This window comes from Gymnodraco acuticeps, unplaced genomic scaffold, assembly GCF_902827175.1.
Source record: "Gymnodraco acuticeps unplaced genomic scaffold, fGymAcu1.1, whole genome shotgun sequence".
Lineage (NCBI taxonomy): Eukaryota > Metazoa > Chordata > Actinopteri > Perciformes > Bathydraconidae > Gymnodraco > Gymnodraco acuticeps.
In genome coordinates this window covers 31,612-175,790 of record NW_022990509.1, presented here as the reverse complement: position 1 = coordinate 175,790, position 144,179 = coordinate 31,612, and the positions used below count along the sequence as shown (strand labels likewise).

The window sequence follows — 144,179 nt, the reverse complement described above, 5'->3', positions numbered from 1 at the left end:
GTAAATACAGATATGTTATAGGTAGACTAGACGTACTGCATTCATTGTTTATTTTATTGACCTGATTTATTAACAACTGTGTGTGTTTCCTTTTAATTCAAACCAGCATTTGTTGAGACATTTTTTATCCTAAATATCTTGGTTTCTTCTTTTCTGAGGTCACATTGTTCTGTTCTCTTACATAAAAATACACTTCAATAAAAACATCTTATTGATATTTCTGTTGTCTTGTGTTTAATGGCACTGCATTTGACATTGAGGTGATCCAAAAGTAGCGGAAAGTAATCAGGTTACATTACTTTTATATGAATAAATATATATTTAAATATTTTAAAAGCAACCCTCCCAACTCTGCTCTCGAGATAAATCTAGCGTTCACAGACAGGATCAGGTGTGTGTGTGTGTGTGTGCGTGTGTGTGTGTGTGTGTGTGTGTGTGTGTGTGTGTGTGTGTGTGTGTGTGTATGTGTGACCTAAATCTGTTTACACAGTCACGTGACACATACTGGAGGTCACCTGAGGGGAATCATTCATTTTAGGGTGAAGACTTGGTTAGGGTTAGGCATGTGTTGGTTCTGGTTAAGGTTAGGATAAGTCTCCAGGAAATGCATGTAAGTCAATGTAATGTCCCCTGAAGTGATGTATACATGGTATGTGTGTGTGTGTGTGTGTGTGTATGTGTGTGTGTGTGTGTGTGTGTGTATGTGTGTGTGTGTGTGTGTGTGTGTGTGTGTGTGTGTGTGTGTATGTGAATGTGTATATGTGTATATGTGTGTGTGTATTTGCAAAGGCACAAAAGAGCTCTTTGTCGTACCACGGCACAACAGGTGAATGACAGATTCACCTGTCCAACTGTGGGACTGCCGACTTGGTGTGTGTCGCTGCGGCATCAATCAATTGAGTTTGAAAGGAGGCAGGGAGGTTGGACTCTAATGAGACAAGATGCATTTGCATACTTCTGACTCACCGAACGCTTCTTCGTGTTCAGATCTGTTGTAACAAGTTTTATTACACACAAAAACGTGACAGAGACTTGCAAACTACTTCTAAACTGTGTAAATGTATTTACTTATACCTGAGGATTCATAACAGTGTGTTACCTACGAGGTCAGGTGACAGTAAACTGTGAGAAGGAAGAGTATAAACAATGCTTCTCAAACTGCAGTAGGTGTGACTTTACAAAACGTCGTGGGGATTCTGAGAATATTCCTGCGTTTCCTTCTATCGTTCTGACACACTGGGCTGAGGGCTGTGATAAGAGATAAGAGAAGGGTTGTGTCCGGATGTCAAACTACTGACGAAATTCATGAAAAGTGGGCTGTTTACCCTAGAAAGTGCATGGGGGACTTTGATAGTGAAAAACACTTTATGCTGAATAATAATAAGAAATATAATTACAATAACCTTAGCATTCTGAGTTTGTAGCCATTATCTTGCAGGGACTTTACAAGTGACCTTGTGTGTATTTTATGGTATTTACACACAATTTCTTTTATTGTAATATTTTTATTTTTATTTGTTTTAATTATTCTATTTTTACTTTTTTGTGTTTTTAATATTTTTTTGGTTTGATTGTTTATATCTTATTTTTAAATATATTCTATTATTATTATCATTATCATTATTATTATTATTATTGTATTATTTTATTTTGCTAATGAGACGTATAATATATTGCTACTTTGAATAGAATAAACTTTATTGTCCGGCCGAGGCAAAACAATTATCCTTCTTAATAGTGAATTTACTTCATAATCTGTATATTTCTCTTTATTTCTCAACACTTATTAGTCGTAAACTTTACTTAATTCCCAGTATAAGCAGCTTTTACAACACCAGGTACATTTGTTCTTTATATCTCTTAATAGCATCTATCAAAAATATAGCCTATTAAAGGAACTCCAGTTCTTAGAGCCCTTATTTTCTGGAAGTACTTTTATTTGCCAATGCATGTTCTGTTGAGCAGTGTATATATGATGTTGAGAGTGAGCACCTTGCCTGTTGAACTCCTCCCACTCACTATTTAAACCCACAATGTCAGCACGCGCGCAGATTCAGTCTGCGTACTTGATCTTGACCAACACGCGTGTAAAACATTGAAAATTAACCCAATATCTGAAATACAACTACCAACAAGGTAAGACCTATATCTTTATTTAGTTATGTGAAGGTTTATTCATTCATTACAAAAGTATTAGCATCATGGATTTTTAACATTTTCATAAGAATGTATTTAACGGGGGTTATAACAAATATATAATTCCCTTTTTTTGGTGTGTTTTAAAATGAAATATCCATTCATTTCTGCTATATTCAACATCTTAATTGACTTTTTATTATAACTTCTGCTTTTTCCAAAGGTTTCATCTAATATCCTGACACATTTGGATATCTGAGACACACTCTTGGGAACATATTTCTTTTTTTTCCTTACTTTTTTCCCTGTTTTGGGATTAAACCTCACTCAGTGCCTGCAGTCGCCCCCTCCGCAGAGAGGGAGTAACTGCTCCACTTTTGGCCGGAGATGGAGCCCCTTATCCGGCTTGCTGTGTATTGCATCAGCCTGCTTTCCCTCCAACAGCTGCTGGCTCTATCGGCGGAAGAAAGTCCCGACAGCAACAGGTAGGAAGATCCATGATAAACGCACCTGGAGCCGCATTACTCCATTAATGTACATCATTTGCTCCATGCGCAATTGGAAGGCATTACTTTGCCACTTTGACCGGCTTGTTTGGCGTTCAACGTGCAGAGTTATTCCCATTTGTCAATTTAAATTAGCTACAAAGGCGGTTTAAGGTTTCGCATTTAAGCCAATAGATAATTTTTCATAAATTTTAAACATGACTCAGCATTCCTAAATCTCACCTTTCCGTATTTAAATGTATTTTTGTTCATTTTATTCAGAAAGTTAACGCATTTAAGCTGACAGGTAGGAGCAGGACACCCCGTTGTATTCATGCTCTTCCCATGTATAAACATACCTGGAGCCTCATTACTCCATTAATTACTACCTATTATCTGCAATTAAAAAGGTACTACTTTGCCATTTTACCTGCTTGTTTGGCTTTTAAAGCGCATGGTTATTTCCATTTTTCAGTAGTCATTGTGCGGATTGGTCCATTTCAGAATAATATATATGATTTGTTTTATAATGATTGATCTTTAAAGTGTTCTCAAAGCTGGTGAAGGTGCAGCTAGTTTGAATGACTTTGTATACTGCAGGGTAGCTTGTGGATTTACTCCAGGTGGAACTAAAGTCTGATTTAACACTTGATTATATTTCACATCATTCATCCACATCTGTGAAGTAACTAAAGGGATTAAATACATGTAGTGGAGTAGAAGTACAGAGTAGCACAACATGGAAATACTTAAGTAACATTTAAGTACCTCAAAATGTAAGTATCATCCATCTAAATTATGCGATTGTGTATTCAATTGTGTTTTTTTTTTAATGACATTAGCCTGTAAATATGCCACGTCATTAAGCGACAAAGTTTTTGCAATTCAAGCCAACAGATCATTTTTCACCCGTTTAAAGCATGACTGCATTTCTAAATCTTTTTTTCTTGTTTTAATATTTTTGTTAACTTTATCTATTAAGTCAACGCAGCTGAAGGCAGAGTTGAGCAATGAAATCAAAGCAGGCTACTGTGTGTAAAAGTGAAAGTGATGTTGTGTCGGGCAGATAATGGATACAACTGCAAGGTCAAAGGCTCTCATGATACAGTGGGGGAAAAATCTCCCTCCTTGATAAACTCTGCTGGATCAGCTGCTGCGTGACAGTCTCAGGCATATTCAAATAAACCAAATAAATCTATTTTATTCTATACAATATAACTTGTTTTCAGTTTCAGTTCACAGTGACCTTTTTATTGTTTCCAATCGGACCCCACTTTTCACATTAGTCGAGCACAAATTAGGTTAAAGTTGAGAGCAAGTGATCATGAGGTTGTGCAAGATTACATCTATTGTACATCATGTGAGCCATATTTGACAACAAAAGTCATTTATAAGCATCACTTTCGATTCCATCAACGATCACACGAGTTTATAAAGGGGTTTGTTTGGGTTCATCTCCCTGTGATTCTGTTTTATTATTTCCAAAGTGGAACAACCAGTTTCTCCCGCAATTAGTAAATCCCAGCATTGTGAGAAGGACCTTTGTAAAGGATCCCGTGACTTTCACCTGTACTTTTCCACTCTGTAAGTGGCGGTCTGACACACGCAGTGAGTACAGTCTACCTGGTTTAATGAGTGAGGAAAGCCACGATGCAACACGCCTGAGTATCTTTGCTTTGATTAATGTGGAAGAGCTGGTGTTTGAATGCCCTCTTCTGGTGGAGTTTGGATCTACAGATGCTTGTGTTTGCACGAGGAAGAAATGAGGGCCAAGTTATGTGGGGGCCCTAAAGAAAAAGGCAAGGAGGCCCCTGAAAACTACCCTGGTCAGTGTTTTCCATAGGTTTACTGCTTTGGGGGGGTGCTGCCTGAGCGGGGGGGGGGGGGGGGGGGGGGGGGGGGGATTATTGTTATTGATTGATGCATCTGTTTCTTAGGGTCAAAAACACTAAACTCACAACTTAAAATGAAAGCGTTTAGTTTATTTAATAAAATATATATATACATTTTTTTTAATTTAAAAAATAATAATTATAATTTTTTTCCGATTATTTTCATTATTTATTTTCTATATTAGTCTATACACTTTAAAACAATACAGAGTCCAAGTTGATGTCTTTACACGTCTTGTTTTGTCAGTCCAGAAAAAGCACGACACCTCCATATTTGAAGTCAAAACAGCTGACATTTCTGCGTAAAAAAATGTACTTTAACGTTAAATCTATCATCAAAATAGTTGCCGATTATTGTTCGACTTGTCAATGCAGCTCTAGCTGACAAATCAGGAATGATGCAGCAGTGCTATTATTTGAAGACAGCTGTGATTTTTTCAGTGTTTTTTTATTAGATTATATCGGGTATTTTCCATCGACAGTTAGTGTAGAGAGAGACACGAGGAACAAAGATCCCCAGCTGCAGTTTTGTAGTATGGACTTTTACCATGAGACTAGCAGAGCGCTGATGTGGTGGTGCTGGTTAAATCAGTTACAAAGGTAATTGATATGATCCAACAGTTGTGAAGAAAAGCTTTTAAAGAAATGTTATACTGATTATACAACAGTGTAAGAAGATCTCGGTGTGATATTTTCCTTCAGGTCGCCATCTGTTGCTCTTGTTTGTGTTATTGAATACCTGCTTCTGAATCCCACCGAGATAAAGGGAAGTGTATTTGCTGGTTGTGTTGCTCTGTCCTCCACTTCCGTTCTGTCTGAATCTGTCATTACCGGCATGGGTCATCATTACTGAGGTTTTATATCTCTCAGTCTGGGAGAAAATGTTCAGAAGTTGTATGTAATATAAATAGATTGCTTCATATCTCAACAGGACATTAAGTAACGTCCTAGTAAAAACTAAAAAGATGCACCACATGGACTTAAAGCAGCCTCAGGATGCTTAAAGCTTATCTAAACCTTGACAAAGCAGCAACAAATCACCAATACAACAACAAGATCAATCACTGGCTTCACAATGGTGGTCCAAATCAATGCAATGTTAGTCCTTCCTTTAGATCAGACTTCATGTGGATCGATAATTCCCATTCGGACTTAAAATAATGTGCCTGAAGCTGACTGCCAACCCCCGTGTTGTTGAGCATGGTGTCATTCTTAAAAGGCCTTAACAGTGTCACAGTATATTCAAATATATTTCCCTCTAACAGCAATGTGAGAGGTTTCCCTCCGTCCGTAAATTCTCCCGCTTCACCAGCATCCACATATCTCTCTCCTTGTTTATTGTTTTTCCATAAATGTCTCGTGTGGATTTTATGAGGACATTAAATTCCATCGACAGCACATCCTGTTCTGTTCCAGAAAACATGTCGACAGCATGATAATAACAAAACATGACTAGTTAAAATGTCTTCCTCCTGCTGGACACGGACAATGTCTGAGCTCAGATGTCTTTCATGCTTTCCCTGTTTTGTCTTTGAGGCCATGCGATGCCTTTGTGTCCCGATAAGGACACGACAAAATCCCATCAAGATGCTGCGATAACGCGCTGTCCAAACAAGGAGAAATCGCATGTTCCTTGGATCACACGCAACACATACCCTTCATTGTCACTTTATGTGGGGCATTCTTTTGTCATGGAACATTTCTGCAGCATAACGAAACTCCATAAGTGGAAAGGCCGCTCATTGCGTCCAGACTTAAGACTTATAAAGCTGATTTGCGGCAAAGATCCGTCTGAAACTGGGCATGATACATGACTGTTAAAGCAAAACCTTTATACTTGGTTTTGCAAAATGTAGGGTTCAACTCTTCGCATAATATTTACCTGAAAAATAGACTGAATTCAACAAGCTGGCTTCCTGCTTTGTTGTGACAGGTGGCTTTTTGGTCCATCCTCTTAATCTCTATTCTGACATGTTGACACCTTATCAATGAACAACAAGTACATCACTATCTCTTTATTGTGAGTTCAGTCTCAGAAAAATATGCTTGCAGAATGATTGAAACCAGGACTAGCTCTGCTGACAATCAGAGGCCTCTTCTTGCATGTCTTGTAAAACAGGACTTTTGGCTTGGAAATATATGTGTGGAATAAACAGTTGTGTGGCTTCATGGAGGTAAATCCGACCGAACACACGCTGAGGTTGAGGAGAGTGAAAGCCGGCAAAGAATTCCACCTTGGATTAAGAGCTAAATCCACCTTTAAAGAGCAGTTTCCTTCACATGGAAAGACACACCATTGTGGAGGCATGCACATGTATATTATATAAGCTTGTAGTGGGATTGTGCATCAAAAGATTCAAGAAGCAAATGGGGCCTCTGAGAAAAGAGGAACCATACTGTCCACTGATATCAGAGCAGACATATCATTTTTGTATAACCCGGCATCTGGGTCTTTTACTGGCTTTACTAACTATTCAATGTCCGGTTTGGCTTGCATTAAGTTAATCACATACAATTTAAGAGGTTATGAAAGCAGGACTGCTCCCAAACAAGTAAGAAAAGTGTTTTGTTTGTAATAAACACCAACAACAATCCCACTATTGTTTCCTGTTTAGAGATTACTAATGAATGTACCTTATGTACTGCTGATTAAGCTCAGCCTCTACGGTACTAGGGTTAGGGTTCAGAAGGTCTTTTCCCAATGGTTGTTGTTATTGGACGGTAGAATCACTTTGGAAACAATTCCCTTTACACCTTTTTAGCATTGGGATTAGGGGGCTGTTACTGAAATTTGAGGACATTCACGAGATGTCATGCCCACTTAAATCGATGTTTGGCCATCCAACCTTTGCAAATTGTCATTCCTAACGCTTCACATACGAACACTTTGTCAGGACTCTTTGGCTTTACTGTCTGATGCATTTGGATTCAAACCATGGCGCTCCATAACCCTAACCCTAACCCTAACCCTAACCCCAAACCTACCCTTACAATAACACTTGGTCAGGTTCAGGATAAAAATGTTGGTTGGGGAAAAGTCCTGTGTTTGTTTGTCCCATTCCTTCTTAGACTTTTGACTATCAGCACTTGCTCCTAGCGCCTATGAAACGTTGCTATTTGATGATAGGCTGCCTTCAAGAAGTGCCGCAAGAAACAGTTTTGACATGTCCGACAGATGCTTGTAACACGTCGTAACAAACCATTAATTTCCAGCTAAACCCATTCTTAAGGTTTAGGGAGAGTCCACCCTCTGAAAGGAAGGGCATGGCAGATGATGCAAGCAACGCTTTAAGGTAAAACAGAACAAGAACCAAACAAGGCAGCACACTGGGATCGGTTTGGCCTAATATAAAATTGCACAATTATTAGCAATCATCTGGAATAGAAAAGTAAGTTCTGTTTGAAGCACTTAAGCTAAGACCTTGCAAGTCATGGAGATAACTACAGCTGGTTGAACAACTAACGACAAAGCAGCTTGAATATCTTTGGTTGTCTGCCAATCACAGAGATCTCCATTGCTCATGGAGATGTGGGACTTGGCTGCTTAAAGCCAAATTAACTTGTCTTGTGAGATTAAATGTGACAGCGTGAAAGAGTTCTCTACTGCAAGAGTTTCTGGAAGAAAAGAGTATAGTCTTTGAGAGGATAAAACTGGAGCTAGACAAACTACATGCAGGCGTCAACATGAAATATGAAACTAAAAGAGAATTAGAGTTAAGAAATGGTAGGGTAGTACTTCTAGCACAGTGGTTCCCAACCTTTTTTCCCAAGAGCCCCCCCAAATGACTCCTGTTGGAAGTTGCGCCCCCCCCCCCCACACACACACAAGGGGGGGGGGGGGGGCATTAAAGTTTAAAAGTCTCTAAATGCTACAACTACTGTCATAACTGGATGAATGTGAAGTATTTTGTTAAAGGAGGATGAAAGCGTAAATTAAGGAGCACTATTGGAGTGACTTTGATGGTTATTGGACTCAGGATTAATTCATTTGGATTCCCGCTGTATGAAGAAATGAAAGGACGGCACAAGTGGAAACAATTCACAAAGGGATTAAACTGTTTAAAACACATGCTCAAAGTAAGCCGGATTTTGCCGATGTGTTTATGTGGATTCAAAAGTCGTAAATAATCTACAAAATGGAGCAACTGTGACAAATAATCCAACTGAAACCGGCATGGACAATGACTATGTTTTTAAAATGCGCTTATCCAGACAAGCCTGGTTTGGACACTTTACGAGCAGAAGAAACATTTCTATTAAAGAAAGAATTATACATTTCTGTCTTTTTATGCCTTTAATACTAACTTGAATTTTTATTAAAATGAATTAGTCAATTATTTTTTATATTTTATTGTAATATAGAGACAAGGCTTTTAGTGACAATCAAGTATTGCCTTACAATTATATGTTAAAAAAGCGCCCCAGGCTGGGAACCACTGTTCTAGCAGATACTCTAGAGGTGAAAGCATGGTTGTCATTGACAAGGGACAGATTTTCTAGTGTTTACTGCCAAAGCTGGATTGCCAAGTGATCCATCCATCCATCCATCTTCTCCCGTTTATCCGATCCGGATTGCCAAGTGATCCAAACTCTCATAATCCATGGGGCCCAAAGGCTCCAGGTGTAGTGTGTGCTCATTTATTTCATTTCACAAATGATTAAGGGAAGGCAAGGCAAGTTTATTTATATAGCACCTTTCAACAAAGTGCTTTACAAAAATGATATGGCTTTACAAAAATGATATGTACCACCTGAGCACTACGTACCATTACCTGAGCACTTTATAAACCAGAGGTGGAAGAAGTAGTCAGGTCCTTTTCTGTTTTGGTGGGATTTTGTAAACCAGTGCTCTCTTGTGAAAATAGCTTTCCTGTACAGTCGAATACGGCTCTCTCTCTCTGCAGATGGGTGTGACTTGGTGATGTGGCATTATGGCACACCAAGTCTGCCCTTGAAATAGTGCTCGCCTCCGTCTGTGGCATTACGCAACTATTTATTCAGCCACTGACAGTGTTGCACAGCTGGTCCTCTCCAGACTTAATGCTGTTAGCTTCACATTTCACACAGGGATCCCAAAGCAACCACCGCACTGAGACATCAACCTCCAACCAGAAAGGATGAGTTCATGGTGAAATAATAAACATTCAGCACTTCACACAGACTTTTTATAATTCGATTATGCTTCTGGAAAATATTGAGAAACCTGATGCAGTTTTTCCTTTCAAAGCAACAGCAGATATTTTTGCTAATATGCAACATGTTCATCCTATTTATCTGCTGGCTATCCCTTTTGCTTTTCCCAGACTTTCAGCAGAGGTAACCGACCTGAGTCACGCTGTTCTGTACAAACACAGCGGGGACAGTTCAGGGAAGAAGCTGCAGGGTCAAGTTGCCAGAAGTCTTGGTCAAACAATGAACAGATGGCCAGTTGGTCGTGGCGGCTGAACGGTGGCGCTGAAAAAAGTGACATTTGAACATATCATTAGGCGCATTCACACCGCAGTACTTTTCCCACAAAGGTTCATGAGAACTTAGTTCATGAGAACTCTTTTGTCGCGTTCACACCAAAAAGAGCCGGTACTAAAATTAGTTCATGAGAACCTTTTTACCCCCTAGCAGGGACTTTCGTGCGGCTCTCTTGTGAGAAAAGAGCTATATTTCTGATTGGCTGGGCGGATTGCAAACCACGCCCCGTAAAACTCCCAAAAAGTTTTGTGAAGCCGCCATTTTATTATCCTCGCATTAGCATTATTAGCATTAGCCCAGCGCAGAAACGCAGAGAGACTAACTTATGGCAACACAAAATAAAACATGGGAGCGGTGGAAATGAGGAGGTGTCGGCGTTCTGGCGATTTACTCGGAAGGCTTCAGTAGAAGCTGCTGGGACTCCCAGCAGCTTCTACTGAAGCCAGTCCCCAACTCCGGGGACTTCCGGCCGGGGACTTTGGGCAGAAGTATACGCCGTGAAGTGGTTTGCGGCCTGCCAGTAAACCCAAAGCAGAAGAAGAAGAAGTGACGTCAGCGGCTTCATTTGCCTAATCCTCCCCCAGGGACTTATTCCGGTGTGAACGCGATCTGTACTTAGTTCATGAGAACTAAAGAGTTCTCATGAACTAAGTTCTGATGAAACTTTGTGGGAAAAGTACTGCGGTGTGAATGCGCATATAAGCATCTTGTCTTTCTGGAAATGACATCCCGTTTGCTCTGGACCACGCACACAAATCCCTGTCAACAGCTTGAGTTGCACTGAAAAAACTGCAACGTTGACTTTAATTTAATGTATTATGTCAACCATTTCACATAACTTTATTAGGTAAGTTGAAAGCAACAATATAACGTTTTTAACAACTATTAGGTTTAACTTAATGTTATTGCTTAACCTAATACAGTTGTATGAAATCTGCTGACATAATACATTTAATTAAAGTCAACGGTTCAGTTTTTTCAATGTGGAATTACTTTCTACTTACAAAAATGTGTACAAAGACAACACATACAACATTATTTTGAATTGCAGCCAATGAATAGGTCTTATGGTGGTACTAGCAGTTTCCATAGATTCTCAAAACTACTACCACTACTACTACTAGGAGTTATAAGGAAAATATGTATTTTGCAATTTGGATAAAGTGAGCCGTTAAAGAGTGAAAATGTGTGGCTGCTGTGCAGAGATCAGTCAGTCCAGTTAAGTTTCTCTTATGTATTTTTAGCCCCACTGAGCCTCAGCTGGTTTAATCTCCCATAGCAACCGTTTTCTGGATCCCAGCTGGGCATTAAAATGCAATGAGGTGCTGGTTTTGTATAATGTAATAAGCGAGGCACACTCAGAGCCGCCTCTGTGGTTTTTCGCAACATGTGAAAAGCCATGAACCCTTTGGTTGTATATTAGGAGATGACATGGTGTTCATGGGCCCCTCTGTGTTCAGACAGCATGCAATAATGATTTGTTTATCAAAGCTGCTTTGTACGCCTAATCGGATTTCTGCAGAATTACCTGTGTCCCTAAAACATTAGTTGTTATAGTAACAATGATGGCAGGTGCATGCATGACCGTCCTCAGTCTATCACCCTGCTATGCATTGGCGAAGCGTGACGGGAAAATACAGGCTCATTCAAAGTTGTGTTGAACTGAATAGCTAAGATTGGGAATGTTGGTTTATCAAGAACGGGGTATTTACTGACGTATTAGAACAGTAGTCATAGAACAAAATCTTGAAAAATCTTGAACTAGTAGAACGTAGAACAAAATGTTGAACCAGAGACCAAAGCATTGTCTCCAGGCAACAGCTTTCTCCTCCATTTTGCAATTTTACAATATGAATGAAAGACTCACACGGCTTTCTTTTGTTTCTCCTCAGGTTGGACATCATCAACAAGCTCATGGGTCTTACAGAGGACAACACTAGACCTTCAAGAAGCCTGACTCACAACGACGTCCCTTCTTCAGCCCTGAAACAAGCCCCAAAATGGCTGCCTGGTTTCCTGAGACTCCGACCAGCTTCTGGAGTTCGCACATCCCCACCAAGTCTGGCATGGGCTCGACCCAGGGATGAGTCTCCGAGGTCTTCGAGAGTTCGTCGTCGTGCTCATTCGGGACCGCGGAGTAGTCGCCATTACCCCCAAAACGCCCAGCTGATGAGAGTCGGTTGCGTCCTGGGAACCTGTCAAGTGCAAAACCTCAGCCATCGGCTCTATCAGCTGATTGGTCAGAGCGGCAGAGAAGACTCCTCCCCCATCAACCCCAGGAGCCCCCATAGTTACGGATGAGAAAGTAAACACCCCCAAAAAACACCCACAGCAAGTCTAACACTGAAAAAACTGAACTGTTGACTTTCACATGACTGTATTGGGTTGGTTGAAAGCAATAATATTAAGTTCAAATATTAGGTTCAACTTAATATTATGGCTTTCAACTAACTTAATGACATAATACATTTAATTAAAGTCAACGTTTCAGTTCTTTCAGTGTATCCAGATCTCCATTTATTTATCTTTTAATGTATTATTTGTAGAATTAGTTTTTGATGTAGTCCTTGTTTATTTATCTAAATATGATAGTTATACTCCTATGTTTTGCCTCCCTAGTTTCAGTTTGAATTCAATATCATCACCGCCAATGTGAGTTCTCCCACTAATGCTGCAGACAGCTGTACAAATCTTTCAAAAGGTGGAAACAAGCACCAAAATTGGGCCATTTATTTAAAAAAGCCACAAAATTGCGACATTTTACCCAAAATGGTCGTCATTTCCAGCCGATAAAAACTATATTTTACACCAGAATTTGAACAACTTCACCAATTTCGGTGATTTCAGTATTGAATTATTTGTTTTGGACTATGGGGAAGTCAATTTTAGAAACTTCTACCGGGCTTCTTCATGGCATTTTAAACACTTGAAAATGGCAGCCATCTTGGATTTTTGACGGGCTTTTTTAAAAGAGAAACCCTCAAAGGACTTTATTTGCCAATTTTAGTACTTGTGTCCACTTTTGAAAGATTTCCCTGGTATATTCAATATCCTGCAGCACTAACCAACCAGAGACTGATTGCTTTTTGAAGGATGTTCAAGTCTTTGTTTTCCACCATGGACTAAGTATTAAGGGTGGTCCTCAACACCATCCTTAGGTTCTGCTCCTGCCTGAACTCTGACCCCTCCAACAGTTCATTGAACACTTACAAGCCCCTGATGTGGATTTCAAGCTGCTGGAGCCATGTCAAAACCAATGTATTCCCAAAGACCCCGTAAACAACCCGATGAACAATTTTTTTGTGCGCCTCCCTTTTTGGTCAACGTTAACAACTGAACACGGACATCCCTTAAATATTCCACTATAGCTTTGTGTTTTTCGGGACCACAGTTTACTTTTGAAACAAACCACAGCACTTTGGTTACACCGGAGCATTCGGAGGACTTACAGTCAACGCTGGCAATGAAAATGTGAAAGAAGAGGGGCAGCAGCCTTGAGAAGGAGTCATAGAAAACCCAAAAGGATCAGTTTCAGTGTTGCTCTATAGTAGCCTGTTGGAGGGGCCAAAGATCAAGGCTTTTTCTCTGCAGGAGGCCAGATGTTTGCCTTTTCACGTGATTCATACGTTTTCAAGACTTTGGGTTGAAAGCAGTTTAATATCCCTTTAGGCGGGGGGTCCTCAGCATTGACGTTTACAATAATTCAATGGTTGGCTCACCTAAAACACACTTCTGGTATCCCCTTACTTTCCATGATGTTTTGGGGGATTTAACATGGATTCTTATTATGGAAACTATTTCCAATGCCCTTTTTCTAGTGCTAGACAACATACCTTCATTGTTTTGCGTTAGAAAGTCCAGCAGTAATGGTGCAGAAGAATGTAGAAATGAAGGACAACCGTCCCTCACATTTCCTTATAGACAACACAATTCTGTAATGACGTGCACTCTTATTGTTACATGGGTTTAAAGTAGTCGTGAAATGCCCACTAACGACTGTTTTTGTTATGGCATGAGTCCATAGCGACAATAATGCTAGGTGTAGGTATTCAAAATAGCAAAGCACCGTCAAAAATACATTCCCAGACATTCCCGGCTTTCTATGTTTGTCTGTCTCTGAAATAGTGGACGGGCCACGGACTGAAAATAACTCAAGCTCTCACATTTGACAGGCAAGGAACACAATTATGTTACATATTATTTGCCAACTTCAATTTAAATGTTTTACTTTATGTTGGCCTCATCTTAACTTATACAGAAGGAATACATGAGCTGTTTTATGTGCACTTTTATCTGGATTATCATTTTTACTCTATTTTTGCGTATAACTTGACAAAGTATGGTATTCCTAAGAGGCATTAGTTTGAACTCACCAAATACCTGGCAATACTTGACAAATCGAATGACTTTACATGTGATCTACATCTTATTGTAATAACATAACTTAATCTGTCTTCTCATATTGCTTTGTGTTTTTGGCTTATTTTTTGCTCTTTCCTGGCTCTCCCTTTTCCTTTCCTTTCTCTCTATAATTATGGAGGTCAGAGGTTAAAATCCTTGGTCTTAAATCTAACCTGTTCAAAGGCTTGCTGAAGTCAAACATGCCACTCTCTCTGCTGTAATGGAGCTAATTAATGTCTCATGACGGATGATTAAAAGGCTTTTCAAACGCTAAAAAATCCTGGTGGATCACTTTTTTTATATATCCTCCTCACTTTTTAAATATGATTTCAAACACATTAAGTGCGTATGTGCTATCAGGACACTTATCTCCTGTGTTTGATCTGTGCTCTTTTGTTTTGTTTTTGTGACGTCAAAAGTTGCGTCATGTCCAAGTTGCGTGAGCACGACCGCTAATACCTCCCCGTAAAAAAACACCTACAGCTGTCATGTTGCGAAGGAATGAGTGAATAGACGTTTTGTAAGTTAGTGTAGATTCAGGGTCACAGGAAAGCACTTTAACGCAACCAGCTGTCACTATAGTTTCTCACAACTTAATGTTACTTGTTTTTAAACGTGTGAACGCTAGGGTTCCTTTATGTAAATGTTGCATTTGAGATGTTTGAAGACGTCAGCGATGACTGTGAACGCTGTGTGCATCAGCCAAACTATTTAAATATGTATTTAAATTATCTTTGTATGTTAATATCTGTATGTCACCAAAGACTATTTATCTCACCTTTTCCACAGTTCCTTCAACGTGACCTTGTGGTAGGAAACAAAGTCTAAACTGTAGTGAAAATGTTACTGTTTGTCAATGTTCTTCACTCTGTACAAAAAATAAAGAATTATACTGTAATGTGAGTATGGAGTATGATTTAAGTGTGTGTGCATTACTAAAACACATAAAGGCATACTTAAATGAATCACAAAGGAAATTACTCTGATAATTTCAACTCTAAAGTGACCTTGACCCAAAAATCCTCATATAAGTCAATCATTACACATCAAAAACCAACATATCTAATAGGGGGCGGCAAAAAAAAGTGAATGAAACATTGAGAAACATGTGATCCTGGCATGAGCAGCCACGTTAGCGTTAAAGGTCGTATGACTGGACAGAGTTAATGAGTGACAGCACGTTTAGTCCACATCAGACGAGCTATTGGGTCATTTCACAAGGTGGAAAATGAGAGACGAGAATAAGGACGAAAGAACAGGAGAGACTGAATAAATTATGTTCATAAAATACGAGTAAAATGTATTTTTATCACATTTTGAGGCAATTTATGCTACGTTTTTTCCTTTAAGGGACCCTATTATCCTATTTGGGGATTTCCCTTTCCTAAAGTATAGGTTTTAGCAGTGGCGGCCGGCCCATGGAGGCGCTAGGGGCGCCCCCCCCCTCTTCCCACATGTTTGATTGTGATTATAAATTCAATTTAAAATATATATTTTTTTTAAAAATCATTTTTATTTTTAATGAACAAGGTAAATATTATATAGTTGGTATCAGTAAAATGTATAATCTAAAATAAAATCTCGGAATATAGTTTGTGTGTTTCATTCCGATGAATCAAGGTTATTTTCATGTAGCCTATGTAATTGTTTTTCCTGCACAGTCTTGTTGTGATGAGAGGGATAAAGGTATTTCATTAAAAAAAACGTGCTCCCTGGAGAATAGCTACAGAATTGATATCACAATTTAATCGGAGCTGATCACAACTTGTCATGAGTGATCCAGTCATCTCGATGAGCGTTCGGGCTGTGAATAAACAACTTGTGTTTTACTTTTAGGCTGTCTGAAGGTATGGACAGCTATCAAAGCTACTATACATCACATTAAGAACGATGTACAAATGAAAGTCGGACACAAATATATAATTTAAATGATTTATTCAAGTTTGCTATGTTTTGAACAGGCATCCACACAGTCACCTACTTTGTAATGTTCGATACCTCCCTGTAAGCGTCACGATATCCACCTCTCACTCACAACCTCACATACGAGTACTGAATGTGCATCAAAGTGATCTTAGGAAGGCAGATATAGCAAAAGATTAACGTAAACGACAAACGAGGCGATCGACATGTTTATTTCCTGGTAAGTCAACAATGGGTCCTCAATGTACACGCCCCGGATTCCTATGACGAAAATAATAGAATGTCGCCAGTTGTCATGACTCAACTTATACTGCAACACCGGCCGTCTTTCCTGCAACGGCAGTTTTTCTGTATTTCCTTTCTCCTGTAATATGACTTGATCGCTTTAAACTCCGCACACTGAGCTCTGATTGGTCAGCAGGCAGTGCTTTCACTGAGTTGAGCTCTTAGCCTGCAACCTAACCTGGTCCCGACCAGGGGGGTATACTACGAATCTAGTTCAACCTATCCTGGATATGTTTTGAGTTATCCGGTTGACTTAATCCAAAACAAAGCCGCTCTCGCTAAACTGTCCTACAACGCTGGCTATCAACTCGTTCGCTCAAGCCAGCCGTGTCCTATCTAGTTAGGCGTTCACATAAAAGGGGTGGTATCTGGAGCATTCGACCAATCACAAACATGGAGAAGCGTACTGACAGCGCAGCGTCATACTTCCTGAATGAAAAGTCAACTATAATATTAGACGTATGAAGAAGTTAAACTTTAAACATCCATGACTTAAACACTTTATCCAGGATAAAAGCCACAGAGCTGCACCTGTAAGGTGAATACAGCTGGTAACAGAACAAGTGTTTGAATGCGTACATTAACAGGTTTATGATATCACTGCCCCGTCTAAGACACGATCTGACTTTTATTACATTTGACTCGAGTGTTTCCTCAACTTAATGTGTTGCTTAAAATAATACTTCTGCATACAGTCTGTGACACTGTGAGTGTTGCACGGCCAGATACGGCTCGGCTGACTCAGATAAGGAAATATATGATACATTATGATGCATGTGATATGATGTGATATGAATGATAATGGGACACATCGACGTCTGCACTCACAGTGCCGCGAACAGGCTACGTAATGTTACTTCTTTGATCTGGTTACTTATGTTGTGGCAGATATTTAATTAAGCTTTCTTAACATAATAGTATAATGATAGTTATAATAGTCCGATTGCTCTGAACATGGGAGGTGATATTCTATTCATTTTCACGTTCACACAGTCGGTGATTTTGGCCGGCCGTCTTTCCTGCAACCGCAGTTTAAACTGTATTTCCTCCGCACACTGAGCTCTGATTGGTCAGCAGGCGTGGTGCTTTCGCTGAGTTGATCTCTTATCCTGGAACATATCCTGCTTCGGAGCATTGACTAGGTTCCAGGATAAGTCACCATGGAGATCTAGCCCGCTAAAAAGTGAACCAGCTTCGTAGTACCGGAAATCCCAGAAGTTATCTTGCTAAACGAAAATCCTGCTTCGTAGTATACCCCCCCAGGTTAGCCGCTAAGCATAAGTTACCATGGAGATCTAGCCTGCTAAAAAGAGAACCAGCTTCTTAGGACCGGAAAGCCGGAGTTTCCCCTGAATTTAGCCGGCTAAGCGAAAATCCTGCTTCGTAGTATACCCCCCAGGTGTTCTGCAGTTTGTGTGGGCCTACTGTAATGTTGCACAGTTTACTGTAGAAACTATGTCCAGGACAAGGTATTTGGAAGTTTTGGAAGATTCATAGCTAACCACACTGAAGATTATGGAGGTATTGATCAGTCTTCTCATATCTCTAACATCACCAGAAGTCATAATTTAAGGGGTCATTTCTCAAAATGTTCCCCGTGTGGTTTATTTACCATTACAATAGCCCCACCTAAAATAATTTCCACCAGCCGCCACTGGGTTTTAGTGCATGTCAATGGTGCCTGTGTTCCCTCCAGAGGAAGTTTCTCTCTAAGGCCCCTTTAACATATGTGTATCACACACTAACAAATGTACTTTAATCTATAACTCTTTTCTTTTTTGCTGATCTATTTCATCAAATGTAGGATTTTAGAAGTCGTAATTCAGCCTGAAATACAGACTTTTAACTGAAAGATCTTGCTTACAATTTCAGGGTCTTTTGAGGTCTGAAGGTCCAAATCAAAGGTTATGTTTTTGTTACATTATGTGTTATTTGATCAGGTTAATGTTTGCCTCACATTGGGTACATATGCACTGACGTAATTCCGGGTACAGCTTAATGCTTCACGTCTGAATCCAGTCTTTGCCAGAAGCAGTTTTCCGACACAATTTGACCTGAGAAGACCGTGGCTGACTACAGCTAATAGATCTATATTGGACATTATCTAGAGATGTCCACAACCCATGATGGTCAAAGCAGGCTTGTTGAAGGTGCTGTACTGACACTGTTTAATTGGAATAGCTTTACAGTTTTAATAGCATGGCTAATGTGGGAGAACACAGAGCGACCCATTGAACCTCTTGGCTTTTCATCCCTATGTAAATAACACATATCGAGATGTCCAATAGAATAAATGATGCTTCCTGCCTGTCTTCCAGCATACACTGTGTAACTGTGTTAGAGAACAAGCTGTCCTTACATCTACGATTTAGTTGTAGTCTATTTCTAGCAAAGGGAAATGACCAACATCCTCCAATGGTAAAACATTAAATATTGTGACGGTCAAAAGTCTTCACTAAATTATTAAAGTGTTGGTGAGTGGAGATAGGTAACCTATTGCAGTGATTCGTAGCTTTGTGGAAACTCACAGATGCGTTAATGTTGCCTCATGGACAAAAGAGGAATACCCAAACACAGTTAGGGTCAGTATGGATTCGAGGAAGTGCGGTTGTTGGTTAGATTCCAGCAAATGCAGTCAACATGTCGATGTGTCCCTGGGCAAGATACTGACCCCTGAGTTGCTCCAGATGGCCAATGGTGTGTGTGTGTGTGTGTGTGTGTGTGTGTGTGTGTGTGTGTGTGTGTGTGTGTGTGTGTGTGTGTGTGTGTGTGTGTGTGTGTGTGTGTGTTGTGTTGTGTGTGTGTGTGTTGTGTGTGTTGTGAGAGATTCCTTGAGCAAGTGGCTCTGCATGAATGAGGTGTGAAAGGGTGGATGATGACATGTAGTATGTAAAGGGCTTTGAGGGGTCGTACAGACTGGATAAAGCGCTGTATAAGTACGGTCCATTTCCCATTTACACACAACAGATCTGCAAGGACTAAAAACTGAGGAAAGTGGAAGAATAGAAAGTTGATCCAACCCTTGAGGATATTTCTAAAGCTGGATAATGCAAGTCTTTATTTTCTCTGAAATGCTCCTGGAAATGTTGCAGCAGATGTACAGACACAATCCATCCAACTCATGGTCTGCTGTCGCCAAATTGACCGGATGTGTGCTCTACTAATTCTAACTCCAAGTGACTTTTTGTCATTTGCTTAAGGCTGGCAGTGAGTTAATGCTGGAAACAGGGTTGATATACTGTAAGTGGAATATTCCGGCCATACAAGGAAAAACAATTAGCTCGTGAAGCACTTCAGAATTTCGTGTTGATGTTCTGTGACTTCAGGTTATGGAAACCAGACGATATCAATCAGATTTTATGATTTTTTTTCCATTGGGTCATGGCGAAAATGTCATTTAGGTCAATGAATAGATGGAAGTAATAACAACCACAGTTGACCAGATCACACACTGTTCATCCATATGAGCTTGGTAAACTGACAGAAGGCAGACACAGTCACCACCTCACAAATATGTCTGTAAAAACCTCCAGATCCACATCAGTGTCATAACATTTACATACCAACAAGGCCAACTAACGCTGGTATATCTCAGGTATTCACAACTCACATTGTAGGAATGCAGCTGATACTCATATTCTGCAGACTGCTTATAAACTACACCAATCCTGGCCTATTACTATGTGGAAATGGACGACTGAGGACGTGTGGAAGAGGGTGACGTATGTAGAGAACTATGCTAGAAGATTCCCTTGTCGAGAACATATCTACTAAAATCTCTGGATTGCAATGTCAACCATAGATAACTTCAATAGTTTACTAACAACGTAGATAAATCCATCAGTTCTGGAATGAATCACTATTAGGAAAGTATTTCTCAAGGAATTCCTTTAAAGTTTGGATATTAACAAAGCAATGTTGGCTTGAAAGTACTTTGGGAAGAATTTTGAAGGACCTTCTCTCATAATCAAGTGTTAAATCAGACTTCAGTTCCACCTGGAGTAAATCCACCAGCTACCCTGCAGTATACAAAGTCCTTCAAACTAGCTGCACCTTTACCAGCTTTGAGAACACTTTCATGATCAATCATTATAAAACATATCATATATATTATTCTGAAATGGACCAATCTGTACAATTACTACTTTTACTTTTGTTACTTTAACTATATTTCGATGATAATACTTTTCTACTTTTACTTGGTTAACATTTTGATTGCAGGACTTTTACTGTAACAGAGTATTCCTACACTCTGGTACTTCTACTTTTACTCAAGTACAAGATCTGAGTACTTCTACCTTTACTCAAGAAAAAGATCTGAGTACTTCTACTTTTACTCAAGTACAAGATCTGAGTACTTATACTTTTACTCAAGTACAAGATCTGGGTACTTCTACTTTTACTCAAGTACAAGACCTGAGTACTTCTACTTTTACTCAAGTACAAGACCTGAGTACTTCTACTTTTACTCAAGTACAAGATCTGAGTACTTCTACTTTTACTCAAGTACAAGATCTGAGTACTTCTACTTTTACTCAAGTACAAGATCTGGGTACTTCTACTTTTACTCAAGTACAAGATCTGAGTACTTCTACTTTTACTCAAGTACAAGATCTGAGTAGCCTACTTCTACTTTTACTCAAGAACAAGATCTGAGTACTTCTACTTTGACTTAAGTACAAGATCTGAGTACTTCTACTTTTACTCAAGTACAAGATCTGAGTACTTCTACTTTTACTCAAGTACAATATCTGAGTACTTCTACTTTTACTCAAGAACAAGATCTGAGTACTTCTACTTTTACTCAAGTACAATATCTGAGTACTTCTACTTTTACTCAAGTACAAGATCTGAGTACTTCTACTTTTACTCAAGTACAAGATCTGAGTACTTCTACTTTTACTCAAGTACAAGATCTGAGTACTTCTCCCTCCTCTGCCGATCGATTTAGTTGCATCTTACGAGGTGGTTGCAGATTGCAGCCATGGATGTGAAAATAGAAGTGATTAAGGATTGATGGCAGGCTTGTTCATTCCTGCATCTTAATTACATATATATAATGTCATCATGTCCTAATAACAAAAGTACAGCATGGGTTGATAATGACTCCCAAAATCACCATGCTATTAAAACATGAATGCAGTTTCACGCTCCTAAATCATGTGACTGTTCTATTGATCGTGTGAAAGAGGACTACTTGGAAAGGTAGTTTGTGGTTTGGGTTCAAATGTGTAAGAAGCATCGTGCATGTATGTAATGGAGAACGTGGCATATATCCAAACACCGTAACGTCTGTAACTTAACAAAATGACTTCGATTTCAGACGGGAGTCCCTTGTATAGTACGGCGTGTGACTTATGAAGCGTAGCGCAAGTTCAACCAGGAAGACCGTCTTTACTCATTCAAGTATTTCTATCTCCATGTGTCTACTCTCTCTCCTCTCAATAAGTGACCGGGGGCGTCACTCTTCAGCTTAGCCAATCACTTCGCTCTATTCCCAAGAGCCTATCAATCATAGCGTGCCGTGCTCTTTCCCCTCCGACAGCTGTCATTTCAGGTGACTCAACGCAACCCTCCTCCACCCCTTTTCACCTCCCGTCCCTCTGAATCCAGGGTCAAGCTAAGCCACTCCTCCTCAGACCGACCCAACTATCCATTCACCACCACCAGTGTCTAGACCCCGGGGGGGTTTCATCGGATCGGTTCTACCCTCCCGAATGATACTTCCTGCACAACGGGGCCTAATCGCCAAAACTACTGTCACATTCATTTGTGTATCTGCGCATTAAATATGTATCATCACATCAAAACCGTCTCTCCTGATTGAATTACAATAGCTTTATCAGCGAGGAAGCCTTGATATAAGCAGATGAGCAGTTTTGGCTACAATTGACATCTGCAGCCTGTATGTTTCGGTGTAGATACACACAACAGTGTTCACAGTGTTTGACAGCAGTTTGGGATGTAACACTGACATAAAAACGAACCAGATAAGGAAGAACTTGTTGATTGGTTTCAAGGCTTTTCGGTTTCTCTGCTTCTACCTCCAAAAGTCAAATCAAAGCTGGCTGTTTAAGTCTAGGGTTTACAGTGTTTACATGTACACTTTGGATAGCTTGAGATTTCTGCTATCTGACGCCATCAAGCTAACGTCAGCCCTAGTTTAGTTAGGACACACAGTCTGTGTCTTGGTAGATGTTTTCATGTGAAGAAGAAGTTAGTTTAATTATTGTAAGCATTGGGTTGAGAGGTCATGTGTTTTGTTTGTCCTTGTTTTTATTCAAAGATTTTTTTTTTTAATGCGTACATGTATTGTTCTGCAGGGTATTGTGTAATTTTGTTAAGTTTTGAGGTTTTTCGTTGTTGTATTGTTTTTTTATGTTTTGTTGTGTTCTCACCATGTGTGTGGAAATGCAACCCAGTCTCACGGCATTTCGTGTTATAGTCACGAAATTAATTTAATCTATTGATTCGTGTTCACCAACACAATTTTTGCATTTTTTTTCGTGTCACACAAAACGATTTTAAAAGCAATGTATTTCTATTGATAGTATGTTTCGTGCCTGCACCACGTCTTTTTGTCCGGTCGGGTCTTGGAAGACCAGAAGCTGTGTGGTTCATAAAAACATTTCCTTACTCAATATCAAGCCCTAAGCCTAACCCTTTTATTTTAAATTGTATAATGTGGAGTTTTTTTGCCGTCCGCGAGGAAAATAAATGGCTCAGAGCCTCAGAATACTGAAATCTGTATTTTTAAAATCTTTTTTTCCTTCTAATTTGTTATTATTTGGTTCAGGCACGAAACATACTACCAATATAAATACATTGCTTTTAAAATCGTTCTGTGTGACACGAAAAAAATGCAAAAATCATGTTGGTGAACACGAATCAATAGACTATGTTGGGAAATGGGGACATTCTTTCAGTAAGGGGGGACGCATGTAAGCATTGGGTTGAGAGGTCATGTGTTTTGAGCATGTGTGCAGTCTGTCCTGAAGTTGTGGAGGAGAGTGTGGTGGGACTCGCTCCAAAAAGTACTAAAGTTCCTGAGTTCTTGTTACACAGAAGTATCTTTGAAGCCTTAACACCTTGGACGTGACAGTAGTCAAATATATACTGATATCACTTTAGAAGTTGGACATTTTGAGAAATATGCCAATTTAGCTTAGCTTAAATAATGCTAGCTTGTTTAGACAACTCTGAACTGTAAATATTTCCACCACTGCTATCAGTTCTGCACTTAAATCATTCCCATTTAAATAATGTAAATATTTTCTACTGCTTCAGTTTGCTTCCTATACAAATTCAATAGATTCAAGATTTAAGGCTTTAATGTCACGTGCCAAAAGAGTCTCCCGTCATTTCGTGTTATAGTCACGAAATGAATCTATTGATTCGTGTTCACCATAACGATTTTAAAAGCAATGTAAATAGCAAATTAGAAGGAAAAAGATATTTAAAAAAATACAGATTTCAGTATTCTGACACAGAACCATTTTAGAAGCAATGTATTTATATTGGTAGTATGTTTCGTGCCTGCACCAAATAATAACAAATTCTTTTATTTTTTTTAAATACAGATTTCAGTATTCTGAGGCTCTCATTTTCCTCGTGGACGGCAAAACAACTCCGACATTATACAATTTAAAATAAAAGGGATGGGGTTAGGCTTAGGGTAAGATATTGAGTAAGAAAATGTTTTTATGAACCACACAGCTTCTGGTAACCGGACAAAAATACGTGGTGCAGGCACGAAACATACTACCAATAGAAATACATTGCTTTTAAAATCGTTCTGTGTGACACGACAAAAATCGTGTTGGTGAACACGAATCAATAGATTAAATGAATTTCGTGACTATAACACGAAATGCCGTGAGACTGGGTTGCACTTAGCTACAGTGTAGATATGTCAATGCAAAACGTAGGTCACAGGCTCCTCCAACAAAGAAACATGAACATATATAGAACAAATAAAACAGATAAAATAGTGCAAGAGAATGTTTTGAGACGTGCAAGTAAATATAAATAAAATAGAAATATTGCAAGAAGAGTCTACAAGTAAATGGAATATGATACATAATTAGCAAGATGCAAACAGATGAATGTTCTTTAAAAACGTCAGGTGTTTAATCGTCTAAACATTTGGGAAAAGGCTAGCCAAAGGAGTACTCCTCAATGTAGTTTCATTTTATCTGCAATCTGGGGAACTTTCACCCATTGGCTCATGTTAGCTTTTGTTCGTTGTTCTCGCGTCCAGGAGAGAAGCTTGGAATAAAGAGACCATAAGGTTCAAATGGGTACTTTCATTAAATGGCGCGGTAATGTAACAAGCAGGAGATGGTTCTGAGAAAACAGCTGGGTTCTCGGGTCTGCGGCGGAGGAGAAAAAGAGACCCCCAAACACGCACGTCGGCTTGTTCAGTATCCGTTGGCTCCTCCCCACGTGCCAGTTGGCGTAGCAGGGGGTCTGCCCACCTCGGTCTTCAATGTCCGTTATTGCGCATAACAGAGGATTCAGACGTTGTTTATTCAATACATAACTAAACACGCCTTTGCTCCCCATACTCTCTTTCATTACTTTTTATTTAATGCATTTTAACGGCCACAATCGTTGTTTACTCAAAACCGGAAGTCAAGCTTACTCGTGATATTTCGGAGATCCTTTCCGGAATAGATTTTCAAAATAAACTTCAGCCTCAGTCGAATGCTAAGCGTAAATGTTTTCACAATAAAACAGTTTTAAGTTTACTGTATATTTAAACCAAAAATACACCATTAAACATTGATTTAGATTTCTTACACTCAGTTTAGTGTTTTCAGCACTTTCTGTAGTTGTTGTGTGGTTTTTGCCGAGGCAGGAATATGGCAGTGAGTCATGCGGGCCTGAGAAAGGAAGTACTACAGCCATGGAAATGAAAAGAGTGTCGTGTCCTTGATGGACCTCAGTGAAATCATACTGATCCCTGCAAAGCCTAGAGAGAACGTCAGAGTGAAAACTTCAAAGTACTAAACGATTAAACACACAAGTCGCAACCCCTGAATTCTTGTTGTCATTTATTATTGTGTTTGCTTGTAAACAGCCAACAGTCATGTTGCTTTCAGTTTCAACATAATTTACCTCCAGGAATTTTAAACACCGATGTGTGGGAGAAAACAAAACTGGGAGGTACTTGTACTTCACTTAAGTATTTCCATGTTATGCTACTTTATACTACAATTATTTAACAGCTACTTTTAACAAAAGGCATCTCTGAAAATGTAACTAGTGTATGAACTCTAGAGAGAGGCGAAGTCCCTCCCTTTCCTCCATGGGACCTTATTTCGGAAAAATTATGTATTGGAGTCAATGGCGAGAGAAAGATTATCTTTCGATCCCGTTTGAATTGTGCCACGAATTACACACATGATGTTTGTCAATTTAAAAGATAATTTTGCAAGTCAAAACAATTAAAATGTGTCGTAAAAACTGTGAAGTAACACTTTCTTTTGTGTGAAACCGCTCAATGAACTACATCTCCCGTCTCGCACCACACACCAAGACGGCCGTCACGTTGAAACATTTCACTTCTTTCTTTCAGAATGAGGCGGAAAGTATTAAAAGAGGTGGAAATCACTCCAAGTCTGGGCACGTTGAGAGCTGTACATACACACAAGGGGAGTTAGTCGGTTCCGTGAGAGCCAGCATGCGGGACCGGGACTCTGGGATTTGTAGTCTTTCTAGTTGCATATTTTTCATAGTCTTATATTTCAACAGTTTTACGACAAACTGTGACTTTTTTGACATGGACATTATTTTTTAAGATTGACAAACATCATATGTGGAATTCATGGCACAATTAAAACGGGATCGAGAGATACGTTTTCTCTCTCCATTGACTTCAATACATAATCTTCCCGAAATAAGGTCCCATGAGTCGGAAGTAGATGGGCGGGACTTCGCCTCTATAATTCCCAAAAGAGTCAAATTATTTAAACATTTGGTAAAAGTGCTACTTGATGCAACAATACTATCTAGAAATGTCACATATATACATATAGTTAAAGACATAAAGGCAATTTATCTGCAGAGTGAGTACTTTTTATACCTCAAGTACATTTAGCTGATATCAAGTAAGATTTTGAATGCAAGACTTTGACTTGAGTAATTTGACAATAATGTGTTGGTACTTTTACTCAAGTAGAGCATCTGAGTACTTCTTCCCCCACGTCACCACTGTGGGAGCCTTTCAGACGGCTCATTTTAAGGAAAACTAGACACTAAAATTGCACGTTTCTGTCAAACAGTCTGAATCTCCTGCAGTGATGGACTGTAATGCTGTGGTGTAAACGGAGACCTTCTGTAGTTACACAGGTTTACAGGGATTACAGCGCGCTACGGTTGTATATTTAAGGCTGTTACATAACACATAATGGGGAACATATGGAGTCAAGAAATGTGTGTATTGTGCATGTGACACATAGAGGTTAACATTAGACAATAAACTCTAATACATTTAGACTTACATTTTATTCATAGTGTCAAACAAAGATTTCACATTTCTTCTTAACCCTCCTGTTGTCTTCGGGTCAAATCTGACCGATTTACTACTTTCATCAATCATAACTTTTTTGTTTTACATTCGATTGCATCAAGGCTTCATGATATCCTTCACAGTAGAGATTTGAACATAAACAATTGCTGATCACCACTTTAGTTGGATTTTGGATGATTTAGTCAACTTTGAAACACCCACGGTGTTCCAGGTCAAACATGACCGCCATAAAGAAAAGGAATTAGTAACCATCCGGATCAGATACCACACACACACACACACACACACACACACACACACACACACACACACACACACACACACACACACACACACACACACACACACACACACACACACACACACACACACACAACACACACACACACACACACACACACACACACACACACACACACACACACACACACACACACACACACACACACACACACACACACACACATCACACACACACACACACACACACACACACACACCACACACACACACACACACACACACACACACACACACACACACACACACACACACACACCACACACACACACACACACACACACACACACACACACACACACACACACACACACACACACACACACACACACACAGAACAATTTGACACATGTCCTGCTCTTATGTGCCCATCCCCCCACATGGATCATACCTCTCTCTCTAGGTCGTCCTCAGACGAGCCCTCCATCGTCGCTTCCAGTCATCCCGGTTCTCCATACATCTGGCCAGTTCATTGGTACTTTGTGCTCCTGCGTCGTTCTTGAGTACGTCCACGTATGTTTGTGCGGGACGTCCTCGTGACCGATGCCCGTGTGTTGGTTCCCACAGCACCAATTTGCCGGCTGGCAGCTCTTGATGCCTTTGGCAATGTCCTGCTAGTCTCATTCTCCTGGCTGCAACTTTCTCGCTCACCCTTGGTATTCCCTCGTACAGGATGTTGTTGGTTAAATGTACACTCTTGCTGATGTTAAATACTGCTTGCAACATTCTGGTGTAGCATCCGTCTAGAGACTTTTGCAGGGTTGGCTTCAGGGTCCAGCATTCACTGCCATAGAGGAGAACAGACTCTACCGTTGCATAGAAGAAGCTGAGTTTGATTTGACGGGGGAGGTTGGAGTTCCATACACTTATGGTCATGCCGTTCAGGACCCTCCATGCAAGTGCCTTCCTCACCTTAAGATCTTGCTCGGTTGAGTTGACCCATGAGCCCAGGTACTTGAAGTCCTTGCACACGCAATACATGTTCAGTTTCTATTCTTTGTATATTTACTGCAGTTTTTCAATTTAGTCATCACAAGGATTTGAAGATGTCCTCGTGGAGGCAAAGTTAATCTCATGGTCTGTTTTTACCAATTCAATGTTATGTTTGACTGCCCATCGACGGGTGAAATAAAAGTGCTCACATTTAACAAAAGTGCTAGGTGTGCCTTTGAGCATGTCACCTACATTTAATTGCAATTTCATACTGTGAGCAACAAGTAGAAAACACCCAGAAGACTAAATATGCCTTATAGAGTTGAACATTAAATATACAGCAATTATTTCAAATCAGCACCTGTATTAAAACCCACAAAAAACATATATTTTAAATTGTTACGTTTTATTAAAAGTGTATTTCGATGAAATGATTACAACTGGAGAGAAGAGTGCATTTGTTTGGGACTATTTTCAGTGCAGGATTAATCCAGATATTTTAGTATTTGGACGTTGTGTGTGCGGTTGAATACAAATAAAGTGCAATGATGGTAATAAACAAACATGTCACCCACTTCAAACCGCACATAAATGTGTTTTTAGGCTTTGACACACACACACACACACACACACACACACACACACACACACACACACACACACACACACACACACACACACACACACACACACACACACACACACACACCACACACCACACACACACACACACACACACACACACACACACACACACACACACACACACACACACACACACACACACACACACACACACACACATCACTTCAGGGGACATTACATTGACTTACATGCATTTCTTGGAGACTTATCCTACCCTTAACCATAACCAACACATGCCTAACCCTTATCCTTACCCTAATCCTAATCCTAACCAAGTCTTCACCCTAAAATGAATGATTCCCCTCATGGGGACCTCCAATTTGTCCCCATAAGGGAGGCGAGTCCCCACACGTGACTGTGTAAACAGATTTAGGTCCCCACAAGTATAGTAATGCTAGGACACACACACACACCACTTGTTGGTTTGTTTCCACATTTTTTTTAAATAATGGAAACGTTTATTCAACCCAATGCTTTACCATGTCCTTCAGTGTCTCTGAGCAGAGGAAAGTTCACTGTAGTAGTGACATCACAGCCTCCAACGAAGAGATAAACGTGACTCTGGACCATGCTCCCACTTACACACACACACCCCTTTTGCTCCTGTCTGCCAGCTGTTAGCGGTATACGTGCAGTTTCACACTCTTCACCAGACTGCTTCTCAGACTAGCTATTAACCTCGCCTGGATGACTGGATTCTGTGTGTCAGAAACTGTGTCACTGTGGAGGTGTGAAGTGCAAATGCAGTCTTATTACCGGCCAGATTTTCTCATTTAATGTAATTTGTTTTTAATGTAAACCTTCAGCAGTCGAAGCACAAAGATGCAGAGCAGTCCTTACTATCTACTGTATTCTATAAAACATGAAATCAATGTTAGGAGATGTTTTAACAGCAATATAAGACGGATGTTAAAGAGCTAATTATAACCCGTTTAACTCCAAACTAGAGGTGGAAGAAGTAGCCATACTATAAGTACAATGTTACAGTAGAAGTAAAAGTCTTGCATTCAAATTAGTACTCGAGTAAAAGCAACCATTATGCAGTTTCCTCGTATAAACGTAGTGGATTAAAAGGTACAATTTTTTTGAGTGAATGTACGTTGAACCACGGCTCCCAACACCAAGCAGCTTCGAACACAAGATTAGGAAAACTGATTTATTTTTATCAAAGCAAATATTGAGCATAAAAGATACACTGCTTTATTTTTCAATGAATCATATTGTGTGCTATTATGCAAATAACCACTAAAGATAATAGCCGATTAAAGGATAACATTCAGAACGTGTTAAACTGACTTTGGGATTCTTTAAAACAGAATTAGTCAACATGAAAGCTTCACATTCAAATTCAATCACAAAACTTGTCAGATTGAAGGCAGAGGTTGAAGATATGAGGTGCAAGCGAGGGACAAGCGCTGTACTATCGGACAATAAGACCCTTGCAGCACTGGTGCAGAGGTTTTGGTTAAATATCCAAAAACACAACAACAACAACAACCTGAAATTGAACTCCGGCGTCCCGATGACGACAAACATCAGCCACCACTGCCTCTGATGCAACTCCTACATTTTGGAAACAAATTCAAAGGGATGAATTGGACGGACAGACAGACGGACGGACAGACAGACAGAGACACACACACCATGTATACATCACTTCAGAGGACATTACATTGACTTACATGCATTTCCTGGAGACTTATCCTAACCTTATCCATAACCAACACATGCCTAACCCTAACCAAGTCTTCACCCTAAAATGAATGATTCCCCTCATGGGGACCTCCAATTTGTCCCCATAAGGGAGTCGAGTCCCCACACGTGACTGTGTAGCCAGATTTAGGTCCCCACAAGTATAGTAATGCTAGGACACACACACACACTAGCTCTGATGTGGAATTACATTTGGGTTTGTTTTCTCATGCAAGGAAGCAGATCATTTAAATAAATCGTAGGCCGACATTAAAACCATAATCATCGGTCACATTACAGGGAAAAGAGGATTGAATTGAGAGAAATTAATTAGCTTAAGCTTTATAGGTGTTTCCAATATTTAAACCAATTTCTTTGGTAAAATGCAAATTGACACATATTAGATATTGGGATTAGCCTAAAAGCAATTCAAAATGCCCATGTCATCGGATGAATGAGTTCAAACTGCAAAGTAACACAATGAGAATTTATTGAAAGGACTTTTAGAACCAGCACGCCCTCTGGCGGCCACACGTGGTAATACAATCACCTCATCAACATTTAACATTACACACTTGATCTAAATAGTTCACTGCTTTGACATTATTTTGTTTAAATATAATAACTGTGCTCAAATGTGTCAGTTTACCTTTTTTGGGGGGATGTTGCTTCCTGGTTCAACAAAATGTGGGGATACTAAATATTGGAAGCAGCCAATTGGGCCAAACCATGTATAGTGTACTTATATAATAAGTATTAGTTAACAGAACTCGGCCTACAGTACTTTTCATACAGCGCCCATACACCGTGGCACCTCTAACTGTAATTTGTGAATGCAAAACACACGTTTTGTTTATCATCTGTAAATGGATACTTAAAGGTGGGGTAGGTCATTTTGGAGAAACCAGCTCGAGTGCGCTAGAATTTGAAAATACACAACCGAAAAAAATCTGCCACTTCCTTCCAGAGCCCCTCCTCCAACACACACGAACGCGCACATGACCAATGAGGGCACGAGATCAGTTTGTGCCCAGATGGAGGGCTGACAGGCAGGTAGGCCATCCAGTTACTTTAGCCGGGCCGGCTCAGATGATTGGTCGTGCTTTTTACAGCGCCACGGCTTCCACTGATGACTTTTTTTTAATGGATTTTTTGTCAAAGCACTTCAGATATTCATTGCTATCGGGATGTTAAGAGCATTCCATGGAATATAACAAAAAGTGTATCTCGAGCCGGTTTCTCAAACTTACCTACAATGTGGGTTAGTTAATCTTACATTTACAGATCGCACATAGTCTATAGACAGATTATTTATCTGTTCACACAAATAATGTTGAGACAAATCACACACACACACACACACACACACACACACACACACACACACACACACACACACACACACACACACACACACACACACACACACACACACACACACACACACACACACCACACACACACACACACACACACACACACACACACACACACACACACACAGTTTTTGGTATTAATGTTGTCGACCAGACGCTTTTAATTTCAAATTTATTTTCAAACAATGATCGTAGAACCTGATCGCTGTCAGATGATTTAAGGAAGTACACAAAAAAAAAAAAAAAAGGCCTGCAGCTCTGCATTAAACCCAGACCTGCCCTCTTTCCAATCCTGATGCTCAGAGACAAATAAAATTAAACTTTAAAAAATAAAAACATACAGCGTCGCTCAGTTAGACGTGCTCGGTGGAGAGAAAGAGAAAAGGAACAGACGACAGTAATCTCAAGATTGCTTGTAAAATTACTTTAAAACGTAGATAATATTTGTATATAGGTAGATAATGTTTGGTTGATTTTGAATGGGGGATAGCAATAAGAACGTACATGTCAATACAATCAGAAGGTCTTAGCTCACTAGCTAGGTCAACAGAGAACAGTTATACATGCACTACAAAGAAAAACAGTTTTAAAATCAGATCAAATTTCTCTAAACCAAAAGGAGCCTCAAACACTAGATTGAATTATTTTTAAATAAAATGGCTAATTGATATTATTGCACATGAGCAAAAGACAGTAATACTTTAGAGCTCTGTTCACCCTCCTCTTCCTCTTCCTCACTGACCCTCGTTAGGACATTCAGAAACCTGGTGACGTACGACAAGATGTTTGAGAGAAATGAAGATTAAAAACCTCGATGTGGGTGAGAGACAGACACTTACATTGTGCTATAATGTACAGTAAATGGCTGCATAAGTGCTCTCTCTTTAAGCCTGACGAAGAAAAGTCTTTATTTATAAAACATTTATTGTTGAGGCATCATTAAAAGTTAGCCTGTGCTATCCATTCGGGGGCCGACCGTGTAAAAAGCCCCCAAAACAAACGGCACTCCCGACAGCTTCCGACGAGTAGGAGAGGAAATCTTAAAAAAAATAACGATGACGACGATGTTACCCCCTCTGATTGTTCCTTCTGAAGATCGCTGCTACATTAAAACCGCACGTAATCATGTGCAACCGTGGAAAAAAAGGCGTTGAAGATGACTCCTCTGCACCCCTGTCCGTTTGGTTTCTGAATAATCTTTCTCTCTCTGTATTAACATGTTCCACCACCTCTTTGTTGGTGTTGATTGGCAGTGTCCAGGTCCAATACCATGGCCGAGTGATTCAGTAAAAACACCGTGGGGGGTGCAGTGAGGTGGTTTTTTGGGGGGGAGGGGGGTCTCTGGTGGATTTTCAGCAGTCTCACACCGGGCCGTTGACCGACACTTCCTGTGGGGGGGGCGTTTCCTCCCTGTGAGGACGACAGAGGAAACAGTCACACAAACACAAAACACTCTCTCTGTACGTGGGAGAAAACACAATCTCCACAGAGACGTTAACCTCCTCGTAATATGGGTTTGAAACTTGTATGAAGAAATAAATACATTAAAATCAGACCTTTTTTTAATCAAGCTACACTATGCTATATGTAGCTAATATTAGCCCTCATACAGGGTCAAGTTTTATCGTCAGAATACAAATAAATAATGTTTTTACGGGAAAATAACTGTCAATTACTATTTTCAACACCATTTGATATACTTCCTGTGCATCAAGTTCGAAATGCGAACTCTCACTATCTTAAAAAAAAAAGCCCTCAAAGCTCCCCTGTTCTGTCTGGCTTTCATAAACCTATAATCCTCTACCCAGTCTTCTACTCAGGACTGTTTTATTGTTATTTATTCTCCTATTTTCTTGTTAAGAGTCTTCGAGCACTGGGAAAAGCGCTATATAAATAATATGTGTTTTAGTGGACATCTTTTTGTCTCAATTTGAAAAGACAGGCGTAAAAAAAGTTCCTCAAAACAACCGATAAAATGGTTTTAGTGTGGGATAATGTAACTTATCACATATTAATGTTATCATCAAAGCAAAGCTTCTTATTTCTAAAATAAATGCATAAAAATCAATGACACTTATTTTCAGAATTAACCAAAGAGCTTCAGCACAGCATGATAGCATGATAGCATGATAGCATGATAGCATGATAGCATGATAGCATGATAGCATGATAGCATGATAGCATGATAGCATGATAGCATGATAGCATGATAGCATGATAGCATGATAGCATGATAGCATGATAGCATGATAGCATGATAGCATGATAGCATGATAGCATGATAGCATAGCATGATAGCATGATATAGCATGATATAGCATGATATAGCATGATATAGCATGATAGCATGATAGCATGATAGCATGTTTAATGTAATGAAGCTAGCACTCACTTCCTGTCAGTGTGTGAGGTGACGGCTGGATCTGCAGCAGGAGGATCTGACAGAGAGAGTTTCTCCAGAGACAGCGTGCTCTCCTCACTGCAGGACACACACATTAACACACACATTAACACACATATTAACACACACATTAACACACACATTAACACACACATTAACACACATTAACACACACATTAACACACATTAACACAGGCTGCTAGTTCAAGCGTCTTTGAACTTCGTCTACATGTTGGTTCACTCTTTGTTCTGCAGCCGACCTTTGACCCCTCTGCAAAAAAGGCAAAACATTTTCTATTTCAGGCTGGACAAACAAAGCACTTAGCATTTAGCTTTGTGTGCGAGGACAAACTGAGAGACTCTGGAGGTGATCAGCATTTACTTCTGAGGAGAAAATGAATTACCACGAACACTCAGCAGCTCCTACACAATCCTGGATAACTGTGAGTCATGCGGAGAACCGAAGAGTGTTACTAATGTTTCTCACGGCCTTTACTCCAGAAGATTACGCAGCGCTGTGTGTGTGTGTGTGTGTGTGTGTGTGTGTGTGTGTCACATGTGCTCACAACGACTGAGAGGCCAGAGTATTTTTACTTAAAGTGGACCTATCATGCTATATTTGAAACATATATTGTAGGGCCATACCTTTATAAAACATGTCTGCGAAGTTTTGTTTTCAAAATACCAAACAGATCATGCATTTTAGCCACGCCTCATTTCGTCTATTTGCTCTTTATTAGCCCTGTTTTTGTAAGGGCTGAATCTGAGAGAAGTCTTCTTCGCTGCTTTTGTGGAAGACTACAGCGCCGCCTACAGGCCTGGCATATATACTACAGCGTCTCCAGCGCTTTCGAGCGGCAATGGCCGTGGCTGTCTTCTCCTGATAGGTGGAGAGTGGCCCATATAGGCGGAGCTCCTCGTTCCTGATGTCAGAACAATTTCAAATCTGGATCAGATCCGTTGCAGCCCCGTTTTTAGAGATTTGGGTACGGAGGAAAAGAGAGAGGGTTGTGTTTTATGACACTTGGTGAGTTCCCTGACACACCGGGGACACATATTCATGTATAAAAGACGTACAAGAGTGCATTTTGCATGATAGGTCCCCTTTAAATACTACAGTGAGGTGATAAAAATGACAGATGAACTACAGGTGTGCTTATTGTTAGCTTAATTGCTGACGGGTCAACATGGGATGATTTTACCCCCTTGTTACACGGCTTAGTTGAATACTCGATTCTGATTGGTCAATTTCGGACATTTCAGAGGTTATTATAACTCGATAACACACAGCTGCTAAGCATAACATCCTAGGCACGATCGAGGGAGAGAAGGAAAAGGGTTAAAAATACAGAGCGTTGGACGACTGTGTCGTAAGAGAAACTGATAAATGATTCATGGACAAAGTTTGTCTTTTGTTATATTGAATAAAGTAATAAAGAAAGTCAATATGCAAGTGGAATCGATCTCAAATGCAGGAACAGAGAGGAAACAGCCAACTGGTCCTACATCCCATCATTAAACCATAAAACCTACACTTCCTTTTGCCCTCCTGAAATGTAAATCCTTAACGTATGTCTCCGTTAAACACATACAATTTAACAGGCAATCAGAGTATTAGACTATATGTTTTAAATGATTATATGATCATTTGACACGACACTAACCTTTTTGGGTCCGCTGTCTTGTTGACGGCGGCTGTCTCCGCGGTGACGGCTACAGTGGGAGGAGCTCCAGACAGTTTTTTGTCGTCTTCCTCACTGTCGGACCCCCTGGAGGAGCTGCTGTCGGAGGCCACGACGGGAGCCTTCTTCCCTTCGCCCACCGGCCAATCAGCAGCTGAGGCACTAACATCTGCAGACACACAGGAAGTGAGTTTGTTATACACTCCTGTCTGACAGGGCGTGTGTCTGTGTGTGTGTGTGTGTGTGTGTGTGTGTGTGTGTGTGTGTGTGTGTGTGTGTGTGTGTGTGTCCCTTTCTCATTTCTCTAATTTCCGGTAGTGACCCGGAAATGGATTTCAGCGCGTCCTTCAACTTTCTATGTTGAAGGACATCTCATTTCTCTAAATGCACATCGAGGACCGAGGACCGAGCATCGAGCATCGAGGAGGCTCTCTGGAGGAGCTATAATTGAGGATACACTGATGCATCCTATGCGGATCTATTTCCCGGCAACAGCGATGTTTAAAAGAGTCGTGACGCACGGCCGGACTTATCTCAGCCAATGACAGCTCTGCATGCATCCCCTGGATATCATTTTATTAACTGCTTTCATAGCGACTCGATGTTTACAGTGAGAGCAGCTGTGAGGTCCGTGCAGAAAGCATATATCCAGTCTCTGATAGTGTTACGTTATTATGCTGCGAGTGCTCTCATACTTGTTTGAATGTGAAATTGTATATATTTATATAAATATATGTGTGTGTGTGTATATATATGTCTGCATCTGTAGCCTGTTATTGTCTCATTATACCGCACTGTGAATGAATTATATTATACAAGTCATCATGAACACATCTGTCCATCAGACAGAGGGCTGCTGTCTCCTGTCATCATTAATGGACGTCTCTTTAAAATGACCGCTCAGAGGAGAGGAGTTCTCATTTCTCTAACCGCCTGCTGCTCTCTCCTCGACTCCTCCGCTCACATCTCCTGTGGGCGGGACTAAGACACGAGGATAGGAGTCGAGGAGGGGAATTAGAGAAATGAGAAAGGGCCTGTGTGTGTGTGTGTGTGTGTGTGTGTGTGTGTGTTGGTGTGTATGTGTTTATATGTCTGGGAGGGAGGGTAGGGTTTGTTTTATTTTGTTTTTATTATATTTATGTTTGTCTGTATTATTGTTATTATTTGTAGCTTACATCTGTATTTTGAATTTTGTATATTTTGTAAGTAATTGCTGTTTTCTTTTTCTTATGTACTTTTAGTTATTTTTAAAAGAAAAAATGTTGTGCTTTTGGTTTATTTTTTAAATGCTTTTGTACATGTTGTGTATTCATCTCAATAAAAAGGGAAGTGAGTTTGTTGTTGTTGTGTTTGGGAACAACACAGCGGTTGTTGTCGTCAGGTAAACACTCACCACTTTTCTCTTGGTTTGGTTTGGCTTGTTTTTCTGCAGCGCTACTGTCCGAGGCCACCGGGGAGCTGCACCTGGGCTCCGTCTCTGTGCTGCAGCGCAACGAGAACACACAGAGGGGGGTCAGCATGTTGGAAATACTCAAAATAGATACAACAAATATCTATTGCCCCCTGAACATTTGGAAAGCACTAACCCCCAGAATATATCCACCATGCGCTATAACAAAAAATATATGCAACCCAACTTTTAATACTTTTTAAGACCCCGCGGACGCCCTGATCTGATCTCTAGTTCCCTGGCAAGTTTCTGCAGTGAAAATGCATTTGTAGTGAAACCTGTATCATCGATTTAACCTGTAACTTAGAACAATGGTTCTCAAAGGGGGACGCGGACCCCTAGGGGTACGTTGGAGTACTGCAGGGGGTACGTGAGATTTTTTTTATGTTAATGAAAGAAGAAAAAATACCGATTTTAGGAAAAGTAAGGAAGTTTGAGCAGAGTGGGTTTTATATGAACAGAGTTACACATATTTCAAAACACGAAGTGTAATAACTGCAGTGGCCTTCCTGTCACTGAGAATAACAAAGGTCCTCAGTGAAGCTCAAGCCCATGTTTCACTACATTGTAAGTACAACTTATTAAAAAGATCAGTTCAATGCAGCTAATGTCGTCTTAGTGTTATTGCATGATGTTAAAATTGGTTTTCCATGAATTTAGTGATGGATTCTAAACATTTGAAATGTAGCATTTAAGTGTTTCTCAGTTACAATGTTGTTGTTTTAATAAATCAGACACTGATGGTGCAGCGCTGTGCTGTACCTCTTTATAGGCTTTTTGTCCCTAACGAATTGTTTTTGCGCTAATCAGGGGGTACTTGGCTGCATTTTCTTTTCAAAGGGGGTACATTATTGAACAAAGTTTGAGAATCACTGACTTAGAAGACATAGCATTTAAATGTCTGTTTTTTCTTGAAAATCGTCCGAGCAGACTTGTACTTTTGGGTCAGCAGCAGGCTTGTGTTTCTCACCCGGAGAAAGGCTGGAACTCGGTGAAGTTGGCCCAGCCACTTCCCTGCGTCCCCGCTCCGCTCCTCGACGAGCTGTCCCACCCTGGTGCCGTTTGGGAAGCTGCCGTCCCTCCAGACTCCCTGAAATTTGCCGTCCAGCCTGGACCTTGGAAAGAACCAAGAATAAATCAATACAAGAGCAGATTCTGAAAAGTTTCTAAAATGCATTTGGCGGGGGATGCAAGTAGCTGAACAAATCCCCTTAATTAGCCCAAGAAAGTATTATTTAGTTCTTGCAAATAAAATCAATTATCCCACGCTAGCTTAAACGCCGTCTCCAAACGAAACACCTGTCACTTCAAAACAAAAACAGACTTTTTTGTTCCTCTGCGTAAACAAATTGTGTTTATTTGTAAGGCAGTTGAGGCCTTGTTAGGCCAGGGTCACTTTATGCTGCGTTACAGTTTAGTAGCTGGTGTAGTAACTATAGTAACGCAGTATAGGCGGAGCCGTGACGTCATCTTCAAAGCGAACCACAAAACCAACATCAGCCGTTAGCTGTTAGCACTCAGAGCTCACAGCTCTTCATATCTGTTCAGAAACTAGACAGAAGTTAAACAAGTACAAACCACAGACTGTCTGTGTCATGGAGAATACAGTCGCTGCTTTATTTATGTCTGTAGGCCGTTGTTGTGAGTGTGGGCGGTCGGAGCATATACTGCGTTAGCTTAGCCAATCTCCATTCAGAAAACAAGCATTTTAAAAGGTGTTTCGCCTGCCAGACCAAAGCATTAATTCATGGTTTTTACTAACCGGTATCAGCATGTTGTTACTTCGGCATCATTTAGAAACGTGTATTACAATTAAATCACGGTCAAATATGTTCATTTTGTTGTAGTTGTAGCATCACTAGTTTAGCATACTCAGCCCGGTTGTTGGCCCGGAAAGAACCTGGATTTTGGAGAGTCAGAAAACTGTGAAAAAGTACCCGTTAGCCGGAACTCCCCCTAGTGGAAACGCAACAACAAACGGTCCGGGTTTGGCACGGCACGCTTAAACCGTGCTGCAGTGGAAATGCCCCATTAGCATTTTGCCCAATTTCCCTTAATTGATCCAAAAAGATATTATTTAGTTCTTGAAAATAAAATCCAACAGCGTCATTTTCCCACGCTAGCTTAAACATCATCTCCAAACGAAACACCTGTCGCTTCATAACTAGAACATGGACTGTTGTTCCCCGGCGTAAACAAATTGCGGTTCTCATAAAAGTGACCTGTGTTCTCAAAGAGAGAGCTATCAAAGCTAGCGACTTAGGAGCTGAACTGTTAGACTAATTGAGAGACTTTCATCAAAGTATCCTTATATAGAAATGCTGTATTCGGCTACGATGTGTCATGTAGTAACTTTTTCAGTTGTTGGTGCGCCATGGGACATTTTTTTAATGTAAACATGTACTGAAAAAAGGTTGAAAGACACTGTTCTGATCTACCTGACTCTGATGCGTTCTGTGCGTTCTGCACAGGCTGCTCCTCCTGCTCCTCCTCCTCCTCCTCTTCCTCCTCCTCCTCATCAGATCCAGATCCGTGGTCCCGATCCCTGCCGCCGTTCTCCATGCTGCCCCTGGAGCTTTCCTCTGAGGTTTGGGAGACCCCAAACCTGTTGAGAGGGACAACGGTCAGGAGTTAGGAGTGGAGAGAGAAGACAAAATACCAAGAATGCTTGGTGCTAAAAACTAGAAAACAGATCCAACCTTGTTCTGGATTTAGCTTGTGTTGCATAGTTCATTTCCTTCTCCTCCCAGATGTCCTCCTCATCCTCAGCGTCGTCAAACTGGCGTATCCGTTCTTTACAGCAGGCTTCAAAAGCAGCTGCGTTGGCCTGCACACAAACACACATTCAAATCAGTCAAATGCTATCAAACAATCCCCATTAGAGACTTTATGAAATATGCATCTAGTCTCTCATTTACTCATGCTACACTAGGGAGGGGTACCGAGCCCCGGTATTAAACGGGCCTCGGGGCTGAATTATTAAAGACCGTGGTACCGTTAAGCTCCAACGTTATCGGTCTTTTTATCGGTACTGGAGACATGTAATATATCTATCTGTATTATTGCTACACAAACATTATATTGCAGTTTTAGTTTCGCGAACTCCGTTTCTAATACGCAAAAAGACTGCAAAATGCGTCTATGATTATTTTTAGTATTTTCGATCTTTCCAATCCAGACGAGAGATATTATACTATCTCATGGGCGCTTATCCTTTTAAAATCAACATGTTTAGTGTCGTCACTAGGGATGGGTACCGGGCCCCGGGGCTGAATTATTAAAGACCGTGGTACCGTTAAGCTCCGACGTTATCGACATGTAAAAAGATTTATCATGTGTATCATTGCTACAAAGACATTATATTGCAGTTTTAGTGTCGCCTAATATGAAAAATCAAGGAGTCTATGATGTATTTTCGATCTTTCCAATCCAGACGAGATCTCTCTCCCCGTCTGTGTGCGAGGGGGCGGGGCAGTTTACACACACGCAGCTGCTACATGCAGCAACACACACACGGAGGAGATGGCGGAGAGAACGCGCTCCGAGGTGGTTAAATGTTACCCGTCTCGATGTGGACGATGCTCGTTACCCAAAGTTCAATAAGAGTTTAGCATGTAAGGGCGGTAACACGAGCAATTTGTCTAAACATTTATCCAAAGTGCTCCACATCCAGACGGAGGAATGTACCGGGTTCGACCGTCTTTATAGCAGCTCTGTAGCCCCATCCACGAGTAACGTTTCCACGTCAGGTGTTATGTATGCTAGCAGCAACACACGGAGTTAACTACATGATTCAAACATGGGTTAATGATTAGAGGTAAGATTTATTTAGTTTGTTAAAGTTTCAGCTATTCTGTCATCACATTATTTAATACCATTTGTTAAAACATTGTTGTTTCTGTTGATGTGAAATATTATTTATTTAATTTAAATAAAAAGCAATGTTAGTTTTGTTCACAATTTGTTAAGTTACCTTTTTTTTCTTCTTCCAAAAGAACCGATAAGAGTACCGTTAAAAGACCGGGTCGATAAGCGGTATCGATAAAAGTAGTAGCACCGTTAAAACCTTAACGATACCCATCCCTATGCTACACACACACACCAGTGTTTACAACCCAAACACATGTTGTGGGGACAGTAGATCTAATGTATTTAATAACATCTTTAATAAAGCACTGAGTCACAAACACTTACACTATTATCATCAGCATCTAGATTGAAGTTTATTTCAGCAATTCTGTCAAATGTGGCACTGAGGAAAGAGAACCAGAAAGAAATGGGAACATGTTAACAAACGACTTTAACAACAAAAAGCACAGACATGAAATCAAATAGAGTAACAGAGAAATAATAAAAATGTCTCGAGATCTGGTGCAGAGGGGTTTGATGCTGAGGGGTGAATTACATTATCCTTCAAATAACTTAACTACTTACTTGATATTTTCATCGTGCTCGCTGAACTCCTCATCATTGAAGCCGAACTGATCCACGAAGTTGGCGGTCATCTGCTGGATCTGATAGTCAGAGAAGGCCTGGGGAGGTCAAATGGCACTTTTTCAAAAGGTGATATCAGTATGGACCGAGGAGATTGATGTTAACAAATGAGTAACAGAAGTGTGTGTGTGTGTGTGTGTGTGTGTGTGTGTGTGTGTGTGTGTACCTGCTGGAGAGACAGGTCATTGGGGAAGGGGCTCTCCATGTCGTCGTCTTCACTGGACGAGTGCATGTTGTGGGTGCTCACCTGCAGTGTGGAGGTTTGGAGACATTTTTATAGTGTTCAAAAACACCGTAGAGATGCCCAGCTGCCTTTTGCAACATGTTTGATATTCGGGTTGAAATTCTAATAACAGATGTATTTATGAAAACATAAAATAGAGAAAGCAAATACAAGAAATTGTGGCGCAAAATGTGTAAAAAAAAAAATCACCAGATCAAATATGTAGGGATTTGAAAACCAGGCGGAGCAGATCTTTAGTCAAGCTACAGTTCACAGCTTTACCCTAACTGGCATACTTGTCATTTTAATGAATACAGTACCACTTAAATGCAGCAAATCATTGATTTCATGCAATGCAAATGGCCTTTTGCTATTTTAAAATATCCCTAGTTGTGTAAATGTGTAGATTTAAAGCCTGGCAGGGACCCATTAGGCGCTTTCACACTGGAGTACTTTTCCCAGTATAGTTCTGAAAATGTGCGTTCACACCAAAACAATCCGGAACTAGAACTTAGTTCATGAGAACCTTTTCAGTCCCTGCTAGAGAGCAGGTACTTTCATGGGAGAAAAAGGTTCCCATGTCTGATTGGCTGGGCGGATTGCAAACCACGCCCCGTAAAACTTCCAAAAAGTTTTGTGAAGCCGCCATTTTATTTGCTCGCATTAGCATCATTAGCATTAGCCCAGCGCAGAAACGGAGAGAGACTAACTTATGGCAACACAAAAGAAAACATGGGAGCGGTGGAGATGAGGAGGTGTCGGCGTTCTGGCGATTTACTCGGAAGGCTTCAGTAGAAGCTGCTGGGAGTCCCAGCAGCTTCTACTGAAGCCAGTCCCCAACTCCGGGGACTTCCGGCCGGGGACTCCGGGTGGCAGTATACGCCGTGAAGTTGTTTGCGGCCTGCCAGTAAACCCAAAGCAGAAGAAGAAGAAGTGACTTCAGCGGCTTCATTTGCCTAATCCTCCCTCAGGGATTTATTCCGGTGTGAACGCGATCTGCTCTTTAGTTCTGATGAACTAAGTACGGCAAAGTACTTGGTGTGAAAGCGCCTATTGATGTCTTGACAAAAACACAAGACATCAATGGGTCCCTGCGCGTCTTTAAAACTACAAATGTGCAACAGACTATTAGCTTCAAGGGGAACACAGAACATGTGTTTGATGCATCACTAGTATGTTGACCCAATGCCAAAACCCCCTAATTTCCCCTGATAACGCTACGTGTTTAACATTACATCTGTGTTGTGAATCACCAGGAGGAGAGCTTGACTACTAGAAAACAGAGCTAACAGCTAACGCTAACCGGGGTACTTTATCATGGGTTTAATGGACAAAGGAAAATGACTGCAAAGTTACCATGATGTGTTCAAATGTGATTAATACACAGGGAATTATTACCTTTTTTACATGCTACCAAATCATGTATGCAAAAAATATTAAAAAAGGAGTGTATACTGAAGTACTCTGAATTTATTGTTTAACATTTAAAAAAAGCCTAACCCTTTGGACCGTGGTATATAATCTAAAATGGTGCAGTTTCACTATAGGTATGAACCAACACATATCTTGTATTGTGATCTTCCTACCCTGTTGTTGTCAATCCATTTAAATAACACTTCCGACTTCTTCTGTTGCATACATTCTTATATTTATTTCAAGACACATTTGAGAAGCTGGTAACGGCTGCTCGCTGCTGTCCTGATTAACTGGCTGCTCTGAACACAGTGGGTATAAACTGGAGGAGGAGAGGAAATAAGAGGAAGTTAAAAAATGGTGCACAAGGAGCTGACTGATGATGGATGAAACCTCACCAGCTCCACCGTGTTCCTCCTGTTGGTTTCTCTCAGGGTCTGGTCCACGAAGCTCTCCCAGCGACCTCTGCAGTCTTCTGGCAGCTCTGCGAGACACACAGAGTTAAAGGTCCCCAATTATACTTTCTCATCGATATATAACAGGTCTCAGATATATAGAGAACCTGTCTCTGATTGGCTGAAACACCAAACAGATCATTGCAGCATTACCCATAATCCCCTCTGTTTCAGCCCTGTTTCCAAAGTGCTGATTCTCTGTCTGTTACTTTAGATGAAAATAAGGAGCCCCTCCCCACGCCCCTCTGAGAGTCATTTGGTTACAAAGAACTCAATGGTGCTCTAGGAGGAGATTCAGGTGATAAGGGGGGGGGGTTACCTTGGTTGCTGATTGGCTAATGGTTACACAAGACAAAACATTATGACATCATCAAGTGGCCAAAATCTGATCAGCTCATTTTCAGACAGGTTTTTATAGAAATGGATCAGGACAAAAAGAGAGTGGGTCTTTTAACACAGCGGGGACACATGTCGATTTTGCATAATAGGTGACCTTTAAAATGGTAACAAGTGTGATTGGGACGACTGTGACCCGGGTTTACCTTTGATGAGGTCACTGATCTGGGCCTGTACTGGTCCTTTCTCCAGGTTTTGGACCACCATGTTGGCAATTCTGGTCAGGTGACCCATGTTGCCTCTTCTTGTGCCGCCCTCACCCCTGAGATTTACAAATAGACACACTTACAATCACCTTTAACTTTACCGTAATCACAGACTCAATGTCAATAAAAACATGCACTTTCAACATTTACATGTCATCCATTAAATATATTAGGTAAGTATGTAAGCAAAGAGCTGCACTTTTCACCTTCCTTGTTAACCTATAAGAGTTAATAAAATACAAATCAACCCTTAAGATCTTGAAGGACCAGGAAACCCTTTGAGATGATGCAAAATAGGGATACTCCGATCGCCAATTTTGGGGCCGATCCGATCGAGTGGGCGGAGCCTATGGGGATCTTCCATTTAAAGTGATGTTTAAAACTCAGTTAATGGGGCTCATTCACTGGCGCTTCCACAAATATTTAGAACTAGTTTAGCTAGTTCCAGAGGTAGATAAAATAGCTAAGTGTGTTAGGTCTAACTCTTATGGCGCATTTCCACTACAGCGCAGTTTAAGCGTGCCCGGCCCGTTTTTGGTTGCGTTTCCACTAGGGGTAGTTCCAGTTAACGGGTACTTTTTCACAGTTTTCTGGCTCTCCAAAATCGAGGTTCTTTCCGGGCCAACAACCGGACTGAGTATGCTAAACTAGTGAGAGAATCGCTGGCAACTACAACAAAATGAACATATTTTACCGTGATTTAATTGTAATACACGTTTCAAAATGATGCCGAAGTAACAACATACTGATACCGGTTAGTAAAAACCATGAATTAATGCTTTGACAAGTCTGCAGACAGACGGCAGGGGAAACACCTTTTAAAATGCGTGTTTTCTGAATGGAGATTGGCTAAGCTAACGCAGAATATGCTCCGACCGTCCACGCTCACAACAACGGCCTACAGACATACAGTGGGGCAAAAAAGTACTTAAAAAGATGAGAGAGGCCTGTAATGTTCATCCTAGGTACACTTCAACTATGAGAGACAGAATGGGGTGAAAGAATCCAGGAAATCACATTGTAGGATTTTGAATGAATGAATTGGTAAATTCCTCGGTAAAATAAGTATTTGGTCACCTACAAACAAACAAGATGTCTGGCTCTCACAGACCTGTAACTTCTTCTTTAAGAGCCTCCTCTGTCCTCCACTCGTTAACTGTATTAATGGCACTTGTTTGAACTCGTTATCAGTATAAAAGACACCTGTCCACAACCTCAAACAGTCACACTCCACTATGGCCAAGACCAAAGAGCTGTCAAAGGACACCAGAAACAAAATTGTAGACCTGCACCAGGCTGGGAAGACTGAATCTGCAATAGGTAAGCAGCTTGGTGTGAAGAAATCAACTGTGGGAGCAATTATTAGAAAATGGAAGACATACAAGACCACTGATAATCCCCCTCTATCTGGGGCTCCACGCAAGATCTCACCCCGTGGGGTCAAAATGATCACAAGAACGGTGAGCAAAAATCCCAGAACCACACGGGGGGACCTAGTCAATGACCTGCAGAGAGCTGGGACCAAAGTAACAAAGGCTACCATCAGTAACACACTACGCCGCCAGTGACTCAAATCCTGCAGTGCCAGACGTGTCCCCCAGTTTAAGCCAGTACATGTCCAGGCCCGTCTGAAGTTTGCTAGAGAGCATTTAGATGATCCAGAAGAGGATTGGGAGAATGTCATATGGTCAGATGAAACCAAAATATAAATTTTTGGTAAAAACTCAACTAGACGTGTTTGGAGGAGAAAGAATGCTGAGTTGCATCCAAAGAACACCTACTGTGAAACATGGGGGTGGAAACATCATGCTTTGGGGCTGTTTTTCTGCAAAGGGACCAGGACGACTGATCCGTGTAAAGGAAAGAATGAATGGGGCCATGTATCGTGAGATTTTGAGTGACAACCTCCTTCCATCAGCAAGGGCATTGAAGATGAAACGTGGCTGGGTCTTTCAGCATGACAATGATCCCAAACACACCGCCCGGGCAACGAAGGAGTGGCTTCGTAAGAAGCATTTCAAGGTCCTGGAGTGGCCTAGCCAGTCTCCAGATCTCAACCCCATAGAAAATCTTTGGAGGGAGTTGAAAGTCCGTGTTGCCCAGCGACAGCCCCAAAACATCTGCTCTAGAGGAGATCTGCATGGAGGAATGGGCTAAAATACCAGCAACAGTGTGTGAAAACCTTGTGAAGACTTACAGAAAACGTTTGACCTCTGTCATTGCCAACAAAGGGTATATAACAAAGTATTGAGATGAACTTTTGTTATTGACCAAATACTTATTTTCCACCATAATTTGCAAATAAATTCTTTAAAACTCAGACAATGTGATTTTCTGGATTTATTTTTCTCATTCTGTCTCTCATAGTTGAGGTATACCTAGGATGGAAATTACAGGCCTCTCTCATCTTTTTAAGTGGGAGAACTTGCACAATTGGTGGCTGACTAAATACTTTTTTGCCCCACTGTAAATAAACCAGCGACTGTATTCGCCATGACACAGACAGTCTGTGGTTTGTACTTGTTTAACTTTTGTCTAGTTTCTGAACAGATATGAGGAGCTGTGAGCTCTGAGTGCTAACAGCTAATTTTGTGTTTCGCATTGAAGATGACGTCACGGCTCCGCCTACACTGCGTTACTATAGTTACTACCCCAGTTCCTAAACTGTAATGGAAACGCAGCATAAAGTGAGCCTGGCCTATCAAGGCCTAACTATACCGCACTAAGCCGTGCCAGGCCCTGCAGTGGAAATGCGCCATTAGTGTGTGTTGCTTCGCTCACCGGTCCGTCACAGCGGGTGGAGCTGCAGGATTTCTGCTTCACACACGTTGCATACCGCTATTTTATTGTCCTTTTCGGACACCTTAAAATACTGCCAGACCAGAGAAGCCATTTTGTCGAGCTTGTTTTGCCGCGCACAGAGAAAAGTGTCATGTATTTTACGTCATGCGATCGGCTTTCGCGATCGGCATTTTAACCTGTTAAACCCCGAGCCTGTTTTTCAGGTTTCAGGCTCGAAAATGACATTCCCAGAACAAATAACAAATAACAAATAACTTCACTTCACTTCTAAACGGTTTATATGAATAATTGTTGTTATCAAAAGCAAGGTTAAATCTGTGAGTTGGATGTAGAAGTGTCAGAATCAATATAGATTTTTCTGTGTCAGAGTAAATTCAGATGGAACATAGCAAAAAAATGTAAATTCCTGTCTCTGCCTAAAGAAAACCCATTACTTATAGTGAAGACCAACCTTGAATGATGGGTTAGTAGCCTAAAAGCTTTAGGAATCCAAAGTATAACATATAATAAGTACCCTGTATCAAGATTGAGGCAAAACAAGTGACATTTGACCTTTTTAGAGAGGTTTATGAAAATAAAGTCCAGGCGGAATAAGCTTTGGGCACATTTGGTTCCATCAGTGCCATTTGACCTTTTTCAGGTACCAGACTATAAAAATCATTGTATAACATTGAATCATCACTATAGGTATTCATTCCACCCAAAACAAAACAAAAATATTTAAAAAAAAATAATAATTATTATTATTTTTTTTTTGTGTGTGTTAGTGTGTGTAGGTGTGTGTGTGTGTGTGTGTGTATGTAACTGTACCAACGCGCTATACAATAAAACTACACTGTAGGTCATTGAGTGTAAGTGTACTTGCACAATAAAAAAAAACGGAAACATAGGTAACATTTTACTCCAACTGGGGCAGATTTATTTCAAACATTTTACCAACACACTATAGGCATGTAAAAACAAACATTTTACCAACGTACTATACAATAAAACCACACTGTAGGTTTGTAAAAACAACAAATATTTTACCAACACACTATACAATAAAATCACACTAGGTATATAAAAACAACAAGTATTTTTTTTTAAAAATAAACACTCGCAAAACGTTATACCTACCTGAATGTTCCAGTATTTAGGTCGTGCCACTCCCTGAAACAGTTCTTTTTGACAGTGAAGCAAAGAGGGACCTGGCACTTCCTGCAGTACACAGGTGTCTTCACCCTTTTGAGTCCAGCATCTAGGCACCTCCTTCAGTTCTTCCTGACCTTGGTGGCATCTTCCCCATAATACTCGGGCATGCATGTGAGTGGTGGAGGAGGGGGGGGGGGGGGTGTGTGGCTTTGTCCTGCTGGGGTCACTCCTCATCTAACAAATGTGGAAAAACAAAGAGATTAGATTAATTCACTGGCTTATACTTATAGGATAATATTATTACTATATATATATTATTACTATAAATGAATTGTATTACACCAAATAAATAAGTAAACACATGTATATTCATTCACTGGCCATTCATTTAGAAAATGTAACTCCAAAAAGACAAGTAACACTATTTAGCATTTTGGCTAATCATTCCTGTTGGCTAAGCTAACACTGTGATGCAGTTCCACCAAACACAAAAGTAATATAAAAAGGATAATATTGGACTATAAATGAATAATATTACACCAAATAAATAAGTAAACACATGTATATATTCATTCACTGGCCATTCATTTAGAAAATGTAACTCCAAAAAGACAAGTAACACTATTTAGCATTTTGCCTAATCATTCCTGTAGCTTCTTGGCTAAGCTAGCACTGTGACGCAGTTCCACCAAACACATAAGTAATATATAAAAACAGAGAGATTACATTCCTTTCCCGTGGTGGAAGTTCAACATCCGAGTCACTACTGTCCGGATCCAGGTCTGGCTGGAGGAGATCTTCATCATCCGACGAAGAGTCATCTGGTATGATCATAGCCCCGCTATCGTCAGCTAGCATCTCCAGCACCTGCTCGGTGGTGAAGCTCTCCCTTCTGGCTGCGTAATGCGTAATGGAGCCGGAGCAGGCGTAGTTTATACTACGCAGGATCATATCTTTGGAATCCATTGGTTGATTTGGGTGATTGACACATTTTCTGAACCGTTAGAGCCAATAGAATCGAGTGACAGTTAGTAAGTCCCGCTAAACACTTACACCAAATAGAGAGAGGTTTGCGTAAACAGCACGTGAGACAGCATTAGCTCGGGACTGCGAAACTTTATACCTACTCTGCTGCCATGAATGTAATGATAGATTATCAGGAACAATTCTAAAGTGACTAAGAGACATTGGATTAATTTTAAGCAGCGTTTTTATTCCCTTTAACAAGAGCTTTGATCACAAAACAGCAACGGTAAGACATAATTATTGTTATGGTTTTGAAAACTGTTGTTTTTTTTCTTCTCTGTTCTGGCTGCTAGCTCAGTGAGTTTGTGTCCTACAGTGATGATACTTATAAAAAAATAATCTGTGGAGTATCAGCTTTCAGATGATATGTAGTTTGTGCAGAAAATATTAAGTTTTAAAGATCGTTTTTGCTAGTTAGCACCGGAAGTAGCATCTGCCCGTTTTAGCTAAGGGCTAATGCTAACGCTTCATGTGAGACTTGTGTTTTGTTTCGGTAAAAATGGTTCGTATCGTCAGTTAGCTGAGATTCTTCTCGTTAATCTGATATAACACATTAATAGGTTTTTAAATATTAAGATGCCCTGAGAGACGGCTTAACAGGTTAAGAGAGCACAGATCGATCGATCGGCAGAGAGTGAGTATCGGCCGATATCGACCGGCGGCACATCGATCGGAGCATCCCTATTGCAAAATGTAAAATGCATCCCAAATGATGGAGAACAAGTATTTGTTTTGTGACTACACAGGCATTTATCGTTTAGTTACCTATCAGCAGGATATGCGTGAAAAATATGCAGCAAAAAAGGTCCTTACTGTATTTTGTCATTCTCTTCCCAGGCGTTAAGGATTCTCTGTACCAATTGACACTTTTGGAAGAGCTGAGGGGATGAAAAAAGACATATGGAGAGTGTGAGTGTGGAAATACTTCAGGAAGAGCACCAAATCCATGCAAACAAAACAGCAGAGATGTTGAGATAGTTCCCAAACTATGGACTCTCTCCCCCTTCACATGACAGTCTGACACAATCACCACATTCAAGTCCTTCCTCGAAACCCACGTGTTCAGTGTAGTGCTCCCTATCATCCGTTTCCCCTGAATAACCTGCTATCTCTATCATTTGTGTCCACTTTAAATTGTCTTCTCCATGATGGTATGTTTGTGTTTTTATCATGTTCTGTTGCTTTTACGTCTTAGAATATTCAACAAATGTTACGGTGTCCTTGGGTGTCATGAAAGGCGCCTTAAATAAAATGTATTAAATATTATTATGTGCAGTATGGCTCTTCTGCAGCTGCTTTAGCGACGTACATGTGCTACGAGGGCGTTGTGGAGGGAGGTCTGAGGGTCGATGGTCGTGCCCGTCTCCGAGGTCTCCTCCTGCCCCTCAGAGTTTGGTGCTTCGGGCTTCACGTCGTGGTTCTGGAGAGCCGGGCTGGGTCGCTCCTCTGAAGAAGAGGGATGGTTCAGGATGGCCGCCACACACAGCTCCACTTGGAAGTGCAAAAAGTTATTCCAGGAGTATTTGAAGAACAGATCCTGTTAAAGAAAGACGGGAGGCAAAGTCAGTGACATGCTGTGAAAATATCGCATGCAAGATAGAACTGTAGGCAGTGATTCATTAAGTCAAAGTCAACTTTATTGTCAATCTTTCAGTTTGTGTGATCGAAATACAAAGATATATAAAAATATGCATATCCTATATATACACAGACACATGTGCACGCACACATTAAGACATAAATAAAAGCACAACAATCAATATGTATCGCAATCACTTCAATAACTTGGGAAATGTAAAATGCATACAATATGTCATAATATCAGGTTAAAGTATTTTAGCCAAATTACTTTCCCAAAGCAGGGCGATACTGGAAGTCTGTGCAATTGATCAGAATCAGAACACCTTTATTCGTTCATTTACAGTGTTACAGCAAGTAAAGAGCCCAAAATATTAATTAATAAGCTTAAAATATTAAAGATAAAAATAGAAATTACAAATCCAGTTACAGTATTTATCGCTATCTATTTAGATAATCTTTTAATCTGTTAAGTAATCCACTGATTAAGCTTGGAGTTAAGTGTTTGAGTCGCCTGTCCACACACACACACACACACACACACACACACACACACACACACACACACACCTTATTGGTCATGTCTGAGCAGGCTGCACTTTGGTCAGGTGGTGCGATAAGGTAATCAGTGCTGCCTCATGACCAACCTAGTGCAAATCTGATTCTTCTTTATATATTCAAACGCTCAAAGGTTTTATTGTCCTATGCACATAGCTAGAGTGTAGAAATGGCAATGAAATTATTCTGACCTGAGCTCCTCCAACAATGCAACATATATAATAAAATACAAAAATACAAAATAGTCAGAGATGGCAAAAGTACACACTTAACTCAAGTAGAAGTACAGATACTCGTGTTTAAAAATACTAGAAGTACTGACTAAACTTCTTTACTCAACTAAAAGTAAAGAAGCTTTGAAATGTACTTCAGTAAAAAGTACCCATAACTAGCAGCTGTTTTAAAGAGTACCTGACCTCCCTTTATATTAATAGAACAATAATGTCATTGTTAGCTAATGAATGTTTCCATGCTGAACAACGGCAACATGACAACGTTTCCATTGGTCCCTCTTCTTTAGAGAAGACCAGGAAATGATGGATACACGGATCGTGTTCAAATCAATAGGCACGCAATGACTCTAAAGAATAATGATCACGCACCAAACACACATTCAGACTAAAGGAACCAGCTGTTTGGAAAATGAGAGAAGTAGAAAGTACAGGTATTTGGGTTCAACATGTAAGAAGTAGAAAGTACAGGTATTTGAGTTCAACATGTAAGAAGTAGAAAGTACAGGTATTTGAGTTCAACATGTATGAAGTAGAAAGTACAGGTATTTGTGTTCAACATGTAAGAAGTAGAAAGTACAGGTATTTGTGTTCAACATGTAAGAAGTAGAAAGTACAGGTATTTGAGTTCAACATGTAAGAAGTAGAAAGTACAGGTATTTGTGTTCAACATGTAAGAAGTAGAAAGTACAGGTATTTGTGTTCAACATGTAAGAAGTAGAAAGTCATCAGAAAAATAAGTAGTGGAGTAAAGTACTGATACCAGAAAAATGTACTTAAGTATAGTAAGAAAGTATTTGCACTCCCACCTCGGAAAATAGTGCAAGAAATATATAATATATAACACTTAAACAACTTTTTTTTAAAGAGGTACAGTATGAGGGCTCAAACAGCCAGGTTTTCCTACCAGTAGTAGGTCCATGGTGGTCAGGTTGCAGAGCTCCTGGCAGATGGTGAGGGCGCTGGTCTGCAGCAGCGCGGCCACCAGCCGGGCCACGTGGAGCCGGGCGTTCCCAAGAGGCTGCTCCAGAAGGCCCACCGTCGTCAATATTGCACTTTTCTGTAGAGGGAATGAGAAAGTGGATGTTTTATACCAACACTCAGTAACCCCGGGTGTATTTAATTTTGCTTTAATACTCTTTTTATTGTGATTTTTGTAAACATTCAGACATAACAGGAGGCTGTGGCTCAGTGGATAGTACGATGGACTTTGAATCAGGGGATAGCAAGTTCGAGTCCCACTGCAGTCAGGATGTCGTTGTGTCCCTGAGACACTTCACCCCAAATTGCTCCTGTGGGGATTGTCCACAGTATTGAGTATGTAAGTCGCTTTGGATCAAAGCGTCTAACAAGTGACATGTAATAACATACATACAACATACACCCGCGTACATACTCAAATGTGTGCAGAATAATTACATTACTTGTTAGACGCTTTTATCCAAAGCGACTTACATACTCCTTTAGGGCAATCCCCACAGGAGCAATTTGGGGTGAAGTGTCTTGCTCAGGGACACAACGACATGCTGACTGCAGTGGGGTTTGAACCTGTGACCCCCTGATCCCAACACCAACGCACTAGTCCACTGCGCCACACGCTTCCCGCACATATAACATACATCACTCCATGGGTGACAATAATCTCACTTTAATCATGGAGCAAGATATCTATGTATAACTCAGCTTACATACCAATTACTTAAAAGCACAGAGAGAAAATGTATAAGAATAATACATTATAGAGGGGGGGGTGCCATATACATTGCTGTTTTTTGCCTTCTATGAGTTTATTAGTTCTAATAACTGAACCACAGATGGGGAAACAAGACTGTATAAAAGTAATATGTACTGCCAATTCATTTATACATCAGCTACTTCAGTAGATATGAGGCTAACATGTGTCAGCTGCTTTTATCTCCTTAATGCTGTACCTTGGGGGGATCCAGAAGAAGCTGCTGGAAGTCCTTTAAATGGGGCTCAATGGCATTTAAAATACTGCTGTTGACAGTGTAAGACCTTTCATAACCCTGAGAATACAGATCCATCAGCCCTTCCAACCTGCGAGACAATAAACAATCAAACTTTATTTATATATATAGCATGTTTCATACGCAAAGATAACTCAAAGTGCTTCACGAACGAAACAGACAATTTAATAGAATAAAAAGAAATACTTTCTCCCCTTTCCCACATATATTTATGATTTAAATAATACTTAGGAATAGGAATAAAATAATAATAATTCAATAAATTAATTAAAAAAAGAAGAAAATACAATACAAGTTAAAGCCAACTAAAAAAAGTTGGGTCTTGAGTTTGCTCTTAAAAGTATGAACGCTCTCCACTAGAGACACTAGAGTTACATTATAAAAATCAGTCTGTTAACACTAGAAATGCCAACGGGTCAATTTTACCCGTAGCCGTTTTTTTGATTGTATGTATTATGTAATAAGTTTCATCCCTGTGCGATCAGATCTCACTGTTCTGTATGATAAATAAAAGAACATTGTACCTTGAAAATCAATAGCGGGTAAATTTGACCCGTTGGCGGTTTTAGGTATACAGCGACCTCTGGCGGTTCTAGTGTTAAACAAATATATATATAAGCAGATAGGAGCACTTTTTACTTTCTTTGTTAACTTATAACAGTCAATGAAAATGAACCCTTAAGATCCTGAAGGACCAGGAAGCAACGGGACCAGAATGAAGTAAGCAACGTTTATAATTGAAATGCTTGACAGGAAACCCTTTGACTCACCCAGACCTCCTGGTCTCCAGTAGGGTAAGTAGCACTTGAGTTCCGTTAACAAAGGAGGCCTCACTCCTCTCGCCCTCAAACATGTTCTTGAGGAGCCCGGCTACACTGTCCTGCCTGAAAGATAAGAATAAATAAACAAGCTGGTGATGACACGTAATAAGGTGTGGCAAAATCAGTGTATAGGTCAGATGCTGTACACAGATGAAGGGCACAAAATGAAACTTGTACAAAAACTGTTGTCAAACAGGTTCTGCCAGCAAATCCTTGCACACACAACGACCTCATAAAATAACTTTTCAAATCGAGTGAGGATAGAATAGTTGGCTTACAATCCCGGCTTGTGTGGACATGTAGGAGCAGACATTTTAAAAAGTCCTACCACCAAAAACTTTCCAAGAAGAAAACACATAAAAAAGGGCCTTTCAATTATGTGACGCCATTAATCGGCAGGAGACAGGAAATACATTTTCGTAGCTTAGTCATCAAACAAAGCCACGGTGTTGCAGAAGACTTATTGAACTTATAATGATGGGTCTCTGGGTTCGGTGTGGAAAATGGTCTCGAAAGCACCCTCCAATAGTTGTCAAAGTAAAAGCCTACACTTTTAGGAAGAAGGATTACCGTTTTGTAAGCACATGTATGTTGTAAAGAGAAATAAGCCTTTTCTCCTCCTAGAGATGTAACCTGATTGACCTCAAATGTGTTAGTCATAGTGCCTTTATAGTAATAAAAAAGCTTTATTTGTACAGCACTTTGTATACACTAGGTGCAGCTCAAAGTGCTTTCACAACATGGCACACATCACAAATTAAAACAGAGAACAAGAAATTCACTTCAGGTCAAAAGTTCAAAACCTTCTTGCACACGTGCAGCGTAGACCCCATTTACACGGGAGCGCAAACGGACCGAATTCGTTATCAAAAAAGTCCTCCGTTCACAGGCATTCGGCTCATTTAACGAGACCACTGGAGACGCTGTAGTACATATGCCGGGCCTGTAAGTGGCGCTGTACTTCTGCCACAAAATACACCAAAAGCAGCGAAGAAGACCCCCGAGCATGGTTGCCCTTCTGTTTATGCCCCGCGGTGGATTTAGCAAAATGTAGTAATTCCCCATGTCCACTTGTTGCTGATGGTTGTGGTAGAGGAGCTGTAGATTAATTTGCACTAACATCTGTAGCATGGTCAGTAGCAGTAGCACTAGCAGTAGCTACTGACCATGCTACAGCAGTGAGCAGCAGAGGCGGGGCTATGGCTTCATCGTTATCAGGAAATGATCGTATAGGGCGTACACACTGAGCCGTTTGACCCCCAGAGCATTCCGGTTGCAGATCTATCCACCTTGGGACCCGTTATCGTTTGCGAAAACCGTTTCCGCGGTTCCGTTACGGCCTCGTGTGAACGAACGGGCTACACGCGAGAGAAAAGTAGCGGATACAACCCGTTTCGTTCTCGTGTAAACACCGCCTTAAAGTCAACAAGGTATAACAATAAAAAAGTCAAATGAACAATGACCCAAAGGTTCACGGCAGAGGAACCTTTGCGTGCCTAACATCATCCCATTTACAGGACACCTACACAAATGACAAAATGTAACGAGAGCCAAAAGGCTTGGTAAACTTACGACTCTAGAACAGCCAATAGTGGGTCTGGCTCCATATTCTCCTGCATCTGATTGGCCTGGTCTCGACTAAGGCGGATGATGTCACAAAGCGTTTGGGATGCATTTGATTGTCTCTGAAACAGGAATCATTGAATTAGAGAAACATTATTAACTAGTTGGGTCTAGAACCTCAATTCCGTGACCATTCTTCTGCTAAGATGTTTTGACACTTGATTTGACATCATTGGACCTTTTATAAAAAATATAGACCCAAGGTCCCTCCCAAAAATCCCGGCAATTTTTGCTAGAGGGCCAAATCCAAGATGGCTGCTCGCGCCATCTTAAAAAATTAACTTTTGAACCAGAGCGCCTAGAGTCATGTGTAAATGCACTTTTTGGGGTAAGTCGACCACAAGGATTCCATTTCTGACATCAGTTTGGCGCTATGACATCGTTCGGACCCACAAATCCAAGATGGCCGCCACCCGGTCGAGAAATTACACACGTTTTGAGTACTGATCGACTTATAAGCAAATAATCTGCATATTAATATTTTACCATGAAATAAGAATGTATGACAAGATATACAACTACTTAACCTTCAAATAAAATACTTTTATTAGCTGTAACTTGACTAGTTAGCAAATGAGAACACTTCAAACAACATGTAATAACGCAAAAATGCTGCCTCGAGAAATGGCAAGTTTTGAACAATAACACAAATGAAACACAATTCTGCTTTTTTTTAAATTTATCAATATGACACTGAGAGTCCGTATCAGTCTGAATCAGAGCATCCTGCCTCGCTACATTCTGAATCCTCCGATTCCGATGAATCGCCTCTCTGGACAGCAGCAACTCGATTTTCGTCATCATCATCGCTCTCATCTTCCTCATCTTCCTGTCCCTCTTCAGTTGGCCTTGGTGCAGGTAGATGCATCGGGAGTGCGGGTCGCGTGTGACGTACAGGGCGACAGCAACCACCAACCAGCTCCCAACCATGTCCGATTGGTGAGGGATGGTGCTTTAGCGATGGATGGCGCACCAGATACGCCAGGTAGTTGGCACGGAGGCAATGTTGACGCAAGCTGTCGGCATCCGGAGGGAGACGGATGAAGGATTTCTTTTTGATGGTCCTCCATTTAGCAGCACGGGCCTCAGCCATGGTTTTGCTCTTGTTGTCACCGTAGATGATGCTACGTGTGAAGGCAAAGAGCTGCTCCAGCACCTCCTCTGTCAGGGCAAGGTTATCTCCACATCGCGAGAGCTGTTGTCGGGCAACAGGGCTCTTCGCCACCTGGTCATACACAGACTTCTTACCTTTGCCGTAAAAGCCTGAGTTTGCATCACAGCCTGTCATACAATGCAGCTGCACAATACAGTCGGCCATCATGTCAGTTGCCATGTCACAGCAGCGTACCGTTTCCTGCTTCCTCTTGATACAGAGCATACCTGGCAGCTGCTGTGAGATAAGTGCTGCCGCAACATATACATCAGTATCAGTGGCATCGATGACAACTGGACCACTGTAGCCTGACTCGCGCAAAACTACATAGGTGGAGAACAGGACAGTGTCAGCCTCAGACTGGTCAAAGCTGTAGTTCTGCATCGGTTGTTGGGTTGATAAGTTGGTACAGTGGGAGCCGACAGAGTAGACAATCTCCACATCAACACTCTGTGCAAGATCGGTCAGGTAGCTGCATATCATTTTCTGCAGCCGCCCCTTGTTGCTGGAGCTACACAGCAGCGTCTTGAACATTCTGGCAGTGGGGAATGTGTCACCCAATTTCATGTAGGTGTTGGGCACATGTGTGTTTCCCTGTACCCTCAGGTCTCGCTCGTCATCCTTCGTCGAGTATGCTGTGTCGTACGGGTCGTTCACACATATGATACGGTGAGCATTATGATGGCGTGCAAGGATAATAGATGATAGCTTGTGGACATAGTCCGACCACTTGTATGGGTTGCCATCTTGCGTCCGCCGATCCTCTGCTGATGGAGTTGCCATCCTCCAGATCATGCCCATGTCCACAAGAGCATAGCCTACCTTTCAACTTGGCACGTTTCTCTTCTTCTTCTTTTCTTCTGTTTTTATACTGCGCCCCGATGGCTTTTGCCTCTTCACAGTTCTCTAACGTTAGTCTTTCTTTCCTCAACGCTCAATTTTAAAAACACTTGACAGATACCCATCAATGCACAGCGCTCTAGCATGTTCTGACTGTGAACACTTAAAGCTGAGGCTCTTAGACCGACCGACCATTTTAGATTTTTGGCTCATTTTCCCTTATGTTAGATTATTTTTTTTTTTTTTTAAATAATGGTTGCAGATATAGAGCCAAAACTGCGCCAAGCAAACGTTTTTTTTTTATTTATTTTTTTTTATTTGTGGCGCCCCCCTCTGGGTGGCGCTCTAGGCAAACGCCTATATCGCCTGTAGGAAGCTCCGCCCCCATATATAGTACATATATATACTTCAGTTTATAACAGTGAGTGCTTGTTCTACTGCCGTGACCGGTACCTCGTGATCCTGCATGTTCCCGTTCAAAACGTGTATATTTTCTCGACCGGATGGTGGCCATCTTGGATTTGTGGGTCCGAACGATGTCATCGCACCAAACTGATGTCAGAAATTGAATCCTTGTGGCCGATTTACCTCAAAAAGTGCATTTACACATGACTCTAGGCGCTCTGGTTCAAAAGTTAATTTTTTAAGATGGCGCGAGCAGCCATCTTGGATTTGGCCCTCTAGCAAAAATTGCCGGGATTTTTGGGAGGGACCTTGGGTCTATATTTTTTATAAAAGGTCCAATGATGTCAAATCAAGTGTCAAAACATCTTAGCAGAAGAATGGTCACGGAATTGAGGTTCTAGACCCAACTATAACGGATCACTACTTTAAATGTGTGGCAATTCATGCTTCTTCATAATGACAACTCACTTCCTCATCGTTGCCAGTGTGGATGAGCTCGGTGAGTCTTTGTACCAACTTCTCCTCATTCAGCCACTTGGGGGGGGGGGGGGGGGGGGGGGAAGCATAAATGGCGTTAGACACTTTAAAAGAAGGTGTTTACTTATGGGTATTATATGAAGACATAGTTAGAGGGCATACATGGAGGACTTCCTGTCTCAAGGGGGCGGGCTCCACACAGCTGATGAGGCGAAGCAGCAGGTCCATCATGGCAGAGGCGTCAATGTGTTTCAGCACCAGACCTATGAAGCCTTCCTTTTTCTTTAGAAAGGTAATCACCTGCAACATAGAGTTAAAAGTACAGTTCTTACTCTTTGTTTACCAAAACACATCACTTGTTGTACTGTTTGTCAGTGTTTTGCTGTCCAGTTCAATACCAGTGAATGCTTATTTACATGCTTAACCCTTAGATGCATAAGTGGGTCTTTCTTGACCCGGTGAGGTGGTTTTTCTTGAAGTATCTTTGTAATTACATTTTTTTATCATTTCATATTCCAGCTATTCCTCAAAAAACATGTTTTGGATATCATGCCGTTCAAATTTTAAATTTAAATGTTATACATTTTAAGAAATTGTAGTTTTTGTATTTCTACCCCAAGCTTCCATAAGTGGGTCAAAAATGACCCGCATGCATTTCCTATGGGATCCTCTGGGAACCTTTGATTCGTATCACCTGTGGCTGTCAGGAATACATTCACTGTAGGACACAGACGACATCACAAGTGACACCTCTCGGGAAGATTATTTTACACAGCAAGATCTGATACCTGTCAGTATAATAATAATACATCATATTTTTATAGGGCTTTTCAAGGACTCAAAATCGCTTTACAATATAAGGGAAGGTTAGGGGGGGGGGGGGGGGCTGTAGGACTATCAAACTTGATCAACAGGCATATATTGATGGGGGGTGGGCTATGAGTAGACAGAGGAGATGAGATGAGTTTTGAAAAGGGACAGAAATACTGTGAGGGTCTCAGAATAGCGGAGATCTTTGCATCGATATGTTCAAAATGTTTTTTTCCAAATGTAAAAAAAAATTATAAATAACAAAAGATTCAATATAAAATATTTCTAGTGTGAACCAAAATATAATACTAAATATTATACAAGTGATTTTTGGTAAAAATTGCATAAAAACACACACATTATTCTAATATGGGTCCTTTTTGACCCACTTATGGAAGAGTGTAGGGCATCTAAGGGTTCATTAAGCCATGATCACTTTCAGCGTACCTGTTCGGTTTTCCTAGCGATGAGATTGCCGATGGTTTTGCTGAAGAAGCTAGCCAGGAGAGGGTTGAGGGGCGGGTCCTGCTCCAGGAAGTGATAAAGCACCTCGAGGAGAGACTCGTCTGCGCCTAATTTGTCGTTTATAAGCGACACATCTGACGTCAGGAGCTCACAAGCGATGTTTGGAAACCTTTAAAAAAACAAACAGAGAATTAATGAGATGGAAGTTACACACATACAATACTTACAAACCTGTACATTCATATACACATGTATGTACTTAGATACTCCTATGTGTATACGTGTACACATATTTAGACACATAAGGCCAAGGAAGGCAGGGTTACATCACACTATCAGAGTTTTTGTGTCCTCTCTGTCCATGATTGACCCTTTAAATGATCTGTCCTGGGTCTGAAATTGTACCTTTCTATCCAGTGTTTCCGCCAGATCAGGGCTGAGAGGGCGACCAACCCGAGAGCCGGGGGGGGTGCTTCAATTTTGACACTTGAGCCCTCCCTTATAGATACTGTCTTGTTACGTTAGTGAGCCGGATCATTTGGCTCGGCTCTCTTAAAGCGCCGGCTGTTTCGGCTCTTCATGTTACCACAGTTTATCACGGAGCCTCAGTTTCGCCGCTGCGAGGCTCTGTCGCTCGCAGCTCACGCGCGTGCTCCGTCGCTCGCAGCTCACGCGCGTGCTCCACTAGCACCGCTCATCGCATCGCATCCAAATCGCGCACGTTCCGTGTTACCCTGTAGCAGGCACCGCCGATGTCGGGGAAACGATCTTCAATACTCTGAAAATAATCCCACCAGACTCCTTTGCCCCTCCAACAGAGGGATGTCCTTTTTCCCTTTCGTCATTTCAAGCGATAAAAACTCTCGATCTTCTCTCGAATTATTAATATTTTTGGACGCCCTCGGCTCGCGTTCAGGGCGTCCCGAGCCGAATAAGGGCGTCAAATGACGGCAAGACGCCCCCCCCTGGCGGAAAGGCTGTTTCTAACCATGTTATATTCTGCATTCTCCCATGTTTACATCCTGAATAAGATAAGACTTTATTTATCCCAAAGGAAATTGCTGTGCCAGAGTTTAGGGCTGAACAATTAATCGATTTTAAATCGAAATCGCGATTTTAAATGATGCAATTATCAAATCGCAAAGCCTGCGATTTATTTTATTTTTATGTTTCTTTTTTTGTTCTTCTTGTGTGTCAGTCATCCACACCAATCAGAAGTGCTGTGCTCCACATGTACCAGTCATTGTTAACCAATCAGAAGTGGCCGATGATAGAAGGTGATAGACAGATTGATCAGATCACCTGCCAAGTATTTTTGAAATACTTTTCCAAATGGAGCTTTCCTAGATGCTTTGGTGAAACAAACCATCCATCCCTCTTCTCCCGCTTATCCGTGGTCGGGTCGCGGGGGTAGCAGTTCCAGCAGAGAGCCCCAAACGTTCCTTTCCCTGGCGACATCAACCAGCTCTGACTGGGGGGTCCCAAGGCGCTCCCAGGCCAGCGAAGAGATATAATCCCTCCACCTGGTCCTAGGTCTACCCCTTGGTCTCTTCCCAGCTGGACGTGCCTGGAACAGCTCCCTAGGGAGGCGCCCAGGTGGCATCCTAACTAGATGCCCGAACCACCTCAACTGGCTCCTTTCGACGCGAAGGAGGAGCGGTTCAACTCCGAGTCCCTCCCTGATGACCGAACTTCTCACCTTATCCCTAAGGGAGATGCCAGCCACCCTGCGGAGAAAACCCATCTCGGCCGCTTGTATCCGCGTGAAACAAACCATCGCTTAAAAACAAATATCGCAAATCGAATCGCAATATCTGTCAGAAAAATCGCAATTAGATTATTTCCCCAAATCGTGCAGCGCAACCAGAGTTACAAAAATACAATAAACACAGCAGCATAATAGTAAAACTGTGCAGTAAAAAGAGCAATTAAATATCTACAGGAAACACAGACGGTCACATAATTAATGTAAATATTAACAGTATTGAGTCGTGCAACAAAACGTAGTGGCAGGCAATTGCACATGTTATATAGCAGCGAGTGTTTTGTAAAGATGGTAATGATATTTAGATTGCAGTGTTGGTGTGGAAGTTCTCAGTTCCCTTTATCCCTGAGCACATCTTTTTGAATGCTCACTTAAAGCGGCTCCTCTCCTCCAGGTCGACGGGGGGCTCTGTGGTGATGAGGCTGACCAGCTCCTGCATGCAGTGATCCTGGGAGAGGAAGAGGAGCAGCCGGCGGTTCTGGGCTTTGCACTCCTGCAGGACGTCATCCTCCTCCATCAGCTCTCTCAGCGACACGTCCTCCCTGTCCAGCAGCTGGTCGATGTGGGAGGTGGTGTGCAGGTCGAACTTCCAAAACATGGTGGCCGCTGGGACGGGGGACACAGCCCTGGGAAAGAAAGTGAGGAGGGGAGGGAAGGTCAAGGACGTAAAAACACATAGGTAGAGGAGAAGGAGGAGGGAAATGCAGAGAGGCCCAGCAGTAGCCACAATAAGAAAATAAAAAGGGTAACAAAGGAAAGGGAAGAGTGGACGCGGAGAAGGGGAAGGAAGCAGAGAAATGCATGTAAGTATAGATGTGAGGGAGAGGATTAAACCAAAAATAGCAAGAACAACATCACTTGTTGTAAGTCCTTTTATATCACAGACTTTCCTTTAAGGGACTTCAACCTAGTAATCGACTTGTAAACCTTATTTTCAAATCATATTTACTATGATCAAACTATAATGATTAATGTAAAGGCTTGAAGACTTGATGGAGATTTTCATCGGGTTTTTTCATTTAGGAACAACTGTTTGAACAAAACAGCCAATATTTGTTATAGTTTGAGGAGCTTTAGGTTAAATGATGAAGTGTTGCTGTTACGTTATATGGATGAGGTGACATCTTTAAATCTGGTTCAGAAATGAATGAGGTATTTTGGCAAAAGTACTACCTTACATCCAATAAAGTAAACAAGGTTATAGGTTAAGGCAGGGGTTTTCAAAGTGTGGGAAGGTGAGCCTCCCCTCAGAGAACATAAGAACAGCCGCGCCCCACCCTCCCAAGTATTATTGTTGTTGTTGCTATAAGGGGTCCAGTAAGAGAAAATGTCATTAAATTGAGTACGCCATTTGAAATGACTCCGACTGTTTCTCTCTTCTTGTCTCGTCCCTGTGTTTGACTCTATCGTGCCGACTCACCGACTGCACCGATTTGCTTGGCTGAGTAGCGTCACCTCCTTAAAACATTAAACAACAACTTTTTTTTTATCTTTATGTTTTAAACATGTTTTTTACATTTTCAACATCGTGGATAAATCCTTATATGATCCCGGCAACACACTGAACGTCAACTTTGCCTCCTTCTTACACTCACCCCTACTTTAGTGGGAACAATGTAATGCCTTTTTGGCGAGGTGGGGGAACTCGGTCTCCACAGCCAAAAGTGACACACGTTTTCCGCCAGACGCTGTCTCCTCTCTCACTTTAGGTAACTTCACAAAAACACGATCCATGTTGCCGCTCGCATAAAGTTAGCTGAAGTAAAGGTAGGCTAGGTAAGAATGGAGAAACCAGCTCGAGTGCGCTAGAATTTGAAAGTATGCAGCCGAAAAAAATCTGCCCCTTCCTTCAGACTTCCTCGCAGAGCCCCGCCTCCAACACACACGAACGCGCACATGACCAATGAGAGATCAGTTTGTGCCCAGGTGGAAGGCTGACAGGCAGGTAGGCCATCCAGTTATCTGACCCGGGTCGTGCTTTTTACAGCGCTACGGCTTCAACAGATGAAATTAAAGTATTTGTTGTCAAAGCATTTAATGCATTGCTATCGGGATGTTAAGAGCATTCCATGGAATATAACAAAAAGTGTTTCTGAAGGGAATTACCTATCCCACCTTTAACTAGTGTAGAGCCGATGAATGGGAGTCGGAGGCGGCGTGGTTAGTATGGAACTCCACACTTTAGTTTCCATTAGGTTTACAGAGGAAATAATAACTTGCTACTGTCAAGCTAGAATGACAACAACAAGGTACCTCTCCAACAGGCCCGTGGTGCAACACACACTATATACCACGGTGAATTATGTCCCATAATGTCCCACCACATAAGCTACATTTCACTGTTTCTCGTTCTTTTTTTCACACGCTGCGCCTCCCCTGAAGCTCTCTGGCGCCCCCCGGGGAGGCGCGCCTCACACTTTGAAAACCGCTGGGTTAAGGTGTTCCAGGTAATTGTAGGCATAGACTATCATATCAGAAGAAAAAACGAGTAAAAGGCTCACACGTACCAGTGGATGAAATATGGATATCTTTAATCAGACCTCCCCCACGGGCAGGCAGGCATTTGTGTTTGTGCAGACGACAGAGAGTGTGGCGAGGCCTGGCATTTATCAGCATGGGTCTCCTCTTAAAACGCAGGCCTCTTTAGGAGATGAGACTCTGAGAGGCTCACCATAACCTGCACAACACAGAAAACAGCAGACGACATTATTATTCAACTGTGCAAAAAGATATCAGAAAGGACAACGTGTTGACATACCCTTCAGATCTGCACAAACACGGCGTGTGAGAGTATATCGAACACGTTTGTATGTATTTTTGAACTGCTCAGTATCAACATATTTGATATAACTTAAATAATTATTGTGTTTAACCTCACAACAGCTTATGGGTCCATCATTATAAAGCTATGTAAAAAGTATCTCAAATGATGGAGAACGAGCATGTTGACTTTGTTTGTCTCGTTTGGTTACCTTGGCGACTAATCTAGATTCGAGACGAACACCGGTAAGAGACATCTAGTTTATCAGCTGGCTTTATCAAAGCTAACATGTCTCTCATAGCAGCATGCTAACAACTGTTGATCGTGGAAGTAAAACACAAGAGGGAAATTGAAGTGCTTCCTCTTTTTCTATTTTCCTGAGGAGGACCCTTCCCTCCGCATGCAGCAGCAGCAGCGTCCATCTGGCATACATTTACAGAGCACACAAGTGCAATAATAACCTGCTGAACGCTCCCTGTGGACGCTGAGCAGGAAAGCAAATGCTTGGCTTTACATCTAAAATAGAACACTCCAGAGGCTACCTCAACAAAAACAGTCTACTGGCATATTTGCAGGCGATGAAAAGAGGAACAACAGCACACATGTGAAGGACACGTGTGTTGTGGAATAACAACAACTATTTCCAAAACCGTGAAATACAAGCAAAAGGGAATTCCACAGAGACACCTAGAGACACACAATCTACACTTCTGAGGAGCAACAACAGCTTCAGTTTTCTGTGCTGCTTACTTGCACTGAAGTTGTAAATGTATGTGAACTTACACCAATGGCTTTGCTTGTGCGTTTTAATATGTTATCTTCTTCCATGAACGTCATGTATTATCTTTAAGTTTGATAGCTGTCAGTAAGTAAACAGTCACTTTAGACTTTTGTAACTTGGGCCCTTTTTTTAAACCTGTGATAGCTAATAACGATCATTTTGACTAACTGTAACAAATGTGGAAATACCTGTGTGTAATATATACTTAAATGTGTACTAAGCTTACCTGGCTGCAGTCCCACTACTTTAGACATGCAACAGTTATTTAAAGAAACAAATAAGACTGTTGTGTTTTTTTTATATACATTAATTAATATATAGCTATTTCTGGCTCTTTACTTTTGCTGTAACAATGTTCCCCTCTATGGGACTAATAAAGGTATTATGATTCTGGTATATTCAACGATACATATCCACTAACAGGTAACAGAAAATGCTGTACCTGTATATCTCCTTTATTATATGTTGTTACAAAGGAGTTATACAGCATTGTTGTAACGTTGTTTGTAATCTCCAACAGTAAGAAATACAGCAGTTTTGCTAATGTAATGTTAACTGAGCGGCCATTCTCTTGGCATGAGGTGAACATCAACTGACTCTCAGTAGGAGCTCAGATTTCTGTTTACTTCAACTCCTGTGGAGGCACCAATACAAGATAAAGCCAGTTTACTTTACACTAATTGAAAAGTTGTCTTGGCTAATTAACATTTGTCACAGTTGTTTAAATGAGAGCTCCATTTGTTCTTTTTTAAATGAGCTGTGTGTAACTAGATTTGAGAAACTCAGCAAAGCTTTGTATGGCTGCACTTAACAACACAACTTAACTGACCTCAAGCTTGTTAGTGAGTTAGTTAACTTTGCTAGACAATAAGGAATGTGTTGTGCTGCATTATAAGAAGCATTCATCTGTTTGTATTTCACACATTTATAAAAACCTACCTCTTAAAAAGCTGCACAGCACTCCACTTTAAAATATAACATACTAGTCTACAGGCGGCATTTATGAATTGAACAAAAGTTATTTTGTATATTAACATTTGCTGTAAATACTTGTTAACATTATTTGTTCATGTTTTTATATATATTTTAATGTTATAATCGTTCTATTTTCGACCTTTTCTGACAACTTATGTTGACTTGTGTTGTGTTGTGCACTTGTGTTGTGTTTGCACCACAATACACTAATTCATTGTATGTTTTAAAGTTACTGCCAATACACTTGATTGTGAAAAGAACACAGTACATGTCAACCAACTGTAGCTGTTCATAAATAAACTATTATAAGTTAAGTAATAACTAATATCTTAATGGATTCCTTGGTAAAACTTAGCAAACAAATTAGCTAACGTTTTTTTTGGGTTATTTTTTGAATATTTATATTTGCTGTAAATTCTTGTTTTTATTATTTTTTAATATTTAATAGTTTTTTTAATATTTTCTTTTTATAATCGTTCTATTTTTGACCTTCTTTTACAACTTATTTCCTTATGTTTGCACCATCACACACCAAAGTAAATTCCTTAGATAATAATAAACTAGTTCTGATTCTGAAAATTAAACAGCCAACTGTAGCTGTTAATTAATAAACTATTTTAAGTTAAGTTATCTAACATCTTAATGGATCCCTTTGTTAAACTCAACCGGTTACTTTCACAATCAACGTCTAACCTTTGCATTTAAAACACTTAGCTAACAAATTATCAGCCGTTGACTTTAGTTCCTCCTTTCCTCTGATTAGCACCTAAGCTAATTAGCCACTAATAGTTAACGTGTAGCTGAACTTAAATATCTCCCAAACTTAAGTCCAACTTTACCCGATACAGAAGCAGAGTTACCGATAAATAGGGACACAAACTCATGACCAACTTACCTTTGATTGAAAGTCCTCTGCTATTCCTACCGTCTGTTTCAGACTGTGAGCGAAATGTGATTTGTTATGAAAAAAGGCGACAGCTACAGTTAGCTTAGCTCAACTTAGCTACCGTTAGTCAGTTAGTGTCTTTGAAGTCTGTCAAATAAACACTTCCCCGACCTTAACGCGTCCTTGACATTAATAACTATACCTCAGTCGGATAAAGAGTGTACAATTCGTCCAAAGTAATTTAAACGCGGTGCTAAGTTTAGCATGCAAAGCAGGAAAAACTCAGTCATATTTTTCGAATCAAAATGGCGACATGGTTACGGGAGCGCGCAGGAGACCCACACCGGGGACGCGCACTGACTTCAGACAGTGGAGCTTCTACTGAAGGAATGATGCGACACTATTTTGTTATAAAGTCAATTAAATTAAAAGTAAAATATTTCTATAATAAAGTCTTACAATGCCTATCAACGTGCCACAGTAAAAAAAAAACTGAAGTTAATTCTTTATGGTATTTAAATCAAACAACACTAACAGATTTGCTTTAATATCCTGGATTTTACTAAAAGATGTGCAGAGGTGGGAACAAGTACTCAGATGATTTACTTAAGTAAAGGTAGAAATATTACAAACTCAATTACAAGTGAAAGTCCTACATTCTAAATTGCAGTACAAAAGTTTTAGCATTAAAAAAATACTTCAAATACCAAATAATGGCCATTTTAAGCACCAGCCATGTATAGTGTTTAATCTCATTCTATAATACATGAATATAGTTCACTTCTAACCACACCAATTATTCCTATTGTTTTAACCAAGAGCCAAGAAACTATAATATAATATATTTTCATCATAAGAACCAATTAGCAAGAAACGTCTCTCGGTAAGACTGTTAAAAAGTAGTGTTTACGTGATATAATATTCTGTAAAACATTAATACCCAGTAGAATAGGTTTATTATGATAAGCCCTTGGTAATAAATAATTACAACATATTATACACACAGGGATACAGAGTAAAAAAATAGCATTAAATATAAAGAAAATAGGGTAAAACTAGTGGAGCCTTATTGTTGTAATTCAGAGTAAACATTTGCTAAATTTGGTTTCAAAACACTCAATTTCTCCTTGTGAATGCGACATTTTACCCAAAATAAAGTCAGTGCTGTAAAAAAAACATTACTTGTATCTAATCCAGTTTTTTACTAACTTTTTTTTCAAAATGTATGAACAATTATTCCAAAACATCATACAAAGGTACATACACATCAGTGTTCATTACAGTAATTAAAAAAACAAGGGCTTTTTAACTTTTGCACAACTTTTAATTATTTATTATTTCATGTAATTAAGAAAAGCAATTAATAACTTTCTACTAACTTTACTTCTCTCTCCTTTCCTGCTTCCTCTTTCTCCACCTCTTCTCATCGCCTTATCTCTCCCACAATGCATTGCGATCACTCGTTGGATCATGGACCAAAGCGGTAAGCAAAATACTCAGCAGGGCGTTAGCAAAACTTCATTTATGGGATGTATTCTCCACCATGCAGTTGTACGTTATGTCGTATTAGCTATTCAAATCACGACATATCATACTTTCTTCAGACGCGTTTGCTACGACATCCCCGTATCGTCCAGAGAAGCGTTATAAAGCTAGCATGCTACAGGCTAATGTTAGCTAAGAACTGGCTAACGTTTCAACTGCTGTGATCACAAAAAGTTAACGTTAAGTTCTTAATTAATTGTTAAGGGTTATTGCACTGTTGCAACTGATTTTACGCAGTTACTACCTGAAGTTGAATGGCAAACATTGCATTTCCACATGTTTTGGAGGCGTAACCGATAGATGCGACTGACTTGGGGCGCGAATGCTACATCACCAACGTTAGCATAATGCTAACTGCTGCAAGCTGACATTACTTCAAGAGATTCAAAGGTTTTATCATCATATGCACAGTAGCTAAAGTGTAGTTATGGCAATGGAAATCTTAAGCTCATTCAACAATGCTACATAAATATATATAAGACATAAAACAAAACAAATAGTGCCAAAAGAAACAGAACTTAAAATAAATAGTGAAAGAGGATGTTGCAATTGACCAATGTGCAGATAAATGCAGAAGTCAACCATATACTATATATTTAAATATACTCTGTAAAATGGACTGATATGAGCTAAAAGCAGAATGCACAATTAAATACTGTACATTGTAGTAATAAATACATGAAATGCAAACAGCTTTAAGTTATGAAGGCTCAGGAGTGTAGCACTTATATGGCCTGTGAGATAATATTATGTATTACATGTATTCAGAATATGTGCTGAAATGTAATTCCTCTTAGATGTTTAGCTTATGGTCCTCAAGACATACCGCTAGGCCCTCATACAGGAATTTGATTTGATTCATTAGTCTGTCCCAGAGGTGGAAGCAGTACTCAGATCCCTTACTTGAGTAAAAGTAGAAATACTAAGTCCTTAAAATACTCCACTACAAGTAGAAGTCTTAAGTGTGAGATGTTACTTAAGTAGAAGTACAGAAGTAATATCAGCTAAATGTACTTACAGTATCAAAAGTGAAATGACTCAATATGCAGAGTATGCCTTTCACACAATTATATTTTTCACATCAGGGCATTTTAAGGTTGAAGTTTGTCAATGTGAAGCCAATTTTAGATACTTAACAAATGCTGGTTTGTATTGGTGTGTATTGGTAGTGCAGTTCTGCATCATATCATATCAGCAAAACATCCTTTTTTTTAATATACTGTCATCATTTGGAACAATAATAACAAAGGGGTGAAACTCTGACTCTGTTGCCATCTTCATTTGGTGGCTTATTTACAAATATGTGCACTATAACACCCATTTTAACACTGTTTCTGTACCTTTTCCCCCGGCAGACAATGATCTTCAAGGAAGTGATGGTTCTGGGTGTTTGGGTGGCCCAGATGTTCGCAGACGAATCCCCATCAAACTCATATCCAAGCAGCCCTTAAGGAGCAAACCTCCGCCCCGCACCCAGAGACCCAGCAGCAGACCCCTGAAAGTGGAGCCCGGAGAAGATGGTAAGCAGGAGCTATGGTGCTACCATGAGTGTCTTTCAGTTATGCTGCGTTCAGACCGGACGCGATGCGAATATTCGCTTCGCTCTAAACGCTCCTATCGCGTCGCTCGAGTTTCACCGCGGCTGCCAGCTGTGTTTACTCGCATCATTCAAACAAGACGCGCTGGCTCGGGAGCTACAACTACAACAAAATGAACATATTTTACCGTGATTAAAATGTAATACACGTTTCTAAATGATGCCGACGTAACAACATACTGATACCGGTTAGTACAAACTATGAATTAATGCTTTGACAAGACGGCAGGCGAAAAACCTTTTAAAATGCTTGTTTTCTGAATGGAGATCGGCTAAGCTAACGTTGTATATGCTCACTCCACACTCATAACAACGGCCTACAGACATAAATAAACCAGCGACTGTATTCGCCATGACACAGACAGTCTGTGTTGATGGTTTGCCAAAGCAGTTGCACATTAAACATTCAATATCAGGAGAAAAATGATGGTTACTTCATGCTGTTTGCCTTCTCTCAACTCATCTAGTATGGCAATCTTGATTTCCTGTAACCCTTAAAGGTCCCATGTCACGGCCATTTCTACCGATCATAATTCCATTGTTGAGGTCGACTCGAATAGATTTACATTGTTCCAAACTCACATTGGTTTCTCAAACAACATCTCTGTACAGCAGGGGTACTCAAATACAAATCTTAAAGGTCCAAAATAAATATTTCAATAAGACAAAGGTCCGTTTATCACGGTCATTCAAACTTTTAAACAATTGCAACAAGATTCTTAACACGAGGTTGCAAAAACTAAAATAATCTGTATGCAGCAGTTTTTATTGTTATTGTGTCTGTGCTTCACCCCTCAGAGTCGCAGTGTAAGAGCTGCACAGTTATGAATAAAGGCAGCTGCACCCTCTTTCATTCAGCGTTCCCATTATTGCTTTATAAATGTATTCCCCCTTGTGTGTCCACTGAGGTTCGTCAGGCCCAACACATCTTCAACAAACTCCCCCTTTGCCTCATCATAACAACTCACAAACACCAGCAACTGAGCATTGTGAGTGGTGTCAGTGGACTCACCCACAGCTAAGGAAATGCACTGTGCATTTTCTATTCCATCACAAAGCTGATGAATCAAATCACCAGCCAGTATTTATGTTCTTCTGGTTGCTGTGGAATCTGAGAGGGGGATTTGCTTTGACCTGTTATTTCCTCTTTGTGTTTGCCTTCAACATGGTCTCCATCACTTCAGTCATGCATTCTTTTATACTTCAGTTATGATCCAGTGGAAAGTCCTTACCTACTGGCCTAGTTCAATCAAAGTGGTTACTTTCTGTTGGCTGGGCAGTGAAGTTTTACACACCGTCTGATTTGACTTTCTCAGGACTTAAAACAGTTTTTTGGGGGCAGACCCCCTCAAAGAAAAACAATATATTTACACGCGTAAGGTCATCATCTTAATAGTTTTGTAAGCTCATCCGTGAGCAGAGCATCAAGTTGTCTATACAGCTGAATGCGGCGATTACGGCCCGTCCACACAGCGGCGTGCGTTGACGCTTGCCGGCGGGCGTGTCTGAAACTCGACCAACAACCAATCACATGAATCTCCCGCCCCAGACACACAAGCACGCGGTTTGATTGGCTAGAGCTTGTACTGGCATATGATTCGATTGGCTGACGCCTCCGTCGAGGCGTCAAAAGTTGAACATTGCTCAACTTTTGAAGCGAGCCACGCCAGCAACGCTCCACGTCGCTTCCCAAAATGCAGTTCGGCTAAAAGTGACGTCACCCCATTAAAAGTGAATGGGCAGAAGCGTTGGAAGCTTCAACGCACGCCGCTGTGTGGACGGGCCGTTACCACTTTGTTCAGCAAAACGCCTCACAAACGTATTAAGATCAACAGCTTCAGTGCGTTTTGATTCAATGCTGAGTGCAGCCACACTGACAGTCTCTTCTCTGTCAGACCACAAACACCTCATTCCTTCAGTGCTTGGGTCCGAATGCTTCTTGTTTTGCGCCGTCCCGTTCAAATGAAATCGCCGTCAATCATATGTCCACGCTCGCGCCAGGGGAGGGGTTACATGATGTGTATCTTGTGCTGCATTCACTTGCACTCGGACATTAGAGACTTTCTCTCATAAATGTCCGATGAGCCACAACTTTTCTTTCAAAACAAAGCTGGCAGCTGGGGGGGCAAGGCCTATTTGTAGGGTGTCAGTTGCCACCCCGGTAGGTGAAACTAGACTACTAGCTACAGTACAGATGGAACTAGATGAGCTGTTAACTCTCGCTCTGACTCAGACAGGTTGAAAGAGACGACACACACATTTTTACCACCCGCATTCCGCAAAGACCCGCCCTACTGTGCCTCTGATTCGCAGATTGTTTGGGGGGAAAAAACGCTGACTGGATGCTGAATGTGATTGGACCAATGCGTTGACAGACACACACAGACAGTGGAACAGGACATGCAGAGCGCTCTTTGCAGTGTATGGACATAGCGGATCATTTTGACTCGTTGCATTGTGGCGATGTCTCGCAGATAACACAGATAATACAGATGAAAAGTATAATTTGCTCAGAGTCCAGAGACAGTTGTGGTTTGGTCCCGATCCGGAGTCCGGTGCTGTATAGTATGTGTATTCACTCTCTGTCCTACACGCCTTGTTGGAGCTCCTGCCCCCCCCTCCATGTGAGCCCACTGTGCTCTGATTGGTCAGCTCGCCCACTCTGTTCTGATGAGTCCACCACCGTTACAGCGGAACATCAGTGATTATGTTACAATGGCGTTTGTTAGCAACCAGGAAGTGACACCAGTAATGACGAACAGATGAGAATGCTGCGTGGGGTCTGGGTGCCGTGTTGGCGGGACGTTGCGAGGCTCGCTGCTGCGAGGAGTGGACAGTGTGAGCTGGGATCATTTCCTGCTTGCTGCGTGGGGACTGCGAGACATCGCGAATGGACAGTGGGGGGGGGTGCAGCACCCCCATCTGCAAGGCTCCACTAGCACCGCACCCCCGAACGCGGCACACCTACAGTGTAAGCGCGTCACAGTTTCGCTGCTGAGAGTGTGTGTGTGTGTGTGAGAGATATACATTGAAGTTAGTTAATATTCTATTTGAATCCATGACCTTCAATACACCGCCGTCTGGTCACAGTCTTATCAAGACCCTTGGTCACTTCTTGGAGAAATGTGAATTAGACATGTTATTTAATTAGACCAGATATTTAGTAAGGATTTCTCCGTTTTCTCTGAACGGCATGATCATTTCTTTGTCTCTTGTGTTTTACAGAGAAATTTGGCTTCAAGCAAGAGGAGAGATTTGATTGTGGAGCTAAAGCTGGTGATGTCTTTGCAAATCAGAGAAGATTCCCCCAGGCACTGTTTTGGGACTTTAAGGTAATCACTTGTGAGCAGTGAAACTAAGCAACGGCCAGTTTAGACTCCTAATGCAAGAAGTTGTTGTGATGTCAGACAACAAAAATGCTTCCTAGTGAGAAATAACCAGACTAGACAGATCCTTATTACTAGTCGAGTGATATCCAAGTAACTGTATATGAGGGAGTTTTAACCGTTGTTACCTTCGTCTTTTCCCCATTTTAGTTGCATTTGATTGGAGAAAAGGATGACGTACCAGTTCACTTTTGTGATAAATGTGGACTTCCTATCCAGCTATACGGACGGATGGTATGTATTCATTTCTTTTCCTGACCTTCTCAGTAGGCAGTCACTGAAAAAGGTTCATGTGTAACTTTGTCCTCTTACTCCTCAGATCCCCTGCAAACATGTGTTCTGTTATGACTGTGCCTTGCTTCATGAGAAGAAAGGAGAGAAGATGTGCCCAGGGTGAGACATTCTCTTTATTTGGTGGCATTTTAAAGTTGTATTATTGTCGCTGTGGCAAATTTCATTCGATTTATTTATTTCCAACGTGTGAAACAAAAAATGATAATGAAATGAAACGTGAGAATTATGATACTGTACAAAGTTAAGCAGTAACCAATTGATAAACACAAATATTATTGACTTACAAATGATATATAAACAAGCTACCAACAACTTATTGACACATGTTGACAGTGAAAGATAACAATCTCTTATCTGTGAATCTGTCCTGTTTTTCATCCTTGCCCTGTTTCATAACGATCTGACCCTCTCCCCCCAGCCTCACCATGTTCAGCTGCACAGACCCGGTCCAGCGCATCGAGCAGTGTCTGCGCGGCTCGCTCTACATGTGCAGCGTCGTACCTGGATGTAAACGCACGTACCTGTCCCAGCGAGACCTGCAGGCGCACGTGAACCACCGTCACATGAGGGCCCCCAAATCCTCCTCTGGCCGCCAGGACCCCGTCCACCTGCCCCCGCCTGCCTCCGAAGTCCTGGACCGTTTCCGCGTTCCTCCTCCTCACTTAGCCAAAAACCACGTCCACCTGCCCAACCCTCTGCAGCACGGCAGCCACGACCCTTACAACCAACCACCGCCACCTGCCGCTCACGAAGCCCCGCCCGCAAGCGCTATTGGACCCGAGACATTCCGCATCGCCACCGTAACGACACGAAAACACAGCAATCTCATCACGGTGCCGATTCACGACGACTCTTCTTCTTCACGTGATGCTGGCCCGGGCCCCCCGCAGCAGCAGCAGCAGCAGCAGCAGCAGCAGCAGCAGCAGCAGCAGCCGCCCCCCCACCATCACCCGGGGGATTATCCCGGTCAGCCGCCTGTAGGACCCCACTCCCACCACATGATGGCGCCACCACAGCAGCACTTTGGCCCCCCGCCTCCCCCACCACCTCCCATTAATCACCCCATGCAGCATCCTCCCCAGGCATCAGGGACGCCTCACATGGTGTACAACCAGGCCCCTCTTCCTCCCATGTCCTCCGCTCCCCCGCCAATCACCCCTCCACCGGGGCACATCATGGGTCAGATGCCCCCCTATATGAACCACCCTCCCCCGGGACCCCCACCCCAACACAGCGGGCCCCCTGTGAACGCCCCACCGCCTCATCACTACAACCCAAACTCCATGCAGCAGTTTCCAGAGGACCAGGGCACTCTTAGTCCTCCGTTTACCCAGCCAGGAGGCCTCAGTCCTGGGATGTGGCCGGCTCCCAGAGGGCCCCCACCTCCACGAATGCAGGGTCCTCCTCTCCAGGGCCAAATGCCCGGACCCCACCACCCAGATCAGGGTCGCTACCGGCCTTATTATCAGTAAAACAGCCGACTGAATGACCGGGATCCTCCTGCTCCACACCACTCGTCTGATAATGTGATCGTAGACCTCAGGGTTACAGCATACACTGAGAAAACTGAACCGTTGACTTTCATTAAACGTATTAAGTCAACAGATTCCACATTATTGTATTGAGTTAGAAAAAAATCAACTCTAACATCATACAATTATGTGTAATTTGTTGACATTTCATTTAAAGTTAACGATTGAGTTTTTTCCAATAGGACTTTCATTTTGATACGACATTTGCCCTGAAATCTGTAAATGCTGCACATTTTAGTTGAACATACAATAGACTTTGAGGAGAGCAGCAATGTCCTATTTCTTTTTGTTTTTTAAATAGTGTAAGGTAAATATTTCTGTATATATGTCGGCTGATTTCATGCATTGTGTACATGTACATTGAAAAATGCTTACTGTGTCTCAATAAATTTTTAACAGCAGATTGAAATCTCCTCTCTGCTTGACGACGGGTTTTTGACAAAACATTTGAACCCTTAAGAAGAATAAGTAGTCATTACATCTTGGTGATTAAAACAGGTTTTCTGAAATGTATGTTACTTTTTAATATATTCACATATGCCTGGTTGTTATAAAGATGACATGGAAGTATCCACCCCCCCCCCCTCAAATAAGAAAATGCATGCGAGTTCATGACTACTGTTGACAACGTTCTTGTTGCTCTGTGTTGCGTTGTTAATGAGTGAGACACACCGGAGTTGAGGATCTGTGGGGTTTATTCTCCCAAAAATATAATTTAGGCATTTAGAAGACGCCTTATTCCAAAGCGACTTCCAATGACCGATTACAGGGACATTCTCCCTGGAGTAACTGAGGGCTAAGTGCCTTACTCAAGGGCACACTAGTAGTGGTGTTCCAGGCGGGATTTGAACTCGCAACCTTCCGATCATCAGCCCACCTCACTATCCGTTAGACCAGTGGTTCCCAACCTGGGGGGCGCCAAAGGTCGCAGGGGGGGCGCCAGGCCTCAGATAATTTTAGGCCAAATCTCATATTTAGACTTTTTTTTTTACATATAATTGTAACGCAATACATTGTCACTAAAAGCCTTGTCTCTACATTACAATAAAAAATAATTGATTAATTAATTTGAATACAAATTCAAGTTAGTATTAAAGGCATAAAAAGACAGAAATGTATAATTATTTCTATAGAAATGTTTCTTCTGCCCGTAAAGTGTCCAAACCGGGCTTTTCTGGATAAGCGCATTTTTAAAACCGTCATTGTCCATGCCGGTTTCAGATGGATTATTTGTCACAGTTGCTCCGATCAGATCGCTCTCCTCCATTTTGTAGATTATTTACGACTTTGAATCCACATAAACACATCGGCAAAATCCGGCTTACTTTGAGCATGTGTTTTAAACAGTTTAATCCCTTTGTGAATTGTTTCCACTTGCGCCGTCCTTTCATTTCTTCATACAGCGGGAATCCAAATGAATGAATCCTGAGTCCAATAACCATCAAAGTCACTCCAATAGTGCTCCTTAATTACGCTTTCACCCTCCTTTAACACAATACTTCACATTCATCCAGTTTGTGACAGTTGTAGCATTTAGAGACTTTTAAACTTTAATTACCGCTGTTCCAACAGGAGTCATTTGGGGGGGCTCTTGGGAAATAACCCCTGCGTTAGACCACGAAATAAAAAATAAAGATGCATTATTATTTTTTTATGACATCAATTTGTGGCGGACGATATTTAATTGTGGCGGCCCACCACAAATAAATCAATGTATGGGAAACACTGGACAGCAGTAAAGCATTTCAAAAACAAAACCCACTGAAAACACACATTAGTTTTATTGATTATGTTGTGATGAGAAAAACACATTTTATATTACAGTATATTTTCTATATGATGTGGTCATTTTGAAAGGATGCTCCAGGAGATGGTTCTTCTAGAGTTTGGTGTCTTTTATCTGAAAAGAACAGAGTGTTAGAGTAAAAAAAAAGGTATATATAAATACTATAAAACACAGGCTTATATCTACTCTTTTAAAATGGTTGCATTGAGACATAATTGGTCCCTTTACATACACTCATCTTAGATATACAGTTTCAATAAGAGGTTTTAGTCCTGCCTCTTTCAAAATGTTTTGCATGTAATATTACATTTTCATCACAAACACCTTTGTAATAACTACTGCCATATAGTTTAATGTGTGACAATCAAAGTATTTACTACAAAATGCGAGTGTTATTACATAATGAAGTGAAGAAAATGTGAGTTATTACATAATGATTTGTTACGAGCCTTCTGCTGGACAACATTGACACTTTCATTGTGATTTTATTTTAATATAACTAGGGGAAACTTCTGTATCAAGTGGAGTCAGGACTCAGAGAGACACGAGGAGAGCTGGAGCTTTGATGGCAAACACTGACGGTTTATTTGGAGCTTCGGCCGGAGAATTCACAAGACATGTCACGGGCCACGAGTTGACCACAGAGATGCCACAATCAATTCTGAAGAGCCCTCCTGTAGCTCCAGGTTTTAACTAGTTCAGAGTGTAATAATCAACATTCTTCAATAGAGAGACTAAACAGCTGAGGACACTGGATCACAGTTGTTGTCGCTTATGGCTCGGGGTCATCTACACCCAGAGAAGGAGGTGTCCCACAACCATAACTATCTCTGACCGAGAGGTGCCCGGTCACAAACTGGCAACAACTAGGGCAGCCCCTCCTTAAGGGGGATTACGGCTGCTCAAGGTTGGTCAGCTGCATCAGAGGGCAAAGGAGGACAGGAGCAAAAACAATGTATTTACACTTATATAAAGAAACAGTAAGCCTATTGCATGCATTTAAATTACATTCATATTACACTATCACTTTCATTTGATTTATTAAGGCCATTTATCTTCCAAACGTCTCATAATTGTATAAAAAAAAGAAATAATACCTTCTATTATAATGAACCTATTAGCTATCCCTAAAGCTGAACGTGACTTGATCTCACTCCAGAAACGATTTTATAATATTTATAACAATAGTTTCTTTACCACCCGGCCTCCTTTGTCCTCCTGGTGCTTTTCAAGAACATGCAGCACGGCGTCGTGAAGCGTCGGGAAGAACATGGAGGTCAGGATCTCTTCGTCGAAGAACAGACAGCTGTGCAGTTTCTCCAGGATGTACGCTGTCGACACATGGGAAGCTTGTTACGGACACTTTAACTATGGGATGTTGAGCTTTTTTTCTTTTTGTATCAACTTTCTTTTTTGGAAGCAATTAGACCAGGGGTTCTCAAAGTTTTGATGAGTGAGGGCCAATTTAGGTACCCAATATTGGATTGAGGGCCGCCCAAGAAAAAACGGAACACAAAATAATTCCAAAACAAATCCTTTCTTTCTTTACTAACCAATTACCGCAACTCGCGAGATGCCTAGTTGCCATGCAACCAGTAGTCGAGCAAACTTTCCACAAGCTGTCATTCATAATTTAGGAATGACAACCCAGGGGGCGCAGTTTTACCATTCTTAAATTCCATTCTAATTCTTACTAGATACAACCATGGAGGATTAAAATATAACGCATGCATTTCAGCGTGTCACATTAACTATCGCGGGCCGCCAGAAACATTTCCGAGGGCCGCCATTGGCCCGCGGGCCGTACTTTGAGAACCCCTGAATTAGACCAACAAAACAACAGAGCAGTGTCACAGAGAACTTCCATTCTTCCATTTTCCCCCGTCATTTTATCCCTCCCACAATCCCACCCAAAGGAGAACACTTCTCAGTACACAAAAGGAAAACAGTACAAAATACATAAGTATGGGAGAAAAAAAAAAGGGGGGGGGGGGGGGGGGTGGCTCAGTCGTCACAGTCAGGCAGGGATGTCAGAGATTCAATATGATTTAAGAAAGGTCTCCACGTTTTTTCAAAAGAACTTAAGGAGCAGTTGAGGGAAAACCTAAGCTTTTCGAGTCTAATGGACAGTAACATTTCTTTCACCCACCTGCTATGAGATGGAGGTTGAGCTTGGAGGAGTATAAGTCGCCTGGCTAACAGGGTGGCAAAGGCTAGAACAGTCTGTATAACTTTAGAGGTGACAGGCTGCAGGGGGGCACCAAACAAGACCGAGAGAGGATCTGAAAGGATAGTAGTATTATATGCTGTGCTAAGAGTTTTGAAGACATCGGACCAGAATGTGGTGAGCCTAGGGCAGAGACAGAACATATGGGAATGATTGGCTGGGGATTGTTTGCACCTATTGCAAGAGTCAGTTACATTGGGGTGAATCCGAGAAAGCCTCAAGTTAGTGTAGTGAACTTTGTGCACCACTTTACACTGTAGATGTTAAGCTTTTTAAGAAACATTCGTGAAACTCACCATCACAAGAGACAATGTAAACATCTACTTCCACACGGACAAATTCTTTGAGTGCCTGTGGAATAAAAAAGCCCGTTATTGTATGAGATTTGTAATTAGTAAGATACAAATACAAGTACGTTGGCTCTATTTTATTGCAATTAATTCACACATATACAGTGGATTCTCAATGAATTAGGTGTGGCAGGTTTCTTTTGTCTCATGGCTGAGTTTTTTCATTCATAAATAAGTAATTGTTTTATATTCAACATATTGTTATTGAATCTTGTCTATTCATTTTTTTATTTGGTTGTTCTTACAAAGAAGCGATGTCTTGAAAAAGTGTCACAGCAGAGATGACAAAAAAAAATGACAATAAATAATAATTTCAATAAATGATTTGGTTTATTCAAACTAGTATTTCATAGTATTTGTAACTAGTACATATTATTTAATGTAAACAGTGCTAATAATATTATTGCTTTGTAGTATTCAACATATTGTTATTGAATCTTGACTATTTCTTTTATAGGTAGGTAGGTAGGTAGGTAGGTAGGTAGGTAGGTAGGTAGGTAGGTAGGTAGGTAGGTAGGTAGGTAGGTAGGTAGGTAGGTAGGTAGGTAGGTAGGTAGGTAGGTAGGTAGGTAGGTAGGTAGGTAGGTAGGTAGGTAGGTAGGTAGGTAGGTAGGTAGGTAGGTAGGTAGGTAGGTAGGTAGGTAGGTAGGTAGGTAGGTAGGTAGGTAGGTAGGTAGGTAGGTAGGTAGGTAGGTAGGTAGGTAGGTAGGTAGGTAGGTAGGTAGGTAGGTAGGTAGGTAGGTAGGTAGGTAGGTAGGTAGGTAGAAATGTTTGCGTTGCAGCAGCATAAAAAACAAGGCAATGAACATAAGAGAAATTGAGTTCAGCTTTTGACGACTTGGTACCGTTTTGAGTCCCTTCATAGCGGAGATGTCCAGGAAAGAGACAGCAGAGAAGTCCAGGATCAGGCTGTGGAGATCTACTCTGGGAACGCTGATGTTAGCAGGAAGCTCTGCGTTCCAGTTCACCCGGATGGGAAGGTCAGTGAGGTCGGAGGGCCGATCTGAATCCTCCACATTCATGGGGAATAACTCCCTCATGCCTTTCTGTTTGGAAGATTTAGGAAAATGTTAGGAAAATCTCACTGGTGGTCCCCGGCTTGAGCTTCAACATCAGGATCCATGTATTTGGGATCCTCTCAAGAATGGAAGTAGTCATCACATACAGAGCATCAACTAGTTCCTGAACAGTGTCCTTCACATGCTGATATCCAAGAGAGGGAGTTACGCAGTCACAAGATGGAGGAATAGAAAGCAGTATTCAATGTTTACTTCAGATTAGCTCCACGTCAGAAATGAGCATGCTTGATGTCTCTCTCCATAGAGGCTGAATCATCATGTTAATCACATAGCTATCATATGCCTCAAACAGTCCTGATGCTCTTCTAGGTCATCAGACATCCTGTCATGTGCACAGCTACAGTTGGGATACCTTTGTTATCATGTTACTCTCAGACTGGAAGAGTACATTCACTATTTTCACAGAAAAGTTAAGCTTTTTGAAAGAAGAAGAAGCACAGTAGTGTATCGTATCTTTGATTTCTCACCTCTGATATGTCGCCATCCTGTTTCCGTAAAAGCTTCTTGATTTTCCTGAGAGCCTTGTGTCTCTTTCTCAACACCCTCAGAGGGTTAAACCCAACCTGGAACATGTTAAAGTGACGATTTATTTTAAAATATATACTATATATCAGAGGTGTGCACTCGAGTCACATGACTTGGACTCGAGTCACATGACTTAGACTCGAGTCACATGACTTGGACTCGAGTCAGACTGAAAAAAACACATCGCTTTACCAGCAGAGAGCAAATTGATTAGTACATTATTAATATGACTAATAAAGAGTAGTTTGATTTGCAATTCGATGAGGATCAACTATGCATTTACTGATGTTGTTATTATTGTTATGGTACTCCTTAATGTTTGAGTTCAGGAGCAACTCATGATTTGTTTACATTTTATATATTATATTCTGTTTTGGTGAAAGGACATAATGACTTGTCGGTTTTCAAAGTTTAGGCTTGACTTGACTCAGGACTTTAGTGCAAAGACTTGAGACTTACTTGTGACTTGCAATGACTTGGTCCCACCTCTGCTATATATACTTATATACCTATATATTGTATATTTAAGCAATAGCTCACGACAGGCCGTGGTATATGGTCATTATATCACAGTTAAGGGGCGTGGTTCGGCCCGACGCAAAGCATGCAGTGTGCTTTTTAGCCCAACTGTATACAGTTAAATCGACCGGACTTCTTTCTGCAGATGTGAGCGTCCTTAACAACGGTCAATAAGTCCTTGCTGCACATTATCCCTTACATGTTTCCATCTTAAGCTTTGTTAGTTAGTTAGTTTCGTAACGGCCGTAATGTAACAGTTGTAACGGTTGTAGCTTTTCTCAGACGCGGAGGGATACTGACTTGTTGTGAAAAGTAACTACAATTCTACCCGTGATATACGCTCATTATATCACGGCTAAGAACCAATCAGATTGCTTGATTTGACTTGTCCGTTTTATAAACTTGTATATATACTTGATGGAAACAATATCTTGCTTATATTGTGTATTGGGTTAACAGAAAATTGTCCCTTCAATAGTGTTTTGATTTGTCAGACAGTTTATAGATTTTTTATCTTAACGGTCATCAGTATATTTTCTTACTCTCTAAGGCTGATTTATTTCTATTTCTTTTTTTAGAAGTTCACATTTTTGGAATTTCTACTCTTTTAATTTGTTACTATGTGCAATGCCTTGTTTTGTTTTATGCTGCTGCAACATCATTTTTTCCCAAATTGGGATTAATAAAGTACATTTTATCATCTCTTATATAAGTGAAGTATAGGATGGAGAAGTGTGTCGTACGTACAGCTTCCACCAACTTGTCCCTGAAGAACTCGATATTAGCGAAGAAGATAGGCGAGGGGATCCTGAAGATCTTTACTCCGTTTGGTTCGAATATCTGAGAGGAGATACAGTGTGATGAATAGCTGATTCTGAAAGTGTCTAAAAGTGTTTATTGGATAGCATTTACTCACATCCAGGTAATCTTTGCGGTCTTTGTACAGGTTTGTCCCCGAGATGTTAACCAAGACAGAGCAGCGAGGGCTGGAAAGACATGGAGAAGAACATACAAATACATATATTATTATACATCTTATTTTAGAAAATTCATATTGTCATTGCAGGATTTCTGCTTCTTAGAGTTTGAGGTTTTGCTTGTATATGCTTCTTATAAGTGCTTCGTAAGTAGTTAATAGTTTGACAATTTGAATACTCTATCTAGTGTCTGTAAGTGTCTCTGTGCAATATATAACATTCCTGCTATCTAGCTTCTACCACACTAACTTCTACATGTTACACTTCATTTATATTATAAACAGTGCTTGAATTGGAATGAAAAAGGTGCCAGTACTCTAAAATCAGCAACTTTTTCAAGTCAATTTTATATATACAGCCCACAAACAAGAATTTGGCTACTATAATGCTGGTGGGTTTGTCTCTTTACTACTGTATATTTTAGAAAGGTTCACTGTACTTAACATTTTTTATGATAGGCAGCGGATATGGCTAAAGCTCAGTAAGGTCAATATTAACTGAAAATATAGCAATCAAAGTCTAGATCTTCTGCTGAAGACACATGAAGCAGAGACCTTTCAGGTGAGAGCCCCTCTGGTGGTATTCAACATTAATGACAAGGAAACAAAGCTCTGGTCAGAAGCATTTTTTATAAAAAGCTTTAACAAAATTAAGTATTTCTGTACATTTTGAATGTAATCTAACTTTCCAACTCAGAAAACGAAAAACGAAAAAGTGCCAAAAGTCTTCTCACATGGCTGAGCTGCTTTGCAATATACTTCACCACTGAAGAATACAAATATGTATAAAGTAAACTATGATGCAATCTAACTTTCCAACTCAGAAAAATGATAAAGAGCATGAACAAAGAACATGTAAAAACAAATGCAAAATTTGCACAATCTAAAATGAGAAACTGTAACTGCAAGTAACAAAGTCTGAGCCATGGTAAAGAGTTACATTGAACACCAAGCTGATCAGATAACTCCCTGGTTGGTCTGAAGTCCTTCTATCTCCAGGATCTGTACAAATCGGCACATTATGCCAAAAGTCTTCTCACTGGGTGAGCTGCTTTGCAATATACTTCACATTGTTAGAAAAGGCTCCAGAAGGCCTTGGGGACATCAGTATCAGGGGCTGGAGCTGGACAGGCTCTTTCATCAGCACTTCTCCTTCCCTTTGCCAGCCAGGACCTCACATACTGTTCCGGATTGAACTGTCCTAGTGATGGTCCATTACATTTAATGAAAACCAGGCTGGACAGTCGGCTGACAGAGAGAGCATTCCTTTTTGCAGTAAGGATATCGTTCATGCAGCTGAATGCCCGCTCACACTCACTAGTGGAGACAGCGATGGTTCGGACTGCTTTCAGTAGAGGCTCCATGGCAGCAGGTGTACGGGATGCCCTGGTTTCCTTGTATTCGCGAAAGCCCTGAACAGTCTCTCTTCTGTCCACTTTCAGCACTTCGCACAAACGTAGCACCTCTACGTCCCCATACTGTACGTCTAACTCCTCTTCAGGCCAACTTCCAGGATGGATAACTTTCATGTCCTGGATTAGCTGATTGTCCCGGGCCTCCCGGCCATGTAATGGGATTTCTCTTGTGCTGACATGAGAGGAGGTTGTGGAAGTCATTCTGTGTCTCAGATTCTCTACCATACTGCGGAAAAACTGACCTGCATGAATCTGTACAAGCCTGCCATTCTCACGCAGGGCAACACCCTTGAAGGACTTCTCAGCTAGAGCTGTATGAACTGTAGTCATGTGTGGGCCAGGCATGGTGACCATGGATTCAAAAACTCGTATTTCTCGAGTTAAGAGCCTATCTGCTGTAGGCAGTGTCATCTCTCTTTTTTTGGAGTTGCCGAGAGAGGTCGCTGAGCTCTGTGAGCGCATCGTACATCAGTCCCAGATTGCTGACAAACGTTGCAGATGTGAGCACATCATCCAGGCCCTTGTACTTTGCTCTATCTCTGGAATCCCTGCTCGTGTCGTTTGCAGCATTTGTGAAGTGATCATGAAGCACTCGGTAGTTTTCCCAGACTGCTCTGACGCTCCTTTCACTTGAAGCCACCCAGCGGATGGACAAAACACGCCCTATCACCAGGAGACGCTGTCCGACTGCTTGCGCACACTGCGCTAACTGCCTCTGATTTTTGGGGGAGGCATGGAACAAGGAATAGAGTTTGTCAAAAAAGATCTGGAAATGATTGAGCCCTGAGACCTCCTTGACCACATCCCCAACTGCCAGCTCTAGACGATGATTGGAGCAGTGCCACACAAACAGGCGTGGGAATTTACTACACAACTGGGTAGCAACGCCTGTTCTCTTCCCTAGCATGACTGAAGCCCCATCACATGCAAAAGAAACGAAACACTGACCTAAAAAGTCCTCGTTAAAATCTCTTCCAAGACACTCCATTAACGCCTTTGTGATGTCATCAGCCGTTGTTCCATCCAACTCGATCAGCTCCCAAAAAAACGTTTCGGGCTCAGCATCAGCTAATGCTGAGCGTAGACACACAACAAGCACCGTTTTACCACTAATAGTGGTAGATTCATCGACCAAAACACAGAGTTTTCTTTGGTTTTCTGTAATGTCTTTTGCCATTTTTTTCTTCAGCTCATGAGCTATGTGGTCGATGATTTCGCCACAGGTTTTATTGGAGTGCAAAACCCTGCCCACGTTCAGCCCATTCAGTTTCTGTACATTCAAATCAATTGGCATGTCTGTGAATGGCCGGCTATGTTTGCCAATTGTATATGCCGTTCGAAAAACTCTGATAGTGGTGTCTAATTCAGATTTATGCATAGACTGCACTTGATGTTGAATAGTTTCACGTGAAGCAGATGTAAGGATGGCAGCAGCTTTTACATGGGCTTGTGATTCTTTATGTTCTTTGATTTTTTTTTATCAGGCTAGCTTGTTGTTTGCCCTTGTCAACACCGAAATGAGACACTGCACACTCACCCCATTCAGTTGACAGTGTCAGTCCTTGTCCAGTGTGTATTCCCAAAGATTTGACATCTCTGCATATCCGACATCCTAGCTTCTTATCTTTAAGAAGGAGCCATGCATTGGTCTTGCAAAAATATTGCACCTGGTCCGTTGTCCAGCAGTCAGGTGCATCGCTTTGCCCGGTGTTGGTGGTGGCAGTTGCGCCAGCAGCAGCTAACGTTAGAGGCTCTGGAGGAGGCGGCGGAGCTAGTGCTAATGCTAATGCACTAGAACTTGGAGCAGGAGGATCAACCAAAGAAAGCTCCCCATCAGACACAATTTCCAACACAGGCACAGCATTCTCTGTATTTGAAGTTTCTTCCGGCGACAACCGCTGTCTTTTTGCACTTTTATTAATCCACGCTAACATTTTAGAAATGCTAATTTGTGACGTGACTTGCTTTCCTTCTCTCGGGGGCGTGCCTGCTCTGTTCTATCACTCTACATAGCCACCCACTGGGTGGGAGTTGCACTGCATAAACACAACACACGTGCATCTAGGTATGTAAATTGTAAAGCATTAAAACATGGTTTTACTAACAGTTTTCAGTATGTTGTTACTTCGGCATTATTATTATTATTATTTTGAAACGTGTATTACTATTAAATCACGGTCAAATAGGTTAATTTTGACATAGTCGTTTCCACCACAGTATTTACATGGAGAAGATAAGCCCCGCCCCCTCTCCAGCACGTTCTGTTTGAATGACAGGAGTAAACAGCTGACAGCCGCTGTGAAACTCCAGCGGTTAGAGCGATGAGAATGTCCGTTCGGCACCTCATGACGCATCTACTGAGTACCGGGCGGCTGTATATATATATGGATGTATAATAAGAACGGCGGGAGAGTGTTGAGTACTGGCACGGTGCATGAGTACCGGAGTACCGCCAGCATGCCGGTACTGAGCAAGAAGTGCCGGAACTCCATGGGTCAGAACCAGAAGTGCCGGTACTGCGTACCGGTGAGTACCGGCCCAATTCCAGCACTGATTATAAATACTGCTGCCGCTGCTACTTTTCTACCTGCATGTGTACTTTTTAATAACTTACATGCATGCCCTTTAATCTAATACTGCTTTATTTGTTGTCTCTATCTCTACTTTTGCTGTTACAACATACATTTACGAATAAAGGAATTCTGATTCTGGTTCTGAATTATTATGTGTTACTTTGTGCTGAAGATGTGATTTCTCATCCACTGCAGCACATCTGTGTTTTAGTTATCAGAGGAATAACTTGTGACGTTACAATTGAGTCCTGAAGACGACAGTGAGCAGCTCCAACCCCAATCCCACCGCCAGACCGATATCCAGACCCAGCAGGATGGCCCCCAGACACGTCCCGACCCAAACCACCTGCACACGACCAGAGAAGGCAGAAGTACACACATCCTTTACTCAAGTAGAAGGATAGATACTCGTGTTTAAAAATACTCTGGTGAAAGTAGAAGTACTGACTAAACTTCTTTACTCAAGTAAAAGTAAAGAGGGCTTTGAAATGTACTTCAGTAAAAAGTACCCATAACTAGCAGCTGTTTTAAAGAGTACCTGACCTCCCTTTATATTAATAGAACAATAATGTAATTGTTAGCTAATGAATGTTTCCATGCTGAACAACGGCAACATGACAACGTTTTCATTGGTCCCTCTTCTTTAGAGAAGACCAGGAAATGATGGATACACGGATCGTGTTCAAATCAATAGGCACGCAATGACTCTAAAGAATAATGATCACGCCACCAAACACACATTCAGACTAAAGGAACCAGCTGTTTGGAAAATGAGAGAAGAAGAAAGTACAGGTATTTGAGTTCAACATGTAAGAAGTAGAAAGTACAGGTATTTGAGTTCAACATGTAAGAAGTAGAAAGTACAGGTATTTGAGTTCAACATGTAAGAAGTAGAAAGTACAGGTATTTGTGTTCAACATGTGAGAAGTAGAAAGTACAGGTATTTGTGTTCAACATGTGAGAAGTAGAAAGTACAGGTATTTGAGTTCAACATGTAAGAAGTAGAAAGTACAGGTATTTATGTTCAACATGTAAGAAGTAGAAAGTACAGGTATTTGTGTTCAACATGTAAGAAGTAGAAAGTACAGGTATTTATGTTCAACATGTAAGAAGTAGAAAGTACAGGTATTTGTGTTCAACATGTAAGAAGTAGAAAGTACAGGTATTTGAGTTCAACATGTGAGAAGTAGAAAGTACAGGTATTTGAGTTCAACATGAAAGAAGTAGAAAGTACAGGTATTTGTGTTCAACATGTGAGAAGTAGAAAGTACAGGTATTTGGGTTCAACATGTAAGAAGTAGAAAGTACAGGTATTTGGGTTCAACATGTGAGAAGTAGAAAGTACAGGTATTTGGGTTCAACATGTGAGAAGTAGAAAGTACAGGTATTTGAGTTCAACATGTGAGAAGTAGAAAGTACAGGTATTTGGGTTCAACATGTAAGAAGTAGAAAGTACAGGTATTTGAGTTCAACATGTAAGAAGTCAAAGTAAAAAGTCGTCAGAAAAATAAGTAGTGGAGTAAAGTACTGATACCAGAAAAATGTACTTAAGTACAGTAACGAAGTATTTGTACTCCGATACTTCCCACCTCTGCAGACAACACATGAGATTAAAAGACAATAAAGTAAATAAAAACAACAACATGTGGCTGTGAGCTACAAGACTTTGTAATCACTTACACACTCCGGTATGTCCCTCCTCCACAAGTACGGGATTTCTCTGAACTGCATCAGCATGCCCTTCAGGTTGACGATCACCAAAGCACCCAGGACAGACTGCCAAATATTAAAAAGGACATATTCTGCTCATTTTTAGGTTCATAATTTACTGTCTCTCCTGTGACATGTCTCCATGCTTTAATGTTCAAAAAGCTCTTTATTTTTCTCATACTGTCTGTGCTGCAGCACCTCTTTTCACCCTCTGTCTGAAACCAGAGCCCAGTCTGCTCTGATTGGTTAGCTGGCCGGCTCTGTTGTGATTGCTCAACCAGCTAATGCCCCGGCCACACGAGGACGAAAACGGTCGTTTGCGTTACTGTTTAGTGTCATATAGACCGTTCGGCCACACGAGGACGACCGAATACGGCACTAAACGACTGCGGAAACGATAACGGGTCCCAAGGTGGATAGAACGGCATACGCAACGCTCTGGGGGGTCCAACGGCTCCGTGTGTACGCCCTATACGATCATTTTCTGATAATGATGAGGCAATAGCCCCGCCTCTCCCCACCTCTGCTGCTCACCCCCGCGTCAAAGTAAACTGCACACTGAATTCAGATTATTTATCTTTCTCTCGATATGGACATAAACGCGAGTGAAGTCTAATCTGACAGGACGGAGACACCTCTCAAACTACCTAAACTAGTTATAAATATGTTTATTTTTACTGTCGGCCGGGTCACTCATTACTGGATCAACTGCTGCATGAAACAGACACTGGCGCTGTCCGAAGAGAGGGAGGACAAAGAGAGGCTCCGTGTATTTTATTATTATATTATATAGAGTCGTTATTCATTTGTTTTAAAGCTCAATAAATAACAAAGAAGACCTTTGACCGGCACTTTTATAATTGTGTCGTAAGGTTTAAACTTTAATACACGTTGACTGGCGAAAAACTGTGCCCGGTTCCCTCGGCCCCCACCGCGGAGAATAAACAGAAAGGCAACCATGACAACCATGCTTCTTCGCTGCTTTTGTGGAGGAAGTTACAGCGCTACGTACAGGCTCCTGCATGTACTGCAGCTTCTCCAGCGGTTGGAGCTAAACGGAGCTGTCTCGTGTGGGCAGACACTATCCGGATAACTATTGCGTGTGGACGGAAGGTTTTTTGCGATTGCGTTTGCGTTTGCGTTAATCCTATGCGTTTAGCCGTTTTCGTCCTCGTGTGGCCGGGGCATTAGAGATGTCCCGCCCCTTAGCCTATCACGTACAATGTGTTGGAGCAATAGCCAATAGAAGCACGAGTGTTACATAGTGATGTCACAAATGTAAACAAAGGAGTCCAATGGTTCGGGTTCGGGTTAGGGTAATGTTGTGAATAGAGTGGCCCATGGTGGTGGTGGGGTTATGGTATGGGCAGGCGTATGTTATGGACGACGAACGCAGGCCACTCGATTCACAACATTACCCTACCCCTCACACCAGATACTGACTGGTTTTCGGACCCCCCCAGACCCCCCCAATAAAGCAAAACTGCACGTTTCAGAGTGGCCTTTTATTGCGGCCAGCCTAAGGCACACCTGTGCAATAGTCATGCTGTCTAATCAGCATCTTGATATGCCACACCTGTGAGGTGGGATGGATTATCTCGGCAAAGGAGAAGTGCTCACTATCACAGATTGTTTCAGATTTGTGAACAATATTTGAGAGAAATGGTTATTTTGTGTATATAGAAAATGTTTTAGATCTTTGAGTTCATCTCATGAAAAATGGGAGCAAAAACAAAAGTGTTGCGTTTATATTTTTGTTCAGTGTAGATAATGAAATAATACATTTGAGATCCCAAAAACAATGTTTCATAAATTAAAAATCGAAGTATCTCTGGACAACATTTGTTATTTCAAAAATAATGACATCAAATGAACGTGTTATCATGGCTAAACAGAGGGTGATACAGTCTTCAGGGTTCATACACTTTTTCACCACTGATTTTCAATGACTTCTCCATGACCTTTACCTAATTTTCCATGACCAAAAAAAAAATAATTACTCTTTCTCCGCGGTACCACTGACATTTTTTTATTTTAACATGGTAAGCTGGAAAATAAGGTCTGCATATGAAACATGTTGCGCCTATCTAAAACAAATCAAATAGTAGGCTTACTAGCTCCTACAGACTAAAGCCACTGTCGACTAGAGGGCGTGATTGTAAAAATCTCTCAGCAGCAAAACACCTCGACAGTTAAATGCCATTTTACGTTTCATTACTATACCATACAGTATTTATTATCATTATAGTATTACTATTTCGGCGATTAGATAAAATAAAAATGATATTTGATGCAACTTTGGTTACATTTCCATGACTTTTCCAAAACGTTGGGAAAAATATTGTTTTCCAAAACTTTTCCAGGGCCTGGAATTTGCATTTTGAATTTCCATGACTTTTCCAGGTTTTTAATGACCGTAGGAACCGTGAGTCTTTAAATGATGGTAGTTAAGGTCTTCATTCATTTACATATTGTTTGAAGCCTTTATTTTATTCCTCACCATGGGAAGAGGCTCCAGCAGGAAGCCGAGCGCCACAGTCACAATCATGGCCATCATGGCAGAGATCAGACCTGCAATCTGCATTTATAAAAACAAGTTCATCTTTTATTTCATCGTGCCAATGAATGATTACAATGTCTATAAACCAGATTGTAGAGCGACATTACAATACCTCTTTTCGGAGACAATAACATGCTACTGTACGGTTGTAAACATTTGTGAGTGTAGTTTTCTGACCTGTGTTTTTCCTCCTGAGCTTTCCTGCAAGGCCGTCCTGGACAGAGCGGTGCTGGCTGCAAACGACTTGAAGCTCGCACCAAACATGTTGCTCACTCCAAATGCAATGAGCTCCTGGGATCAAGGAACCATAGAGACTTTAGTTACCTCTCTGACAAAATGCAACACATGAAAGCACCAGGTCTGGGGAGTAACAGATTACATGTAACGTGTAATCAGGATACAAAAAAGGTAACCTAAGACCTAATAGTACATTTCTAGAAATTGGGGATAGCTAGCAGATAGTGCAGGGGTGTCAAACTCAAGGCCCGGGGGCCAAATCCGGCCCGTGACTTCATTTTCTGTGGCCCCACAAGAGATTGCAAAGAATATCATATGTTTATTATACGGTTACAGGCCGATTTACAGAAGCACATTGCCCATATACTACATGTCCCACAATGCATCTCAAATTCGAAATGTCACTTATTTTTCATGATTTTTACTTATTTTTCAGAATTTGGCTTTTCTTTTTAAATCATTTTGTGACATACTCACCGAAGGGAATTTAAATGAGTTGCCCTAGACTTCTGCTTTCAGACGTAGTTAATTGTGAAGTTATTGGGGGGGGGGGGGGGGGGGGGGGTGCTAGTGACTTATCCGACCGGCCCACTTCGGGACCGATAGTAAATTGTCAACGAGGGGGTGGGTGCTAGCAGCTTATCTGACCGGCCCACTTCGGTACCGCTAGTAAATTGCCAGGGGGGAGGGGGTGGGGTGCTAGTGACTTATCCGACCTGCCCACTTCGTCCGACCGGCCCACTTTTTTCAGGGTATAGTTGTAGGACTAGTACCAATGAATGGAGCAAGTTTCATGTATGTGATCCTTTTATTTTGTAAGATAGCAAGGGGGTGCATATTGTGATAAGCAGGCCTGTCATCAAATGCACCCCACCCAAAAAGATGTTTCTATTCATCCCACCCTCAAGCATTTTTTAGGGTATGGTTGTAGGACTAGTACCAAGTTTCATGAATGTGAGTGTAGAGGAAACTTCTGTGTAGCATGCACTGGAGTCACCAACTCAGGAAGGAGACACGGGAAGAGTCGGAGCTTTGATGTCAAACCACTGTGATTTATTTGGAGTTACGGCCGGAGGATTCACATCACAAGTCCAAGAGTCAGAGGTTCTGACTTCACGGTAGAGTTGCCACGTCAATTCTGGAGAGCCTCTCTCTTGCCAGCCCATCTAACTGGTTTCGCAGAGAGTAAACAACATATTTGAGAAGATAGCCTAAACAGTGTGGGAACACTGAGCTACTTGCGTCGGACACTTATGACCTCGAAGATTTTACCTTGGAGTCCACAAATACAGAGAAGGAAGTGTCCCAGTGTACCCACAACACAGACCATCTGTGACCCAGTATTGACCGGTCACAGAATGGGAACAATAACATTATTGGCTAAGCCGCCTGTGTCCTTAAAGAAGGTAAACAGACATCAAGGTTTGTCCTGTATGTTACTAATTGGCGTCTTATGATAATTATTTCCATAACAGTGAGACTTTTATTTTGTAAGATAGCAAGGGGTGCATAATGTGGCAAAAACATTTGTAAACATATATTGTGTTTATTATATGACAAATATGTAAAATTAAACAATACGTAAAATCAAATACATTTTAAAGCACGTGTATACAGACAGGACGTCACAATTAAAAAAAAACACATATTAAATAAAAAATTACTGAAAAAGAAGTGACGAATGAATGCAAAATCCAGGATTCGACACCACTACCATCAAAATACGTAGCGAAAAGTTTAACCACAAGAATCAAGACTATATGAGCTACCACTAAGCGACTCACAGTCTGTAAATTACCATTAAAAAAAACCTAGACGTTTACTTTTCGTTTTAAGCATAGTTTTAAGGTCTTAACGTTTCATTTACAAATGCGCGTTCCCGTGACAAGGGGTGCATTTCATGATGGGGGTGCATAATTTGACACAACACCGGCCCATCGCGATTCGTCCCGATGGCCAGTCCGCCACTGGTAACAAATTAACTATTTTTCTGCCATGAGAGCCAGGAATGACCACACAAAACTCACCTGGTTTCCATCGATGGTGTAGTCGTGTTTGATGGAGTAGACTTTGGCCACAGAGAAGGCAACAGCAAAGCCCACGATGGCGATGGGAAAAGCTTCAACTGCACTCTCCTGAAATACTTCAATATTTGGCGCAATAGGAGACTCATACCTGAAAATTAAAACAGTGTTTAATCGCGCATTCATAGGATCTATAGCTCAATACTTGTTGTACTTAAATTCAATTTTGAGGGACCATTTATTAAGACTTAAAGACTGAATGATTGTACTTTTTACACTACTACACTTATTTGAAAGCTGTGGTTACACATTGTTTCATTAGGTCATAAAATACATTTCATTTTAAACAATTAAACAGTGGTTCCCAACCTTTGGAGCTTCTGACTCTTTATACAAAATAAATCGAGTTGTGGGCGCTTGTCTTGTTCCAGTAGTGTTACCTCAACATTTTCCAATAGTTTTTCATTACATAACCTTTAAATTAGGTAAATAATTCAATATTTCACAAAATATTAAAGAAAGGTCAATTAAATTATGTACATTTGTGTAGCATTTTTCTCTTTATCTTATGACCTCTCTCAGATTTATCTTGTGAACTTTTAAAAACATCGTATTAGGTCAACCATCTTCAAACTAAATTATAATTCTGTTACATAGGTTCATCAGCATTAAAAAACTATTATACAATCTATACAATTCTGTTTTCTACTCTTACTTTGTATATTTTGAGCACATTTAGCAGATTATGCCTTTATAGTATTTCTTAAAATCTTAAAATCCAGTACTTAGTGTTTCAAAATTGGGGTGTTATTAGTTTTACTTGAGTCAAGATGTCCTGCTTTAACGGTATTACCAAACATAGAAATCAGCCAGCTTGATTTTGACTTAGAATCCACTGATGACGTGCAAAACTTACCCACTAACCATTTTGCCAACAACTTCAACATCATATCTCGTCTCGAAGTTGAAGCCATAGGAAACACCGCAAGCTATGACAGTCTGTGAGAGCAAAGACACACATAGAGAGAAACAACTCTTCAATCCCAGCTAGCTTGAACACATCAACGTTGTTATACTTTGGTTGTAATGTAAACAGGATTTGTAGTTCATAAGATAGTCTCCTCTCACCATGATAACCTCTATGGGGATGGGAACAGGAAGCCTGGCTTTGTATCGGTCGTTCAGCTCCTTCACGATGAAAACCACCACCATGATCACGATGGACATCACCAGGTCGCAGATGTTGGTGGAGGTGATCTGGACAAAGACCTTCTCCAGGGTCTGTGCAAAAGAAGTGAAAACTCTGCATTTTAGCACGATTACAACATTCTCTTTCCAGACGCACATCAAATCTGTCACCAAATCCACCTTCTACCATCTCAAAAATATTGCCAGACTCCGGCCTTCACTCTCTGACTCTGTGGCAGAAACACTCGTACACGCCTTCATCACATCCCGTCTGGACTACTGCAATGAAGTCCTGTCCGGGGTTCCCAGCAAAACCCTGGACAGGCTCCAATACGTCCAGAACTCTGCCGCCAGGCTTCTCATCCGCATCAAGCCATGGCAACACATCACCCCCACCCTCATCCACCTCCACCGGCTGCCGGTCAAGTCCCGGATTCAGTACAAAACACTCCTCCTCACGTACAAGTCCCTCCATACCCTCGCCCCCCAGTACTTATCGGACCTCCTCCATCCCTACACCCCTTCTCGGAGTCTGCGGTCCTCAGACACGGGCCTGCTCTCCATCCCCCGCTCTCGCCTCCGAACTGTTGCTGACAGGGCGTTCAGTGTTGCGGCCCCCACCCTCTGGAATGCACTTCCTGCCGAGATCCGTAATGCTGCCTCCCTGGACATCTTCAAACCATCATTAAAAACACACCTGATCACCCTGGCCTTCGGGCCCGAGCCCTTTCTTGCTATAGCTTTTCGGTCTGAATGATTAAAAACAGTAGAGTTGGTCCATCTTTGCTAGTTTGAAAAAAAAGAAAGAATCAACAATGATGCATCCTTGACTTACATATATGAGAGCGAGTGGACCATTGATGCCTGGAACCGTTAACCCCAACACAAACTTGAGCTGGGACACCAGGATGTGGACGGCAGCGGCTGTGGTGAAGCCGGAAACCAGAGTATCGGACAGGTACCTGACGATGAAGCCCACCTGCAGGACACCCATGGCAAGCTGGGTGAAAGAACGAGGGAAAAATACGCTTTTATTTTGAAATATCACGATCTGTTTGTGTTTTATTTTGAAAGCTGTTCACCCCTTGTGTTATGTCTGATTTTACTTCCTGTCTCTGTGGTGTCCCTCCTGTTTGATTACCTGATTCTGTTCACCTGGTGTGTTTTTCCTGCCCTTCCCAGCTGTGTCTTCTTCCTTGTGATTAGTTCTGCATGTGTTTAAGTTCTGGTTTTCTGTTGGATCCCAGTTATGGTCTGTTTGCTGTATGTGTTTTTAACTTTGACTTATATTTTAATGTTAACAAAGTGTTCCAACCTGCTCTGCTCAAACATGACAAAGGGTGTGGTATTGTTTGAAAAATATCACTGGTCACCGGCTTGAGCTTCAATAATCAGGATCCATGTATGTATTTGTGATCCTCTCCAGAATGGAAGTAGTCATCACATACAGAGCATCAGCTAGTTCCTGAACAGTGTCCTTCACATGCTGATATCCAAGAGAGGGAGTTACACAGTCACAAAATGGAGGAATAGAAAGCAGTATTCAATGTTTACCTCAGATTAGCTCCACGTCAGAAATGAGCATGCTTGATGTCTCTCTCCATAGAGGCTGAATCATCATGTTAATCACATAGCTATCATATGCCTAAAACAGTCCTGATGCTCTTCTAGGTAATCATACATCCTGTCATGTTCACAGCTACAGTTGGAATACCTTTGTTATCATGTGGACTCTGATATTGGAAGAGTACATTCAGTATTTTCCCAACAGGTATGAAGACAGATGTACCTGGAAAATCCCCATGAGGAAGGTCACAGAAGAGGCCACCAGGACTCTCTGCTGGTCCTGGGTCAAACCATCAAAACCAGTGATGTTTGCCGGTTGTCCGACTTCTGGAACGAGGCGGGTCACCACCGCTCCCACCATCAGGCTCAGGACTGGGAAGGAGCCTGCAGGAAGGGGTGTGTTAGTGATGGCGAGATGAAGCTTTGAAGCTTTCCAGCCAATTGGTTCGCTAAAGGGTTCATCTCATGAGGCTTCATCATGGGCTTCATTTGAACCCCCCTGTTGGTCAAAGTGTGTCAAACAGGCAGATTGGACATCTCAACAGTGTGCTGTATCTCATACCGAGTTCCCAATGAGTAAAGCCTTAGAATAACTCTAAACAACGAACAATAAATCATATTTTAATTGTAACAATATTGTATTTATTCCAGTTTAATGATTGTGATTGCAAAGCCTGAGGCTGCTAAACATTGCAAAGAGGGATTTGTATTCCTTAATAATATTCGTAAACTTAACCATGTTGTAGCCGGAGAAAGGCTAAACCATATCAAAGAATACATATATTAACTACATTATCTCATTTAGCTGTAGCTTTTATAAACAATAACAAATACGTATTGACCAGTCGTTGAACCAGGGACCCTGCGGTTGAGAGTCAACTGCTTTTCAGCTGAGCCACAGTACGTACACTAAAGCTCCCTGAAAACACTGCAAGATATTTAGTCCTGTATTTATTCATTTTTGTATTCCTACATTTATTTATACTTTTATTTATTTATACTTTTGACATGTTCCGACCTCTATATAAGTGAGGGTCTGAGCTCTCTTGATTACATCGTGTCCGCACCGGCCCCGGGTACAGGAGGGGTAATATCGTTCTTGTTATACATCCATGGGTATTATGAGCGTTGTGGTTCAACGGTTCAACCGATCTGAATCGCTTCGTGAAGCAGTCACGTGGTATCGACAGGCAGCGAGGCTTCGTTTGTCATCGATGACGTCACTGGCCCAAAACGATACAGGCCTCGATACAAGCTTCACAAAAAGCTTCGGGGATTACTCGACACACGCTCCGAAGCCTCGGCGCAATACGTAACATCACTAGTGTGTGTCAAGGGGAGGAAGGTGTGTGTTTCAAAAATATAAGGCTGATGATAAGTGATGTGTCTGATTTCATTAAAGTGTTTATTAGTTGGAGGCCTTTAGACAGTTTATCAAAAATGAAGATAGGGGAATTGTGATAATAAAGAGTTTAGATTGAAACACTTTGGCATAGTTACTTATCCTATTTCCAAGAATGTCCAGCTTAAAAGTTATTGAAAGTCAAGTTGTTGTTTTAGAGCAAATGTATGCAACAATATTATAGCCTAAGCATTGCATGACTTACCTACGGAAATATGTCTGGAAGTACCGAGGAAGAAGTATGTTAGCATGGGGAAGAAAGCTGTGAAGAGGCCGTAGCTGGGAGGCAGTGAAGCCAGCAGAGAGAAGGCCAGACCTGGGTGAGACCACAGCAAAACAACAAACACAGAATAAATAATTATGGATATTTTGCATTAAAAAAATCTCTGAAAAAAATCTCTAAAAAGCACTTTTTTTGGCCCTAAACCTGGTAAAGATTCACAAAATGGCTGCTAAATTACCAAAATAAGCTAATTGTTGTTGCTAAGCTAACCAATACTACTGTGGATTACATTTGCAGACATTTAACCACAAAAGTGTTAGCCATGCTAGCAGCTCTTGTTGTTTCCTACTGTAGCTTAATGCTACGTCAACATGCTCACACATTAGTTTAGCAGTTTTTGACCGTGTACAATGCATTCGTTTTCTCTAGCTAGCATGCTAATTAGCATAATACACAGTACAGCTGAGGCTGATGCGAGTATCATACATTTGGCAGGAAGTTGTTCATTGCTGTTTGAAATGTTGAGCTAAAGGAACAATAAGGAAGTGATCAACGCTTTTAAACAGTGTGTCCATATCTTTATATATACAGTCTATGGTCCATATTAAAAAAAACAAATACAACAAAAAAATTGTTATGACATCTTGGCAACTGATAAACATTGTTAGAGAACACCCTTAAAGATAAATACTTCACAGTTTATGGTGTGAACTTCCTTTGCTGCTGCCACTCCTTTATATCCCTGTCTGGGATCAATAAGGTGTTATCTTAAGCCCTTTTTTCAATTACATCAGTGAAGTCAGTTGCATCCGCATTTGAATACAACAATGTCGAAAATAAATCGTATTTCAAAAAGGAAATAAACTATTTAGGGCAATATTCTGGGACAATGCCACTTCTGTGTCGATCGTACAGTACAGTGTGGTCAGGATATAGAAGGGCTTTCCATCCATCCATCTTCTCCCGCTTATCCGTGGTCGGGTCGCGGGGGTAGCAGTTCCAGCAGAGAGCCCCAAACTTTCTTTTCCCTGGCCACATCAACCAGCTCTGACTGGGGGATCCCAAGGCGCTCCCAGGCCAGCGAAGAGATATAATCCCTCCACCTGGTCCTAGGTCTACCCCTTGGTCTCTTCCCAGCTGGACGTGCCTGGAACACCTCCCTAGGGAGGCGCCCAGGTGGCATCCTAACTAGGTGCCCGAACCACCTCAACTGGCTCCTTTCGACGCGAAGGAGGAGCGGCTCAACTCCGAGTCCCTCCCTGATGACCGAACTTCTCACCTTATCCCTAAGGGAGACACCAGCCACCCTGCGGAGAAAACCCATCTCGGCCGCATGTATCCGCGATCTCGTTCTTTCGGTCATGACCCATCCTTCATGACCATAGGTGAGGGTAGGAACGAAAATGGCCCGGTAGACAGAGAGCTTTGCCTTCTGGCTCAGCTCCCTTTTCGTCACAACGGTGCGGTAAAGCGACTGCAGTACCGCTCCCGCTGCTCCGATTCTCCGGCCCTTCTCACGCTCCATTGTTCCCTCACTCGAGAACAAGACCCCGAGATACTTGAACTCCTTCACTTGGGGCTTTACATGGATTAAAAACAAGCTGTTAAGGCACCAGAACATCAGGTCAACCAAATGGATGTAGAGTTAAATCTAGTAGTGGCATTATTAGTGAACGGCTTTAATAAAGAGATTAGTTTTAAGAAATGATTCAAAAGATGTCTCTGATTCTGCTAGTCTTGACATATCACACAATGTATATGTCAACATTTTTATAATGGAAGCACAAATCTTAAGCATATGCCCTATTTTTCATCCAGAAATCAACATTTTTAAGGGCAATATTCTGTGAAAATGCCACTTCTGTGTCGACCGTACAAACCGTGTCAACATGTTTCCAATACAATACAGCTTTATATATAGAGCACTTTAAACCTCCAGACCAAAGTGATGTACAGTCAAATAAACAAAACAAAACATACAAAAAATAACACAGCACAGCTCACACACCATAACACAAGTAAAACCAATAGAGAATTTAAAAGCAATACAAGTAAAATATGTTAATACGCTAAGGAGAAGAGGTGGGTTTTAAGAAGCGATTTAAAAGCAGACAGTGTGGGAGCCTGTCTGATATACAGGGGCAGATCGTTCCACAGTGTGGGAGCCTGTCTGATATACATGGGCAGATCGTTCCACAGTGTGGGAGCCTGTCTGATATGCATGGGCAGATCGTTCCACAGTGTGGGAGCCTGTCTGATGTGCATGGGCAGATCGTTCCACAGTGTGGGAGCCGCTACAGAGAAGCAACGGCCCCCTCTGAGCTTTGACTTGTTTCTGGGCACATTCAGGAGCAGTTGGGTCCATTTTAATGCCAAGGTTAGTAATGGTGGGCTTGGTGTGCTGAGCCAAGGAACCCAGGTCTACAGAATGTATGCCAGTGGTGCCACCAAAAACCATTACTTCTGTTTTTCCTTCATTCAGTTTTAGGAAGTTGCACGCCATCCAGGCCTTTATGACCTCTAGGCACTTTAGCAGCGGGCTAATTGAGTCACCCTCCTTCTTTTTTAGTGGGACATACATCTGGCTATCATCAGCATAGCAGTGGAATGCAATGCCGTGCTTTCTAAGTATGGACCCAATAGGGAGCAAATAGAGGGAAAATAGCAGGGGGCCTAATACTGAGCCCTGTGGGACCCCATACAGGAGTGGAGCAGAGGATGACTCGGAGTCACCAAGGCTGACAGAGAAAGTTCTGTCCTTCAGATATGACCTGAACCATTCCAGGGCTTTCCCCTCAATGCCCACCCACTGCTCCAAGCGAGAAATCAGGATGTCATGGTCGACTGTATCGAAAGCAGCAGTTAAATCAATAAGTAGGAGCACAACGCAGTCCCCAGAGTCAGTAGATAAAAGGATGTCATTAAAAACTCTTAAAAGCGCTGTTTCAGTGCTATGCATAGTTTTAAAACCGGATTGGAAAACCTCACCTTGCATAATGGCCACCATTCCAGTGCTGATCCCAGAAACAACATCTCCCAGCAGCCACTCTCTAACTCTGTAGATCCTCATCCAGCCAATGATGGGCAGAAAAGAGAGAACTGCATTCTTGGCTCGTTTTGAGTCACAGCTGGATTTAACAAAGACAGAGCATTTTCCTTTGACACAATTTCATAAAATCCTATATTTATTATTAGTTTTTATTCCACTCTTGGCAATTATTATAACACACAAACATGTATGCTGATTTTTTTTGTAGTTTATGTAAGAGAATATTTTCATCTGATCTGTTAATAGAGTCTTTTATGGTTCCTTAGAGTCTGTGATACTGCAAACATCTGCTTGTAGTCACTCAAAGACTCCTCTGTAGGTTGAGGTCACAGGTCAAACGCTTCTCCTATGTCCGTGGGGGAGGGTTGACCTGGCAGCATCTCTTTGAGACAAGCGGACCATTGTCTCGCATCGGCTATTGATTATACGCGGGCTTTCTGGAAGCCCGCCTCTCCTCGTGTTGGTTAGATGTTTTGTGTCTTTTGGTTCAGAGATCGCTGGTGAAACACGGGACGGTGTGCAACTAAGTGATCTCCCCGGCCGTATGTAATTAATGTACTGTGATCAATAAACTCTCGGTGCTTTTGGCTAACAACGGTTCCAGACTCCTTCATTCTACCTCAACATTGCAACAACAGAAGTTTACCTTCACAGTTTATGATGGAAAGGAGCAAGGAATGAGAGTCTTATTTGATCCATTACTCAAAATAGATTGTCTGTCAATAACAGCTGCTTACAACCAATACTAGTAACATAGATAATTGATCCTACATTGGGAAATGTTTCAGTCACAGCAGCATGTTAAAACAAGGCATTGCGTATAATTTGAAAGAATACAAAATAAATAGATCAGAACTAAAAAGTAAAATATATACAAATTGACTGAACGATAAAAATATGTCTGTCTGTAAAATAAACACTATGGAGGGCCAAATAACAGCTTACACAGTTTAAAAGTAGGTTATTATTTTACAATACAAACCAAAAAACACAATCAAAAGTCAACACAACAATCGAGCATCAGCGAAACAGGTTACCTGACATCTCCATACTGTCTTTGAATATTATTATTATTTATACTTTTTCTTAAACCTAAATATGTTCATACAGCACTTTCTATCATTTGGTAACGAACGCCAAGATACACATCTGCTTTAAAGTGCAAACTGATGCATAAAGTTATCATATATGAAAATCTGACACCTATTTTGCAGAATATCTCAAAGTTATGAAGTCAAATCTCAGGGTTCACTTACGTCAGATAAGCTTTCAAATGATCCAAGGAGGTTTTGTGCTGCCTGTAGATTTTTTGATAGTCTTCATCAAAGCTGTCATCAGAGTACACGGGTCTGGACACCACATATTGTTTCCTAAAAGTCACCATCCTCACATGTCTGACAGATCCCAGATAATGTGAGGTTCTGGAGGAAGAATTCTATAAAAACCTTTGCCCGCCGCCTCCCTGTTATCTTATCTGTAATCACAGATCAATCTCATCTCTACGTCAGTTTTGTCTTCACTCTGTTCAATCATTAAGCAGATTTATGATCCATTGTGTGATATGTAAAAACATTTTAAAATCTTTGCTTCAGCCTCTTGCATAAGGAAATTGTGCACAAGGTATTTTTTTCCACATGTTGAGATTTGTTTTTGGCTTAGTATCAGTGAGCAATTTATATTTGAAATAATACTTTTAATTGAAGAAAAATTAAAGAGGATATATTCTGCTCATTTTCAGGGTCATATTAGTATTTAGTGTCTCTACTTTAAAGAGTCCTCTCCTGCTGATGTTCAGGTGTATATCAGTATGTCTCTACTTTAAAGAGTCCTCTCCTGCTGATGTTCAGGTGTATATCAGTATGTAGTGTCTCTACTTTAAAGAGTCCTCTCTTGCTGATGTTCAGGTGTATATCAGTATGTAGTGTCTCTACTTTAAAGAGTCCTCTCCTGATGATGTTCAGGTGTATATCAGTATGTAGAGTCTCTACTTTAAAGAGTCCTCTCCTGCTGATGTTCAGGTGTATATCAGTATGTAGTGTCTCTACTTTAAAGAGTCCTCCCCTGCTGATGTTCAGCTGTATATCAGTATGTGGTGTCTCTACTTTAAAGAGTCCTCTCCTGCTGATGTTCAGGTGTATATCAGTATGTAGTGTCTCTACTTTAAAGAGTCCTCTCCTGCTGATGTTCAGGTGTATATCAGTATGTAGTGTCTCTACTTTAAAGAGTCCTCTCCTGCTGATGTTCAGGTGTATATCAGTATGTAGTGTCTCTACTTTAAAGAGTCCTCTCCTGCTGATGTTCAGGTGTATATCAGTATGTAGTGTCTCTACTTTAAAGAGTTCTCTCCTGCTGATGTTCAGGTGTATATCAGTATGTAGTGTCTCTACTTTAAAGAGTCCTCCCCTGCTGATGTTCAGCTGTATATCAGTATGTGGTGTCTCTACTTTAAAGAGTCCTCTCCTGCTGATGTTCAGGTGTATATCAGTATGTAGTGTCTCTACTTTAAAGAGTCCTCTCCTGCTGATGTTCAGGTGTATATCAGTATGTAGTGTCTCTACTTTAAAGAGTCCTCTCCTGCTGATGTTCAGGTGTATATCAGTATGTAGTGTCTCTACTTTAAAGAGTCCTCCCCTGCTGATGTTCAGCTGTATATCAGTATGTGGTGTCTCTACTTTAAAGAGTCCTCTCCTGCTGATGTTCAGGTGTATATCAGTATGTAGTGTCTCTACTTTAAAGAGTCCTCTCCTGCTGATGTTCAGGTGTATATCAGTATGTAGTGTCTCTACTTTAAAGAGTCCTCTCCTGCTGATGTTCAGGTGTATATCAGTATGTAGTGTCTCTACTTTAAAGAGTCCTCTCCTGCTGATGTTCAGGTGTATATCAGTATGTAGTGTCTCTACTTTAAAGAGTTCTCTCCTGCTGATGTTCAGGTGTATATCAGTATGTAGTGTCTCTACTTTAAAGAGTCCTCCCCTGCTGATGTTCAGCTGTATATCAGTATGTGGTGTCTCTACTTTAAAGAGTCCTCTCCTGCTGATGTTCAGGTGTATATCAGTATGTAGTGTCTCTACTTTAAGAGTCCTCTCCTGCTGATGTTCAGGTGTATATCAGTATGTAGTGTCTCTACTTTAAAGAGTCCTCTCCTGCTGATGTTCAGGTGTATATCAGTATGTAGTGTCTCTACTTTAAAGAGTCCTCCCCTGCTGATGTTCAGCTGTATATCAGTATGTGGTGTCTCTACTTTAAAGAGTCCTCTCCTGCTGATGTTCAGGTGTATATCAGTATGTAGTGTCTCTACTTTAAAGAGTCCTCTCCTGCTGATGTTCAGGTGTATATCAGTATGTAGTGTCTCTACTTTAAAGAGTCCTCTCCTGCTGATGTTCAGCTGTATATCAGTATGTGGTGTCTCTACTTTAAAGAGTCCTCTCCTGCTGATGTTCAGGTGTATATCAGTATGTAGTGTCTCTACTTTAAAGAGTCCTCTCCTGCTGATGTTCAGGTGTATATCAGTATGTAGTGTCTCCATTCTTTAATGTTCAAAAAGCTCTTTATTGTTCTCATCCTGTCTGTGCTGCAGCACCTCTTTTCACCCTCTGTCTGAAACCAGAGCCCAGTCTGCTCTGATTGGTTAGCTGGCCGGCTCTGTTGTGATTGGTCAACCGCTTAGAGATTTCCCGCCTCTTAGCCTATCACATACAATGTGTTGGAGCGCTAGAGTGCTAAATTAAAGGAAAGGGAAATCTCCAAAAAGCAGAATAGGGCCTCTTTAAGTATGTTTCTGTTGGGTAAGTTCATTGAATCCATAATCATTATGAAGGCAAGAGACACTTGAGGTTGGTTACCTATATTTAAAAAAAGTGTTGAAACTTTGTGGAGGTGATATAAGGTCAATGTTGTGTTTTGTATTATATTACTGTGTACTAGTGGGAAAAAAGTACTTGAATCCTCTACTTAAGTAAAAGTATAGAAGTATAATCAGCTAAATGTACCGAAAGTAAAAGTACTCATTGTCAGAAAGACTTTTTGTATGATTATAAGATGAGATATAACTCGTCATTATAGAGCACATGTTGTGTAGAACAGCAGTAGGAAATGTATATCATATAAGTACAACAACATGTTATTCATGTACAAAGTGACAAGTGTCAAATACATGTAGTAGAGTAGAAGTAGCAAAAAATGGAAATACTCAAAGTACAAGTACCCCCAAAATTATACTTAAGTACAGGACTTGAGTAAATGTACTGTATCTTTGAACAGTATCAGGGTAGCTCCCAAAACAAGGTGGACATTTGGGGAATTAATATTTTACAAAACACACACAGAAACATTGATTGGGATAATTTAGAGAGATACAATATTTAGTCGCTGCACATTCATTCACTTTTTCACATTGCTTTGCTCCCCGTGTGCCGAGAAGTCAGTTCATTCTCATTATCAAGGAAATACTAAAAAACATATATATTGCACCTACATTTTCTACAAATTCACTATACAGTATAAAAAAACCATCAATACCATGAAATTAGTTTTCCTACACTACAGTAAACACTGTATATGTAAACTCAGATCATCGAAGGTATAACGTCAAAGACAGTGTGTCGTTACATCAGTGTTTTGTACAGCTTGATTTGTAAAACATTTACTCTTTGGTCTTTTTTTTGTTGGTGTTTTCTCCAAGGAATCCTCTTCTCGTTCAGAAGTTAGAACTTGGTCTCTGGAGCCTGTGGGTGGAGTAGGACATTTTATTCTAAAACACATAGGAAGAAGCTATGTGCTAAGACAATTAGCCATCATAGCTTAGCATTATATTTATACATTTTCAGAATACAGGAATATTTTTGCAATTGTTGTTTTTGCTTGCTGGCATCCTCATTTCCTGAACTCGGAGCGATACAAATACTCTATCACCTGCTAGTTTTCCCATTTTCAAATCGGATGTAGCAGATCGATAGGACTTTACTAACAAGCTTTTATCATTCATTTAACTCACTATTAACCATTATTAAAGGTCCCATGTCATGCTTTTCTGGTTATCACCCGTCCCCTTGTGTTATGAAGGTTGTTCTGCATGTAAACGGTCTGCAGAGTCACAAACCCTCAAAGTACACCCTGTAGCGAGTAAAACTCTAACACAGAGAAGACCTGTCTGTGCTGCCCCAGAACGCCTCGTTGGACATTTCTCTTTTTTTCCATTGTTTTCTTCCCGGGTACAGTGGCGTGCCCATACCCAAATGGACCAATCCGTCCAAATGGACCAATCCGTGGAGCCGTTAGGTTAAGTCCATGAATTGGTCCAAATGGACCAATCCGCGGACTTCCTCACACACACACTCAATCTTTTATCAGCTGCAGCTCTGCCGATTTCTCCTCCCTGAGACGGCGGGACGCGGCGAGGCTGGGAGTCGGTGTGTGAGCACACACACAAACTCCCAGCCAGGCTGCGGGTGTGCGTGTGTGCTCGGGCTGGTTTCAAGCTGGGTTTCGCTGTCTCGCAGACGGCCACTGGGCTCACAGGGAGGGGGGGGGCAGGAGCTCCAACAAGCCGTTTAGGACAGAGATTGAATACACATACTTTACAGAGATGCTGGATGAGAAACCAATGTGAGTTTGGAACATTGAACAATATAAATCTAGTCGACCTCAACAATGGAATTATGATCAGTAGAAATGGCCATGACATGGGACCTTAAGTTTACTGTTTGTCTCAATCAGGTTTGGGAGGGTTTCTTTATACAATTACTAATTACTGTAATCAGTAACTATTAAAGTACATTTGAGTATCAAAATATAAAAGCAATGTAACGCTTTTGGATTACCTCAATATCAAATGCAATGCAGATGAATACAAGTGAAAATACATATCAATACTTCTTTAAGACAAGAGAACAACATATTTATTATCAAAAATGTGTCCTCTGCTCAGTTTGTCTTTGTTTTTGCTTTTTAGAAAAACCTGCTTTCTATTAAGCATATTCAGGAAGTGGTCTGTTGGCTAACAGTAAGAGAACATTTAATCAAAGCTCAGTTTTTGTTTCAAACTTGCAGTAGGTGGAGACATTTCCACTTTGAAGTAGAGGTCATAATGATGAACCACAAGATGAACTACAGTTTCACTTGAGACTTGTTTAACTTGTTTTAAATGTATGCATGTGCTTTACGACATATCATTGTAATCCTGCCAGTAATCCCCAATGTTGTAATCTCTCTTTTATGTAACTGTAAGATAATACAGTGTTTGTACCCTGACTACATGATCCAGTTATTTGTAATCCGTTACTCTCCAAGCCTGGTTTTTAAGTCATGTTCACACTTGTGCAAAATGTACATTCGCCTCCCATTGACTTCTACTCTTTGCGAGTGAATGGGAAAAAACATAAGCTATTGGTAGTGTAGCAGTCTTTAAAACAAAAAGGCAGTCAACGCCCTTGCTCTGTCTAATCGAGATGGGACTCAGGTGTGTTTAGTTAAAATAAACCAATACATAAAAGGAAATGGTTACAAAAACAGATACGTACGTGTCGATCTCTGCTCCTCAAGCTGCCTCCAGGGTGATGAATTGTGACTGATGTTATTATCTGCAGAGCAACATAAAGAGGTGAGTATATTCTGTATGCCCAGCGCTTTGTTTTAACTTCATTTCATTTGTATTTGTCCCGCTCATGGTACGCAAAACCAAATGTACAATAATTGCCACAAAACATGACTCTACCATTGAGCGAAAAGGAGCAGGGAGAAGAATAACATCTTATGTGACCTGCCCCTTTCTAAAAAAAACAAATAAATACAAATAGATGGTCTGCCCTTCATAATCATAATAATTATTTTTTTTTTTTCACAGCCAAACATAACAGTATCTTAGGATACTAAGAGAAACACACACAAAAAATACTTATTTCCCACTTGACGGTTAACGGAAACAAACAAATTCAATGTGTCTTCCTCACCTTGTCGTAGTGAGACTTCTCTTCCGTGGACTCTGGATGTTTCTGGAGGATGTGCAGCATGGCGTCATGCAGCGTCAGGAAGAACATCGACGGGAGAACTTCATCATCAAAGAAGGAACAGTCGTGGAGTTTCTGAAGGATGTAAGCTGCAGGGAAGAAAGAGGGAAGAGGTTAGTCAAAGCACTAACAGAATATATGACACTAAGGATTATATCAGTCCTGCATGTTGGCCACTATCTTGCCCCCTCCCCTCCCTGGAGGTACTGTACAGCTCTCGTTGCCTTAAGAAGGCAGTCAAAATCCTCAAGGACCCTAACCACCCGGGTAACGAGCACTTCGTACGGCTGCGCTCAGGCAGGTGCTTCCGTACCATGTCTTCCCGGACAAACAGACTCAAGTTCAGTTTTTTCCCCAGGGCCATATGTGCACTAAACGCTAATATTTAAGTTATATAAGCCTTCTGTGCAATATGAGGGGAATCGTGCAATTTAATTAATTTATTATTTATTTATGTACATATTCCCTATCATGTCTATTTTAAGTCCCATTTATTGTTTTTATTGTTTTTATAGTGTCTTGTTGTTGCGTGTTGGCACCTTGAGTTTATTGTAATTTCGTTGTACCTGTACAATGACAAAATTAAAGATCTATCTATCTATCTCTTCTAAAAGCAACACGCTCCTAAAAAGCTTGTATCAGTTCAAAAGAAATGTTCCTTAAATCAATCTTTTCCAGTTCAAATTGTTTCTTTAATTGCATTTTGATACCAGACATAACCAAGTAAGGAATACAGATGCATCGGTTGGAGTGCATTGTTGGGCAGGACAATTAATGCATAAGCAACTTGCGGTAGAAAATATTTGAGGTTATACATTTGTTACATTTTGTAAGGAACTGGAAAAGTGAAGTGTGCAATAATTATACATTTAGAGTTTATTAGAAACACATGAAGATACTTTATTGTGAAGATACACACAATAAACGTGTGTTTAAGTGTCTGCTAGAAGTTAAATTAACAATTGCAATGACTTTAAAAACTGCAGTTTAATACTTACTATCACAAGCCACAATGTAGATCTCGACTTCAACCCGAATCAGCTCTTTCAGCGTCTGAAGGGAAGGTCAAGAAGATTTATTTTTTAAATGTATTTAAAGAGTGCTCTCCTGCTGAGGTTCAGATGTATATCAGTATGTAGTGTCTCTACTTTAAAGAGTCCTCTCCTGCTGATGTCCAGGTGTATATCAGTATGTAGTGTCTCTACTTTAAAGAGTCCTCTTCTGCTGATGTTCAGGTGTATATCAGTATGTAGTGTCTCTACTTTAAAGAGTCCTCTCCTGCTGATGTTCACGTGTATATCAGTATGTAGTGTCTCTACTTTAAAGAGTCCTCTCCTGCTGATGTTCAGGTGTATATCAGTATGTAGTGTCTCTACTTTAAAGAGTCCTCTCTTGCTGATGTTCAGGTGTATATCAGTATGTAGTGTCTCTACTTTAAAGAGTCCTCTCCTGCTGATGTCCAGGTGTATATCAGTATGTAGTGTCTCTACTTTAAAGAGTCCTCTCCTGCTGATGTTCAGGTGTATATCAGTATGTAGTGCCTCTACTTTAAAGAGTCCTCTCCTGCTGATGTTCAGGTGTATATCAGTATGTAGTGCCTCTACTTTAAAGAGTCCTCTCCTGCTGATGTTCAGGTGTATATCAGTATGTAGTGCCTCTACTTTAAAGAGTCCTCTCCTGCTGATGTTCAGGTGTATATCAGTATGTAGTGTCTCTACTTTAAAGAGTCCTCTCCTGCTGATGTTCAGGTGTATATCAGTATGTAGTGTCTCTACTTTAAAGAGTCCTCTCCTGCTGATGTTCAGGTGTATATCAGTATGTAGTGTCTCTACTTTAAAGAGTCCTCTCCTGCTGATGTTCAGGTGTATATCAGTATGTAGTGTCTCTACTTTAAAGAGTCCTCTCCTGCTGATGTTCAGGTGTATATCAGTATGTAGTGTCTCTACTTTAAAGAGTCCTCTCCTGCTGATGTTCAGGTGTATATCAGTATGTAGTGTCTCTACTTTAAAGAGTCCTCTCTGCTGATGTTCAGGTGTATATAAGTATGTAGTGTCTCTACTTTAAAGAGTCCTCTCCTGCTGATGTTCAGGTGTATATCAGTATGTAGTGTCTCTACTTTAAAGAGTCCTCTCCTGCTGATGTTCAGGTGTATATCAGTATGTAGTGCCTCTACTTTAAAGAGTCCTCTCCTGCTGATGTTCAGGTGTATATCAGTATGTAGTGTCTCTACTTTAAAGAGTCCTCTCCTGCTGATGTTCAGGTGTATATCAGTATGTAGTGTCTCTACTTTAAAGAGTCCTCTCCTGCTGATGGTCAGGTGTATATCAGTATGTAGTGTCTCTACTTTAAAGAGTCCTCTCCTGCTGATGTTTAGGTGTATATCAGTATGTAGTGTCTCTACTTTAAAGAGTCCTCTCCTGCTGATGTTCAAGTGTATATCAGTTTGTAGTGTCTCTACTTTAAAGAGTCCTCTCCTGCTGATGTTCAGGTGTATATCAGTATGTAGTGTCTCTACTTTAAAGAGTCCTCTCCTGCTGATGTTCAGGTGTATTTAGTAGTGTCTCTACTTTAAAGAGTCCTCTCCTGCTGATGTTCAGGTGTATATCAGTATGTAGTGTCTCTACTTTAAAGAGTCCTCTCCTGCTGATGTTCAGGTGTATTTAGTAGTGTCTCTACTTTAAAGAGTCCTCTCCTGCTGATGTTCAGGTGTATTTCAGTATGTAGTGTCTCTACTTTAAAGAGTCCTCTCCTGCTGATGTTCAGGTGTATATCAGTATGTAGTGTCTCTACTTTAAAGAGTCCTCTCCTGCTGATGTTCAGGTGTATATCAGTATGTAGTGTCTCTACTTTAAAGAGTCCTCTCCTGCTGATGTTCAAGTGTATATCAGTATGTAGTGTCTCTACTTTAAAGAGTCCTCTCCTGCTGATGTTCAGGTGTATATCAGTATGTAGTGTCTCTACTTTAAAGAGTCCTCTCCTGCTGATGTTCAGGTGTATTTAGTAGTGTCTCTACTTTAAAGAGTCCTCTCCTGCTGATGTTCAGGTGTATATCAGTATGTAGTGTCTCTACTTTAAAGAGTCCTCTCCTGCTGATGTTCAGGTGTATTTAGTAGTGTCTCTACTTTAAAGAGTCCTCTCCTGCTGATGTTCAGGTGTATTTCAGTATGTAGTGTCTCTACTTTAAAGAGTCCTCTCCTGCTGATGTTCAGGTGTATTTAGTAGTGTCTCTACTTTAAAGAGTCCTCTCCTGCTGATGTTTAGGTGTATATCAGTATGTAGTGTCTCTACTTTAAAGAGTCCTCTCCTGCTGATGTTCAGGTGTAATTAGTAGTGTCTCTACTGTGACATGTCTCCATGGTTTAATGTTAAAAAAGCTCTTATTTACTTAGTGATGTCACTATGTTACGGGGGTAAACAAAGGAGTCCAATGGAGGTGTTTGCAGACCATTTACATGCACAAAAAAAACTAAAGTAGGGCCCATTGAAATAACTGCAACTCACCGTTTTGAGTCCCTTCAGAGCGGAGATGTCCAGGAAGGAGACAGCAGCGAAGTCCAGGATCAGGCTGTGGAGATCCACTCTGGGAACGCTGATGTTTGCGGGAAGATCGGCGTTCCAGTCGATCCGAGTGGGAAGATCCTTAAAGTCGGTCGGCAGGTCCAACTCCTCAATGTTGCTCTCATCCTCCGACTCTTTGAGGGGTCTACAGGACGCATTTGTGAAGCCTTTCTGTAACGGTAAGACACTGTTCATGCACTTTGTAGTCATTAAAATAGCTGAATGGAGCACTTTGATGGGTGAGTTAGCAATCAGTGGTTTTGTCTAGTGAAAAAATAAGAGCAGCTGAATCCAAGAGTCTTTGGCAGCCACCTGTCAATCATAAGGAAGCCCCGCCCTAAAGCCTACCGCGATAAATAATTTATTTCACTCAATATAGGACCATTTAAAAAGAAAAAAATATCATGATGTTTTACAAAAGACTCAGAACTTGAGATTAAGACCAGAAACCCCCTTAGGAAAATATTTACTGAGGTAATAGATAAAGACAGATACAGTATGGGGTTATTTTGTCATAGACTTCTATACAATTGGACTTGAACCAATGCTGGATATTTGAAAAAATGCAGGTTTAAGGTCCATTATTGTGTCATAAAATGTATTTAATCACTGCTAAACCTGAACAGATTTCAAACCAAAGCAGGTAGGGTAAACCATGACAGTGTAAAAAAAAAAAAAGGATATACTGAGCCATTGGCGATTGTGAAAGTGTGTTGTTGTTGTCACTGAGGTCCAAGCCATTACTTACTGATGTCCACTGAAGGTCTCCCTTCTTAAGAAGCTTCCGGATCATCCTCACCGCTTTGTTTCTCTTTCGCAACACTCTCAACGGGTTAAATCCAACCTGAGGAGACATTAGTGTGAATGAGATGTGTGGGACAAACACAAATTGTTAAGTTTCAGATATTAATTTGAGTTTTTCTGCCAAAAAAAGAGAAAATACATCCATATTTTGTACTTACAGCTTCCACTAATTTGGTCCTGAAGAAGTCAATGTTGGCAAAAAAGATTGGTGACGGTATCCTGAAGATCTTCACTCCCTCCGGCTCATATATCTGCAGAGAGTTTTTAGGATTTTAGCCTTTGCAGACCATTTACATGCACACAAACCTATATAACACACTACAGTAAATGGAAAAGACAGGGCCTCTTTAACTTGTGTTACTTACATCAATATAGTCCTTTCTGTCTCTGTAGATATCAGTTCCTTTGATGTTTGCCAGCACACTGCAGCGAGGGCTGAAAATAAATAAAAATGAATAACGTTTTTGTATTCGATAATTGCAGCACTATGGACTTTCTTGAAACAGACATTTATCAAACAGAGCATGCTGCCATATATCAAAGTGTATTCTATATAACAAATGTTTGGATCAGATTAAATTAGATTCAATGTTATTGTCATTGCCAGAGTACAAGTACTAAGACAACGAATTAGCATCTAACCAGAAATGTACAACAAGCAGAAAGTGTTATTCAAGTATAATATACTATGTTTATATCGTCACATGTGTATATACTGTATATTTTCAAACTGATGTATTTACACCATGGACACTATAAGGAGTATAGCAATTGACTACACTATAGATCAGTCATAATAATAATAATAATAATAAAAAATGGGATTTTTATAGCGCTTTTCCTAATGCTCAAAGACGCTTTAATATCCTCCTGAGACCCAGAAAGAAAAGCGCTTTTTTTTATCACACAAGTCTTTAGGGTGATATTAACATAATGACTAACAAGTACTGAGCCCTCATTTGTAGTACTCCATCCTTTTTTGAAATGCAGAGATACATCTGACACTTGAAGCTCAGCGTAAGTTCAACCAGGAAGACCGTCTTTACTCTTCATTTACTATTCCCATGTAACTACTCTCTCTCTCCTCTCAATAAGTGATCGGGGGCGTCACTCTCCAGCTTAACCAATCACTTCGCTCTATTCTCAAGAGCCTATCATAGCGCTCTGCCAAACCTTTTAAGTCTGCTCTCCCCCCTCTGACAGCTGTCATTTCAGGTTACTCGACGCAACCCTCCTCCCCCCCTTTTCACCTCCTGTCCCTCTGAATCCAGGGTCAAGCTAAGCCCCTCCCCTTCAGACCGACCGAACTATCCATTCACCACCACCAGTGTCTAGACCCCGGGGGGTTTCATCGGATCGGTTCTCCCCTCCCGAATGATACTTCCTGCACAACGGGGCCCAATTGCCAAAATCACCGTTACATTCATTTGTGTATCTCTGCAATAAATATGCATCAAAACCGTCTCTCCTGATTGACTTGAGGCACTTGATGTATGTGTTCCAACTGCATCCGTCTGCCATGAACCCTACAGAAACCTACGTGTTAGTTTGGCCCATAGTGGACTCCATTTGTGTTTTGTGATAAAAAGTTAGCAAATCCCCATGTCCTGCTCAGAGGAGATTCATAAACACAATTAGTTTTAGATCAAATTACACTGTTCTGAAAACTCACTACACTAACTCCTAAGCTGTTCCCTTACTATAATTAATTAAAAATATTGAACTCACAACACTGGTAATTACAAACCATTACCATTTCTCTTTCTACGAATAGTGCTTGTGTTGATGGACGCCATTTTGAAATACAATGAAAATATCTTTTTCAAAGCCACACCCCCACATGTGTCATATGTTTGAAAAGCCCAGGAATACAGGACTTAATGCTGTGGCATGTATAACCTCAAAGTAATGGACCAAAAACCAATGTGCACCACAGAGGACAAAAATGAATGGGTGGGTCTCTGGAGAGTATAGAAATATACAGACACTAGCGACAGATAAATATCAATATATATAATAGACCGTTATGGACATTTAGAATAATAAAGGGGTCACTCATCAGCCAGTCACTGGGTATATGTTATTATGTATTTATTTCAACAAGGACCATGCATACAAATACATTCATCTCAGAAAAGAGATTAATTATGCCAGATTTTTTGCTAATGGCTAATTTCTACCTGCAGTCTTTATCCAGGGGGGGAGTGTGTAAGATCAAAATGAAAGCATCCAGATACTTACAACTGAGCCCTGAGCACCACGCTGATCAGCTCCACCCCGAGACCTACAGCCAACCCGAGGTCCAGCCCCAAAAAGATGGATGCAATACAGGTAGCTAACCACACCACCTGATGGAGAGGATGGTTAAGTTCAAAACCGCAAATCAATAATTACCTCATAATGTCCAGGGACTTTTCACACGCAGAGAACACATACACATGTTGAGAGGAAACGGCATTAAAAAAAAACATCCCTACGGACAAATTCCAAACTTCATTGCATCTCAACAAAAGGTCTGTGGAATAACTGTAATGATGAGCTGAAATATTTAAGTTGATCTAAACTAAAACTCTTATTTAGAAACCAAACCCTGAATGGTTCTGAGCCGGACCTGTTAACTCATGCTTGTTATTTATTGTCGTTGTAAAAGTTATTTATTGTTGGTTGTTTTGTACAAAAAAAGTGTTTGTTTAAACCAATGGACACAAAGACTTAAGGTTGTAAATTATAACAACGAAACTACAACTCAAGATTAGATTAAATGTATTGTCATTACGTAGTACAGGTACTATGTAACAAAACGGTTCCTCTGCATTTGACCCATCCTAGTGTTAGGAGCAGTGGGCTGCCGTTATGTACGGCACCCGGGGAGCAGTGTAGGGAACGGTGCCTTGCTCAGGGACACCTCGGTAGCACTTGGTCTTTCCGGGACTTGAACTGGTGACCTTCCAGTTGCCAAGCCAAGTCCCTATCGACTTCGCCACCACACCCAAGATGGAATTGTATTTAGAGAAATGGTCACCTGTTAAGATATTTGGCAAAGTGAATATATTGTAGGCTTCTAATTGGACTCTCTTCTTATGCTTTGTTGATAATAACTATTATATATTGTACTTTCTGATTATATTATATATATATATATATATATATATATTTGCATATAACAGTGATACTGTATCTGTACCATGGTGTGTGTCTTTGTGAGTACTTACACAGTCTGGTTTGTCCCTCCTCCACAGGTAAGGGACGTCTCTAACCTGCATCAACATGCCCTTCAGGTTGACGATGACCACAGCTCCAAGCACAGACTGGTAAAATAAGAGGTCAAAGGTTATATTTCACTGAGTTTAGACTCCAGAGACTTCACCTGCATGTCGGTAGATTGAGACGGTTTACCTTTGGGAGCGGCTCTAGGAGAAAACCAACGGCCAATGTGACGATCATCACGATAATAGCTGACAGTAAACCTGCTATCTGAAAAGGACAGGACAGGTATATGGCTGTAACACTCTCTGTGCCATGTGTGTTGAATGCTTCAATGGAGATTAGGTGTGCGGAAAACCCAAGCAGAAAAATGTAAAATACAAGATGTAGTTATGCTGCAAGATGTTGGTTTCAGTCCACATAACCAGCACATCCAAAAGATCGGTAGTTAAAGGGCCCATGTCATGCTTTTCCGGTTAGTACCCGTCCCCTTGAAGGTTTGTATGCATGAACGGTGTGCAGAGTCAAAACCCTCAAAGTACACCCTGTAGCGAGTAAAACTCTAACACAGAAAATACCTCCCCAAAACGCCTCATTGGAGATACGTCACTGTCCATTTGTGGTACGCATGATGTCATCCGTACCCGGAACGAAATGGACCAATCCGTGGAGCCGTTACGTTATATCCGCGGAGCCGTTACGTTAAGCCCCCGCTGATTGGTCCAAATTGACCAATCCACGGACTTCCTCTCACACTCAGTGCATGCAGCTCTGCTGATCTCTCCTCCCTGCTGCAGGCTGATAACAGACAGTTGGGATCGCGGCGAAATTCTCTCTGCAGACCCGTTCTCTCTGCAGACCCGTTCTCTCTGCAGACCCGTTCTCTCTGCAGACCCATTCTCTCTGCAGACCCATTCTCTCTGCAGACCCATTCTCTCTACAGACCCATTCTCTCTACAGACCCGTTCTCTCTGCAGACCCATTCTCTCTACAGACCCATTCTCTCTGCAGACCCGTTCTCTCTGCAGACCCATTCTCTCTGCAGACCCATTCTCTCTGCAGACCCATTCTCTCTACAGACCCGTTCTCTCTACAGACCCGTTCTCTCTGCAGACCCATTCTCTCTACAGACCCATTCTCTCTACAGACCCATTCTCTCTACAGACCCATTCTCTCTGCAGACCCATTCTCTCTACAGACCCATTCTCTCTGCAGACCCATTCTCTCTACAGACCCATTCTCTCTGCAGACCCATTCTCTCTGCAGACCCATTCTCTCTGCAGACCCGTTCTCTCTGCAGACCCATTCTCTCTACAGACCCATTCTCTCTACAGACCCATTCTCTCTACAGACCCATTCTCTCTGCAGACCCATTCTCTCTGCAGACCCATTCTCTCTGCAGACCCATTCTCTCTGCAGACCCATTCTCTCTGCAGACCCATTCTCTCTACAGACCCATTCTCTCTACAGACCCATTCTCTCTGCAGACCCGTTCTCTCTGCAGACCCATTCTCACAGCGTTTATCAACCTTTTTCTTTCTCAATATCAAGCCACACTTATTGTTTTTACTTCGGCTGTGACTTTGTGTGTGCTCAGCGTGAGTTTGGCTGTGTTTCGCTGTGTATCGCTAAACAAGGAAATCACACCTCCACGGAGCTCAGCGCGATTCACAACGTCCCGACTGGTCCCGACCAATCGGAGCACACTGGGCTCACAGGGAGGGGGGGGCAAGAGCTACAACGAGCCGTTTAGTGGAGAGAGTGAATACTGCTGAATACACATACTATACAGAGATGCTGTATGCGAAACCAATGTGAGTTTGGAAAATTGCACAGTATAAATCTATTCCAGTAGACCTCAACAATGGAATTATGATCAGTGGAAATGGCCATGACATGGGACCTTTAACACTTTCAAATTAATTCATGAAAAAAGGTTTGAGTCTTTGTGCTAAGCTACGTTAACTGGCTGTGTGTTCCTGCCAAAGTGACATATTTTAATAACCACAATCTTCCCTCGGTGCCACACATGTTGAATACAGTGTGCTTCAATGGAGTTGAGGTGTATGGAAACCCCAAGCAGAAAAATAGCAAATACAATATGTAGTTATTCTGTAAGAAGGTTTTCTCTCAGGTTTCAACCCTGTGAGATTATTAGCAGAAGTGAAGCAAATTATCTTCATTTTTGGTTCTCGGTAACATCGGGAGAAAACCAACGTTAATAGGCTTTTCCCATCATGCTAAATGTAGCTTAACTCGAAACCCTTCAACTCATGCGAACAGGTTTCCACGCCACTCTGAGACAACTGAACGATTTTGAACTTGTTCTGAACAAGGAGGCGTGTGGTGCAGTGGGTTGTGCGCTGTTGTTCAGATCGGGGTCACAGGTTCGAACCCCACTGCAGTCAGCATGTCGTTGTGTCCCTGAGGACAGTCACCCCAAATTGCTCCTCGCTTTGGATAAAAGCGTCTAGTGACATGTAATGTAACATACCTCGACTTAAGTTAAAATGTGTTTTAGTGAAATAAAGCACAATTAATGAGTTATAATTTAAAAAACATTGTTCAAACAACAAGTCTGGCTCTCTCTGAAGCTAACAAAGTCCACCTGACAGCACCTCTAAAGCTCGCTAATCCACACGTTTAATTTAGTTTGTCTAATTTGTAAAGAAAAGTCAAACTACATTGTTCTGTTTGCAGTCTTTGTGCTAAGATCAGCTAACTGGCTGCTGGTTCTTGCTAAAGTTACATATTTTAATAATAAGTAACACTCAACTGAACTCTTGACATGAAAGCAACTCAATATTTCCAAATTTCCCCCCAAATATCTTACTATGCTACAAAGTACTTTGATGCAACAAAACATGGGATCACCATGGCTCAAACTTGATGGATTTTGTCTCAGATTTGAATCTTTTCAAGGGTTAGAATCTACGTGAATTAAAAGTATATTATTATATATTATTTTACCTGTGTTTTGCCGCCTGTGCTCTCCTGCACTGCGCTCCTGGACAGAGCTGTACTCGCAGCAAAAGACTTGAAAGAAGCTCCGAAGATGTTGCTGGCTCCGAAAGCGATCAGCTCCTACAGAAAAACACGTATTTTTATTTAAACCCTGATTAGACCTGTAGCTTTTACTGTGATGTAGATGTACGTGGTGGAAAGTAACCAAGTACATTTACTCAAGTGTTTTAAGACAAAGGTATTTGTACTTTCAGTAAAGGATCTGAGTACTTCCTCCCAACGTTGTGTACATGTCAGCATTATCACACACCTGGTTTCCATCTATGGTGTAGTCATGTTTTACAGAATACACTTTTGCCACGGAGAAGGCAACAGCGAATCCCACGATGGCCATTGGAAAAGCTTCAACTGCCGTCTCCTGGAAGATGTCCAGGTCTGGGGCCATCGGAGGCTCGTACCTGAAGACAGATATATACCCTAATGTTAAAGGTCCCCTATTATACTGTTTTTCATCGATATATTATAGCTCTCAGATATATACAGAACATGTCTCGGATTGGCTGAAACACCAAACACATCATTGCAGCATTACCCATAATCCCCTCTGTTTCAGCCCTGTTTCAAAAGTGCTGATTCTATGTCTGTTACTACAGATGAAAATAAGGAGCCCCTCCCCACGCCCCTCTGAGAGAGATTTGGTTACAAAGAACTCAATGGTGCTCTAGGAGGAGATTCAGGTGATAAGGGGGGGGGGGTTACCTTGGTTCCTGATTGGCTAATGGTTACACAAGACAAAACATCGTTATGACATCATAACGTGGCCAAAATCTGATCAGCTCATTTTCAGACAGGTTTTTATAGAAATGGATCAAAAAGAGAGAGAATCTTTGTTCCTGAAACTTTCAGAGTCTCTTTCCACAGAGGGGACACATGTTGATGTAGAAGAGACATGAAGAAGAGGGGACACATGTTGATGTAGAAGAGACATGAAGAAGAGGGGACACATGTTGATGTAGAAGAGACATGAAGAAGAGGGGACACATGGTGATGTAGAAGAGACATGAAGAAGAGGGGACACATGTTGATGTAGAAGAGACATGAAGAAGAGAGGACACATGTTGATGTAGAAGAGACATGAAGAAGAGGGGACACATGTTGATGTAGAAGAGACATGAAGAAGAGGGGACACATGTTGATGAAGAAGAGACATGAAGAAGAGGGGACACATGTTGATGTAGAAGAGACATGAAGAAGAGGGGGACACATGTTGATGTAGAAGAGACATGAAGAAGAGGGGGACACATGTTGATGTAGAAGAGACATGAAGAAGAGGGGACACATGTTGATGTAGAAGAGACATGAAGAAGAGGGGACACATGTTGATGTAGAAGAGACATCAAGAAGAGGGGACACATGTTGATGTAGAAGAGACATGAAGAAGAGGGGACACATGTTGATGTCGAAGAGACATGAAGAAGAGGGGACACATGTTGATGTAGAGGAGACATGAAGAAGAGGGGACACATGTTGATGTAGAAGAGACGTGAAGAAGAGGGGACACATGTTGATGTAGAAGAGACATGAAGAAGAGGGGACACATGTTGATGTCGAAGAGACATGAAGAAGAGGGGACACATGTTGATGTAGAAGAGACATGAAGAAGAGGGGACACATGTTGATGTAGAAGAGACATCAAGAAGAGGGGACACATGTTGATGTAGAAGAGACATGAAGAAGAGGGGACACATGTTGATGTCGAAGAGACATGAAGAAGAGGGGACACATGTTGATGTAGAGGAGACATGAAGAAGAGGGGACACATGTTGATGTAGAAGAGACGTGAAGAAGAGGGGACACATGTTGATGTAGAAGAGACATGAAGAAGAGGGGACACATGTTGATGTATAAGAGACATGAAGAAGAGGGGACACATGTTGATGTAGAAGAGACATGAAGAAGAGGGGACACATGTTGATGTAGAAGAGACATGAAGAAGAGGATTTTGCATAATAGGTGATCTTTAATGAGGACATATTCTGCTCATTTTCAGGTTCATATTAGTATTTAGTGTCTCTACTGTAACATGCTTTAATGTTCAAAAAGCTCTTTATATCTCGCACACCGCCTGTGCTGCAGCACAATCAATCAATTAATTAATCAAAAATCTTACCCTTGTGGAATAAAGCCGACAACTTCAATGCCAAATCTTGTCTTGAAGTCAAACGCGTATGAAACTCCACATGCGATGACCGTCTGAACGAGACAAACACAGAAATTATCAGGACACTTTTTATTAACTCCTTACAGTTAGTTAGTGAGTAGTTTACCTTGAAATGACACGGGTCATAAAAGAACGTCATAGATCTGATTAATGATAAACAGTAGCGGTATCATTATTACTCCTCAGGCTTTAGAGCAGGGGTGTCGAAACTACGGCCCGGGGGCCAAATGCGGCCCGCGGACCATCTTGAAACGGCCCTCAGCAAATTCAAAAAGTGTAATGATTTAAGTATAATAAACTTCTGCTTGTCTTATATTGTGCTTCTTAAATATATATGTTCAAATATATTACACAGTATTCATGTGTTAATAAGCCCAATTTTGTCAATTAAAGTTGAAAACATGTTCTAACATAATCTTAGTTGATAAGAAAAAAAGCCCAATGACTTATTTACATAGCAAGCTTGAAATAAACCCTTCATATTTCCTCTTGTTATAATCAATCTGAAGCTTCTGTTTTAAGGGATGAGCTGCTAACACGTCTTATAACTAACAAAAGTAAACCATCTGGAGAGCTGGGATTTAGGTTCTTAAAGCATATTCAAGTAACAAGCATCATTTGATTGAGTTTGCTGACTTAAAACTTAACTTATGAGGCAAAATACCTCTAGTTTTTAATTGAACTATTCACATCTTAAACTGCACTGTAACTTTTATCATGTATTTTTCTTTTAATGTTTATTTTATTATCTTTTCTTTTTAATGACTGATTTTAAATGCCATTTTCTTAATGTCTTTCCTTTTTGTAAAGCACTTTGAATTGCCTTGTTGAAAGGTGCTATATAAATAAACTTGCCTTGCCTTGCCTTGCCTTGCCTTGCCTTGCCTTGCCTTGCCTTGCCTTGCCTTGCCTTGCCTTGCCTTGCCTTGCCTTGCCTTGCCTTGCCTAGCCTAGCCTAGCCTAGCCTAGCCTAGCCTAGCCTAGTGAGCGTATATGTTTCTGTATGTGGCCCTCGGTGAAAAAAGTTTGGACACCCCTGCTTTAGAGACATGCTTCAGGATCGTGTTGCGTTACGTTTCTCACCATGATAACTTCTATAGGGATGGGAAACGGCAACTTGGATTTCAATCTGTCGTTCAGCTCCTTCACGATGAACACCACCACCATGATCACCAAGGAGATCACCACGTCACACACATTGGTGGAGGTGATCTTGTTAAATATGATTTCCAGCGTCTGAAAAACAACAAGTCAGGTCAAACAGATGCAGGACTCATAGCCATAAAACTGTTAAACACCTGCACTTTTGAAAGAACATCCATAACAATTATCTATTTGCAACTTACCAATTATTTATCTATTATAAAACGGACAAGTCAAATCAAGCAATCTGATTGGTTCTTAGCCGTGATATAATGAGTGTATATTACAGGTAGAATTGTAGTTACTTTTCACAAGTCAGTATCCCTCCGCGTCTGAGAAAAAGCTACAACCGTTACAGCTGTTACATTACGTACGTTACGTACGTTACGAAACTAACTAACTAACAAAGCTTAAGATGGAAACATTTAAGGTTAAAATGTTAAGGTTAAAAATGCGTACATGAAGCGCTACGTCATGAACGCAAGAAATCATACCCTCGTGGGGGCGCGCTGATGTGATTGGCTTAGAATGGAGGAGACATCTGATTGGCTATAGATAGAAAAAATTACAAGTACGAATCGGCTGACCGTCAGGGGAGTCTCAAAAAACCCACACACGAATGCACAGCGATCCGTGCACAGAAAGCTGTTCAGAGGATTTAAACGGAAAACAAATATGTGAGGATCAAAAATACATATGTAAAACCTTTTTCTGTAATTGGATTTTATTTACATGTATATGAAACGGAACACATTTGTGTGTGCATTGAAAAACACAAGTGTGGATCATGAAATACAAGTTTGAATCCTTCTGTGTGCATGTGTGTATTATGAGACTGTTCTGAGCCCATATTACTGTGGAGGAGTGGATTGAGCAGTGTTTATCTCCAGAAAAAGCACCTAAACGACGACATGCAGAGCTATGTGAAGAGCAGGTAGACCAACTGGAAAAGTACCACCATTCAAAAGCTTTCTGATGCGGGTCTTTAAACAAAGCAGAGAAATTATGACTGTTAGTGGCCACAGGTGCGAAAGCTCTCTCCAGAGCTACTGGAAGCCGAATCTCGGGGACCGGAGAAAGTGGAGCAATATTCACGCCACGCCAATCAACAGCCCCTAGAACAACCTCAACCTATACACGTAACCACGTAAGCCATGCTACTGATGCTGGACAGGTTTTCAGTGGCTGCACAATAAACGGCAGCATACACATTAAAGTAAATAAATAGCCAAATAATCGATCAACGCTCTCTGTCTAATATGTTCGCTCACACCACCTCACACTATGTTTCGTGCAGAAGGCAACGGAGGGACTATTTTATTTTGAACATCATTATTTACTAATAAAAACTATTTAAATTAGAGTGTGTATTCTTCTTTCATATTGCCACAATATGCGTCGGGCCGAACCACGCCCCTTAACTGTGATATAATGAGCATATACCACGGCCTGTCGTGAGCTATTGCTATCATATTCCAATTACTTGTAGGCTATATAGACTCTTCTTGTAGTATTTTATCAGTTTTATTGTGTTGCACTGTTGGAGGAGCCGGTGACCTAAGACTTTCATTGACATATCTACACTGTACCTATGTACACATGACAATAAAAGCCTTGAATCTTTGAAATGCTCCCTGACCTTTTTGTATTTTATCATGCAGTGCTTATAGAAAGTCATCATGTGACAATCTTAACCTTTTGTCACATTACACCCTGGAAATTAAAATAAATTAAATCTTACTTTTTTTTTAGCTGTATGTACACATTATCACCCTCATAATCAAAGCAAAATAAATTCTGGACAATTAATAAAAATGTATAAGTGAAATAACCGGTTTGTTAAGTGATCAGCCCCTTGGAGTAAACCATTATAAACTTGCTCAGGTTTAACCAATCAACTTCCAGATCAAACACCAGGCCAATGGTCCCCCACCTGACATCAATTTAAGTGATTTTGATTACTTGAGAATAAAACCAGCTGTTTCTAGAGGATTCCAATACTAGTAGTGCATGGTACTGCAAACAAATCACCATGGTTGGAAAAGTGCTTTCAAAAGACCTCTGGGATAAAGTTGTAGGAAGGCTCAAGTTCGGTGAAGGCTACACAAAGATTTCGAAGGCTTTCATTGTTGGATGAGCTCAGGTCAGAAGAATTTCATTGCCATTTCTAAAACCTTTGAAGATTGACTGTGATCAGAGAGAGAGAGAGATGGTCTGAACTTACATATATGAGAGAGAGAGGTCCGCTGATGCCAGGAACCGTTAATCCCAAAATGAACTTGAGCTGGGACACCAGGATGTGGACGGCAGCGGCTGTGGTGAAGCCGGACACCAGAGTATCGGACAGGTACATCACAACAAAACCAACCTGCATGACACCCATCGCCAGCTGGAAGAAAGAGAGGGGTTGTGATCAGAGAGGGCAAAAGTACACACATCCTTTACTCAAGTAGAAGTACAGATACTGGTGTTATACTCTGGTAAAAGTAGAAGTACTGACTAAACTTCTTTACTCAAGTAAAAGTAAAGAAGTATGGGCTTCGAAATGTACTTAAAGGTCCTATGTCATGTTTTTCCGGTTATTACCCGTCCCCTTGTGTGTTATGTAGCTTTTTCTGCATGTAACCTTTCTGCAGAGTCACAAACCCTCAAAGTACACTCTGTAGCGAGTAAAACTCTAACACAGAAAAGACCTGTCTGTGCTGCCCCAGAACGCCTCGTTGGAGGTTTCTCTTTTTCCATTTAACTCTTCCGGGAACCAAGTGACGTAACAACGACCCAATGGACCAATTTGTGGAGCTCCTCACACACACACACACTCAGCGGCAAAACTGTGATGTGCTTACACTGTAGGTGCACGGCGTTTGGAGGTGCGGGGTGGGTACGGGTGCTAGTGGAGCCTCGCAGATGGGGGTGCTGCAGCCCCCTCAGCACCCCCCCTTCCCGCGCCCATGGTGCTCAGGCTGAGTTCAGGCTGATATTCGTGATGTCTCGCTGTCTCGCAGACCCCATGCAGCAACCAGGAAACTACCCCAGTAACCCAGCTCACACTGTCCGCTCCTCACAGCAGCGAGCCACGCAACGTCCCGCCAACACGGCACCCAGACCCCACGCAGAATTCTCATCTGTTCGTCATTACTGGTGTCACTTTCTGGTTACTAACAAACGCTATTGTAACACATAATCACTGATGTTCAGCTGTAACGGTGGTGGACTCATCAGAACAGAGTGGGCGAGCTGACCAATCAGAGCACAGTGGGCTCATAGGGAGGGGGGGGGGCAGGAGCTCCAACAAGCCGTTTAGGACAGAGAGTGAATACACATACTATACAGAGATGCTGTATGAGAAACCAATGTGAGTTTGGAACATTGAACAATTTAAATCTATTCTAGTCGACCTCAACAATGGAGTTATGATCAGTAGAAATGGCCATGACATGGGACCTTTAAGTAAAAAGTACCCATAATTAGCAGCTGCTTTAAAGAGTACCTGACCTCCCTTTATATTAATAGAACAATAATGTCATTGTTAGCTAATGAATGTTTCCATGCTGAACAACGGCAACATGACAACGTTTCCATTGGTCCCTCTTCTTTAGAGAAGACCAGGAAATGATGGATACACGGATCGTGTTCAAATCAATAGGCACGCAATGACTCTAAAGAATAATGATCACGCATCAAACACACATTCAGACTAAAGGAACCAGCTGTTTGGAAAATGAGAGAAGTAGAAAGTACAGGTATTTGTGTTCAACATGTAAGAAGTAGAAAGTACAGGTATTTGAGTTCAACATGTAAGAAGTAGAAAGTACAGGTATTTGTGTTCAAAATGTAAGAAGTAGAAAGTACAGGTATTTGAGTTCAACATGTAAGAAGTAGAAAGTACATGTATTTGTGTTCAACATGTAAGAAGTAGAAAGTACAGGTATTTGTGTTCAACATGTGAGAAGTAGAAAGTACATGTATTTGTGTTCAGCATGTAAGAAGTAGAAAGTACAGGTATTTGAGTTCAACATGTAAGAAGTAGAAAGTACAGGTATTTGTGTTCAACATGTGAGAAGTAGAAAGTACAGGTATTTGAGTTCAACATGTAAGAAGTAGAAAGTACATGTATTTGTGTTCAGCATGTAAGAAGTAAAAAGTACAGGTATTTGTGTTCAACATGTAAGAAGTAGAAAGTACAGGTATTTGAGTTCAAAATGTAAGAAGTAGAAAGTACAGGTATTTGAGTTCAAAATGTAAGAAGTAGAAAGTACAGGTATTTGAGTTCAAAATGTAAGAAGTAGAAAGTACATGTATTTGTGTTCAACATGTAAGAAGTAGAAAGTACAGGTATTTGTGTTCAGCATGTAAGAAGTAGAAAGTACATGTATTTGGGTTCAACATGTAAGAAGTAGAAAGTTCAGGTATTTGGGTTCAACATGTAAGAAGTAGAAAGTTCAGGTATTTGGGTTCAAAGTGTAAGAAGTAGAAAGTACAGGTGTTTGAGTTCAACATGTAAGAAGTAGAAAGTACAGGTGTTTGAGTTCAACATGTAAGAAGTAGAAAGTACAGGTATTTGAGTTCAACATGTAAGAAGTAGAAAGTACAGGTATTTGTGTTCAAAATGTAAGAAAGTCAAAGGTCATCAGAAAAATAAGAAGTGGAGTAAAGTACTGATACCAGAAAAATGAACTTGAGTACAGTAACAAAGTATTTGTACTCTACTACTTCCCACCTCTGGTTAAATGAAATGTAGTTTCAATTGAAGATCTATGCCAGATTTGAGCTAATATCTCATATCTATCAGCAGTCCTTGAGCAGTTTCAAACATAACATTACGTCGTCTCTATCGCACAAAAACAGATCAAAGTACAAGTCTATAAAATACACTCCAGTAATAATATATCAATAAATGTTTTACTATGTCAAGAGTGCTTTATCAATATGCATGTTTTGCATATTAGGAGCATAGAGGGAAAGACTGTGCATGTTTTAAGGTCATTTAGATGCATATTCCAATGCATGATGGCTGTAAAGATTTTGAATACTTAGGAGGTTGTATTTTGGACAATATATTGCAATGATGTTGATTTAATGATAAGGATGTGGTGGTTTATGTGAGCATACACCTGTATAGCTCAGGGTGTGCACAGTGCTGTGGTCAAAATCCCCAAAAAGAATGTCTACTTCTGGAGGGGATTCATGCCCTTATACACTTAATTTAGGATTATTATAATGGATGATGTTGTACAGTGTGGAAAGAGGATGATTTGTAGTGCGTTTCACCTGCATGATGCCGACGAGGAAGGTCAAAGAAGAGGCCACCAGGACCCTCTGATCGTCCATCGACAGGCCTTCAAACCCCGTGATGTTTGCAGGCGGACCGACATCTGGAACCAGCCGGGTGACGACTGATCCGATCATCAGACACAACACCGGGAACGGACCTGCAGAGGGGGGGAGTAGTGGAGTACAAATACTTCGTTACTGTACTTAAGTACATGTTTCTGGTATCAGTACTTTACTCCACTACTTATTTTTTCTGATGACTTTTTACTTTGACTTCTTCATTTTGAACACAAATACCTGTACTTTCTACAACGTTGTCATGTTGCTGTTGTTCAGCATGGAAACATTCATTAGCTAACAATGACATTATTGTTCTATTAATATAAAGGGAGGTCAGGTACTCTTTAAAATAGCTGCTAGTTATGGGTACTTTTGACGTGCATTTCAAAGCCCTCTTTACTTTTACTTAAGTAAAGAAGTTTAATCAGTACTTCTACTTTTACCAGAGTATTTTTAAACACCAGTATCTGTACTTCTACTTGAGTAAAGGATGTGTGGACAGCAGATCAGCTGGGTTGTAGTTTTTTAAAAGCAGCTATAGGGACAGGATTTAAACTGGTCTTACCCACTGAGATGTGTCTGGAGGTGCCCAGGAAAAAGTAAATGATGACGGGAAAGAAGGCGGAGAAAAGTCCATACCAGGGCGGCAAAGAGGCCAGCAGACAATACGCCAGACCTGAGACACAAAAACATGCATATAATGAACACATTTATAATATAATGCCGTTGTTTCCTTTATTCCTCTTATCGGTGCTATTAGCTGTGATTACACTCAAAACCGACAGGAACGCTCTGTAATTCTTCGGTGCTTTTTATTATACTAACCCAGACCTGCAGCTCAAGATAAACATATTATCATTTTGATCAACTCAGTCAGTAGATGAGAGGTTATCAGATATCAAGTGTTAATGATCAAACAGTGCCACAAAGGAATATAAGGACAAGCCAAACAACGAGTTATAGGATTTATTTTCATTTTAAGAGGTGTACAGAAGTATAAATAGTTATTTTCTAGCCCCTCGATTACCCTTCAGGCTAATCAGTAACAAGATCTGTCTCCCTGGGAATGCTCAAACACAGGATTTTTGTTTCTACCGATACCAACGCTACGTGGTTACAAATGCATTCGTCAACCTCTCTTGATCAGGTGATGCGTGGGGACAAGGTTACTGATAACGATAAACGATTCATCTTCATTTCACTATCATACGTCTGAGTGAGCTTACAGTAAAACTGCGTCATGAAAGTCCTCGTCTCTGATAAGTGTTCGGTGGATCGATTGAGCTATTGTGCCAAAAACGGGGACTTTTGGACCGTTTTTTTAAAGAGGCCCTATCAAGCTTTTTGGGGTTTTGTCTGTCCTGTAGTTTGTCATAGGTTTTAGTGTATGTAAAGGGTCTGCAAAGGCAAAACATCCCTTTGTAACACTCACACTTCTATTGGCAACACATTGTACGTGATAGGTTTAAAGGGCGGGACATCTCTAAGCAGGTTGACCAATCACAACAGAGCCGGCCAGCTAACCAATCAGAGCAGACTGGGCACTGGTTTCAGACAGAGGGTGAAAAGAGGTGCTGCAGCACAGGCAGTATGAGAAAAATAAAGAGCTTTTTGAACATTAGAACATGGAGACATGTAGAGACACTAAACCATTCCCTAAAGCCCCGGACACACCAAGCCGATTTTGGCTGTCGATGGATGTCAGGCCGACGATGAGCGTCCTGTCGCCCTACTCAGATTGGTGTGTCCCGCGCCGTTGTGTCTTTTCAGCCGTGCCGAGTGCCGACACCTTTTTGGCCGAAAACCCACAGATTCTACATGTCGAATCGGTGGGCAATCGACCAAAGGCTGTCGGTCAAAGAAATGACTCTGATTGGCTGTTCAGCTTAGCGAATCAGTGCATGAGAAGCGAAACGGAAGTGAGGGACTCAAACAAACTATTAAGAAGGCAAATCTGAGGTTTCCTTTGACTCCAGCTCTCGACAGGTTCGGGAAAGCTCCATGAGCTTCTCGCTGTAGAATGAAAATGGAACGCACACGCTATTCGTTGTTTGTTTATATCACGCAGTCTGTTCTTCTTCTCTCGGTTATCACGCAGTCTGTCTTCCGGTTGTTGCCTCTTTTGAATGACGAATACACACTACCACCGCCTGCTGGTAAGGAGAGGTATTGCCACTCACGCATGCGCAGTTCGTACGTGCTTCTTGGCCGTCGGCTGAAGTCTTTGCGGTGTGTTCCAGTGCGACACATGGCCAAGACGCAGGAGACGCGAGGCGACGCAACAGTCGGGTCCGTCTGTGTGAGTTCTTTGGTGTCAGCTTGGTGTGTCCCTGCCTTTAAAGAGATGAGATTCTGTGAAACACTTGCAGTTGATAATTGTTTTTACCTTGAAGGACAGCTACCAGGCCGGTGCTGACTCCAGACACGATGTCACTGATCAGCCACTTTTTGATTTGGTAGATTTTCATCCAGCTGATGATGGGCAGCAGAGAGAGAGCAGCATTCTTGGCTCGTTTGGCATCACATCTAAACAAATAGAAAACCCATGTGAAATAAACACTCACTGCAGTGAAGCTTTAAACAAGTTTATCTGATGAGATATTTGGGATACAGAACTAAAATATAATCAAAGGGATTCCAGTGGATTTAAGTAAAGACACTACATCATATTCAAAGTATCAGCAAGTTCTATGTAAGTATGAAATATATAATTGTATACATAGACGGAAACACAAAGTAAAGGTTGCATTTTGGTGAGTGGGAGGCCGGAAAGCAAGACAGATAATTGGGTTAAACTAAAGCTTAAACTAGGGGAGAACAGGGTCAAATGTGTCATGTTTGCATATTTGCGGCTGCTGCTACTATGACCAAGTAAATATGTAATCATTTGAAATGATAAGTGGTTAGAAATCCGTCAAAAAACGATGTAAACACTTAGTCTTAAGAATTGTTCAACCAAAACCCATTTTCTCCTTGTCTACATGGATTTGATCAAATAAATGAACCAAAACATGACTAAAAACCGAAGTTCTCAACATGACTTTCTGGACATGCTTTCTAGACAAGAGAAATTACATGTTTTAAATGTCATAAACAGTATTGGACCCAAAGCTTTATTTTTGAATATAAAAGTATTTGTAGCAAGAACCAAACATTCTTCTTTACTTTACAAAATCTGAAGATCATAATTCACCATAGAAATACAAAATTGCATTTCATAAAGTTTAGGTTATAATACTATATGGACAGTATATTTCTATGTTGTACTGGAAGTTATAGTTAAGTTTCACAATAATAAAATACCGTTTAACTCATGAAACAGGAAGTTAACCCACTCTCTTCTATACAGGGCCAAACATCAAAGGTTACTTGTGCACTGATGACGGGTCAGAACCCTCCTAGGAAACATAAACCAATAAAAACAAGCATTGCATGCTTTTCTTACGTTAAGTACTGCTTGAAGTGGTCCAACATGGTCTTTCTGTGGCGGTAAACCTTCTCATGGTTCTCGGTGAAGGAGTCCTCGGAGTAAAGCTGCCGGGCCACCACGTACTGCTGAGCTCCAGGACGCATCGTGTCCTCTCTGCTGCCTCGTCCCTCTGGGGATCTGAGGGCCATTTATCACATTAAGTTAGGGAAGAGGGTCCTGTGCTGCCTTTGAACCTCAATTATCAAATAACATTAACAGCAAACAACAAAGGAACAGACTTGGCAGAGTCCTCAACTGCACCGTGTGTGTCAGGCAGAGATGGTAAAAGTACACACATCCTTTACTCAAGTAGAAGTACAGATACTTGTGTTTAAAAATACTCTGGTGAAAGTAGAAGTACTGACTAAACTTCTTTACTCAAGTAGAAGTAAAGAGGCTTTGAAATGTACTTAGTAAAAAGTACCCATAACTAGCAGCTGTTTTAAAGAGTACCTGACCTCCCTTTATATTAATAGAACAATAATGTAATTGTTAGCTAATGAATGTTTCCATGCTGAACAACGGCAACATGACAACGTTTCCATTGGTCCCTCTTCTTTAGAGAAGACCAGGAAATGATGGATACACGGATCGTGTTCAAATCAATAGGCACGCAATGACTCTAAAGAATAATGATCACGCCACCAAACACACATTCAGACTAAAGGAACCAGCTGTTTGGAAAATGAGAGAAGTAGAAAGTACAGGTATTTGAGTTCAACATGTAAGAAGTAGAAAGTACAGGTATTTGAGTTCAACATGTAAGAAGTAGAAAGTACAGGTATTTGGGTTCAAAATGTGAGAAGTAGAAAGTACAGGTATTTGTGTTCAACATGTAAGAAGTAGAAAGTACAGGTATTTGAGTTCAACATGTAAGAAGTAGAAAGTACAGGTATTTGAGTTCAACATGTGAGAAGTAGAAAGTACAGGTATTTGAGTTCAACATGTGAGAAGTAGAAAGTACAGGTATTTGAGTTCAACATGTGAGAAGTAGAAAGTACAGGTATTTGAGTTCAACATGTGAGAAGTAGAAAGTACAGGTATTTGAGTTCAACATGTGAGAAGTAGAAAGTACAGGTATTTGAGTTCAACATGTAAGAAGTAGAAAGTACAGGTATTTGGGTTCACCATGTAAGAAGTAGAAAGTACAGGCATTTGAGTTCAACATGTAAGAAGTAGAAAGTACAGGTATTTGGGTTCACCATGTAAGAAGTAGAAAGTACAGGCATTTGAGTTCAACATGTAAGAAGTAGAAAGTACAGGCATTTGAGTTCAACATGTGAGAAGTAGAAAGTACAGGTATTTGAGTTCAACATGTAAGAAGTAGAAAGTACAGGTATTTGGGTTCAACATGTAAGAAGTAGAAAGTACAGGTATTTGAGTTCAACATGTGAGAAGTAGAAAGTACAGGTATTTGAGTTCAACATGTGAGAAGTAGAAAGTACAGGTATTTGAGTTCAACATGTGAGAAGTAGAAAGTACAGGTATTTGAGTTCAACATGTAAGAAGTAGAAAGTACAGGTATTTGGGTTCACCATGTAAGAAGTAGAAAGTACAGGCATTTGAGTTCAACATGTAAGAAGTAGAAAGTACAGGTATTTGGGTTCAACATGTAAGAAGTAGAAAGTACAGGTATTTGGGTTCAACGTGTAAGAAGTAGAAAGTACAGGTATTTGAGTTCAACATGTAAGAAGTAGAAAGTACAGGTATTTGGGTTCAACATGTAAGAAGTAGAAAGTACAGGTATTTGAGTTCAACATGTGAGAAGTAGAAAGTACAGGTATTTGAGTTCAACATGTAAGAAGTAAAAAGTACAGGTATTTGGGTTCAACATGTAAGAAGTAGAAAGTACAGGTATTTGAGTTCAACATGTGAGAAGTAGAAAGTACAGGTATTTGAGTTCAACATGTAAGAAGTAGAAAGTACAGGTATTTGGGTTCAACGTGTAAGAAGTAGAAAGTACAGGTATTTGAGTTCAACATGTAAGAAGTAGAAAGTACAGGTATTTGAGTTCAACATGTAAGAAGTAGAAAGTACAGGTATTTGAGTTCAACATGTAAGAAGTAGAAAGTACAGGTATTTGAGTTCAACATGTAAGAAGTAGAAAGTACAGGTATTTGAGTTCAACATGTAAGAAGTAGAAAGTACAGGTATTTGTGTTCAACATGTAAGAAGTAGAAAGTACAGGTATTTGGGTTCAACATGTGAGAAGTAGAAAGTACAGGTATTTGAGTTCAACATGTAAGAAGTAGAAAGTACAGGTATTTGAGTTCAACATGTAAGAAGTAGAAAGTACAGGTATTTGAGTTCAATATGTAAGAAGTAGAAAGTACAGGTATTTGTGTTCAACATGTAAGAAGTAGAAAGTACAGGTACTTGGGTTCAACATGTAAGAAGTAGAAAGTACAGGTATTTGAGTTCAACATGTAAGAAGTAGAAAGTACAGGTATTTGAGTTCAACATGTAAGAAGTAGAAAGTACAGGTATTTGTGTTCAACATGTAAGAAGTAGAAAGTACAGGTATTTGAGTTCAACATGTAAGAAGTAGAAAGTACAGGTATTTGTGTTCAACATGTAAGAAGTAGAAAGTACAGGTATTTGAGTTCAACATGTAAGAAGTAGAAAGTACAGGTATTTGTGTTCAACATGTAAGAAGTAGAAAGTACAGGTATTTGTGTTCAACATGTAAGAAGTAGAAAGTACAGGTATTTGAGTTCAACATGTAAGAAGTAGAAAGTACAGGTATTTGTGTTCAACATGTGAGAAGTAGAAAGTACAGGTATTTGTGTTCAACATGTAAGAAGTAGAAAGTACAGGTATTTGTGTTCAACATGTGAGAAGTAGAAAGTACAGGTATTTGAGTTCAAAATGTGAGAAGTCAAAGTAAAAAGTGGTCAGAAAAATAAGTAGTGGAGTAAAGTACTGATACAAGAAAAATGTAATTAAGTACAGTAACAAAGTATGTGTACTCCACTACTTCCCACCTCTGGTGTCAGGCTATTTTTGAGATGTAGAAACAGGAACACCTCAGAGGTTTTTACCACTGAACTTTTCCCCAAATCGATGGTAGCAGCTTCCCTGGAATTCTGTCTACTTATAAAGATCCTGTGATATTTCATTTCATTTTTATTTGTTCCCGATCAATATGCACAACTTAATGTATAACAATTATGTACAAAACATGTCTCTATAAACACACCATACCCGAAAAGGAGCACGGAGAAGAAAATAATCTTATATATATATAATAAATAAATAGAAATAGATGGTCTATCCTTCATATGTTCTTATTCAAAGCCAATCATAACAGCATCGTAGGAAAATAAGAGAAACACAGAAACTTACAAAAGAATACTTAGTTCCCACTTGAAAGTTAACGGAAAGAAACACACATCACATGAACAAGGGAAAAGTGTAAAGACTTCACACCCAAATGCCTTCAAAAAGCAACATTTCCTTATCTGAATAAGTGTTATATCCTACCTGAAAATGTCCTAATCTGTCTCAAATCCACACTCTCCACTTTCTCTTCTTCCTCCTCTTGCTCCTGGAGTTCAAATGGCCCCTCAGACAGCTTTTCCATCAAGAAATGCCACCTCTGCCGCCTCTTATCACGACTGTAATTATTAACAGCAATTATGAAGCTCCTGTTGATAAATCCTGCCTTATCCTTTGGACCATTGTTCGTACTGATATCTGGAACCTGCAACTTTCAGCTGAGACTTTTCCGCCCCCAAAGAGCATTTGGAAGATATTGTACCGATGGGCAGGATAGGGAGGATGTGACCGGGACAGACAGGACAGGACAGGGCAGGACATTGTTATGAAGTGGAAATCAAGTAGCTTTTCAGGATGGGAAACACTCCTGAAGGTCGGCTGCAGCAGTGCACTTCAATGGGTAAAAATAGTCTGCTGCAGGAATTTGTTTTTGTGAATGCAAGAGTTGTATTCCAAGATTCATTTATCCAGGGTGTGATAAGATCAAATAACTTAGGTGTCACTTTAGGCCCTCGCCACTTTTTTGAGATCTTATTTATTTCAAAAGCATAGATTTCTAAGAACTTTCTGAGAAACAGCTGCCTCAATAATATTGAAATTGCACTTTGGAAGGTTATTTTGAACAGTAACTATGTGACGTTAAACAAAAAAATGTGCGTTAGCCAAAACACACTAAAACAAAAACACTTGCTAACCAGGGTTTGATAAGATCAAATAACTTAGGTGTCAATTTAGGCCCTCGCCACTTTTTGAGATCTTATTTTGCATAAAGAACTTTCTGAGAAATAGCTGCCTCAATAATATTGAATTTGCTCTTTGGAGGTTTAATGTTAATTGTACAATATGCAACGTTAATATATAAAACAGTAGTGTAGGCTCTTAGCAAAACAAAAAATACACTATAGTCTACTGATTCAAAATTGTACGCGCAGATCGGTTACTTTAACAAATAACTAACTATGTTTTTGCCAAGTTTTCCAGAGTCTGGTTTGTGACATTGAAGTGAAATTCATGCTTATGGATCAATATGACTTGCTGTTGAGGTTGTTGTTCGTTTTTGATGCTAAACATTTTCCATATTCTCTCAGATTTGTTCCTCTGAAAGCAAGAGTATAAGAAAAACAAATGTGCATTGTCCAAAACATAAAAGTAGGTTGTAAGCTATTTTACTGCACTGACAAAACTGATATGTTGAATTAAATGTATCATGTCAACTAACTGTATTAGGTTAGTCGAAAGCAATAATATTACGTTGAACCTTATTTAAATTTAAAGGGGACCTATCATGCATGTGTGTCGGGGAACTCACGCAGCGTCAGAAAATAAAACCCTCTCTCTTTTCCTCCGTACCCAAATCTCTAAAAACGGGGAACAACGGAGCTGATCCAGATTGTCGTCCGATATGACGTAATATCTGAAATGTGGACCCACGGCCCAATCAGAAACGTTGCTATCAGAAACAATGCTCGACTGTTTTGGACGTAATATGGTCGGTGTTTACATTAGCATCGCTAACACTCAGAGCTAACCTGTACTGGAGAGCATGTGTGTGAAGAAGCAGGAAGTAAAAAGGAACTCACCTTGTGGTATAACCGGCAAGAGAGAAAGCCTTTGAGCTCCAGACTGTTTCAGATCCTTGATAATCCATGATATGGCGTTTCATCACGGCAGAATTTAGTTTAGACAGTAGCTGCCGGGTCCCGCGTGAGCTCAGACCCCTCCTTTTTATTTTTATTTTTTTAAAGCTTTATACCCCAAATCAGCACTTTTGAAACAGGAAGTGAAATAGAGGGATATGAGGCATGGCTAGAATTAGGGGTGTAACGGTATCCGTATTCGTCCCGTACCGTCACGGTTCGGACGTCACGGTTCGGCACACGCAGTCACACGACGAATACGCCTTTTTTTTTACGAGTGGGAAAAAAATCTGTCATTCAGGGCAGTATCCACTACACTATATATAATCCAGTGGGCGGTATTGCGCCTAAAAGCTGTTTGCCAGCCGCCCTTAAACAACAAATGAAGAACAAGAAGAAACACAACAACAAAACGAACAAACTACAAGAAGAAGAAAAGTTAGTATGGCGATTTCAGATAACACACAGGAGCTAGAACCCACCTGCTTCTTTTAAATCAGCTGTGTGGGAACATTTCGGGTTCCCTGTGGACTACAACAACGATGAAGAGTGCGAGTGGTGGATCGGACGAGTGGTGGATTGTACGAGGACGGTGTGTCGGCGTTGTTCGACAGCGGTGCGGTATGCTAATGGAAACATACGGCAAACATGCTAAATCATATCAGAAGGCATCACCCAGATTTGCCAATCACCGGAGCCCGGCAAAAGACAACAGCAGTTCAACAGCTGATCCCTGCTGTTTTTAATAAGCCAAGAGACATGAGAGCCGAGAGAACAAAAGAAATAACGGAAACTTTTGGCATATGTTTTTCAACGGCTTTGCGCTCTTGAAACACTTTCTTATTATTTAGGATGTAATATTTTCAAGACATTCTTTTTAGTTTTACAGCTTGATGAAACCTTTTTGTTTGACATCAGCCATTATAGATAATATGGCCATCTGAGTGTACTGTGTATGGTTTGTTTTTAACTGTTTAATACAGTTCATTATTCAAAATGTCAGAGTTCCTTATTTTTAAACTGAAACTTGCACTACTGTTCAAACATAAATAACAACAAACCAGAAATTATGCATTTGGGACTTTTTTTGCTATTTCTTGTTGTACCGAACCGTGACCCCCAAACCGAGGTACGAACCGAACCGTGACTTCTGTGAACCGTTACACCCCTAGCTAGAATGGATGAACTGTTTGGTATTTTGAGCAAAACACTTCATAGACATGTTTTTTATATATTGTTATATATCTGAGACCTATGCTATTGCCTAAACATAGCATGATAGGTGACCTTTAATATCAATATAACACAGTTTGTTGACATAAAACATTAAAGTCAACGTTTCAGTTTTTAAGTGAAGAAAAAGACCAGAAAATTGCTCAAATCTGTAACTTTAACACATTATTGATATGGTTATTTCCTGTCTTCCCAATTCCCTCTCTGTGAACAACAAACTGCACTGTTGAGCCTGATTTATGACTTTGTTGACATGTTGTGTTTTATATGCCTTAGATTTTCCACATTATCCCCAAAACCTGCCTTAAAAACATCTACTCTGACCTCAAACTGATCGATCTGTCAAGGTAAATCAAGGAAACACCAGACAAACTGAAAGAGACTGTATGAACGAGAGCATGTGATTTTGTGTGAGTCATTGAGAATTACGGGGGGGGGGGGGGTTACTCACTGGTTTCATTGCAATCTCATTGAAGTGTCTACTCATAATTAAAAGGGAGTAATACCAGGATCATGGGAAAACCTCCCAGTTATGAGGATGTAATCGGATAAATTCCCAAATGGTGCGTAACTGTGAATGATTATTACTTATTGAAACAGTCAGACCGCCAGCTCATCTGAATGACTGTAATAAACCAGAGTAATCCAACTGTATCACACCATGCTCAGGTATTAATATGGATAGCTTGATATGTGATAATTACTGGAACAATGATCTGATTACACCAAGGTCAGAAACTTTCCACCGTGCATGAGTTTTATTCCCTATGATAATAAACAAGGGTAACATTTTAGATTAAGGTACACATATTCACCATCAACTAGTTGTTCATTAACATTCATATTAGAGCCAAACTACATAGTTTATTGGTGAACATATTCTGAGTTAGAAATACCACATTTTGAGTTATTTTGACACAATTAACTCTTGTAGTTTCATGTCTTGTTACATAAGAATAGACCACATTTGCTAGGTGTAATTATGAGAGAATTACTATTCGTGTGGTACTGCTACAGCATATTGAGCATATAAGACCCTCTCATGTACAACAACTTCCTTACGTACAATATATAAGCACTCATTAGAGGGTTATTAACTCTTAACTAATGGCCTAGTTGTAGAATATGGTCATGTAGAATAAGGCATTAATAAGTGTTTTATAATTAAGCAATAGCTCACTTCAGCAGGCCGTGGTATATGGTGACAGCTAAGGGGCGTGGTTCGGCCCGACGCGAAGCGGTACGAACGGCTTCGATAGCGTTTTTGCGGACCTTTTTTATTACAGATTTGAAAACATCGTTGCTTGCTTTAAAAGTAGCACAATTCATGATGTTAAACCTTGGAAAGTATCTAGATATCCCTGCCCTAATGCCAAAGTAACTGCACACTGAATATGTTTTGCCGTTTGATGTCTATGTCTGGACCGCTGCGTAAAAAGGAGGGTTTCTGCCCGGTTACTTCTCCGCTGTTTTCTTGTCCCAGTTTGCTTTTCAGCCAAACTGTATATATATATCGACCGGACTTCTTTCTGCAGATGTGAGCGTCCTGAACAACGGGCAATACGTCCTTGCTGCACATTATCCCTTACATGTTTCCATCTTAAGCTTTGTTAGTTAGTTAGTTTCGTAACGGCCGTAATGTAACAGTTGTAACGGTTGTAGCTTTTCTCAGACGCGGAGGGATACCGACTTGTTGTGAAAAGTAACTACAATTCTACCCGTGATATACGCTCATTATATCACGGCTAAGAACCAATCAGATTGCTTGATTTGACTTGTCCGTTTTATAATGACTAATAAAGAGCCAATATACTGCTAATATGCATGTTAACTAACAATTAGTTGATGGTGAATTGATGTACCTTAAAGGGATAGTGGAAATCCGCGAATTTTGGGTTTAACTTATGTATTTTTATTAAAAATAAGCATAATAAACCATTTTTATTAATTTCATGCGCCTAGTTTCATTTTATTTTCAATTTGACTGCGCCCTCTCAATGAAACGAAATACTTCGGGAATCTTCGGATGATGACGAGAGCATAGGAAGACGGGCACAAACAATGGCGGACATTCAATAGCATTTGCATGTGAATAGCCGAGTATATTTCCATAAATATGATGATTGATTATCAGTAAAAAATTCTACGTGACACAACGACATTGGATTAACCTTGAGATGCGTTTTTATTCCGTTGAACACAATTTTGATCACAAATCAAAAAAGGTAAGACGTAATTATTGTAATATTTTTGGAACCGGATGTTGTTTACTTTCTCTTTTCTGGCTGATAGCTCCAGGAATTCGAGGTCTTACAGTGATGACATTACATGTGTGGAATCTGTGGAGTCTCAGCTTTAAATCGTATATCTTGTTTGTGCAGTTAAGATAGTAATAAGGGCATTTCTACCGTGTGTTGTGTGTAAAAAAGCGTTAGCATTAGTTAGCATTGTTTCGCTCAATGCTAATTCAAAGGCTTGGTATTACTCTTGTGTTTTTTCTAGCTAACAATTGTTCTTATTGTCAGTTAGCGGAGTTTCTTACCTTTAAAAGGGTATGAAACATTAATAGTTTCATAAATGTTAAGAAGCCCTGAGACATGTGAGAGAAACAAAACTGTGGGAGGGGTCCACTGGGGGGACCTTCGGGCTTAACTGGTTAACAATGATTAATATTTGTAAAGGCTACAGGTGATCTTAAGATGCGTGAGCTATGCTTAGGGACTTACCAGTCAAGATTATTTGTGCGTAGGGGTGCATCATCTGGCGCCTGGTCCTGGTCATCCTCGCCATTGCCCATGCCGTGAACCATCACCTCGGGCTCGAACAAATAAGGACGTAATGGTCCATCGTCTGGCTCAATATTGTCACCATCGTCGCTTACTGAACCGGATTCAGATTCAGTTCCTAAAACGACATTTTCGTAGGAAAGCCGAGAGGATGTTTCTGACTCGCTATCATCACTGGATACCTCGTACAATCCTTCTTCTTTGTCTGGTATATTTGCCCTTCCACGTTCATTCTGCATAGACGCCATGGTTTGTTATCGTATCGTCTTCCTGAGTTTTCGTCACTTCCGGTTTGGCTGAGTCGAACATTTCGTTTCTAAAAAACTTCGGGGAAGCTGCAATAAAGTGCTTCTAACATGCGTAAGGCAATTATTATATTTTTTTAATCAGGTGTGATTGTTTTGGTACGTAATTATGATTGTATATAAGTTAAAACGAAACTATTTGAGGTTCCATTTCCACTATCCCTTTAATATACCTTATATAGTGTTACCGTAAATACATTCAACAGAGATCAAATTGTTCCTCTTATTTTTCACAATTATCACAATAAATTAAGTTTTAGGTAATGTGGAAGAATTCTACGGAGGCCCAGAAGGGAAAAAATAACTCAGTTGATCCAAATCTTGTTTTTAATTGTTCTATGTAAGCTTTTTTGGGGGTGAAAACAGCTGGAGAAAAACAAAATTTCAGCAGGTGATACGTTTGTATTTCCTTTGTCCAAATACAATGTTGTTGTAGGACTTATTTCTTAAGCGCAACACTACCCAACGTGTAAAATAGGACTTAAATACACATTTTCTCTTAGATAAGTTTCAATGTCTCCATTATCACAATGTATTAGGTGTTAAAAAGTAAGTGATGTTACATTACTGCCATGTCTTTCTTTTTACTAAAAATGTGTTTTAATCATATTAATAAAGGTACACCGTGTTAAGAGTGTGAAATAAAACTCACCTTTCAGTCAAATCAGCAGCAAAATCTTTAATCCCCAAAGAGAAAAAATAAAGTAGAGAACTAAAAAATATTGTCACAGCTTGTTTCCACTAATGAACACAGGAAGTCTGAGGTTTTGTCTCCGTATTACACACTTGTTTTGAACCCTGTGTCAAGGCAATTATCTATATACTAATCCCCTCACCCTTAAAGGTATTGTCCAATTACAAACAAAGCCCCAACCCTGTTCTTATCATGTAAAACACACTGTTCATAGGCCGTAAATAGCTCATTAATGACCTATTCTCAGAAGTTTGCTGGCCATCGTCATATTTGTGTATTTGTCAGAATTGTTATCATCAAATATGATCCTCCTCCTCCCTACGTGCATTATCTACGTGTTATCAGCCGGGGGAGAATACTCTTGCTACAGACTACAGACAAAAAGAAAAGCAGAGAACACCAACAACTTCACCTCACAGAGTGTCCTGGACCGCTGCGTGAACAGGAAGTGGTGATACTGAAGAAGATAGAGAGGTTTGAAGTAATCGGAGTGAAGTTGCAACACTTTAAAGTCTCTGCTAGGAGCGTCATGACCCCCACATTACATAAAACTGAATACTTTTTGCAGTGTATTGCAGTTAGTCCAACTTCACTCATATTTGCATCGTGATTCAAGCTCATTTTTGACTTTTTTTGTGTAGATAACTCGTGAAAATGGGAAAGGAATGACTGTTTATATATGTTTACCATTGATTCTCTACTGTATTCAAACCTCTTTAATTCAAGAAATGTCTCGTGTTTTGTTCATACCATCAAAAAAAGGGGCAAATTAGTGTTAAGAAAGACATATGTTATGAAACTGACAAGTAAAGCCACTTTTTTTCAGTCAAACGATTATTTTTTGACATTATATTTTGGTATCAAAGGTAAATTGACAATTCAAAGTAGTTTTAAATACTTTAAAGTAGATTTAGTAACCAAACGTTATTTCTCCGTATGGTAGCTTAACTTCTTGCAGTGTAAAGTCTTAGCTTCATAACTTTGTCAATACATATAAAGTATGTTTACTGGGGACTTTTTCTGTCTAGATTTCTATTTATGCACACCAAGAACCTGAAACTGAAGCAGATTAACTGAATTCATCCATCACTTCATTCAATTTGACATTTTTCTTAGTGTTTATGTCACATATCGGCTGTAAAAAAGGCCTAATGACGGTTCAGTACAGCAGCCACATTGTAGTTTGCTTAGAGCTAACATAAAGTTCATTTGGAAACACATTCTTTGATGCTGTAAAACATCAGAGAATTAACAACATTTATCACGCCGTCGTGCCCTCTTATCTCTTCAGGTTCACTCACTCATACGGGACAATTTTGATAAGACAGATGGAAAACATAAGAGAGAAACAATAATGATCCAGGACACAACAAGCCAGATTTCACTTAGAAATACAGACAGGTGTTGCAAAGAAAACACTGTGAAATATCACTAATACATAGTTTTTTTACACTAAGCAGGTGAGGCTCGACACATGAAAGGTCTTTTTTATGGCGGAGACTTTGAACTCATCACAGGTGATAAATATCTGTAACCACGGCTGGGAGGTTGTGATAACAGATGTGATCAAAGATTATTAACAACAGGCTGATAATGAAGATCGACCGCTGATTTTTGGACTTCAAGATGTGGAGAAACAATCTGAAATGTCCCAGTAAATCATATATAGGAAAGAATAGGTCACTTACCGATTAAGGTCATCCAGGGTCAGATCTCCAAGTGTTTTCATAGTTGTTGTGATGTTTTTCCTCCTCAAATCTGCGGCAATTAACTAATAAATAAACACCAAAATCCATCAGAGTATTTATGTGTTGTCTAAAGTGTTCTTCGTGAAAGATGTGTGTGTTTGTTTACTAATGTTACCATATTTTCTCTGTGGCAATCATGCTTGAGGACAAAGTCATTGTTCTATCATTAGTGTAACAATATGGAGGCCTGGACCTTTTAAAGATTTACACCCAGGAGAGACGACCAACAAGGGGCCTTACAAAAATCATAATAACAGTTAGAACAAATATAACATTTAGGAATAGCTTTGAACATGTGTGGGAAGTTAGGATAGTTTTCAGCATACAACGATACCAATATTTTTCAAATGACAGTCCAAAAATGTTGGATTACAGTATATTATTAAAGTTTTTGAGCATGGTCTGCAAAGGCCTCCATTGGACTCCTTTGTTTTGTGAGATTATTTCCTCTTTAATACATCTTTCCACAAACTTTAACTCCACACTTAATGTCCCCCAGAATTTAGCTCAAAATTCACAATTCACGAAGCTCTAAATGTAGTCTTTTAGTCAGTTGAACACACACTTCTGAACATGCAAACAATTACAGAAAACGTCCTTGTAAATTAAGCAGCATTCCCATTTCATCGAGGGTCACCAAACGATCCTGTGCATGATGAAACATAACGCTAGTTGCATTACTTAAAATCAGTTATAGGCAGTGGTGTAGTGGTCGTTGGACGCGGGGGATCGCTGCCCCCCCCCCACTTCTTTGGAGTCTCCACTTTTTTGAAGCATGCTTTTTTTTTAATAGTCTAATAAATATAAAATCATTGCCAGTGTTATCAGTTGCAAGTGTGTATTTGTTGTAATAATGACGAAAACATACATCACAGTAATTCTAATAAAAACGTAGGCCTAGCTCAAGTATTTATGCAACTTGATTTGAAGCGTGTGTGTGTGTGTGTG

At 40.7% G+C, this 144,179-nt stretch overlaps 5 protein-coding genes across 11 annotated transcripts; 2 read left to right on the top strand and 3 right to left on the bottom strand.

Moving 5' to 3' along the window:
* Nucleotides 1-2,060: 2,060 nt before the first annotated feature.
* On the top strand, nt 2,061-15,283 carry adm2a (adrenomedullin 2a). The gene is made up of 3 exons (XM_034226947.1): nt 2,061-2,136; nt 2,360-2,621; nt 11,872-15,283. Exons 2-3 carry the CDS (start codon nt 2,524-2,526, stop codon nt 12,278-12,280), a joined length of 507 nt encoding a protein of 168 aa, XP_034082838.1. The 5' UTR covers nt 2,061-2,136; nt 2,360-2,523; the 3' UTR covers nt 12,281-15,283.
* A 16,940-nt stretch (nt 15,284-32,223) lies between these two features.
* ppp6r2a (protein phosphatase 6, regulatory subunit 2a) lies at nt 32,224-68,210 on the bottom strand. Of its 3 annotated transcripts, none has more exons than XM_034226953.1 (24): nt 67,876-68,208; nt 64,971-65,140; nt 62,835-63,089; nt 60,681-60,867; nt 59,586-59,723; nt 59,415-59,480; nt 56,498-56,610; nt 54,875-54,988; nt 54,048-54,174; nt 53,024-53,176; nt 51,060-51,287; nt 50,564-50,628; nt 44,729-44,844; nt 44,130-44,215; nt 42,262-42,342; nt 42,036-42,133; nt 41,796-41,853; nt 40,301-40,428; nt 40,040-40,206; nt 38,572-38,716; nt 37,545-37,633; nt 36,134-36,320; nt 34,461-34,547; nt 32,224-33,478 (listed from the first exon to the last, which is right to left on the bottom strand). In XM_034226953.1, the coding sequence occupies exons 3-24, from the start codon at nt 63,059-63,061 to the stop codon at nt 33,430-33,432; spliced, it is 2,709 nt and encodes a 902-aa protein (XP_034082844.1). In that variant the 5' UTR covers nt 63,062-63,089; nt 64,971-65,140; nt 67,876-68,208; the 3' UTR covers nt 32,224-33,429. The 3 variants fall into 3 exon arrangements, with proteins under 3 accessions (XP_034082844.1, XP_034082846.1, XP_034082845.1); XM_034226955.1 differs by having other exon boundaries at nt 38,572-38,710; XM_034226954.1 differs by lacking the exon at nt 64,971-65,140 and having other exon boundaries at nt 33,430-33,478; nt 67,876-68,210.
* Nucleotides 68,211-69,279: 1,069 nt separating this feature from the next.
* On the top strand, nt 69,280-76,623 carry cbll1 (Cbl proto-oncogene-like 1, E3 ubiquitin protein ligase). Of its 2 annotated transcripts, XM_034226944.1 has the most exons (6): nt 69,280-69,349; nt 70,767-70,931; nt 74,234-74,340; nt 74,545-74,628; nt 74,714-74,787; nt 75,107-76,623. In XM_034226944.1, the coding sequence occupies exons 1-6, from the start codon at nt 69,337-69,339 to the stop codon at nt 76,158-76,160; spliced, it is 1,497 nt and encodes a 498-aa protein (XP_034082835.1). In that variant the 5' UTR covers nt 69,280-69,336; the 3' UTR covers nt 76,161-76,623. The 2 variants fall into 2 exon arrangements, with proteins under 2 accessions (XP_034082835.1, XP_034082837.1); XM_034226946.1 differs by lacking the exons at nt 69,280-69,349; nt 74,234-74,340.
* Nucleotides 76,624-77,982: 1,359 nt separating this feature from the next.
* On the bottom strand, nt 77,983-103,387 carry slc26a3.1 (solute carrier family 26 member 3). Its single transcript, XM_034226961.1, has 19 exons — nt 102,886-103,387; nt 101,569-101,708; nt 98,563-98,673; nt 97,179-97,339; nt 96,225-96,389; nt 95,330-95,482; nt 95,118-95,200; nt 94,205-94,352; nt 92,118-92,231; nt 91,881-91,958; nt 89,351-89,446; nt 87,910-88,016; nt 83,623-83,692; nt 83,454-83,546; nt 82,130-82,225; nt 81,429-81,629; nt 80,530-80,584; nt 79,204-79,337; nt 77,983-78,120 (listed from the first exon to the last, which is right to left on the bottom strand). The coding sequence occupies exons 1-19, from the start codon at nt 103,011-103,013 to the stop codon at nt 78,100-78,102; spliced, it is 2,154 nt and encodes a 717-aa protein (XP_034082852.1). The 5' UTR covers nt 103,014-103,387; the 3' UTR covers nt 77,983-78,099.
* Nucleotides 103,388-105,362: 1,975 nt separating this feature from the next.
* On the bottom strand, nt 105,363-140,481 carry LOC117553144 (chloride anion exchanger-like). Of its 4 annotated transcripts, none has more exons than XM_034226956.1 (21): nt 140,425-140,481; nt 131,307-131,468; nt 130,248-130,387; nt 128,427-128,537; nt 127,799-127,959; nt 124,752-124,916; nt 122,468-122,620; nt 121,334-121,416; nt 119,474-119,621; nt 119,170-119,283; nt 116,392-116,469; nt 116,208-116,303; nt 115,237-115,343; nt 113,361-113,430; nt 113,154-113,246; nt 112,940-113,035; nt 112,135-112,362; nt 109,632-109,686; nt 108,577-108,722; nt 108,148-108,207; nt 105,363-106,353 (listed from the first exon to the last, which is right to left on the bottom strand). In XM_034226956.1, the coding sequence occupies exons 2-21, from the start codon at nt 131,432-131,434 to the stop codon at nt 106,333-106,335; spliced, it is 2,253 nt and encodes a 750-aa protein (XP_034082847.1). In that variant the 5' UTR covers nt 131,435-131,468; nt 140,425-140,481; the 3' UTR covers nt 105,363-106,332. The 4 variants fall into 4 exon arrangements, with proteins under 4 accessions (XP_034082847.1, XP_034082848.1, XP_034082849.1 ...); XM_034226957.1 differs by lacking the exon at nt 140,425-140,481 and adding an exon at nt 134,814-135,084; XM_034226958.1 differs by lacking the exon at nt 122,468-122,620.
* Nucleotides 140,482-144,179: the final 3,698 nt, after the last annotated feature.

Bases quoted from the DNA above. Each gene is read 5' to 3' on its own strand.
- adm2a (XM_034226947.1), top strand. From the start codon at position 2,524: ATGGAGCCCCTTATCCGGCTTGCTGTGTATTGCATCAGCCTGCTTTCC. The intron at 2,622-11,871 runs GTAGGAAGATCC...GTTTCTCCTCAG, and splicing joins GAAAGTCCCGACAGCAACAG to GTTGGACATCATCAACAAGC.
- ppp6r2a (XM_034226954.1), bottom strand. From the start codon at position 63,061: ATGTTTTGGAAGTTCGACCTGCACACCACCTCCCACATCGACCAGCTG. The intron at 54,989-56,497 runs GTAAGTTTACCA...CTTATCTTTCAG, and splicing joins CTATTGGCTGTTCTAGAGTC to GCAGGACAGTGTAGCCGGGC. The intron at 51,288-53,023 runs GTAGGAAAACCT...TTTCTTTAACAG, and splicing joins CCACCATGGACCTACTACTG to GATCTGTTCTTCAAATACTC.
- cbll1 (XM_034226944.1), top strand. The intron at 74,341-74,544 runs GTAATCACTTGT...TCCCCATTTTAG, and splicing joins CACTGTTTTGGGACTTTAAG to TTGCATTTGATTGGAGAAAA. The intron at 74,629-74,713 runs GTATGTATTCAT...CTTACTCCTCAG, and splicing joins TCCAGCTATACGGACGGATG to ATCCCCTGCAAACATGTGTT.
- slc26a3.1 (XM_034226961.1), bottom strand. From the start codon at position 103,013: ATGGTGACTTTTAGGAAACAATATGTGGTGTCCAGACCCGTGTACTCT. The intron at 82,226-83,453 runs GTACGTACGACA...AACATGTTCCAG, and splicing joins GGGACAAGTTGGTGGAAGCT to GTTGGGTTTAACCCTCTGAG. The intron at 81,630-82,129 runs GTGAGAAATCAA...TCTTCCAAACAG, and splicing joins AGGATGGCGACATATCAGAG to AAAGGCATGAGGGAGTTATT.
- LOC117553144 (XM_034226956.1), bottom strand. From the start codon at position 131,434: ATGCGTCCTGGAGCTCAGCAGTACGTGGTGGCCCGGCAGCTTTACTCC. The intron at 127,960-128,426 runs GTAAGACCAGTT...CCCCCTCTGCAG, and splicing joins CTCCAGACACATCTCAGTGG to GTCCGTTCCCGGTGTTGTGT. The intron at 112,363-112,939 runs GTAAGTAATGGC...TTACCGTTACAG, and splicing joins GAGACCTTCAGTGGACATCA to AAAGGCTTCACAAATGCGTC.